Consider the following 144,179-nt stretch of genomic DNA (forward strand, 5'->3'; position numbering starts at 1 on the left):
GTTCGAATGGGCTGCATGAGGGTGGGCAACATTTTTCTGAAGAGGGACCATTCAACTTTTTTTTTTTCATTTTCCTTTGAGCGCTTTTTCTTTTTTTGACTTCTTCTTAGGCTTGATTTGTTTTAAGAATTGCATGGCATTCTGAATCAAACACTCTCACAACCAACGGGCCAGAGATTTCTCACCACACTCACTGAATATTTCGAGGATGGAAATGGTAATCCAAATAATTGTGATCATACGTAGGATATATATGATCACTCAAAACAATATTGCATGTATAAGTTTAAGTTACACTCAGAAATCGCATAAAACACACGTTTTGCTTCTGTTAAATTGGACATTTAACATAGTAATATAAATGAATATAAAACACACTTAAAATGAAATATTTAAAAATATAAGAATTTGTCAATATACTCAAGGAAACTGAAGGAAAATACTTTAACTTCAAATAAAGAAATAATAATATAGCCTATAAAAAAAGAAATATGTTTGAATATTAAAATAAAAATTCATTACCGGCATAAGACGGGTATCCACATTACTTGATACAGTAAGAGAGATTGCCAGGTCATATACCGTCATTTTATTGTAAATGAAAAGAAATGCACAGCATGACTAGAAAGTTAATTCTTGGGACATTTGGAAAAGTTTTATTTGATTTAATAAATGTTTTTTTTTTTTTTTATGCAAACATCCTAAAATGACGGCTCATTAATGGGATAGACATAGCACAGCATACTGTCTTGCTGCAGGACTCCTCAATGAATCTCGTTCCAATGCCGTTTTCTTGACATTTTTGTAACAATTTGAAATTCCTGTGCAGAAAAGGGAGTTGAATGTCTTGAACAGTTTCAAGACAGTTTTGACTGCATAAAGACCAGCAGAAAAGCATCCCTCACATTTCAAGACTAATTTCATTAGTTATGAGAAAAGGACCAAGGAGGAAAATGGCATTATGTTTATTAAACCCTTGTTGAAAATTTGCCAAACCCAATCTGATAAAAGCAAATGCCAAATAATCCATATTCCGTAAGAAACCTAGAAAGGCCAACAGTCTCTCATGATGAAAGACAGGAGAAAGGTTTGTTGTTGAGAGCCCACATTGCCCCAAAGAACGTAGAACATACAATACAACATGGAGAAACAAATTAGGAGCAGAAATGAACAAATATTGACAACAACATGGATCCTAATCAGAAGACTTAAGGCTCAATTGGGACCTGAGGATTCCATACATCGAGTGTACAACTCTCAGCGTGCCGTCATTATGCACTTGGTGAGGAGGGAATATGGAGGAGGGAAAGTAAGACATTGATTCACCAGCGCTCGCACCATCAGCAGGTTTGGCCTTGTCATGTCTATGAATCACAACTTTGGTTCCAGTCTGTTTTATGGCTGATGGGATGCAGCCTGAAAACAAAAAAGCATCAATAAGATCCAGGTAAAGTCACAGAGGTCCCAATTTGGAGTTTGTCAGAGAAAAATGGGCTTCCTTGTTTCATTTCATTTTGTTGTGTTCCAAAACACAGTCTAAATGAGCAAGAGGGATTTTTTCATTAATCACTCTCAACTAGAATGTCCCTTGTTTCAGTTTTTCGTCTAAAAGTTTGTCTCAACCCCATACACCAGAAAGAAAATCCAGGAAAATTCCACAAGTACACGACCTCCAATACATGACACTATCCATATATTAGAAGTGAGGAAAGAACAAAAAACATCCAGAGCGTCTGCAGGTCAATTTCTGTCACATCGGTGCCCTCTTAAAGGGCCAGCTCCTTTAAATGACTCCTTAACACAGGATGATGCGCGTTCTTCACAAGGCGATCTTTTGCAGCTAGAATAGGATAGAAGTCACATTCGGGTGGGAAGCAGGTAAAAAGTGAAGACGAGGCTCCCTGTTGAACCTGCTCATTGCCTTGCTGTTCCGCTGCGGCGCTGACTTCCTGCATACATCGGTCATAGCACGGTCCTGGCTGTGAGGATGAGAGCTGCAAGGTTGGCCACAGGAAGTGATGAGCACACGGAGGCCGCTCCCGTGGCGATGGAGTCTTAAAAAAACAAGAACAAACAAAAAACATGTATGATGGAACCTTTGCCAACTCAACAACTGGGACACCTGCAAATAAGATCTACCTTGTAAGATGTAGCGAAAATCTTCAAATTAGGGGTGTTAGGCGTTTAATTTTTTTTATCGTAATTAATGGCATGACTTAAACTCAGGATTAATCACAAATTTTATATCTGTTCTAAATGTACAATACAATGTTTTCCCCTAAGTTTTCATACTCTTATTTAAAAGTAGAAAAAATGTTAAACTAATAGAAATATGGTTGCATGTTTAGTCATTCATACGTAATTTCATAAGAATTCATAAAATGTTGTTAAAATTAAAAGGGTGTCCTGTACTGTATACTATAAACATGTTTTCTCCACTGCAATGAAGGTTTCAAATCGTATTTTTGTAGAATATTTTGGATTTACAAAATTGTACTTTTTTTTTTCCTCCCAATGCATTTCAATGGGTGTGTGTGTTATGACACAACAATTATTAGGTTATGTTTATGTTTGACAATGTTACCTTTCCAAAATTACCCAGCCACATTTCCAGTGTAACTTATACCAGAAGTCTACTCCTTTTTGAACCCTATCCGTACCGCGCCTCCCTGACAGGAACCGAGCATTATTAATTTTGTGAAGGACACCTTTTATTGCTTCTTATTTTATTGGAATAAAGCTCTTGTACTGGATCTCACTCCATCGTTCAAGCGTCAGAAAGCCTATACATGGAGATGTATTACTCGAGCCACTGGGTGGCAGTAGTGTGTCATGTACAATTTTAGAGCAACCTGACAAAGTTGCAGTTGAAAAATAAAACACAAAAAACAAAATACTTAACACAGAGTCCTTCGATATATGTTTGCAAATATTATTTGTACTTCTGACTGTGCAGATGTAAATAGATAAAATTGAGTCTTAAAATATTTGAGAGGATCCTTTAGAAAGAGTTTGGCAAAATAGTTCATGAAACGGGCGCAGATGGGATTGTGGAACTGGGGGCAGGGGCAGGGGCATTGCGGCACTCCCGGTTCAAGATGGCGACCATGATGCACGTCAATCAAAGTCCAGGCTTCATTTTGTGTTACCTAGGATGTTCAATTCCACTTTTTTCTAGACCACTGTTGAGTGATCACTGATACAGATACCAGTTCCAACACCACTTGTGCTTTTGATGCATAATTTCCACACCTCCCTAAAAAAAAGGACCTATATATCCCACTACAGAATTTTTCCTTAAAATTGCATGAAATTAATGGCAACTTCTTATTCTTATAATTTCTAATTCCTGATCGTAAAATGTCGACAAGAGGCCAGCCGATGTTGGTATCCGAGGTAGTGCAATCGTCATGAAAGTGGGGTTTGACATGCCCCCTCCCCGTGCCACCTGCCACCTGTACTCATGTCAAGAACCAAGTGGGCGTCTGAGAATCTGTGCACATTCTGCTTTTAAGGGCTATTGTCATGTTTTGTAAATTTTTTTAAATTTTTTATATAAATCGGTCCCTCATCCACTCTCACTGCAAAGTTGTGTTTCCCGTTAAATGATTCCATGTGAAGCAGCAACCGTGACGGGAAATGTTTTGTTTGCGTGTTTCATGTATCATGTATCAGGAGACTGTCCAACCTGCTATCTTGGGGATTCTAATCAGGCGACTGCTGATGCCCTCCCCGCCTTCGCTGAAAGGTTTAATCTGGATGACGTAGTCCTCATTGACGGGCAGCGATAACTCTAAGGATGTGGTGTTGGTCTCCACCACACTGGGACGGCTGTGTTTGTCCTGGCTGTACATCACCTGTGGGATGAACACAATCAGCTTGCTTTCAATACAATGAAACAAATATAGAGACAGATGACAAAGCTCGATGGTGAACGCTACTCGACACCTCATTAGGAACAACTCCACAATCAAATGCATTGTTCCCCAACCATTATTGAGTCAAAACTTAGATCAGAAAAATGTCAAGGCACACTGCCAAACAAAAATAGCAATAAATAAAAAAATAAATAAATCCATACTGGAGTAATGATAATCTAGTCTCGATTTACACACAAATTCACTATACACTGATAAAAATGCTTTTTTTGCATTTGTAAATTTTACCTTAGTTTCTTACTTGTAGTTAATTTTTTTTCAGTTATTCACGTTTACGTAAAAACATTAGTTATATTTCAATGTGCAATGCCTTTTTTTATGTAATATTTTGTTACAGCAAATGTTGAGGTAAATTTTAAATTGAATTAATAATTAAGATTTACTCAATTAATGTGCTTAATTTTATTTTTTATTTCAATTTGTTTTTTTAAAAAAAAGACTGAAACTTGGGAGTTGTCTTTTTTTTTTTTTTGCACTTCGGTTAATTTATTATAAATGAATCCTAAGATTGGGGTAAATTGTATTTTATTTTGTAATTTGACTCTTTTGCATTGTGACTGTTTTGCTTTTTTCAGAACTAAACAAACAGGCTTTCTTTAAAACTATCTGTCATTAGTTCATTAGAGGCGGCATGGTGGCTGACTGGTTGTCACGTCCAATTCCTAGTGCAGAGGACGTGAGATCGAGTCCTTCCTGGGTAGAGTTTGCATGTTCTCCCCGTGCCTCGTCGGTTTCCTCAAACATTCCGAAAAACATGCATGGTAGTTTAATTGAAGTGTCTAAATTATCCCTAGGTGAGATTGTGCGTGTGTATGGTTGTTCGTATTCATTTCAACAAATTTAGTAACAGTACGAAGATGTATTGGGTTAAGAGCTTAGTATAATTAGGGAAGGGGAATTAATAAGCTACGGCTTCATCCAGTCAAATAAAAAAAGTTAATGCAATTACTATTTGTTTCATATTGGTAATCATTTAATGTTTTTAAGATTTACTAAATAGGCAATGGCTACGACCTAATTATAATAACTAAATCTTACTACATTACCGTAAAAAACGTTATAATTACATTTAGTCAGAGTTACTTAATATTTTCCTACATGTAATCTTTAGTTGCATCATGTAAATGTTACTTAATTCTGATGAGTGCGATCGATATACATGATATTGAGCAGTAGAATTTACTTAATAGGAGTGAGTGCAAATACTAGCATTTTTTTTTTAAGTAAATCTTACAAGTTGTTTTTTACATTGTAGTATGAAATCTGAGGCTGGCTAGTTGAACACAATACTATTATGAAGAACTCACCTGCTCATGAACAGTAGATTGTAATCATTCTGAAATGAATATGAATTCAGAATATATTGATTCATTACATTATTATATATACGAATAGAAATATTTACCCCCTTGTTTGTGTTTTACTTCAGCCCCGCCCTTCTCTCTGTGTCAGTAATTGAGTGGTTTTCCTGTCTTTGCGTTCCACTAAACTCTATCTAGACTGTGCCAATTGTGTTTTTCATGCTTCTGCCTGCATTGAATTACCATTGATGTAGTGCTGAGTTAGTTTATTCTCTTGTTGTTAAAGTGCAAGGCTTTACACTCATTACCTTATAACCCGTAACTTCAGACTCATTGTCCAGAGCGTGTACTTGGTCCCAGTGCAGGATGACCTTGGAGTTGGAAGTGTTCCACATGATTTTGGCGGGGGCCTGACTGGGCGCTAGTGTGGGAGGGAGAAAGTTGGAGAGGGGAGGAGAAGAGGCGGTAGTGAGGGGATAAAAACAACAAGGAAGCCAATCAATAAACATTAAAGTCAAGAACCAACTCAGCTTGAAGGATATTTCTCATTAACGGTTGAACAGTGACTCGGGTGGTGTAGGAGTAGCAGGCTTTGTTTACTTGCAAAAGGGATGAGGTGACTTGTTTAGCAAATATCAAAACCATTGTGATTATTATTTGTTCTTGTTGACAATAATATTCATCGTTTATCGTCCAACTATCCAATGCACGAGGCTCAAGAGTGACGGCTCTGTTTTAATGCAGGCATTTTGTGACATGCAAACAACATGTGCAGTGTGGCCCAACACTGACTGCCAGATCTTCTTTAAGCATAATTTGCATTATGGAGGAGACGGTCCATTAAATTAGCTACATAATAAACTGACAAAATAGAAGGTTGGTGGCTGTTACATAATTTTCACTCCTGCTAGCTGCAAGACTAATACGGTCAAACAAGGTGTAATAGGGAGTCAAAAGGGGCGTAACAAATCAACGTGTAATTCAACTATGAACTAATATGAATTGTGGACTGAGATCAATGTTGTTTTGCTGATCATGTAGATATCTAAACGCTGGCAAACTTATTAGCGTGTCAATAACTCTAAATCTCTTCAGCCTCTAACCTTCAGAGCACATTTTTTTCAGCTATTTTACTGATCGTCACAGTCTATTTGTTATCTAATAAAATTTGGGAGGCTGCCTTTATTTAATAAGAGCATTTTAAAGGTTGAATCTCAGGTTCTCAACTGGCTCTTGTTGCTATAAAGTACTGTATTTTATTCTGGGAATGAAATATTTGTCTAGTGGTGTCTGTTATTTTAAAAATAACCTTATAATAAATAACCAATCAAATGTTTGAATTGTTCCTACTGTCCACACACACAAAGAAGAACCCAACAAAAATCACACAGACCAATGAACACAGTGTTTTGTCAGTTATGTTATAAAAGAAGTTCTTACGAGGTTTCTTGGTGGTGACATTGACAATGTTGCTCTGTGGACCCACTCCGGCGCTGTTATAAGCCCGCAGAGATATCAAATAGGTACTGCTGCCCTCCAGGTCCCTGATGTGCACTGAAGTCTTATTCCCCACCGTCCTAATCACACTGGCTGCCTCCTGCTTCTCCTTTAGCCCCCAGTACTGCAACTAAAAACACACACAGCACAACAAAAACTACACGTCATTGTCCTGCATCCACAGTATAACCCACAAATAGACAGTTTAAATATATGTTGTGCTGTCTGGATAAAATAACATATGGGTCTCTTCATCAATATACTCGCCACAAAGTGTTCTAATAAAATTCAACTAAAAAGCAAGAAAAAGCTCTCATTTTGTTTGTACAATTGCTATTGTGTGGGCATGCGCTGGTTTGACCTCATAGCCCAGGATGCGTCTGCGGTGGTTGCTCCAGGCCAGAGGCTTCCAGGTGACCTCCACCGTAGATGCTGAGATGCTCTTCGCCCTCAGCCTCCCTGGTGCTCTGCTGGGCTCTGAAACGTACACAAGACCGTCCACGTGGTAAAGAAGACATTTACTTGCTTGAAACAAAAACTAACACTTTATTATTCAAATTCTTCTTCTATTCTATGACATTTAAACATTCTCTAACTTTGCTAGTTTGCATAAAAGTGCAGCAGTTTAAGAAAAATAAAGAAAACAATGTTGTTGTTTTTAAACGCTCTGCTAACTTTAAACTTATGTCATAAAAAGATGACGTAAAAAGCCAAATGAATGGAGAGCAGGGTGTAGAATGAAAGGTTATTTCTCTTTTAGGCTCTTAATTAATGACGTAGATCAAAATACAAACAATCTCAGAATAACATACAAAATGGATCTTGCAATAATTGGTATTGTCAAAAGCTACTCATGACGCATGGCAAATTGATTCACAGTAAAGGACTTAGTTGACCTCAGTTAACAGTGAATACTGTAGAGAGTGGATGATAAAGAATCCCCACCTTAAACATTAGAAAATGCATAAAAGTAAGAAAAAAGGACTTTATTTTTTCATGTCAGTCCAAAGTATATGGAGATTTGTGCGTTGTGTGCAACTGTAGGCAGCACAATGTGCTGGCAACCTTCTTATTTTGGTTACCGTGCCATCCACAAACATGCCAACACTTTGCTGTAGCTTTGCTGTAGGCTACCTAGGATGCGTTCGGAAATTCAATGTGGTGCCCTAACACGTCTCTGAGAGTGGGAGAATTCTGAGAGACAAGAGTGTGGTTTCCTTCTCTGAATTAATGAACGCACCTGTGTTTTTTGTTGTTGATGTGACTAGTGATATTACAGTAAACATTTGATGCCCTGGCTTTTTTTTTTCTCTAAACATTAGGAGTGGTGCAGAGCACGCTTGGAGAATACTTCCAAACGCACCTCTACAGTTCATATCAATGATGCCAGCCCACCTGGGAAAAATAAAAAAAATTGTCATTGGGCTTATTTTGTCCACTTCGCAGTAGTGCTAGGTTAAGAGGGCGGGGTGAGGAGGAAACAGTATTGTGGTCGTGATTGGAATGGGAGTGGCTGGAAAAAAAAAAAGCACACCTCTCTCACTTCCATTTTGCAACTCGTTTCACACTAGAATTGGGTGCACATTTGATATTTTCAGTGTGTATGCGCACCTGTACACCACTTCTGCACCCCTGCCAATGGGTGAAAATGAACAATGTTCAAACCCATCCATCCATCCTCTTAACCGCTTTTCCTCACAAGGGTCACGGGGGCGCTGGAGCCTATCCCAGCTGGCAGAAGGCGGGGTACACCCTGAACTGGTTGCCAGCCAATCGCAGCAATATTCAAATCATTTTTTTTAAAATATAGTTTTGACCCTTCTATATGATTTAAACACATCTTAACAGTAAAACACACTTTTTAACAGATTGTAACTGAATTTAAATACACGCAAAAAAATCAAATTAAAACATAACATGTAACATAGAAACAGATAGAAAATACAATATTGTGGTGTCTAAGTGGGTTTAAGAGGCAGGTCATGGTGGTGTGGTGTGTGATATCATCAATATTATGTATTTAACTGTGTCCCCCGGCATCGAGTAAGCACATAACATAAGAAAAAATGATCGCTTAAAACTATCTATGTTTTATTGGGGGTTGGGATTGGTGAACACAGAATAACAAATTATCTGAATGATGTTAGCTACTTTTTGCGCAGGTGGCGTGTTCTGATTCCTACTAGATGAGTGTGGGAATTTGAGAGTGAACGGCTGTCTATATACTGGCGATCAGTCCAGGATCTGTTCTAATTTCACCCAAAGTCAGCTGGGATACACTTCAGCTCACTAAACAGGACATGCGATATAGAAAATGGGTGGATGAACAAAAAGAACGAGTACAGAAGCAAGAAAATATCAGAAACATAGGATATGAAGGAGGCCCCAGCTGCTTTATGTTCTCTGAAGCGAGTCTCACTGTCACACACTACGCACCAGTAATCTGATGCTATATGCTGCGTAGTTGCGTGTGTGCAACTGCGCACGTTTGTTTCACTACACTTGTTGTACACACCTTCCTCTGCTGAGTAGACGGTAGCCACTGGACTAAAAGGCCCTTCTCCATTGTTGTTGTAAACCCCGACTTTGATTTGGTAAGAGGAGTAAGGGGGGATGCTGTCATTCTTGAAGACGTATCTGGAGGCGTCAGGGGATGTGACAGCAGCCTGCATCCAGCCCTGTGTGCCCAGTGGGCGGAAAGCCACCACATAGCCAAAACCGGGGCCGCTCTGCAGCTCCTCTGGAACAGGCTAGAGAAGGATAAGATGACTCACAGGGATGACTCAAGAAAGTGATTTAAAAAAAAAGTTATTAATACTAAGCATTGGAATAGAGAGGAATACGGCTGAGGGTGATGCTGAAATTGCAAGTACTTATCACCCTGCCTGAGTAGCTTTATACTGCGGAGCGGGAAAAAAAAAGTGACTATTTGAACAGGCCTCGAGCATTAATCTTTATGTGGCAGTTCACATTTAAAAAAAAAATACAGAATGTGCTGAAATGCCTTTTAAGGAAACCACAAAATAGTCCACTCACTCGGAAAAAAAGACTTTACCTCCCAAGTGATGACCAGTTCTGAACGTCCCCCTCCACCACCATTCACTCTAGCTGGAGACACCCTGGGAACTAAAAGTGAATGAACTTGAACCGAGAGGATTAGATGCCGTGTGTAGTTAATAAAGAAAAAAAAAACATCCTTTTTAATCAATGTAATGTTTTCATCAGTACAGTTTCAGAAATGTTATCCATGTTCTGTACTGTATTTGAAATTCATACAACATCACCACCAACTGAAAATGCAAGGTATTCAGCTATTTAGGCTTTTCATTACACTTCCCTTTACAAAGGCAAGTGAAGCTGCTAAATGTGCTTGGCCATCTACAGGAGTGAACTTTTACATAATCTGCATGAGGAAGCGGCACAATAGAGTTCTTTCAGGATATCTAAAGTAGGGTTTGACTGATTTTTTGAGGCCGATGCCGATACCGATTGTGGGCAGAAAAAAAAAACAGATTATCGATTAATCTGCCGATTATTTAAAAATATATATAAAGCATAAAATCACCCCTCCCCCCGCTCCCATTCCTTTTCAATGGGTGTCACTTACGTACAAACATTCCCTATTAAGATTTACTCTGCTTTGAATGACAAGTTCATAGTATGACCTTAACAAATTTCATGAACTAATCAAGGTTATTGTATAGATTTACGAGTCAATAATAAAACCATTCTTCACAACTGCTGTAAAGCAACCTTTTCTTTTATATATTTTTATCTTGTGTTATTTTCTCAAACCTTGGGACTTACTGTGGAAATGTGTTTTAAGACTAAAGAAAAAAATTTTAAGAAAAAAAATCCTTGGATTTGCATCCTTGAATTTTTCAACTTTAAATATAACTTGAAAGGACAATGACAAAATAAAACAATACGAAAGGGAAATAGGAATAGAATAAACAGAAATAATTGCAACTGAAAAAAACAGTAAGAACAAATACTGACTGTTCCTGCGCGTTTTGGCTTCTTGGGGGCAGTGTGGTGCCGTACATCCATGGCATACACAGTTAAAGTTAGTACAGAAGAAAGTTGCGATTGAATTCTATTAAAATACTTGTTTTTCACACATTGGGAAGAATTTGTGCCTTTGCGTAGTGTTATTTCACCCGTGGGTATACATTCCCACAATATTTGTGTGTGGATATTCGTTATTTAGAGTCAAAACACTCCCGAAGTTGATGTTAACTTCCTGTTAGCATTTGAATGAGATCCTCCCGTCGCCTTTAGCATTAGCGCTAGGTTAACATGTTTTGTATTTAAATATACCGTGGATTCTTAACGTCGTGTGTTCAGTTTTACAGGTAATTTCAACTGCGCTGTCATTAAACATCTTAAAGGACTCTTAGGGACAACAGAATAACATATGCTACACACTTGCTAGTTGCTAATGCTACGCAAGCAAAATGGTGCATTCAGGGTACTTTCACAGCGTCAGAAACTTTTAAGGGTACGTTTTTATAATCGGACGATCATAATCGGCGGGCCCTAATCTAAAGCTGGGCTTAATATGTTTTACTTACTTCTAATCAACAAAGCTAGTAATTGATTTTGAATATGAATAAATTGTGGTACATACGTGTGTCTTTGGTGCGGGCCTTTCTAGAGGGTTTGCTGGGCTCTCCTGTCCCGATGCTGTTGGTTGCCAGGACTCTGAACTCGTACTCCACCCAGGGATTCACGTCAATGACAGTGGCTGACAGCTGCTTTCCACCGAGCAGCTCAGGAACTAAAAGACATTACACCAAATTACCTTTCATCAAAACCCTGAAGGATCTGCCCCTGAGGTGTCAGTGAGGTATTTACTCATTTCATGTGTGTTTTTCTTTAATCAGTTGGATGAAAGCAACATACCAGTTGTAATTGCCTGCCATCCGAGAGAGAAGGGCGACCTGGCCTGGATGCTATAGCTGAGAATGGGGCTGTGATTATCCATCCCAGGTCCCCAGGTCAAAAGTGCTGTGGTTTCCGTCATTTCAGTCACTTGGCAGTCCACGGGGGGACCCGGAGGACCTAGATGCAAGGGTGCAAAATTATTTTCCAAAGGGGCAATGTGCAAATGTGGAGCTGTTGCTGAGGGCCTAAATTGAATGTATTTATGTAAAGGATTAAATTGTATTTGTCACGCGAGGAAAATTAATTTAAAAAATACCAGTAATTCATTGTAAGCAGTCATTAACATTACATCACAATTAAATCAAAATTCATACACACACAAAAGAAGTGCATTATTTGTTTTTGTATAATTTTAAAGTGTGCTGTCATTATGAACACAAACTGCTAACTCATATTAGGGGTGTGAATTGCCTAGTACCTGGCGATTCGATTCGTATCACGATTCAAAGGTCACGATTCAATTCGATACCGATTAATCCCGACGCAAATCTATACATTGATTATTGCGATTTTTTTCTTTACTCAAATTTAGAAAATACTAATCAGTAAACTTGTACATGTACACTGTAAGATTTGTATGAAAATGTATTTATTTATGTCTGAATCCTAACCCTAAGTAAGACGTTTTGTTGAATATTCCCATAAAAAAATTATTTTTAAAAATCGATTAGGCCGCATATTGAATCAAATTCGAGAATTGCGCGCTGTAATATCCCGATATATTGCCGAATCAATTTTTTCTAACACCCCTAACTCATATAAACCATTTCTAGTTGGGACTCCCATATCATTAGCAGTTCACACCCTCCTCTTCCATTCACCGAGCTGTGCATAAGAATGATGTTAAATAGACTGACGTACTGTCAGCATTGCTGCTGGTTGGTGCTTGGAAAAATAATTGTTAGACGTGTCAGAAAAGTCACTAAATAAATATAGGGGCAATGTCGCTAAGTCAGGAATGCTGAAGACACAAGTCATCGCTCTTGTTCACTTGGACTGCCCACACACTTGCACATCTAAATAAAAGCATGACATATTTTACTTTTTCAAATGTAAACTTCATGAAGACCACAAAGGCTCAACGACGACAAATGAGCCGGCTGTGGCCCACTGGCTGTACCTGGATAAATCCTAGAGCGATAATTACAAAGAGTAGCTGTGTAATCATGCTTTATTCCATGTTAACGGCTTTCAGTATGAGTCGGATATGATGCAGAGATGTGTGATTTAGGCTCTGCACAGTAAGTTAAGCATTAACAATAATGTATCAAACCTACATTTTCTTGATTATAATGATTAACCTGAGGTAGCAGAAAATACTAAGGAGAGTGTTGTCCCGCTTTCGCTACAATTATCTGCATCTTTATTCTAAGAAGCAATTACGTATATTCATACAGTTAGTTATCTGATCAGTTGCACAGTAACCACATTGTTTAAACAAAGGCAACATAAAAAAAAAAAAAAACAGATTGGAAAAGAGAAGGAGAGCTGATTCCAATTCAAATACAAAAGATAGCTATTTTGTTAAATATGCGCATGCTAACATGTCAAAGCAGCCTAATAACACTCCAGCACAGTAATGCCTAAATTACAGTATTTCATACTCAAAAGTTTTCTTTCTCTTGCACAATACTGTATGTGCGTCTGAATTCTAAATGGTATGAATGTAGTGGCATGGAGCACGACATACATCTCGTCTTACCTCTGACCACTACATCAGTGGCGATCGACACACTGTCCACCTTGGTCTGAACCGCACATGTGTATTTCCCAGCATGCCTTAGCTGGATATTGCGGATCATTATGTCCCCGGCGGAGCGCTGTCAAAACATTGCAGGTTAATCACTCTAAATAAAATTGCTGTTTTCTTTCTTTTTTTCTTTTATATTCAGTTTGTGAGTGACATTCTGGTCGTGAAATCACTGGCTTAACCTCAGGGACACACGCTGTGATCGGTTTGCAGTCATTTCAATGTTTGTTTGGATTTAAAAGCTTTTTTCTATCTATTCATCTACTGTATTCTGATCAACTCCTTTTTACTGTACAAACATGGTTCAATGCCAAAATGCATTCTAACTTCAAAACCATCAGAGCTACAGTAATGCTTAATAAAGTTGTTTTCAAAGATTAAAAGGAACACATTTCTGAAATATCGGTCATGTCTTGAGGTGAGTTGAATTTGTTTTTGTCCGTGACTACACTTGTATACTTGTGTCTGAAAGCAACTTTTCCCATTGACATGAATAGAAATTCCATTAACTCATTCACTGCCATTGACGGTCGTAGACGTCAAAAATTCCTTTTAACTATTTTTTTATAGTTAATATAGTTTTAGTTATAGTTTTAACTATTTATTATAACTTTTTTCCCCCACTTTTGTTAACAAGAGTTTGAAAACCTATAATTTTTTTTTTACTATATTAGAACAGACATAAAAATTTAGAGAAAAGAAAAGATTATTAAAAATGAGGGGCTTCAGGCGATTAAAATGTGTAATCGTAATTAATCGCATGACTTCACTAGTTAACTAACGATTAATCACAAATTTGACATCTGTTCTAAATGTACCCCAAAAATGTTTTCTAGGTTTTCCTACTCTTGTTAACAAAAAAATATATATATATTTTTAAATATAAATAGTTTTAATGATTTTTTGACGTCTATAGCCATCAATGGCAGCGAATGAGTTAATAAGCCCAGCTTCAAAATTATTGGCTGCTGCATGCAATCCTGCCAATCGCATTGAATACACCAGGATGATCCCTGCCTAGAATTCAAATCCTCTCCCAACTGTCATTAGCCCAGACACTGACACTGTACTATGTAGTACATCACACACAGCATACTTTAATTTCCAAGCAGTAGCTGCACTAACTACAACTGGAAGCATTTTTGCAATACATTTCTAATTATGCATCATGAAAAATGGACACAATATTATCCGTGTGACATCAATTATGATTCCATTCTTGACTGAGCTTGCCTATATCCTCTACTCACTATGCTGTATTTCAACTGAATGCAGCGGGGTCAAGTGTTTAAATGAACTGCGGGGCAGCACACATTATTAGGCTACTATTGTCCATTATCATGTTGAATGCAAATAAACAAATAATAAAGAGGGGAAAAAGCACATCATAATTGCTTATCTTCTTCAGGAGACAGCATCGTTATTAGATGATCACGGGTGTTTTGCTTGGCTGCACATTGCATAATGAACTGGTTGCTGATCTTGTCGATGGAGGGGCTTGTTATTACCAGCCGAACAGGCTACCATAGAGCCCTAAACACTTATCTGTGTGTTTGTAGTAAGCAAACAATGAATAAGTTGCTCCCTGAAGTGCGCTATAAATTAATCTATAAGATGATAAGAGATGGAATTAGTAGAGCTTTTTTTCTTCTTCATATAATGAAGAGCAGCTCCCAAGAGTCACTTTAAATTGCAGTTAAGTAAAAAAAAAAAAGTATGTGGTCAAAGATATTGGGCTGTATTTGATAGCTCAACCCTTACCATTGCAATGTTGCTATCAGAGAAACAACGGACTTTCACTTACCCCCCCAACTCTTTCAAAATAAGCCCCAGCGCTGCCAAAGTGGATGAGCTGCTCATTGAAGAACCATGTGAACTTGAGATCCAGCGAGGGGTCGTGATACACCTGGCACGGCAGCACAATGCTCTCCCCCACCGTCACGTCCAGATGACCAGCCGGGCTTGTGATCGCAGTTGGCTCTGGAGACACGGAGCACTGGTTCAGAAAAATTCCAAACAAACTTTTTTTTCTCCCCTCAGTCATGATTAAAACACTTTTTTTTGGATGACTTTGTGAGTGTGGATGTAAATTGTCCTCTATCAGATGGTTGTGGTTCTTCTTTATCGCCAGACTGAAAGGGAAAAAAAAGTCATCTTTTTTTCTTTCTTTTTTTAAAATCCTGTCCCAGTTATTCAGCCAACTCGGAATAAATTATATTTGGTCTTTCAGTGAGCAAATATTATACATCTTGCGTGAGTTGCATAAATTAAGGCACATTCCTATATGTCACTATAGTGCTGCAGTGGCAAAGAAGAAAAATAAACTGGGCCTGCATTGCAATTTCAGTCTGTGTCAACACTTTGGTTGTCTTTTTGTGTTTTGCATTTCACTTTTGGTATTTTCTCCGTCAACATGATCTTTATTCTGTCTTCTCGTTTAACTGCACCGAGGAGATAAAAGAGCAAAGGGTGAGAGTCCGGTGAGCAGTGAATTATACATGCGTGTCATAAGTATCTAATAGACAGAGGAGCCAATGCAGCATGTCAGGGGGAGTAAAGGTTTATATTCAGCACTGTCAAAACAAGGCAAGTTGTTTATCTGGTAGCGGCTAAGGAGAAGTGGCTGGTCGTGGCAGTGCATTCTAGGTGAAACCGGGCAAAGTTTCAACACTAGATGCAAAACGAGAGAAACTTTCTGCCGCTGATAGCAGAGCTGTCACGCTCGTTTCTTGTTATGACTGCGGGGGAAAATCACAAATTGGCTTCCTCAATCACAACATACAGTATTCCTCGGCACACGATAATCCTCATTCGGTACAGTTCTGTTTTTATAGCTCTGAAGCGACTTCTCTTACTACCTAGATTTTAATATTTGCATCAGAATTAGCATAGAAATTGCTGCAAATTTTGTGGTTCTGCCTCAGTATGCTCATTCCGATCAAGTAGAGCTTCAATGCTATCTCTGCAGTTTAATTTCTCATTTGGGAGGAACACAAAGCATGACATGAGCTCCAGACGGAAGAATCATTTACCCTCTGGAAAGCAAGCTACAAAAACAATTAGCTATAAATATATAAATTTAACTTGTACAACAACTTAAGTTATTTGTTATAATGATCCGTTAACTAATTTAAACACAACTGTCCAAAACCAGCCACCACTATCTCTTTCTACAGCAGAGGCGTACAACCCATTTTATAAAGCAGGTAAAATAGCATTAAATTGTTATTTTAAAAAACAACAACAACAGAGTAAAGAGGTGATTCCAGTCAGTGTGCAGGTAGTTCTTTTTCAGGAATAGACACAAACATTTAAACACGTTTAAGTGATACTGATGGATGGTGTTCATTATGAAACTTAAGTGTAAGTAACTTGATAAAACCTCACCTAACTAGTTCCTAGCCTCAGTTTCAATGAAGGACAGACATTTGCAAAATTACAAGCTAATAATATTATTTAATAAGTAAACACATATAAAGATGATCTATTTGTTAACCCAATGTTTACATGTAAGGAGAGGAACTGGCCTGCGGGTGCAGGAATGAATAGTTGGGCTTCTGTGCAAAGGTATTTGCAATTCAAAATAGATGTGAAGAGGAATCACCAAAGGGCACTTCTAATAGAGCACTGTTGTCAACTCGGCTCTTTAAAATGACCCTGAGATCTTATTGCACAACAGAGGTTTGCTATTTAGAAGGTTGAAAAAAGGTCATTGTCCAGAGAAGTAAATCAAACTTTAAAGCAAATGAATGTAATCAGCCGTTGGCTTCTTGCAACATTTGCCTATCAACTAATTGGAGCGTGTATAATCATTTTAAGAGCCATAGCATACACTGGCACATTGGCTGAAGTGTGCAATTTTGGTGTGATTGAAAGCACAATACCGGCTGATTGTCAAGGAGGTCTTGCACACATGACCAGCTGCTTTGATTTGTGTAACCGTTTCACCGTTTAATCATCTTAACTACATCACTTGTCTATGTTGCAAATTCTCAAGAGAAAAAAAAAGAAATATACAATGAAAAAGAAGTGGTCATTCATAAGTCGATGCCAACTATAGCATTTTGTGGCCACGTACTGGTGCAATGAAATTTAAAAATAAGGATTTTTTTTATTTTATTATACTTTTTAATTGGATCAGTTGAGATCTGTGGCCCAAATGATTACATTTACTGTAATTATGATTTTATTCCTGCATTAGCATACCTTAGCAATGCTGACTAGTGTAGTCCTACCATTTGGTCACACCGTTTTAGTATTTTTAGATTTAAGTATTACCTACTTCCTTATTAATGTATAAAGTGAAGGAAGATTAAACCAATCCAATCCATGAATCCAATTTATATAGCAATTGTTGTCTGCATTAGGGTCAGGAGAGCTGGAGCTATTCCAGCTGTCTTTGGAAAAGAGGCAGTGGACACCCAAAATTGGTTGTCAGTCACTTGCAGGGCAAAGATTAATCAAACAAAAGAGAAGTTCTTACCTTTAACCAAAAGGCTGCCAGTGTTGCTCGCTACGCCAAACTGGTTTCTGGCTACACATGTGTACAGGCCAGCATCCATTTTAGAGACGTTGGATATACGAAGGCTTCCATTATCCAACACGGCGATTCTGTAGGAAATAATGCACACATAGGCACATACCCATATAGTTTATACAAAGTTTATAAGGCGTATCTCATTAAGCCCTTTGACAGCATCAGTGTTGGTTTAAGGAAATTAGCTCATTTGCTCCCCAAAACATATAAATACGTTCTATTTTAAATGTTTTAAGTGTCCCAAAGACATATTTATATGTTTGTTTGTTTTTTTAAATAATTTTTATGCTAGAGCATACAGAAGGCTTTGATGCAGCCTCTCAACTGTAAAGAGAAATGGTAGTTATTACACAAACGAACAGCAGTTGGCAGCAGAGCATAGGAAATGAACCAGGGGCCATGTTGAAAAAAACCTCAATTACTCAGAATTCTAAATAGATTTGTGAATAATGATGAACCTTAGCTATATTATAATGCTAATTGCTGCAAAACGGAAACAGATGGAAATATACTCTTTTTCCTGATGATTTCATCATTCCTTGTTTCATGTTCTTATAGCAATAGAACACAATATTCTGTGGGCCTTGCAAAATCAGTCAAAATCCAGTAAAACAGTCGAGAGTGAAGGGGATCGTTTTCGTAAAAATGGCTGGGAGTGAATGAGTTAAACTGAAATTTAGCCCCGCTTAAGCTAACGCGCATGGTCATGCTGCTGAAATGAACAAGCCCACTATCCTGAAGCGTTTTAAATTGAGCCTGGAGTTTATCTCAGCAATTTTTAATTGGCTCCCTGCGCTGCAGTGTGACATAAGCAGGACCTCAGCACTAAGTGTTACAGTTGGATTTTGCTGCTCTGACTTGATAAGAACTGTGCACTTTATGGAAAGATCTACTCACACCACGCAACTGTACTTAAATTGCTACTATGTAAATGTTTGCCCCTAAGTCATATACTGTTATACACAACTTGATGCCAAATGTGCGCACTCACCCTGTATGCAGTATGATCATCATAAATTAAACGTGTTCCAGTCTAACAGTTTCACTGTATACTTGTATTATAAATCTCACTCTAAAGTTAAGCATAAAAATAAATTGTCAAAACGTATTGTGTAATATCATGAATAAAAAATTCTCCCAGTAAAATTCACTCAATTACTGTTTATTGTGTTGACATTGCATTTATGAATATTAACGACTTAAAGCTGAGAAAAACACAGAAAGACAAAAGATAAAGATCGCCTTCACCAGTTACTGAAATTGATTCAATTATTCCTCATAAATGTCAGTGAAATCTCAGGAGGAACAAAGTCGACCTGCTTGGCTGCGTGACAATAAAAGAAGGTTGAGCCTCGACAACAGATTGTCCCAGCAAGCGGCAACAACAAAGATTCTCATTTCAACTGTCGGCGTCATCAGTCAAGCCTGGCAGATTTCATCTGACGCAGAGAGTGTGCTTGTGCCGCTTTACCTGTCAACGAGTTGCTCTAGTGAAATATAACCAGATATGACGGATGAAGAGTCAGCAAAGTAGCACTCGTGCAGTGTCGTGCAGATGTTTCCAATTCAGAGTTGAAGAACAGTTTGATGTCACAGAAACTCTTAAGTAGTTCTAAGGTGCTTCAGTTCTGGTTAATGACAGCAAATGTGTAAATCACAATAACAATTTTAATGCGCTGCTTTCTTGCTTATTTTGAATACTAGCATGTGAATGTACAGACTTGCATGGGTGGGAATGTACAACAATTCCTTGGCACATATATGACATTTTCCTCAAGGATTCAAAACTGGTTGACTGGATTGGTATTTAAGTGATACAATTAAAATTTTATACAAGGGAGAGTCAGTCCTGGCCAGCTAAACCACATGTACATTTATATATAGTGTTAGAATTACTTACAGTTGTACTCATAAGTTTACATACCCCTACAGGTATGACAGTGGATGAAAGATGGCATAGTTAATCGATTTACAACTATGATATTCCAGCAATCTGTTTATTTACATACCCTAGAGGTATGTAAACTTATGAGCACAAGTGTAAGATGAGAAAAAAAAGTTTAATGGCCATAAAATCCAAAATACTGTTTTGACATTTGAAGTGGGCATGAGTAGAGATATGCATGTGATTTTTATTTTTGATGATTCTTTGCATTTTTGTGTCACTGACATTTAGCTTTTGTACATGTAGTTATGCTCTTAAGTTTACATATACAGTATAGCAAAACTGTATTTTGTGTATGTTTATTTACATGTTCCAAAATCCCCAAATGTTACTTGTATGTTAATGCATATATCTTTCAGTTGCTCAGAAAATGTGAACACATAAGATATGGTTCATTTGAAAATGCAAGTACAAATACAGTATAAAATGACGAATAGGTACTGTTTTGATGTTCCAAATATATCCAACCAATGTTCTGCACATACACACGCAAAAATATCTCTGGCAGATGCAGTGGACAAATTACTGGAAATCCAGTGTATTGTTGTGGGTTACAATCCCTGCCTCCAATAACCAAGCTTGTAGTGGCAACAGTTTTTGGTGTCAACTTGGCCTTGAATTCAGTAACTGCAACTGAAAAATGTGTTTATTTTCTCTCTAAATTGGTTATAAAAGACTTGAGTAGAATTTGTTTGGTTAGCTCCAAACTACTCAAAGGAGGGTAAACAAAGGTAAATTGGTAGAAAATGAATGGTTTGAATAGTTTTATTGAGATCATGGCAAAATCATTTTGCTAAAATCTGTGAAAAACAAGCGATCCACTGCAGCAAAAGCAAAAACTAAGGGAATGATCATGTAACACTGTATCTGATAATAATAATCTGCAGAAAATTTAAAAAAAAAAAACAACTTTGGATGGTCCCTAATGTCTGATCTCCAAAGAGCAGTGAAAAATCCTCGACAGGCATTAATATCATAACCTTGTTAAAGATGAACTGCCTCAGGCAAATAATCACATCTCTGAATTATCTATTTAATTATTTATTTTTGGAGAGTGGTTTTATCTCTGTCATTACAAGGAAGCTGAAAACCATTAATTCCTCTGAGCACACAGATTTGAGCATAAATATAATCATTGGGTTCCTTAGTGACTAAGTTATCTGAGAGCTAAACAATACTTGAGTGCCACTGGCATGTTTGATGGCAGCAGACAAAGTTGGCTTTTAATCTACAAGTCATTTCTTCAGTAAAGAGAGGTCGTGCCAATTTAATCAAATTCTATCCCATCAATTTTTGATACTGCCTCTCAGCCCTGATTGTACAGCAATTTCCTGAACACATTTGGATCCTTTAAAATTAATTACCCGGCTCAAGCTGCCATTTTATGCTCAAAACTGCATATGACACATTAATGGGGTTAAGCCAATATTTCAAAGACAAGTCGCTTCAAAAAAGAAGACGCTGAACACACCTCTTTAATAGATACCTTGAAGGCGGCCTGAAGCCCTCCGAACTGAGCCAAAATGACCACTATTGCTTTACAGGCAAGGGAAATTAAAATACATTATCCACTTGAACAGAGCCCATTTCCTGTGGGACAGCGAGTTTAATCTCGCAGGTGAAGCGAGTGGTTCTTTTGTAATGGACAGTAACAAAGAGTTATGGATATGAGATGTCACACTTGTATGTCAGGTTTTCTCCTCAGCAGAGTTTGAAAGGGATTATCCAAGATAAAGATGTGAAGCGCATTATCTATCAAGCTTTCACTTTGTTCTTCCTCCTGCCAACTATTGCACTAGAGCAATTAACAGGAGTGGGGGAATTTGTGAGGCACATAAAAGATTGAGTAGTGTGATACAGTAAATAGGCACTTTTCGTCCTTATTGGTGAGTGTTAAAGTGAGCTACGGGGTGTAATCTAAAAGCTAAGTCTTTCTCTCCTTGGTGCAACAAAAAACTATCAGGCTGTAAATAAAAAACTTAATTTGAACCGCTTAAGAAAGATGGCATAATTAAACAATTTACTACTAAGACAGTTTGGCGATCTGTTTATTTCTTTCCCTGCAATACCATGATGGGCATGTTAGAACCTGATGCTGTGTTTTATCCAATGAATTACATGATATATAACCAAATCCATTGTAAATACAAAGTATAGTGATGCAAATTATAACATAAAATTCCTATTGGGAATATTGTTATAAAAAAAGCGGTCAGTGATCAGCGGTGTAACTAAACTAAGTAGCCACTTTACATTAATCCCACATCTTTCCGCATACAATATCTATAAATGCCAAGACTTCTTGTAATTGTAATATGCATGCCGTAAGAGTAGAGGAATCGCTGCTCCAAGATTTTATTTACACATCAGATTTTGCTTTGTTCTTAGCTAGTTTGTACCTCTCTGCTCCACATCCTTGAAAACATTATCCCTGGAAGATTAGAAGGAATTATGGGTATTTTAGTTCAGACAGTGGGATGGATTACTGCTGTGCTTCTGCTGTAATAGCATTGGTAGCAGCCTCATTTCTGTGCAGTGGAAACTAAATTCTAACGAGCGAGGAAGCAGGGAATAGTCTTGCAAGAGATGCTGCAATAATGTCAAAGTCCACATTTGGTATGCAACTCAGCCACTACAAACTCAAATGGGAAATCTCGCCATTTGGGTGCCGTTGCACATAGCCTTATGGCTGCATTTTCCTTTTAATGTTTAAGAGGATGATAAAGCTGCAAGATGGGTCGATCATTTCACAGCACAACAAATAGGCTCGGTGCTGATGCTGCCGCTCGGCCTCAAATAAAACATCTTACAGCTGTAACCGCATCTTTTGGGCTGGCATCGCTATTTACTATCAGATCAGCCTTTCGGTTTTCTCAACAAACTGCCTAGCTGGGGGACTTGAGATATGACTACAACTGCATGCACACTGGGGTGAGGATGGATATCTGAGTAAAGAAAAGCTGCTGAGCCAGCCGAGCAATTAATCCCGTAAGGAATGACAAAATGGGAATAAGTGTATGTTGCAGCAGGTGTTCTTTGCCTCCTGCTGGTACATTCCTGCACAGGCACCAATATTTCACAAACACGGAAATACATCACCGACTGATTTGCAAATTTTTTGAAAAATTTGGTTTCGGTTTTGACCTGCATTTGACACCATTCCTGGAAGAACAATAGGATAGGACAAGATCACTAAGCATTCTTACAGTAGGTCCCTTGAAGGCACAAAAACATAAAATTCAAGCCAAAAGAATATGGCCAAAAGAGGATGTTGTGTTATCAACAGTTTTAAACAAGTGAACACGTACCACTATCTCCGGGTGATTACAGATCTGCACAGGACACCATGTGTGACTTTGCAGTTCATTCCCATAGCCGATTGGCTGGTGCGAAGAAATTTCTTTTTAAACGTTGGTGAATATGTGAATGTGTCGATTTTAAGTGCGCGCACCGTGTCACGCTCCAAATAGCCTACAAATGCGTCATCCGCACTGCACTACACGCATCCGTGCTCGCTGGTGCGAAGTACTGTATATTGACTATAAAGTGCAATTTCACAGCCAGAAAATGCTCAGTTGCTCACCCCGCATTGGGTGTTTAGTGTACCATTCGCCAACATGTCTCTGATGTCTGTGGTGTGGACGCATTTCAATTTATATTGTGCTTTGTTAAAATGCCCGTGCTAAATAGGCCTAAATATTTCATAATAAAATTAGAATTTTAATTAATTACAATAAATGCAATGATAATAAAAAAATTGGCATTTTGGCATCAGCGTTTCGGTTTTCGGCCAAGCATTTCTGAAAAATGTCATTTCGGTGCATCCCTAATATATATATATATATATATATTCAAGATTATAATAAAAATAATGCATCCGATGAATTTAATTCTGCAATGATTCTGAGGGTTCGATTCATGCTGTTGTCATATCTATGAATGAAATACGATGACATCCACCACACAGAATCTGTCTGGCAGCTAGCACCAAAATCACATTAACCACCTGCGCCACAACTTAGACCTGCTTTTAGCTGATCTAAAAATGAATCTACTTTGAACCACCAAATTGTCTTGTGCGCCGGGGACGAGTAAAAAAAAAAAAACAGCCTCGACCCGCCCGAACACCCAGCATGGTGCAGCACAGTCTGCCAAATTCACAAACACGCGAAAGGAGGCTTGCACCCTTGCACCTACAGGAAAATCAAGATGCAGAAGTTTTTATGCACAATCTGATTTCTAATAAAACAAGGTGTCCAACTGGCTCCCTCAGTGCCACATCCACTACCCCAGAAGAAGGTATGTTATTCCGCTGCTTGTCATTGATTGGCCCTTTTGGGGATTGTTTCTGTTTCGTATATGTCTAACTGGTTGCCTTTGCCTGCGTCATCCTCTGCCTCGTGTTCGAATAACCCTGCAGAACTTACATGCCTAATGAGCTGTTGGATCTAAGAACGGTCAATGACATTTTGTAAACACTTTAGAGGCCAGACCCTAGTGCAGGCCTTAGAACAATCAAGTTAAAGAGAAAATGTGGAATGTAAAAGGGAAAGGGGTAACGTGCAGAATATGTTAAGATATTCAAATTGTATTGTAGTTAAGTGCTTTGCACTTTGGTAACATGAATATAAAGAAGACAAAAACAAAATTACCATATGCCAATGAAATTTGCTCTGACAAGGAGACCAGTCGATTGATGCTCAACACACATTCACAAGGAAACCCAGTACCTGTGGTTTTCTCTTAAGGCTTCTTTTCCTTTCCTCCATGAAATCACACCCCAAGGAGACATCCTGGGCTTGCATTCAATCAGGACATCACCACTCTGTCGGGCCAGAGTTTGGGCCTTCAACAAATTCTGGGAGAAGTCTGGGGCAATGGCTAGAAGAGAGTCAAAACAAAGGAGTGGTAGTAGAATGAAATATAAGAGTAAGAAAGAGCAGAAAGTTGTGCTGAACGATTTTAGAGAAAAATGGAATTGCAATTTTTCGGGCAGATATTGAGATTTCGATTCAATTCACAATTTCTTTTGAATGGGTTATTTAAATGTGACAGGCAAATATTTTCTTTTGAAATTGTCAAAACATTATTAATATCGTTGTATCTGCTTCTTTTAATTAATATTTTGCATTTTCATGCAAATATGTCACAATTCCGTTTATGTAATGAAATCAATCTAATAAATAAAGTCCATTAGCAAAGCTAAAGTGCAAAAAAAATGAAAAATGTTGATACCTATTATTGTGAAGATCTCAAAACTCAGTATGTTGTGCTACAAAACAAATGCAAATAGCATCACTGACTTATTAAATATTTTATATAATTTTGGCCTCATAAACTCTTCTTCATGGCTGAAGTCAGTCGTAAATAATTTTTTGAGTCTTATTTTATCTCTAGATATTAATCCATCCATTCATTATCTGAACTGCTTGTCCTAACGAGGGTCGTGACTCGTGGGTGTGCTGCAGCCTATCCCAGCTGTCTTCGGGCAGTTGGCGGAGTACACCCTGAAGCCTGAACTGCTTGCCAGCCAATGGCAGATACTTATTAATGGTGGTACTAATTTGCTGTTCATAGTTAGTTGCTCGCCACCCTAACACATCTCTAGCTAGATTTCTATGAAAAGTGTACTGCCCACTTAATCCGTTATTCTGTTCTTTCGTGACTGCATTTCACTCATTTCACATTTGTCTCATGTTACATGCTACTATTTCATTTTGTTAGTGAAAATGCTACTTATTAGAAATTTAGCTTATTTGCCACGGCGGCGATTAGGTCTTTAGTGCTTTAGCTTCTGTCCAAAGACATTGTGCAGAGCAAGTTAGCTTAGCACCTAGCATTAGCAAACAGCAGGTAAAGCAGGGACTGAGGGAGGAAGGGTAAATATCTGACGTGGATGTGATGCTTTTTTAACCAGCACTGGTTAGCGTGAACTATCCACGAATACTATGCCACTTTTAATCGGGGCGGCGTGTAATGAGTGTGTGTATGAATGTGTGAATGTGAGGCATAATTGTAAAGCACTTTGAGCACCATATGGTGTAGTTAAAGCGCTATATAAATGCAGTCCATTTACCATTTTACTATTTGATCGGTGCGCTTGAGAGAATGAGAGCGCTTAAAAAAATACAGCTTTAGCAATCACAAAATTGCATTGTGATCAAATTTTTGATTAGAAAACGATAAATCGTTCAGCCAAATAGGAAGGTTTCAATTAGTGTTGTAAAGAAGTAGGGAGTATAAAGAAGGTGAGAGAGCTACTACAGACATTAGAGTGAATAAGCATCTGAAAACTTACAGGTCACTTCATCTATTATGTATGCCAGCTCTCGCATCCCTTTCTCTAAATACTCAATATACGCTCGCTTGCAAAAAAGAAAGACACATTCACACATGCTCACACAGCCACAGACAATCATTTTAAGTGGATATTTAATTTGAAAGAAAGTGGGTTTTCCAATTCCTTGCATTTCCCTTAAAATGGACATTATGCATGAAGAATGAGTACTGTGAAGCAAAATGAAATAATGCAAAATGAGAGGGAGGTTTCCTTTCTGCTCCTTTAGGCCTCAATTACTGAGACGCCGGCGTCTCATACTGTTTTGTATGCTCACGCTCAGCTCTGTTTTGTATGCTCACGCACAGCAGAAAACTCTTCCAAGTCTACACACAGCCTGGTGCCGGAGACATACAAGGTGTGTCAGATAGGTTCCTGGATTGGTGACACTAAAGATATAAATCAAATTACGAGTTTTGCCATTCAATGTAGGCCAATCAATTAGCACATCAACAGAAATCCTGCAGCGTTTTCTTCGTTCATTGTGCGGCAAAGGTTACAGTTGAGACAGGATCACTCAGCTGCTTAAATCGCAATGCCCTAAGCATCCATCAGTTCCCGAAAAAGAACCTACTCACTTGACCTGCTTCCAGGTGACTTTTTTTTCTCACAATTGTCATCATTGGAACCCGTTTTGAAGACTGGATGTAATCAAGATGGCTGTAACAATGGAGCAGCAGAGGATGTCAGAATAATCCTTCCAGGACTGTATTAAGGCATGGCAGGGCAAAATGGGAAGTGTGTTAGATTCCAAGGTGATTATTTAAAAAAGAGACAATTTATAGACTGGATTCAGAATGTCATTTGTGACAACAGTCCTGGAATTTTCCTGACACACCTTCTTGCAGTTGAGCACCTGCCAATGCATGCCTGTGTATCTGCCATACACAATAACATACACCATGATACAAGTTTTGTTTCAAGCACTGTCTCACAATTGTTCGTTCCAGTACAGAACACCTGTCTTTGGTCTCTGAAATGACAGATTGTGCCAGTATCTGCCAAGCATGCAGAAAGTGTTCGCTGTGTGCGAATCCGTGGTGATTTGAATGGGGATTGGAGTGGGTGTGGAAAAGCAAGTATTGAATCCTAATTTTTGCACTCGGTTCAGAATGAATCTTGAGATACTGTTAGGTATGTTGTCTGACCCTTTAACTCATTTGCTCCCAAATATGGATAATTAAATTCTATTTTAAATGTTTAAAGTGTCCCAAAGATGTATTTATATGTTTTTTAATGTGTTTTTTATACTAGAGCATAGGCAAGGCTTTGATGCAGCCTCTCAACTGCAGAGAACGGCTGAAGCAATGGTAGTGATTACAAAAACGGTCAGCAGGTGACAGCAGAGTATAAGAGATCAACCAGGGCCATGTTGCAAACAAGCTGAGATTTGTGAATAATGATGAAACTTAGCTATATTCTAATGATAATTGCTGAAAAACAAACAGATGAAAGATGAACTGATGAAAGAAGAGACTAATTATTCTTTGGGTAGTTTCCATGTTTTTATTAGAATATAACATAATATTCTGTGGGCCTTGCAAAATCGGTAAAAATCCAGTAAAACAGCTTGCAATTAAGCTCGTGGCAAACGTAAACAAAATTTGAGGAACAAACTCACAATCTTTAACTTGGGAGACAGCTGATCTACTCTCTCAGCCACGCAGCTCCTAATGTGCATTTGTATATATATATATATATATATATATATATATATATATATATATATATATATATATATATATATATATATATATATATATATATATCGCTCATGTCAGCTGGAATCTTCCTGACTCCGAGACCAAAAACAATATTTTTGGTCTCTTGGAGGTAAACAAACAGTAGGATTGACAAAGCTTAGGTGGTAGTCTGGCCGTCTCCAAAGCTGAAGGTCGTGAGTTTGTTCCTCAACCAATGAGAGGCTTTTATTATTATTATTTTTTCCAATTCTGTATTTTATTCTCTTCCAAGTGTAAATAAATATTAGCCTACTCTAAAAATACTGTCTTGAACACCACAGACAAAAATAATGACACAGACTTGAAAGGTCAACTTTACTTGTGTAAATCACAGTTTAAAAGGACGACACAATCCCGCAGTTGAAAAAGATAGAGAACATCCACTGAAACGTTATTGAACTTATGAAATGCTGAGGCTCATGACATGATAGCAAGGAATGAAGCTTTGAAAACAGTGATTCTAAAAATTCCATGTGCGCAGGTTTGACCAGCAGATGGAGCTCTTGCAGTGTGTCAAATGCGTTGAAGCAGTGCATCGTTTTAGGGCAATTGTCACAAAAGTGGTTCATTGTTTCGGAAAGTCTTGGGTTCTCCATCCCTACTTACCAGTATCTTTTCTTTATCGCTGTTATGGTGCTTGTGCAGTCGTGATGTTAACGGTTCTTGGTGGAACATAATTGTCAACAAATCGCTCCTTATGGCGGCTGTTTTTCGGCAAATCTCTACTGTTATTTTGATGAATGTCACTCTTGTCAAAGTTATCAAACCCAAATTTTTGTTAGAGTTGAAGGAGAGGATTGTGGACCCTTTGCTAAAATGCTAAGGAATGAAGATACGTCCGTCACGTCGTGACACATTACCTGCGGCACCTTCAAAATAAAAGTCACGACACAGTTCAGCTGTCAAGCTGTTATTGTGACGAGGTACGACAACAACAGTGCCTCTAACTGTGCACATATGACATTTTCAGAGCCAGTCACTGTACAACGTCTTGTAAACTTACTTCGAGCCTTGAAACTAATAAATGAATTGTAATGCAACGCATTTCACATACAATAACGATAACAGAGTTTCAAATATGGTGAGAATAATTTGTTAGATTCGTCCATTTACGAAAAAAGAACACAGCACTAGTTATACGCTGTTATTCCCAACACTGGTTGTTCCGAATTACCAATTAGGTGGAATTGGACAATTTCCCACGGCACACCAGAGAGTATCTCGCGGAACACTAGTGGTTGAGAAACACTGGACTAATGCACTGCTATGAGATGAATGATGATCACAGACCGTGAAACAGGAAACAGAAATACAGAGCAGCTTTCCAAATTAAAAGCATGGATTTCAAAACAAGATATAATTAAACATCACACACTAAACAGCTTGAGGAATTCTTAACATGGTAGATATTACTAAATTACTTGAAGCACTATTGTATTGAATTTAATTATTTGCACTTCACCTTATTCCTTAAAAAGAAGTTGTACAACCACATATTTTGATTAGGACTTTTTTTTCTGCCCACTGGCTTATTTGTTTAATTTTATTTATTTTTTTTTTTTTTTTGTGCTCTATGCAAAACCATTTTTATGAGCAAATTGAAAAACTATCATTGCCATTAATGTCATTCAATTTTAAGGAAATGTGATAGTATTGGGATATATAGGTCATAAAAAAATAATATTTGTCTTTTTTTTAAGTGTCATAAGTACTAATGGTATCAGCACTTGGTATCGGTGAGTACTGAACATTTGAGTATCGTATCGGTTTTAAAAAAAGTGGTATCGAACATCCCTACAAAAAATGAAAAGAGTTTGCCCCAGAGAGAATGTTTTTTCAGCTAGTTATCTTAGCTTTCAGATGCCGTTGATACCCGCCGGGTGTGGAGGATTTATTTTGTATGACACCAATAGGCACAATAACTGACTTGGATTCTACCTTTGGCCACAATGCGGACCAGGATTCTGGTTGAAGTAAGCCATTTTAAACCGAAAAGTAAATTTTCACAACTAACAAATGATGATAAAGAAATATTGTATGAAATTCCTGCCACATTGCTACTATAACTGGTTCAGGAGTTAGTTATTTTGACATCATAAGAGCAAGTAATCTGAATATATTCTGAATGATCAACAAAGTCTTCTTACCTATGACACGAAGCTCAGCATTGGTGAAGACTCGACCATGCTTGTTCTCAGCAACACACTGGTACGTGCCGATGTCAGCCAGATTTAAGCTACTGATGGTCAACACTCCATTATTCACCTGAATCCGGTCCTGCTTAAGACATACAGTATACACAAAAGCCATTTGCAATCATTATGCAGGAAATCTCATGTACTAAGACATTATTTCAATGTTAAGGTCAATAGTCTTGGCCTAAACCATCATGGAACGTTACTACTGTCCAAGATAGATCTGCAAAATTCCGGTATAGACATGGCATAACTTTTTTGTTGTTGTAGTGAGACATCTTGAATGTACTGTAACTAAGGTAGACACACAGACACACAGGCAATTAGCTATGCAGATGATATACTGCTTTGCTGAACTGACCTTTGAATTGATGTAAGCCATCCAGAGAGGAAACTTATAAACAGCCCAATTAGTGCATCACATATTAAAGTAGTTGCTCATACGAGAGCACACATTACCGCAAGGTAGGCAATTAGTGCTATATTTGGACAGTTTAGGCTCTTTTTGATGAATAACCTTATTTAATTCAAGTACAGCCACATATTTTTCACACCTGGGGAGTGATAATTGAAAAGAGTGGTAATTTTCTTTAATCTTAATAGACCCATGGTGAATTGATGTAACCCCCCATTGCCTAACATAGCGCTGACATTATCAAACAGTGGTTGGCATCACACCTCAAAGGAATTTCACTTTACTGCTTGTGACTTCTGTACTTAATTTAAAAATAATTCCATGCAATTAAAAAAAAGAGTTATGGATGTTAAAATGTTACTTGTACTACATGTCAAGTTAATAAAGGTTATATGATAGCGACAGTTTAAACAAGTAAATTATTTCCTCATCTCCATTGTTCCCTACAGTAATAACAACTGTTTGAGCTGAACCAGCATTCTGCAACAGATTGTGTTTGACCTCAGAGTAGTTTCAACGGCTGTGTCGCGAATATGTGTGTCTGTCATCTTGAATCACGGCAGAGCTGACACATGAAAAGTCAGTTGCTTTGAGTCTGTTAGTGACACAGCTGAGGAGCTTCAAACCGGTGCCAGATCTAAAGCTCAGTTACATGATGGGCACACTGGTGACCCGGTGCCTGGGGGAGTCCTGTGTGAGGATGGATAAGCTGCAGTTTCCAAATAAAACACAACCATCTGCATGGTTTGGGGCCAGGGAAGGATGCATATATGTGTGTTCATGGCAGAGAGAGTGTCACTGTGGCTTTGAATAGATGAAAGATGGGCCTTTTGAGATTACGTATTGCAAGGGCCCAAGGGGGGGTGACAGAGTTTAAGTGCATGAGCTGGTGTTACACTGCCATTCAGCACCCACTGCCCTGATCAAAAATAAATAAATAATATTATAATAAAATAATAACTCAGCAACTCCGTGGTGGCCCTATCACAATCCCCTTACCCGTGGAGACAAACATGGCATCTGTTTTTTTCTCAGGCAACATTGATTATGCCCAACTCGCTTCTGAAAACAGCACTGCTGAAAGTTGAGCTCTAAATAAGCAAACGATGGGGGCACCGGTGCACCCTGATTTTGTACACCAAACCGAATGTGCGCTGAGACATTTTTCAGACTGAAGGTCTACACTCATACTGAAGTAAGTTGGTGCTTTAGCAAAATACTGTACAGACTCAGTGAGTGGGTACTTGTTTTGCCAAGGTGACATTTTGAAGTGACAGCTCTCCTTGGAGTCATTTTATTCTTCTGGAGAGGGTCAGAAAAGCATAGGAGGAGTGAATAAGTGGGGGAGCCGTGATAGAGACCCACAGAGAAAGTGAACCCTAGAGAAAGGTTGATGAAAGACACAAAAGAGACAGAGGGAGACTGATTCATTCTAATGAGACATAACAAATGCTCGCCCCTTGGCCCTAGTGAGCCCCCCCTCTCTCTATTTCTCTCTCTCTGTCTCTCTCTCTACTGACCTTTGGGTTTGGAAATTGATTTAATGCTGCTCCCGTTGACGGTGGCATTTCGAAAATGGTAACACCTCAACTCATTAATACAGTCACGTGTGGGCAGACTGCCAGAGGAAGTTTTACAATGGTATTTACTATTTACAGATCAATCATGAGCGATTCTTTTGACTAAGGGTGCCAAATGGAGAAGTGACCTTTGATAAGACTGACAAACAATTTATAATAATTAACACAGTAATAAATATTAAATACAGTCCCTGATGTGTATTTAATCGCATAATAAATTCGTGTTCCTGACCATATTTTCAAAAGTGGGGTTTTGAGCAAGTTTTTATTATTTGTTCTTACACATACAGTTCAAATCTAGAAGTGCGGGCAAGTAATAGCAGCCATAAAACATAATTTCTCGAGAGTAGCGCACGCTCGTATATTATTTGCACATCGCTCTTCAAAACAATTCCCTTGTACTCATGCACCGGTAATACATATACGCTCCCCCAATTTCTTGGTATTGGCACTCAAAAATTAGAGTGTTATTTGCATAGTTATTTGAGAAAATATTATTATTCTTTTTTGATGTTCAGACACATATTTTTTGTTGTAAAGAAAAGTTGTATTACCAAAATATACTTTGTGCCATGTGGGGAACCCATTTTTATACAAAACACGACACTGGGTGAAGCATGTCTGTTTTCATTTACACCCAATTCCTCGATCCTCACTGTCACTCATTTTTAGGACAAATCCACTTGTGAGGCTGTCATGATTTTTGGTGATTAGCGAACATATGTACTCTACTCTGCAAAAGCCCCGTTTCCACCAACAAATCTACCCGGCTCTACTCTACTTGCTTTTTCTGGTACCTGTTCCTTTGCGGCTCTAAAAAAAGTAGCCCAAAGTCCAAAACGTGACGTAATTTTTGGGGAAGCCAATGATTGGTTCGAGACATGTCGTCATCAATCTGCAGCTGCGCAAACCACCATACCAGGAAAACAGCTGCCATTAACGATGAAGAGAGGACAACAATGGCTTCCAAACAGATTAATGCTAGGTGCTAACCTTTTTAACATTATTGAATGCAGTCTTTTGGTTGCTGCAATATTCATTTGATGTCTTCAGGCTGAAATAAATAGGCATAAACCATTGTTTGCGCTCTCTATTGTTTTTGCCTGTGTGTGCAGTGCACGCTAGCTGCGGTTGCTTTAGCATGACATCACTGGCAAGGTGAGGAGGGGTTCCCGGGTGGTGATTGTGGCAGTGGAGACACACCTCTTTTTGGTGTAGAGCCAAGTAGAGCAGAGCAGAGTTGAGTAGAGTAGGGTAGATACCGTCGGCTTTAGTGTGTTCTGCAAATGTGTTTTTGGTGTGCCAGACTTTGAGGTGACTTTGTTATTTTCCCTCAGAGCATTGAGCAGTTTCAACGTTCTGTAGTGTCCTGTGATACACCTCTCTTTGGCACCATGTTGTTATGTATAAATATGTAAGACTATGCATTAATTATCTTATGGGAATGAAAGAAAACATTTTTCACAATCACTATAGGTACCGTGTACTCACCGTCAATTTTATATATATATATATATTTTTTTTTTTGCATGTTATTCTGTAAATAATACGGTAATGCCTTGATTCCAGGCTAGCATACACATTATATGGGATGTCATAGAAGTGGAAGGAATTACGTTTCTTTGTTAATAGCCTATTGGCGAAATGAATTGATGCAGAACATTCTTGTTCAATGTGTGATCATTGTCATTAGGCTCTAATTGAAGGGCCACTAGTTTCCAAATGTCATCTCAGTTCTCATTCCAAGTAACCAGGGAGCTACTTCATTGGTCATTTTAAAGACAGAAACACTGGCCAATCACGCAGTGGTTGCCAGTACTTACTTAACAAACTTAACAAAGTAAAAATGGGGCAAATTGGGAATGGAGATAAGATTAAGGTATTTTGTCATTGTCTAAAGGAAAGAAGACACTGAAGAGTCTTTAGTGGATGGAAAATATCTCATTGGATTCTTTGCAAACATGCACATTGGTCTCTCTTTGGAAGCCAAATTTAGTCTCCGGGAAATTCATTTCAAAGTGACGCATTATTCCGGTACAAAAAACAATTATTTCAAATCAAAACAAAACTGCATTCCTTTCTGAAGCAACAGCGATATTGATCCTCTGAAAACGGATCAATCACATTTAACTTGACCTTACACATCAGAGTAAACAGAGTTTAAAGTTCACCATGAGTATGCAAACGTAGTGCATGCAAAAGAATACACACATACACATACACATGCATGCATACACACGCATTCATGCACACACACACATGCGCACACAGTATTTGGCCTCTGGCTTTATTGTGGTAAACTGTTGACTGTGTTCTAATGAAATACCCAGAGCTGGAACTGTGAATGACAGCAGTTGGTACACAGCAAAACTTGGAATACGTCTTGTTTGGAATCCAGTGTCAATATTTTTTTGCCAAACATTGCGCATATTTGGACTCATTTTGCGGCTGCATCTGGTATCCTTGACTACTCATCCTTCTTTCATCTCATCTTTATGGTACTTTTGGGTGTGGAGAACTAAGCAATTAAAAGCATCCAAAACCCAACTTGGGAGAAGTCCCATACCTCAATCAGGTCCAGAGGCTCTCCATTCTTCAGCCAACGGTATGAGGGTTTAGGCTTGGCACTGGCTTTGCACTCCCACACTAGAGTTTCATCAATAGTCTTCTGAGTATCTGGGGGTTTCTCAGTCAAATGAGGAGCAGCTGTCACAAACCACATACAACAAATAAGCAACTGATCACATACTGTTTAAATGGCAAAGCAGGCAATTCATTCTTCAGCCTCCTCATCCAAGGACACCAAATATAAATCCACTTTTAACTAATCCAAAGTTGACCTTTACTTGACAAAAGGGGCCATAAAAAAAAATACTGAAAGTATCATCATTTTGCGATTAAAATGTTAAAAACAATAAATATTTTAAAAATTAAAATAAAATAAATAGAAATAAAAAAGAAGAATACCTTCCATAATAGAGCTATTTAGTTAATTGATGTTACCAAATTAAATATTGCTGTCAATTTGTATTAGCTTTATCAAGGAAAAGGCACAGTGGTGGTTTGACGTTTGAATGCCCCAAAGCCATACAATTTGAAATTGAACCACCATCATACATGATGACAAAACACGAGACGTGTATAAATTATGCGAGACTTCAGACATCCATTTACACTTGTGCTTAGTAGTCAGTAGCTATGGCGTTATGGCGCCATAAGTAGCTAAAAGATTAACTTTGTGTGAATGTTTTGCTTTTTCGCTCAACTTTTGTGCCACACTTAATGGCAATTTTAGTGTGAGAAAACAAGAATGAATGAAAGAAAGAGAGAAATATGGAACAGAAGTTACCATGAAATAAGCTGTCTCACATTTTAAGAAGGAAAAAAACCCTAGAACTTTTGTTTAGCATTCTATAGTCCTTCTAATGGAATTATATCACACTGCTTGGTTCTGCTTGTACTTGCATGAGAAGTAACAAGATTAAATGGTACTTAAATATTGTCTGAACAGTTACAGTTGTATGAAGTGACAGTTTAGACAAAATATTCCAAAGACAATTGATTTTAATTAGAAATGTTATGTTTAAAGAATCCACAAATTGACAAACTTAGTGTTACTGTTTATTCACTTTTCACCTTTTGAGGCACCTTAAGTTCCGAGAATGCTTCTATATTGATGTCAATGTCACATAAATAATTTGCACCTAATCTGTGGTGACAGAGTAGAAAGATTTATGGCGCTTGTGGAGAAGACACATTAATACAGGACACCCTGCCAGGGTCAAGGGGAGAGAGAAATCTAAGTCAGTCCATCTCCTTGACATGCTGTGTTGTGCATAGCATAGAGAGCTCACTGATGTGCTTGTCTATTACTTGTGGTCTAATCAACGACAACTTTGCTGAGAATTCCATGTATTTTCCCTCTCTTGTGAATAAGGTACATGTATTTCCTGTTCCATCATTAGCAGGATTCAGCACAGAAACCATTCTTTTATTGATTACACATTTCCCCCAACCACCAGGCAGCAGTCATAGGTAAAAAGTTGTTGAACTTAAGAGCACCACAATCACATCATTAAGTCTTGATTTATAACCTCACATTGAATGAGACTCGATCCCATGATATGCAACTTCTCTGCATATTTTTGTTGTCTGAACAGCTTTTTTAATGCTCACCTCAGATATTCTGAACACTCATGAGTGCCGCAAAGTCCCATATTATCATATCAAAAGCACCCTTCTAACAAGAACGAGATGTGAATATGATTATCTAATTCAAGCAAATCCCAATTGAGCTTTATATGCAGACCTCATCAAAGCATAAACTGCAAGATAATGGGAAGAAAAACTATGAAATCTTTCATCAAGGGTCATTAAAAGCTTACTCAGAATATGGCCATAAGTGCAGTGTTGGTGAGGGGCAAATCATCTCTCCCTGAAAGGTGATATAAATCTGTGCATGCTGTGCCCAGTGTTAGCTGCCGATACACTAAAGAGCTTGTCAGAAATGAGCTATTGGGAACAGGTTAATTTACTGCCACATACCAATATATGCTGCGGTTGTTTATAGGCTCTGATAAAAGCTGCATGTTTCATGACAACAATAAAACTTTTTTTTTGCTTGACTCACCCAAACTATGTTTCTTTGCTCAACCAATTTCAATCTTGCTCGGTATCAGTGAATCCTTGAGGTTTTTAACAATCTCTATAAATCAGGATTTGATTGAAAAAATACTATAACTGTACATATTTTTGGACAAGTGCAAGGAAGCGAAGAGGTCTAAAGATTTACACCAAAGCCAGCATTTCCCATAGAATGAACTCACCATAGAAGGACAGCTTTCCTTTTACAGAGTTTCTGCCTCTGCTGTTTTCAGCCAAACATTCATACATCCCTGCATCCTCCTGCTGAAAGTAAGGGATCTCTAACACTCCGTTGGCTTTATTGATGTCCACTTTTCTTCCTGAAGAGGCTCCATCGACTCTCCTCCAACTGATGGTTGGCACTGGGCTATGTTGGTGTAAGCAACAGGACATAATGAGTATTTGGCAACAGTTAGACAAACTATTGTTAACACAACACATTACATTGTTATTTCTCATAGTAGAATACAGTATTAATACACCAGCATCAGATATGGATAGTTGGTTACCGCCGTTAGCAATGTGCAGGTCCCAACTGAATGAGGAATTTAATTTAAAAACTTGACAATTTGTGTAGCTGAAAACTTTGAATACAAAAGTTTGATTTAAGGTCAATATTGAAGCACAGAGATTCATGATTTATTACCATGTCATATCATTTGTTCTTCCAATCACTTTCCCAAGGATTTTCACACATTACCATCCAGATTCTATTAGTGACGTAAACAACTTATTGCGAGTCATCACTAGACTAATAATATACAAGGGAACATACTTTCCAAGTGCAAAACATTCCAGCTTAACTGTTGAGCTCTTGGCGACTGGGACAACTTCAGGGAACTGCACTTCAATCTTTGGTTCATATTCACCCATCACACCTGGTGTTCCAAAGACAAATTGAGAGTTGATGTCATGTCATACAATTGTATCCATCTTAAAGCCTGAAAATGTCACATAAAACAACATTATCAAAACAAAGTGCCTGATGGTGATAATGTACTGTGCAGGACAACTCAATGGCAATATCTAATGACAATGTGACCCCAAAGCTCAAAATTTGCGCTGAGCTTATGAGTCAAAATGTGCATTTTGCACTTCATGAAAACACATTTAATAGCAAAACTGAGACTCACAGATTTCCCCCCCCCCTTTTAAACCACCAAGACGGTCCCATAAATCTTCGCTGGGCTGGACGCACGTGTGTTAACATTGCACATGGCGCTAACGTGGCCTACAGGAGGGTAGTTAGAGATCGAAGCAAGCTCAGTATTGCTTACGCCTCAAATGAAGTCATTGATTAGCAAGACTGCTCCGCAAAGAAAAAGTTATTTCAACCTTGGACCTAATTGAATAATTGATTAAGTAGGTCATTAATATTTGGAAACAAACTCTAAGCCTATTGAGAAATGTAAGAAAGACTAAAATAAAATGATGACAAAAATTCTTTCAGATTTTAAATCAAATTTCACAAAACTGTGATAAACTAGAATGCACTGCTATAAATTCCTGAACACAGTATTGCACAAATATGAATATGTATATACTGTAACATATAAACATATGAATATACCTATTCCATTTAATTGCCATTTTATCAAATGTTCATCTGACAAAGACTTTAACTGAAAACTGAACCAATCACATAAAACCTGCACCCAAATGTTGATACAGTATCAATATCCAAGTTCAGATTGTTAAATGTGACATCAAAAGATGGAAAAATAAAATATTCTGAATATATGCAAGCTCCTTTGCCTGTGGCATTGCTCTTACCATCTACTCGAAGCACAAGGGGTGTAGGTGGTCCTTGAACACTGCTTTTGGTGACTGTGTTGGTGACTACACAAGTGTAGTTTCCCACATCAGATGGTTCAACTTTGGCAATGTAGAGGTTGCCTGTCTTCTGGGACACGAATCTCCGCGTGTCCTGGATGACAAACGACGGGTACTGGTTGAAGATCCATGTGAAGGTAAGATCTATAAAGAGTTGTGGACATAGTAGATGTGAGATGCACAACTTCAACATATACTCTTTCGAAATACCGCAGAGAAAATGTGATTCATCAGCAGCCGTTTCAGGTTGAAGGCATGCCTTTAGTGATAAAGCAATTAGTGGATCGAACAGCGGCAGCCTTCCGTGATTAAAAAGTGAAATGAATAACCAAGAAGCAATTACTCTCCTAATCCTGAATGCATGATTGAATGCATTGGATTCACTATGTTATAGTGATAATTGTGATGGCATGAAGACGTTATAATGTTTACACCGCAATACTAATGACTGCATCTTATTATGGTTATTATTATTTATTATATTGCTTACTGTAATGATTAGACCATGCTGCATTTTATGATCAGGAAAACCAATTGCATATTGTGGCGAGCACACACCCAGAAAAGACAACAAATTCATTTCTAAACTACAGATGCTTATTAAACATTATATGATGCCCCCAAAAGCTTCCTGATTTATGAATAAACTGCATATTTATCATGTGTCAGATCAAGTCAATAATAATAATAATAATAATTACAATAATAATATAATTATTTTCTATTTTTTTATATTTCTAATATTCTATATTTCTGTCCCGAAGGCAGCCTTAATATTAACCGCGCAAAACAAGGAATCAACTGTCCAGTAAAGGGAATAATTGCAATATGATTTGGACACACCTAAACCAGATAAGTATTGCTCAAATTGTTCCTTTCGGGGAAAGAGGATATGTAAGCTTTGACTTGTTACGGAAACCTACACAACACATTGTGTTCACACTTGTCTCTCTGCTTAGTATCAAATACAGCAGGGTTTCCTGCTTTAAACTCTTGTGTGGCATGTGTTCATCTGCTTAGAAGTACACCCCAAGAGAATCAAGCAATTACACAATCTTAGTGATGTCAAGACAGGTTTGAAATTAAAAACTGACATGAATGGTAATGATTTATACTGGATTCTTTTTTTCAGAAACACAACTGTCAGTGAAATCAAGGCACAACGTGGCATGGACCAGATTCCAGTCACAGTCGTCAGTTGGTGATAGAGTGGTGACAGCATTTCTCCTCTCACAGGCCGTTTCTGATACAACTACAAATAAAGTTTGATATTTGGGCCATTTTGCTTTATTTTCGGTAAGTTACATGATTAAATATGGACAAAGGGTAGTTAGCAAAATCACAATTGGGAGACTATTTTGGTCGAGGAGCAGTGTCTTCCTGCACTGTTCATAGTCCCCATTAGCAGCCTTACCCTTTAGTGTCTGATCAACCAGTCTCGGCCAGCCTTTCTGCTCTCTTGTACCTGTTCACTTGCTGTCATTATCCTCTGCTGTTGTCTTTCTCTGTCTCAGACAATCATATCCTTACCTGCTCTTGTATTCTACTCAGATGCATCTCTTAATCAGAGTCTAGCTAATTCCCTAACCTTTATCCAGTCCTCATCAGGATGGTGTCTCGGGTAACAATGCAATAAAATCCATTGCCTACTGGGCGTGCCCCTGTGTTTGTGGTTATCCAGCCTAAAGTCCTGCTCACCATTATTGGAACCCATGAAGGTAAAGTACAGAATGTGGAATATCTTCTGAAAAAATTAATCAAGTAAATCATTTTATATTTTTATAGAGAACTTGTGTTTTATCTTAAAGACCAAATGATTAAAAAACAATTTAAAACAATAAACAATGGGCGGAAAAAAATAGAAAACTTTGCTGTCACTGGTATTAGCAACCTTTCCTCTAAATCAGTATGGAAACACATTGTGACTCACCATTGGTAAATCACAAATGAGAATTCCCTGTTCTAAATTGTCTGTGCGCAATTGACATGAATTAACCAATGAATGATGACTTTGATGTTTTAAAAAGCCACCTGTTATCCCATTTTCTTTGGTCAAAATCATGAAAACAAAAGAGCTGTCTGAAGACATCAGAAGTGCAATTATTCACAAACACAAGACCTCCAAAAGGTATAGAGCCATCTCCAAATATTTTGGTAGCCCTGTTTCAGCAGTCTGTAATGTAATTAAGAAGTTTGACAAACATGGAACTGTCAAGAACATCCATGGACGTGGGGGTGAAGAGAGAAATTGATGACAGAAGTCTTTGACGGTTGGTGCGAATGGGGGGGAAAACACCACGTTTAAATTCCAAAGACCTGAAAGCCAAACTGGAACAGTTTGGGATCATGGTTTCAAGAAGTACCACGCGCCACACACTGAACCAAAAACAGGGCTTCGTGGGAAAAGACCATTCCTGAGACAGACATAAAAAATAATTAATTAAACAAAAATAGAGCTTTTCCACAATGCACGCCAACAATTTGTTTACAGACAACACAATGAAGCTTCCGAGGAAAAGAACACCCTCCCTACAGTTAAGCATGATGGAGGATCCATAATTATGTGGGGCTGCTTGCTGCATCTGGTACTGGAGGCCTTGATCGTTTCACAGGAATCATTAAATTTGAGAATTATCAAGACATTCTAGGGGGACATGTCCTACCAAGTGTTAGACAACTTGGTTTGAGTTGAAGGTCATGGGTCTTTCAGCAAGACAAAGACCCAAAGCACACATCCAAAAGCACACAGGAATGGTTAAAAAGCACACAAAAAAATACTATTTTAAAATGGCCAGCAATGACCCCTGATCTCAATCCGATTGAAAATCTTTGATATGATCTGAAATGTGCCATTGGGAAAAAAACCTTGCAAACATTCAATGGCTTGAACAATTTGCAAAGGAAGAGAGTGTGTGTGTGTGTGTGTGTGTGTGTGTGTGTGTGTGTGTGTGTGTGTGTGTGTGTGTGTGTGTGTGTGTGTGTGTGTGTGTGTGTGTGTGTGTGTGATGGGGGGGGGGGCAGGAGAGAAGTGCAAGAAGCTAAGAGATGGCTACAAGAAACGTTTGAAAGCTGTCATCACTGCCAAACCAAATATAAAAGAGGTTGTGTCATTATTGCTGCACATGCTGTGTTTTCTATTTTTTTTTTGGGGGGGGGGGATTACATTATGTAAATTGAAAAACAATTTATTTTGTTGAATTACTTTGGACATCCAATTAAAAGGTTCTGATGATATAAAATTGGTACATTTCCATTGATTTCTGAAGATATTGTTGAGATTATGCAAAAATTGAAGGGGCCACAATAACAGTGAGCAGGACTGTACATATCAAAATGTGACCATAAGCCAATTGGATATTGGCTATCAGTTGTTTTAGATTGAGAGAATAAATGAGGTAGTATATGCACCTCATACCACAACTATGCAATGCCATTAAGCAATAATTATGATCGTAGCAAAATTGAATTGTAATGATGCCTACATCATCAAGGTCAAGGTATGAGACAGACCTAGCTAGACAACATTCATATCGCCGGACTGAAGCTATGTATACATTATATACGTCCTACCTTGCCGTTCATAATTGCCTCTGTGACATGTATCAATAATATTTTCCTCACTTGGTCCATTGGAGTCACAGTAGGAGCAGTTGTAGTATCCGGCCTGTGCCTGAATAATACATTCCAGCACTCATTCTAACAAGATCATGTATATTTAATGCCACTTTGGAAACATCCTCCAAAAGGTGCGGGGAACAACAAAACTAACAATAACAACAAAGAAGGAGTCCCTAATTGGTTGGTTAAAGATTTATCGAAAAACAGGAAATGGCAAGATGAAAACACTGGGGATCTGCTGATTTTTCATTCAGTGAAAGGGCTGTAATGGAACAATGCAAAAATGTATGACAGTGAATGGCATATTTTCCTTGCGATTCCATTTAGCTTGTGTATAATGAACAGGCAGCATCAATTTCCCTGTAATGGCGTGAGAGGAAGGAAGAAAAATAGAACATGACAGGCCAAGGACATCGTGAAACAAGACTGGCTTTACACAAGTGTGGATTGTACCTTAAGAACGCATACGAACAAAAGCCTATTATTGTGCAATACTCTAAGATGTAGCTAAAATGTTGGCTAATAAAAAACTGCTATAAAAATTGCTATTTTGATGCGATGCGAAGGCGACAACACGCCTGTGTTCTCACACTTCTTCATTCAATAAAAACGATGGAGCCATTTGTATGCCGTTTATTTATTTATTTATTTTTTATTTTTTTTTCCCAGGAGAGCTCAGTATTGTTCATTCGATTTGACATCATCATTGCTCTCCTTTTTTTTTAAAAAAAAAACAAACAAATCAATTAAAAAAAATTTAATAAATGTTTTTTTTTTAAATATATATACATATATATATATACATATACACACATATATATATATATATTTTTTTTTGTATGTGGGTGAGTATGTGTATGTGCGTGTGTGTGTATGCCGTTTATTTTTAAGAGTAATGTTGAAATGAATTTGAAATGATATAAATGTTTTGGGATCTTGGTATATATTTAAGATATTAGGTAATTGTGAATAATTTGGGGTGGGACTTCAATTACTCATGGATTTTTAGTTATGGCAGGTCTTGGTTTAACTGTACTCACAATTTTGTTCCCATAGCTATCTGTATTCGTAGAACACACATTTCCTCCATGAAATAGCTTAGGTCACACACATAAAAACGCTGCAAGCTATGTGTTGTTAGTCGCCAGCAAGCATCTTGTTTGAAGGTAGCTGCAATCCAAAAAGAGAACAAGTGATTTCAGCCTTGAGTAGATATAAAAGGACTCCTTCCATTAGTGAAAAGAGGTCAGATGCATTAGGTTCTGTCTGACCACGCACATTTCTAAAAAGCAAAGGATGGCACAAATAACATCTAACCCAATTGCTGCAGAAAAGCATGTTTGATGAAAAGTTTGCCATTTTATTCAATTTTGTGCATCTTTTAAATTCAGTTCTTCCAGCTCACAGATTTACAGCATTGTGACTGCATCCAACTCCTTTCTGGAGCTGTCAAAAAGGCTTTGAGGCATCGTGAAAGTGAAATAATGGCTTCCTGAATCTTGCATGGGATACTGAAATCATGTAAAGGGGAAATGAGGCAGATCCTCGTTTAAGACCCTGTTTTGTGATCATGAATTATGGCCTTTCAGCCTTTATGAGAGCTTGTTTCTCACTTTTACAGAACTTTGAGTGTGTAGTCAAATGTCTTTTCTGTGCTTCAAATACGCATATGGCTTTTGTCATGAATCGTGGAGCAATCATTTGTTATGAGCACGTCCACCCATCATATCCTTGAAATTGCTACAAAAGCAGCATACATTTGACAATTTTTTTTCAATTGTTGTGATTCTCATATTAGGTCTTACTCTAATAAACCTAGAGGATTTAATAATCAAATTGTATTTTTATGCTGCCTTATCACATTACGCATGTACAATTTAAAAAATGCTTTGAATGTGTGCCACTTGCTGTTGCTGGTGTGTGTGAGAGAGACTATGAGACTGTAATGTTTACAAGGAAAAACACTTTCAGATACATCATTATGATTGCTGATATTAGCAGGCTTTCAGAAATGACGCTGAAAATTGAGGACCTAAATCATGCCTGGTTCTAAACCTTTCCATCACTAGTCATAATTTTTGATGACAGCCGCTGAAAATATTGGTAGAAAATGGATCATTTCAATTTCTGTGCTGGGTCTCAAGAGAAAAGCTACAATCCATCAAAAGGCATGAAGGGACTTACAGGGTAAATAAAAGCAGTCTACTTGCTTGTCCAGAAGCAGGCTTGGGCTAAATTTATGCGATATGATGAAATCAGCAGTGGAAAGGAAGGGAACCTTTTTATTATGACATTTACATTTAATGAATATTTATTCAATATGCAAAATTATACTTGACAGCCTCAGTGACAATAATAATGACACTAAAATATGTGCAGCTAATATAAACAAAGAAATTGAATGCACAAAAATACAGTCTTTTAATTAAAGACTCGGGGCCTTATTTTCGTGCCCGGTGCTAGTCTAGTGCAAGCGCATGGGTGGTTTGCTTTGTTTTGGTATATTTCTAGACTTTGCATAGGTATAATTGCTCCATTGTGCGCTGTTGTGGGATGGAACATAGACGAAATGGCGATCCCCTCTTTCCTACTAAAATCAGGGCGGTGAAAGTGCACACATGCTTCGCATTACAGAAGCAAATTGACTGGATTTCGAGAGATAAGATTGGTGCACACAAAGTGCACTTATACAGGTAAACTTCAAGATCTCCCCTTGCAGATGACGTAGTCGGCCGCACATGTGACATGGGCAATTGGAGACCGCCTTGCAAACATAACCGTGCGTCTGTGCTCATGCACCTCAGTTGTGACGCGCTGTCAGTGGGGTGTTGTTAAAATATTTTTTGAGAAAATAATTTATCCAATAAATAGATTTCTACAGTCTAAGGCTTACAACCACGTTTTCCATTATCTTAAAATTCCTGTGCTTAAGTATGCTTTTCATTTTGGCAAGCTAAATTACATCTGATGAATGATTTTATGTTCAACACGGTGAATGATAATTTAAGCAACAGTTTAAGGCTTCATAACCTGATGCGACGTTCACAAACAAACCATCACTGTCAACTTTTCGAACACACATCACACACACAGTAAAAATACACTTTATAAAGAAAACACAAACACACACGCAAAAGCACACGCACACTAAGTACAAGGAGCTCTAAAGCACATATTATAAAAGATTACTTTCACATTAAAGCTTCTTGACTGTTGCAATAATAATCGAATAATCAACTAATCAATTATCAAATTAATCAATCATTAATTTTGATAATCGATTCATCGCTAATTTTTTTTAAATAAACATTAAATACTTACATTAAATAATATAATTTCTTCAGTTCTCGGTGAAAGCAGACAAATAATCTTTTTGTTGAATCAAAATAAGACATTTGCTTTTATTTTGGAAAATAATGATCAACATTTTAGCCTCTTTTCTAAGATTTTAGTGACCAAACCAATAACTGAATCATATATTTTTTTTAATTGTGTGTTTCCTACACTGTCAATTGTAAATAGTGTTCTGTTTTAGAATAAAGGCATGGAAATGTAAGCTTGTAATTTTTTTGGTATCTGTTTCATTCATCTTTTTTTGCTCTTCATATATTCCAATAATGTAGTGTGGATATTATGTTCTTCAAAATAGTGAGAGAATCAGAGAACGTCTTTACAAGCTGAACCTACAGGTATGCCATACATATACCATAAAACAAAAACAGGCCGAGCAAAGACTGTGAGCCTTAGATAAATACAAATAAATACATAAATAATAATAATAAATACAATCCCCGAGGTCCCAGGTTAGCCCAATAAGTCCCCAGACTTGTGAAAATAACATAAGATAAAATAAACATGACAATAAGGGTAATGTAATGCTTAAGTTTGAAAATGAAGAATGAACATACAAAAAGATTGAATTTCATATATTGATAAGGTTATGTTATACTTGACAAAAAGAATAGTGTTCAAGAATAAATATTTAACATGAAGGGATGAATGGGCGTAAGGTTTTGATCATAGTTTTGAGTAGTTGAGTTTTAGTAGTTGAAAAAATATTAAGTTTTAAAATAAATGAACAATCTCAATCAAAGTAATTGTGATTATTATTTTTCCTATAATCGTCTAGCCCTACGTGCAAGCCATGCACACACTCTGGTCACACACGCTCAATCTGCCGGCACCGCCGTGCTGATAGTTTCCTTGGGCGGATTATTGAACTCCGGTCAGCAACAAAGTTCAAAAACATCCCTTGAGACTAATAAACTCTATAGAGTGGAGTGGAAGTGGAGTGAAGTGAGGCGGCATTCAAATCTTGCTAAGAGCTTGAACAACACAGACTTCACCTTTAACTATCAGTAACGACCCATACTGCACGATCAACTTTGGCCATATGTTCGGTTCTGTTCGCATCTGAAACACAGCCCAAGGGCTAATGAGTAGAGCATCTAACAAACTATTGAGAGCATAAAATTGTAAATCCGTACTCCATAGCCTGAGGCTCTCAGATAAATGCCTATTCACAATCAAATGAACTTTTGCTAAATAATGTATTCTAGGCTAGTCATAAATTAGATTATGAATGGAAAACCTGGACATTCAGGTTAAAAACATTTTTTTCCAACCACTTTGTATAGGTGCGTTCACTGACAAATTTGGGAAAAAACAAAATGTTGTATTTCCGATCATATTAAACTGACATCAACAACAACAAAAATGTTTGTAATATAAATTCAGATTACAACTATGTATCAGCAAACACAAACAACAAATACACTCGAAGGCAGATCATTTCAAACAGTCAATCTCCAGATTGAGACTCAAGTCGTTCTCTTATAAATAGATTGTTATATTTCAGGAGAATACAGGGAGAGCAAATGAAACACAAGCCAATTTGTACATTGTATTCAAATAACTGCAAAGGGATTTGGCACATGCAATCAGTCAAAAGCAAAGCCCATTAATGTCAACTCAACTCTGGGCCCGTCACTTTTTGTAAATCCATTCTTGTTAAGGTTTTTTTTCCCCACACAAGATGAACTGATCATCCTGAATTTGGTTCAGTTTATTACATCACACATTTTGGATACATAAAATAAATGTTAACTTCTAATAAGAGTGCGGGGAATGGTGTAGAAAATGGATATTGACCAATCACGATAACACTTGTTGATGGCATAATTGTATCTGCCTGAGTGAAAAATGGCTTCAAGCACATCTGACCACACAGCTACCAGCGCCATTTATTAACCAACTCCGATGCGTCAAAGTTGAACAGTCACTCATTTTGCTTGCATTCCCGGCAACTCAATAGCTACTGGAATGCTTGCAGCTAAGCTAACTTGCTCTGCACCAGCTACGAGCTGCACCTGGCTTGCTAGCGTCCTCCCCAAAGCGAATATGCTACTTTACCTAACTAATCCTCACAACCATACCATATTTAAAAAAATTAGCTCCAGTCTTCTTGTCAAAGGTTTCCTTATCCCTAATGAAAATACATGTGCTGTCCAAGAGTATTCTTGAGTACACAGGTCACACCTGTGACCATGCCGAAGAGTCCAAGAGCAATATACCCCCACAGTTGCTCCTGATGCTGTGTCATCAGTAGGTGAATGGTGAGATAGTGTTCAAGCACATCCATGACCATTTTTAAACAGGTGAAGAAATACATTGAGGTTCAGAAATGCTAACAAGGGTAAAAAAAATGTGAAAAAGATGAGAAAAGCCCATAGCAGAGCAGCCAATCTATAGAAATCCACTGCCAGAACAAATTGAATTTCCATATTTTTGTCATTATGTCAAGAACATTACTGGATTACTGGAGTTGAATGCCTCAGTTGAAGATGAGGGTTTGTTCTTCCCATTCTTTCCATTGTCACATAAAAGTACAACTGAGGTTTCTAACTGAAAAGGCACATGATATAGTACGGATCATTTATCTTCATAACCCTCCCCACTTTTAATAATGAAATGTATATAAATGTAATCAACTGTTCTGCTTGTTGGGATTATGGTAGCATCATTCTGTTCAGTATGACACTCAAATTGAAATAGTAGTATTCAGAGATTCCATCCCATTAAAAGAAAAATGATTTATTTTTCACTTCCTTGATCATGGTAACATTTCAAAAGTCCATCACTTAATTAGGGTGCTGATTTGTTTTAGCAACAAAACAAAAAGCCTCTTACCTCCAGAGTGGAGTGGTGTGCCGCACAGTAAGACCACTCCTTGACCTTCACGAACCCTCACTGGATTTCTTCTTTGAGTCTTGAAATTCTCCAAGACTGTTCAGGAAAAGCAAAAGCAATAAAGAGGAATAATCATTTCATTTCTCACAAAAGCTGTAAAACACGTGAGGCCAACAAGAAATGCCAAGTTGTTTGTACAGTGGGTAAAAAAGCATCACCAGTCATATCTGTGTTTTTTCTATCTGTGGTTTCGTCATTTCATCCAATTTATATCTGGTTTCTCAGACTATCGTTTAAGGCTGTGATTCAATGCATAATGCTTTAATCCTTTCGCAAAACACAAATATTTGCAGAGAAGCAGACATAGCACTCTAAAGGGCTTAAATACTTCTGACCGGGGCAGAAAGCAATTCCTCTAGTATAAGTCACACATGAGTGAATTTAATTGCAATTGCGCATTGTTATCACTTTCTGTGTTTCATCCACTGACTGCAGTAATACCAGCAGCAATTAAATGACTAGAAGTAAAAGACCAATTACATGTTGACAACCTGCTGATACTAAGAACATTGAGGCAGCAATCTTTGAACAATTTGCCTGTATCTCAGATACCTGCAGGTAGTTTAACCAAAAACCATGATGGAGCAGCCATCTTCTTCTTCTTTTCCTTTCGGCTTTTCCCTTCAGGGGTCGCCACAGCAAATCAGTTGCCTCCATCTAACCCTGTTTTCTGCATCCTCTGCTTTCACACCAACTACCTTCATGTCCTCTTTAACTATATCCATAAACCTCCTCTTCCTCTAGAACTCCTGCCTGGCATTTGGAAACTCAGCATCCTTCTGCCAATATACTCACTATCTCTCCTCTGGACATGTCCAAACCATCTCAGTCTGGTCTAACTTTATCTCCAAAGCGTCTAACGTGCTGTCCCTCTGATGTATTTATTCCTGATTCTATCCATCCTGGTCACTCCCAAAGTGAACTTCAGCATCTTCATCTCTGCCACCTCCAGCCCTGCCTCCTGTCTTTTCCTCATTCCCCTCATTTCCAGGGCAAACCTCCGCGCCTCTAGCTTCTCTTCCATCTGTTCCCTGCTCTCACTACAGATCACTATGTCATCAGCAAACATCATAGTCCATGGAGATTCCTGTCTAACCTCGTCTGTCATCCAGCCCATTACCATAGCAAACAAGAAAGGGCTCAGAGCTGATCCCTGATGTAGTCCCACTTCCACTTTGAACTCCTCCGTTACACCTATAGCACACCTCACCACTGTCTTACAGTCCTCATACATGTCCTGCACCACTTGAACATACTTCTCTGCCACTCCAGACTTCCTCATACAAAACCACAGTTCCTCTCTGGGCACCCTGTCACAAGCTTTCTCCAGATGTACAAAGACAATGCAGCTCTTTCTGACCTTCTCTGTACTTTTCTTTCAACATCCTCAAAGCAAATACTGCATCTGTGGTACTCTTTTTTTGGCATGAAACCATACTGCTGCTCACAAATGTTCACCTCTGCCCTCAGTCTAGCTTCATCTACTCTTTCCCGTAGCTTAATTGTGTGGCTCATCAGCTTTATTCCTCTGTAGTTGCCACAACTCTCCCGCACGTCTCCCTTGTTCTTAAATGGGCACCAGCACACTTCTCCTCCATTCCTCAGGCATCTTCTTACTATCTAAAATCCTATTAGAACAACCGAGTCAGAAATTCTACTGCTACCTCTCCTAGACACTTCCATACCTCTACAGGTATATCACCAGGACCAAGTGCCTTTCCACACTTCATCCTCTTCCCTTCTCACTTCATCCATACAAGTCACCGTAAGTCTCTTGTTTGGCCTTTGCCACTTCTACTTTCACCTTACTCTCTGCATTTCTAATAAATTCATTATGTTGTTTTCCTATTTTGTACTTGCACATTATTTATATGCATTTATGGCAAACTGAACCTCTATGCAATTATTTGTTTTTCCTTCTTTTAAGGTTTGTGTTTACTTTGGCTAGTTTTGGCGTTCCGTAACCTCTATGGCTCATCCATGATGACATTCTTACTGAAATATTGTTTATAGGAACGCATACATCCACTCGAGCATCATTAACTGTAGTTCGCCCCATCTGGGCTAAAGCTCAAGAGAATACGTGCTATTTATTTTGTCAATTTCTAGCTGGAATGACACAATTGCTTTAGAAAGTGGCAACGGTGTGGAGACAGATGCAAGTCAATGCAAGCAATTAGCAGCACAAGGCAGACAAGAAATTGATAGCAAGTAAGAAACTGGCAGACAGGAAAGAAGCACTTACTGAGCTAAAAATAATTAGGAAGTGAGACATAAGAAAAGCAGGGAAGAAAACTGACAAACATAAACCTCACATAAAGAGCAAATGATTCAACATGAGTGATTGAACACCAACATGCACTCTGCACTAATAAGACAAGACACAGGTGGACGTGGAGTGTCAGGTAATGGGCGGGTTATTGAATAGAGGGAATAAACTGAATAGAGGGAATAAATTGGAAATATTTTGGGTTCCACAAGGACGATGTTGAGCAAAAGAACACGAAATAAAAAGTGTGCCTGGAAGCACCCAGAGCAAGTGCGAAGCAAGGTTCGAAAAGTGCCACCCCCAGACAGCAGCCCATAACAGAGGCATTTGCAGGGGCTACACCATACGAGAGAACGTCAAAGAGGTGGGTAGAAATAACCAACGTGATAGCCTACCATATAGCTAAGGATATAACTCCCATAGCTACAGTGGCGCGCACAGGGTTTAAACACCTCATGAAAGTAGCTGACAAAAGGTACACCATCGCGAAAATATTTTTCGCAAACCGTGCTACCCAATATGTACAACACTGAGAGGCTGCCGAGTTTAGACATGTCAAGCATTTTTATTTGCAATTGTTTATAGATGTTGCATTGACATTTTTTTATTTTATGTATTTTGTTTACAAGCCACACTACCTCCTTTGTACATGGCATTATTTATATTATTTCTTTACAAGAAACATTACCTCCACAAAGACATTACCGTCTTTACACAAATATAGGCCTTTGAACATAGCATAACAGTATCTTTGCGCAAGCCATTTGCACACAAAAAAGTTTACGAGAGGTAACCTTTTTCTCATGTTCTAATGTGCCATTGTTCAAGTCATGCTGGCTATTTTGAATATTTATACTTGAATGGTTATAAGGGGTTTTCATACTTTGATGTTTCATTGAAAGAAAAGCAATTAATTTGCATTTCCTGCAGTTATTTTCAGATGGCATAGATAGAGTGGTCCGCAGGGGGGGGGTTATCGTGCATTTATCGTTATCGAGGTAAAACTGCCCAATCGTGATATTGATTTGAGGTCATATCACCCATCCATCCATCCATTTTCTTAACTACTTTTCCTCACTAGGGTCGCGGGTCATATCGCCCAGCCCTACTTAAGGGCATACTTGAGGCATGTATACTTAAGTATATTATAAAGTATATAAATGAGTATACTTAAGCATACTTTCAAGTATACTTTATAGTATATTTAAATACACTATTAAATATACTTTGTGGTACACTTATGTCCACAGTTTAGTTTGCAGCAAAAAGCCCAGTGATGAAGTGACAGGGAGCAAACCAGCGAACACTGGTACTAAAGGTAGCGACCCTATCCCAAACAGTATGTCTCGCAGCACGGTGGCTGACTGGTTAGAACGTCCACCTCCCAATGCAGAGGACGTGAGATCGAGTCCCGGCTTCGGCCGTCCTGGTTGGAGTTTGCATGTTCTCCCCGTGCTTGCGTGGGTATTCTCTGGGTACTCCGGTTCCTCCCACATTCCAAAGACATGCATGGCCCGTTAATTGAACACTCCAAATTGTCCATAGGTGTGATTGTGAGTGTGGATCGTTGTTCATCTCTGTGTGCCCTGCGATTGGCTGGCAACCAGTGCAGGGTGTACCTTGCCTACTATCCGAATCCAGCTAGGATAGGCTTCAGCGCCCCCAGCGACCCTTGTGAGGACAAGTGGTTAAGAAAATAGATGGATGGACAGTATGTCTTTATTATCTATTAAATAAGGAAAATAAAAAGTTTGCATGCGGATTTATAAACTAAAACCTAAAATTTTGTCAATGCATCCTGATAATTGTGCAACACAGATTTAATCTTACCTATATACGTTTACTGAGTACTGCTGACAAGCAGTGATTAACGACCTCTCACATAGAACATACATAATATCAGATGTATCTTTTTGTAGTTTTGTTTGTTTTCAAAGAAAAGGCAGAGACATAGGAGACATATTAGACTTCCTAAACTTGAGAGTGCAACTCCACTAATCAATATTCATGTCACCTATGCTGGAGTGCAAATGAGCTAGACACACTAAAAGCCAACAATGCCTGACAGGCCAAGCTGTTCTGCACCCTGGATCATCTTATCAAGCCTATCACAACTCTGCACCTCCATGTGCTTCTCCATGGCACTGCATGGGCTATTTTCAGTGCCTTCAGATCCATGAAATTGAATCTGAATTAGCTGTTTTGGACTAGCTACTCCAATGTGACCCACTGTAATGAATGAGATAACACAAAAGAAAAATCGAAGCAATTCTGTTGGAGGGTAAACTCATTTAGGATTTATTTTTTTTAACAACTGTGATATAACAGATAAGACAAACCTAAAGTTCAGGTGTGTATTTTTTGTTTGTTTGTTTAAACGTTATAACATTTAAATGTAATTGAAACAAACGTACCACATCCAGAAGTTTGAGAACCTAAAGAAGGCAATGTCATTGTTGTTGTTTTTTAATCATTGAGAGCCTTACCTGCAAACCGTCACCTAAAATTTAGTCCCACATTAATTTCAGAACAAATCAAACGTGCAGATTCCCATCCACTCTGTTGTGTGTGGGAAATATTAGTACTTTTGTTCATCTGTCTATGCCAGTGATATATAGTGACAGGCAAAACAAATAAATACTCTTCTACTAGATGGCAGAATGTAAAATTAACCTCTGTGTAAAATATAATAAAAAGCTTCAATTAAACAGGCCTATATTTTACACTAAATAAGTAAACTAGTGAGTAAACTGAGAGGTGATCATCCTTATTCAGTGTATAGTGTGCGCCAGGAATATGCAAAGCCTGAAATGGCAACATTTTAAGATATTTGATTTACTGAAAGAAGCTTATCATCTTAACATAAAGTATGTCTGATGGTTTGTATTTACTTTTCTAAGATACTAACCAGATGGTGAGGCAATGAAGCAACATTTTATTTAGATACACGTATAAAATCATTTCCAAATGTAATAATTTCTCTAAATGTGTAATGATGAAATTTCTTAATCTGCACAGACTCAAGCAATATAAAGTGAGCATATGTGTTTCAGATTGGTAGTAGGAAATTAAAAAGAATACATTACATTACATGCAAAAGTAATAAGCTAAATGTGTTCTGTAGTATATTGAACATAGTATTTTTGAGCGAGGGTTATTTGTTCTGACCGTTCTGCAGCCTGCAATTGTCTGGACGCAATATAGTTTACACTATGGCAAATAAAACATGTTTCACCTCAACAGGGTGAAAAATATCCACACAAGCACCGTCTTTACTTATGTATGTTTGAAATGTTTAACAGCTACCTGGTAAACTGCAGTCAACCAATCAAGCTATCCTTCTCTTTACATAATGTATTGAACTGTTCCCTGACTACTTTTGTTTTCGTCTCAAACTAACAACACTGCAGGGTTTGCTACATTTACAGTACTGTTTTCTTCTTTGAATCTTGGGCAAAAAATGCAAGCCTTTCACTTTTATTCGATTTCAAGAAACACTGGCTCCCTACTACAGTATTCAAAAGAGGCCTGATTTTAAGGCAGAATCATTGACTAATGAGTACACAGCTGATGTCGTTGAGGTCAGAAAGAAGAAGCAACACATATCTTAAACAGGTAGATAGTTGGTAAAACGGGAAGAATGCAAAGCAAGAGTAATTACCGGACTCAATTTGATAGAAGGAATCACGGACAGCTAGATACAAGGGAGTCACATCCTGCTTTGCTTTCATATATACAGTCATTTAACCCTTCATTAAACACGGCGTTACACCCTTGTGGATTTACACGCAGCTCACTAACTGGGCTGTGCATTTCTCCTTACCAGGACAGTGACCCAATGCAGCATGTCTGTATTGCAGACACTGCAAATTGTTGATGTCATTTCGCAAAACCACTTCCATTTAGCACCAAAATAACCTAGGCAGATTAGGAAATGCAATCTGCTAGATAATCACCAAGATTATTCAATCCAGCGCTCGTAACAGTGAAATAGAGCCTCTATTTAAAAAATTAAGTCATTGTCATCCGGATCAAGAATCTTTATATTTGCCAGGGTTCAAGGCTGTACCAGATGGTAAGAGGAACTGTTATAACATCCATCTGGCAGAGGATTACAAATGTTCTTAATTCATACATATAAACTGCACATCCATGGGATTGCATCTGCAGTGATATCACTGGCTGAGGCAAATCTAAGACATTGATAGTGTCAGCAGGGAGTCACATAACACAAAAGAGTTGTTAAAGAGGATGTAGTGTTGTTTTTAGAAATCATTTCCCTCTTGCGTTCTCAAGAAACAGCCTTGATTATATTATCAGATACAAACGAAGATCCAAGCCCTGGCTTCATTGTGGGGGAGCTTTGTCTTTGTCTAACACAACACGTACTGTAGCCGAGGGAGATGTCAGCCTCGAGGTGTTTGAAAAAGCATATTGCCCTACTCGGACTCACAGTCTGTTACAAATGACCCAGGACTGACTCTCATAACAGGCTGCTGCACTATGAGTTATTTCCTTGGCCAGAGACATGCTCAATCACACAACACACTTAATTAAGTTAAACCAGGACCAATAAATATGATGTATGACATATCAGCACTGAAACTTGTCCCCATCTGTCGACAAAAGCAGTGAGTCCCAGGTCTGGCCCAGGAGATGGATGACAGCTATCGCAATGAAATGCAGTTTAGGTCATGTCTGAAGATTGACAGGAAGTATGAATATGATAGACAACCTGATAGGACACCAGCCCACCAATCTGTACTATAGACTGGAGACGAAGACACACCAAACCTAGCCAAGATTGGTACATGCGGTGCCCCCTATGCACCCTGAGATCATCTGTGCATCTTACTCTATATAACAAACAGACAGACAGACGGTCATCAGCAATCTGTGTAGCTGTGCCATCTATTAATCGATAGGAGGGCTGTCATTGGATATGGACACCAATCAAGAGTGCAGGACCTAAGATCACCTTGCCATCAGTGATCCCTCAGACTCAGACTCTTGCAAAATGTGATGGATGAGGCCTATAAAGCCACATCTATATGGTGTCTGTCAAGGTCCCATCACACAATCTCACAGACATCATCAATTGTATCTCAAGTTAGAAACAGCCGACAGAGTGAAACACTCAAGCGAAGCATAAGAGCGCTAACGTGAATTATATAAACAAGAAAAGCTGATTTGTGTTTTCTCGTTATTAACTCAATTGAGAATGTTGTTATTGTGGGAAGATCACATCTGACATTTCCTAGAGAATCCCGTTGGGTCATTATATTTTCAGCAAAATGCTACATCTGTTCCAATGAAACTTTTACTCAGGCAAACAACAGACTGAACTAAAAATACCTCAAGTTCAATTCAGTAGACCCAAACTTTAAATACATGAAATTAGGATAAAAAACAACATAAATACACTTGTAAAAAATAACTCTTAGTTTTTTTGTTTTTTTTGTCATCTTGGCTTATCAATGTTTGTTTAAAGAAGGACAAGAAAATATCTGTACTAATAATACTATAATTGAGGGTTACTTGCAACCTCTTTTCTCAATTCAAGAATTTGATCAAATATATATTTGTCATCTTAACCCCCTTTTATCCTCAACTTGTGGCAAAAATACCAGCAGAAAATGTTATTTCCAGTGTCTCTTCTAGCCGAGTTCTTCTCAAGGACATAGCTCAAAAGGCTTGAAGCTGGGACATTTTCTAGTCTGAATCTATGTATCCCATTATGAATTTTTTGGATTATTTTCTTTTAAATTCTCAAGTGGTTATTTTGCTTTTCTCTTAATAACAGCCAGATTCAATTGGTCCCTAAATAATAAAAAGATCAGTTTCCCCATATAAACTTACAGGCAATGTGAAGACTGGCCTCTCTGCTGACGATGGTGCCAAATGAGTTTGATGCCAGACACTGAAATATGCCAGCATCGTCTGTCTTACTCAGATGGGTAATGTGCAAGTTTCCTCCCGTGAGGGAATATCGTGAACCCGGTGTCGGCACGATGAAAGAGTCATTTAGCCTCCACCTGTGAAAATAAGACAAAGAGCGAAAAGGGCAAGTGAGTCGAAGTTAAAGAATGAAGAAGCGCTGCAACTGGAATTCTCCCAATATCTGAATTGCTTCCCAATATACACTCTGAAAGATATTTTAGCTTCTACAACTTCTGAATGTATATCAAACTTCGATCGAACTGGGTAACAATTGATGGAGATATCATTTTGTGATAATTTCTTTGCCTATGCTCTCATCAAAATTCCATGTCCGAGAACATCCTTGGAATGTGACGTATAATTACAAAAATGCATCTTTTTGAATTACACATTTTTGAAGCAAAAAAAAATTACAAATATAAAAGCAAATATACAAATATGAAAGCAGAAATACAACACGTGAAGTTGAGATAGAAACCCATTTCATTTGTTCAGGAATCAAAAACTGTAAATGGGAAGTTGCACAAACCATACCAACCAAAAAACTGTGGCATTGAAAACGTCTCCATGGCAGAAATAATAGCACATTTTCGAGTCTGATGCAGGCTTCAAACCAAAATGCATTAGCCTGAAATGACCAACAAAACAGCTTACTAAAGATTGTTCTCCCTTATTCAGGCTTTTAGCGAAAGACCTTCCTTCAAAATGAAAAGCTCTAACCTCGTCTGACATTTCATGTTCTTTTATGTGCACATGTCCTTCTACCATCCCACAAACCTGACAGCATAAATGTGAGCATGTGTGTATGTGTGTGTGTGTGTGTGTGTGTGTGTGTGTGTGTGTGTGTGTGCGTGTTTGTGATGGGCTTCTTTAAGTGGGAACGTTAATGTGAACTGATTGTTTTTAATGGTCAAAAAAAAACTTACTGTTGTGTTTAACTCAATGCAACATGTGATTAAAAAGGATTCCACCACAAGGTTGGGGTTCTTCTCATTGTGAAACATCATGTAATTCAATCGTTTGTATGTTTTGCAAAACATTTATTCATGACTTTTTTATTTATTTATTACATTTTCAAAGAGTAAAATCACGGTGGAATATAATCTTTTATTCTGAATTACAAAAATGAGAAGATAAGAACGAGGGAATAAAATTAAGCCAATAAGCCTCAACACAACGCCACAATTACTGCTGTCTTGATTAACTCTCAAAAACACGGGCTACTATTTTTGACTCTCCCTCTATTTTCCAATTGCAATGGTTTTTGAAAAGAGCTGTGGGCAGCACTGAAAAAGGGCAAGAATAAAGTGGCACATGCAGCAGACCAGTGCTCAACGTCAGATTAGATGATTAGATTTAGTGATTTGGTATTGCAGCTGGAGCACATCCACCTAAGGCAAATCATCGGGTGGTTGTGACGACTTGAGGCTCTATACAGTGGCTAATATAAAAAGTCTACGGACACATGTTCAAATGCCAGGTTTTTGTGATATACAAAAAAGTGACCAAAATAAATCACTATTCCACTATTAAAGTGACCAGTAACCTGTACAACTCAATTAAAAATGATATTTTTACGTGAGTAAAGTCAAAAGAAGTACAAATAAACAACTGACATAATCTGGTTGCACAAGTCTGTATACCCTCTTTTAACTGGGGCTGTGGCTCTATTCAGAGAATCAATCGAGCACATTCAAATGTATGTTAAATGGAAGTTAGCGCACACCTGCCACCATTGAAAATACATCCGATTAACACCAAATCAACTTCAGCTGTTCTAGAAAGCCTTTCCTGATTTTTTGTGTTAACACTAACTGGAATTTGGGCTAATCCTAAATTTATTTTCTTTGACAAAGGACAAACAGGATTCTGCCACCACCATGCTTCACTGTACGATCCTTTTGGAATAATTCCCCAAAAGCTCAACCTTGCTTTCATCGGAACATAAAACATTTTCCCACGTTTGTTTGGGAGATTTCAAGTTTGTGTGTTTTTTTTTCTTTGTCTGATAAGACTTCTGTCTTGCCACCCTACCTCACAGTAGACACATAAAGAAGATGGGAGATTGTTGTCACACTCTTTCATCAATTTTGGAGGGATGTGCAGTTCTTGGTAATGTTACTGTTGTGCCCTATTTCTTCTACTTTATTAGGATTCACTTTGCTGTGTTCCATGGTATATGTCATGCCTTGGAAATTATTCATACCCTTTTGCTGACTGATACCTTTGAATAAAGAGATCAGTCTGATTCTGTCGCAGCTCTCTGCTCACCGGGGCTTGTGCTGTAAGATGTGAAGACAAAAATGCAAGGAACCTTTAAAAAAAAAACTGTCTTTTTTAAAGTGTGGTTTAGACTTTTTATATCCACTTTAGCTGTATTCGTTGGGTACGTTTAGACAAATTAATTTGTCCTTAGTGCCCCTAAAAATAGACCTACGTTTGCCTTCCTTCTGGCAATCCACAGTGGAACCAAAACTCCAACCCTCACGACAGTGACTTTTAATAAGCAAAAAGCTGCCACAGTCATGATAGCAATTAGTTTTGTTCATTTAACCCTTAACGACAACCTGAATATCCATAAAAGTCATATCCATGAAAGGGAAGCATTACCGCATAGCAGCTTGTGAGCAATCTAAATAGAGTATATCAACTGCCACCTGGCACATGCTGTAATTAAAGCTCAATTTAATGTGACGGTAGAGCTGGACATGCTCTTTTGGATGAAGAAATAGTTCTCGTTTTATCGAAGATAAGCTTGAGTTAGACTGTCCACACAGAAATAGTAAATAAATTGTTCAATGTGTACTCAATTTGATAAATATAATGCAATTCTATACAATTGTTGCAATTAAATATAAAAACCAGGATGTGGAAGCTGTAACACTAGTCAAATAAGCTGTTGTTAAGAGGTATAATTTCAACCTATTACACATTAAAAGCTTGGCTATTTGCATGAATTACAATGTGCAGAGCACCAAATGCTATATGGTCCCAAAAGATGTATTGTGGGCTTGACACAAATCAAAACATATTTTGGTTTGTTTTCATTTCTAGAGAGAGAGAGAGGTACTGGGCGTTGATCGATGCTGAGACACAAGACTCAAAAATGCTGAGACACAAGACCACAAGGCGAAAATGAATAACAGTCAAAACTCAGATGTTTGGTTCGCCACAGCATTCTTGACATGTAATTTTTTTCTATGTGAAAAAATTACACTAACATTTCTCTTCCCAACAGTCAAGGTTTGATTTAAGATTTACTTGGTCTTTTCAGGGAGACGACGGTATGTTCAGGATAATACATCAGATCAATGTCCAGTTGTCAATGAAAGTGTTACAATTGATTTTGGGTGCTAGTACAAGCTCTAATTTTAAACCTAACTCGTAATTTTGAAGTATGAAGTTGTTTGTTGTCATTTTTTTTATCAAGTGTAAATGTATGTATGAGTGTACTCAACTGTATGTTCTGAACTCTGGCCTGTGCCACAAGCAAACTCTGGTGCTGTTCAGATTAATTCCATGGATATATTCAATTCATGTTGGATGAGCCAAACACAAAAAGGTCTGAACCTTGTAACACATCTGTATAAGTGTAATTAATTAATTAATACAACATTACGGCATTACAATTAATTTAGTTGTTGTAATTAGTGGGAGCTTGGTCTGTGCTTCTCTCTTTTCAACGAGCCTTGAAAAAAATGGCTTGTTTTTTATGGCCGACATCATTCTTGAAGTGGAATCACTACTCACAGTTGTCAATGATAGTTTTCTGTAAATTTCTATTACAATTAGACTTTACGCCGATCTGGTCAGCTTTATCGTGATCGGCTTATTTTTGGCATTTTATGCAAGATCGGAACGGTGATCGCCTGTAATGTCATAATTTGCCCAATCGATCAATGACGTCTTTGAACAGATCCGCGAAATAGGACATTACTGTAAAGCAAAAACAACCTCGTTCACTCTGAAGTTGTTCTGAGATAGCGTATATGGGCACCCGAAAACTAATCTACTTTTAGTGTCCTTGCGTGCCGTGGGAGCGGATGCGCAGAGGCTTTGTGCTGAGAAACGGAAGTTCCACCTTTGCGCCCTCGTCCATCCTATCACAAAGTAATAGCCTTTGTGTGTTTTTTTTATTATTATTATTTTTTGTTTTGTTTTATTCATTTTCTCCTTTCGGACACATACATCCGAAAGAAGGGCTGACGGCTAGAAGCCATAGCTTATTAGTAACCCGTCCCCATCGATTCTTACTAAACTTTATTTAATTTTGACATCTCTTTAATATCTTTCAGCCTAAGTAACGTTCGCTTCCGTGCCGGCCCCGTACATTCAGCCAATCACAGATGCAACGAGCAGGAAGACGTGTTGTATGAACGAACACGTGAATACAGAGGCGAAGATATCAGATAACGATCATATTGAACGTTGAGTTGAGCTATTCTTACGATTATTGGGAAATGAAATTAAATGCAGGTGATTTCTGCCGGAGCCAAAAGGCTTTTTCACACAGCATCCTGTGCAGAGTGTGAACAAAAACAGCCAGCTTCGGCCGCAGCAACAGAATCTGAAGCTACATACTGTAGCTGGTAAGTTAAGCGCATGGACGGGTTGAAACAAGATAGCAATAGTATGCAGCATTAGTTTTAGCAAAACCGGAATGACTGCCGATGTTTATGCATTTTTCCCCATTAATGTCTGAGAAAGAGATGTAAACTTGTAAACATTAGATGTTATATTTATTGATTATCAGGGTTTTTATAATAATTTTTCAAGTTTACTTTTTCCCCCCAATGCACTTCAATGGGTGTCAATTAGACGTTGAATTGCTCTATGGTAGGGGTTAGACTGCAGATTAAATACACAAGTTAAATATAGTGTGTTTATACCAATATACTATACTGTATATACTAAATATATTGGAGATTATGAGGGCTGATTGACCGCAAAAATGAACGCATAAAGCCTTTTTTTTTTTTTCAAATAACCACTAAATAAGTTATTTAAATAGACATATTGTGCCATCTTATGATTGGAAATCTTTTTTTTTTTTACTTGCTGATTGGCGATCATGATTAAAAAATGATTGTGTAAAGCCTAATTACAATATTATATTACCAGTAGTATGTGACACTTATGTGAACGGTAACTGCATCTGAATTTCAAGTGCATTATGATGTTTCACCTCCCCGGGTGCAGACTTACTACAGCCTCTGAAGTGCAAAAGAGAACAAGTGCTAAACTCGTTGGGAGAATATGCACAAGGACAGATTTCACAGGGTGCGTCTACATTTCATTGTTTGCTCCACCCAAAGTGCGTATCTGGCAGGAAGGTAGGAGTAAATAACTGACTTAAGCCAAAAGGGGAATATGTACAGCAAGAATAGCGTGCAATGTGTGCCTCATATGGCCCTGAGTGCCTTTTAAAAGGTTACTAGATACTAGTGGTCTCTCGTAACCAACCCTAATTTCATATTTTTGTTCCGCAGCAGGTCTTATACATATAACCCTTTAGTCTACAGCACAAGTCCTTTCAGAGAGGTTGCTACCACCCATAACACTAAACGATGCCTGTAGGCTTTACCTGTAGGAGTGCGGGGGATGGCCTTGGGCCTCACAGCTAAACACCACCGCTCTCTGATTCTCTCCAGGCTGAAGGGGAAACACCACGCTGCCAGGTTGTTTGGTGAATACAGGCCTAAGCAAAAGTCTGTTACCTATGTGGAGACACAACAAAAATATATCAGTAGTAGTACTGATGCATCGAGTAAGCCTGAAAAAAATAGTTGTGCAAGCAAGCAGGTAGAGCAGAAGGAAACAAATGGAAACTAATGCTGTAGAAAAAAGGCAAAGTCATGCAGAATTCTATTTTTTTCCGTAACATAAGTTGACAGTATTTTTATGAAGATGCATCTTTTAGAATTGAATTAACTATTTAAAACTACCATCAGGATAGGTTGGGCGATTTTTTCCCCCATTGTTTAATAGTCTTCTTAGAACAGTAGAAGCTTTACTGCTGCAAACATATTTTGACATTCTCACTTCCCATACTTTTTCAGGTCACAGCAGTGTGCACTGTCTAAGTCACAACATCAAGTACAATATTTTTGAAGAAATGTTGATAAAATCCAGGAACAAAAGAAAAAACAAACAAAAGCAGTGTCATTTTGTTTGTGAAATTCCCTTCCTACTTAATTAGACAGGTGCAACAGTGAATACAATAGTCAGCAAGGCTCATGGTAATTGCATTGCAACAATAGATGCTTGGGATAATTGTAAAGGGAATTCATTAGACTTTTTGCATTTGCATTTACAGAAATTTTACAGAAAAGTGAACGCTGTGTAGGTAAGACAACTTATTTGTAAGAAAAGCAGGTTTCCCTGAAGTCTCTGGAGCACTGAGAGTACAAGATTTATCCACAAAAATAACTCTGAGAAGGTGGAGATGTTTGACAAGGGGCCTTGTGTGCTGATTGTTCACCTCCACAAGGAAAAGCCTCTCAGAAAGTTGCACTGGCTAAAACACTGCTCACTGTGGTCTGTTTTAGATTATGCAAATCTGCAGAGTACCACAAGAGAGGACATTTTAACAAGAAGATTTGAAATAATAGTGTAAAATACTGTAGAGATCAGTATGTTTTTAATTAATCTTCAGTCCATAATATTACACAAACAAGATTGTTTACTTGTGTGGGTTATCTCTGGGTGCTCTTGCTTCCTCCCACACTCCAAAAATCTTCATATTAGATGAACTGAACTCTCTAAATTACCCATATGTATGAATATTTGTTTATTTGAGCCCTGCGATTGGCTGGCGACTTACGTATCCCGCTTCTTGCTCAAAGTCAGAGAAGATAAGCTCCAGCTCACCCATGACCAAAATGCGGAAATGATGGATACAAGTTTAAATTGTTTCCTCCTTAAAGCAATCAATAAAATGAATGTGAAAGCAAAGTGCACTGCATTTAACTCTTTGACTGCCAGACGTTTTCAAAAACGGGTTGTCCCCAGTGCCAGCCGATTTTAAGCATTTTGACTGATCTTTCAAGGTCCATAGAAAATTATGTGTTTGGACTATGGAAACACACATATTACCAAATGAAAGATTGGACTCTCATCTTTCGTCAGAAAAAAAGTTTGTTTCTACCTTATTCCATTTTTGAGTAATCAACAATAGAAAATGGTTAGTTTCACCTCTGTTTTGAAACAAACGTCTTTTAACGTCTTTGGCACTCCTCCGTAGGATTTTACTAAACGTTATTTAACGTTTTTGGCAGTCAAAGAGTTAATATAGTCACTTTAGTTGATACATAATGCACTTTAGTTATTTTGTCACACCACTACGCACCTATGAAGACAGTTCTGAAATGATGTATTGTATCTGTTGGAAGATCATTCCAATTTTTGGCATAAGGTTAAATAAGAGTTAGAATAATAAGAAGGAATCGAATACTGGGGCTGCAGTTGAAGGCTCTGTTCACACTGATGCAAACAACCTGAAACTCTCCGTTTCCCTCTCGGGATGCGATAAGGAGATTCTGAAAAGCTGCAGGCTTGCCTACCTGTATTCAAACTTTAAATATCTAGCTGCTGCAGTGCTACGGTGGATCAGTCTGGAATCAACAGGCCAAAGACTTTTTTTTTGCCCTAGAGAATTTAATTTTGGCAGCCAGGTACATTGTGGGAATACATCTGACAAGTAACCAGAGTTGACAGATTGTCACCTATTTGAAGATCTAAGTCGGGTGCGGCCAGAATCTCATGGCTAGACCAACTATGAGCACCTTTGGGCAGAGAAAGCAAAATGATGAAAAATCACTCTATCTGGCTTGTGCACTGATCCAAAATCCTGACAGAAAGTTCCCCGTACACTACAGCAGGAGCCAGATGGAGGTCATTATGAAAGAGTCTTTAAAGAAAATAGGTCGCCTCCACTCTTATATGTCACCTGCTGCCAGATTGTGATAATATGGAGTCATTCTATAAGGTTTCTCAAACAACGAAAAACTCGGCTTGCTATAGAAGGCGGAAGGAAGGAAGGGAGGCAAGCTGTTTGGGGGTCTGAAATAAAAAGTAATCTCAAATTCAATACTAGCTGACAGCAAATGAATACCTCCAGCTTACCTCAGCATGAATAAACAGGCACATGGGGAGTCAGCTGTGGGGGAGTTATCGGCCGTTTGAGAGGTCCCAAATCCATTCGTTTCAGCGCAAGGTTTTATGCATCAAATAACAAAATAAAAAAAACTATCTTACTTTTAAGCATCTCTCCCCTCTGTCCAGACCGATAACGGACACCTTTGGGATCACTCATTGAGGGACAAATATTATTTCAAGGATTAGGTTGTTTCAGGCGATAGACTGTAGGTTCAAGTATATCTAATCAAAATATTTGAAATATTTGAGGCACCTTTTTTTCTCAAATGTGTCATGCTGATAACATTAGTACTATACTATACTGTATATATATATCACCAAACGATTCCCGAGCGCGCTCACCGCTCCCTCGGGGGATGGGTCAAATGCGGAGAATGAATTTCGCCCCACTTGGTGGGTGTGACAATCAGTGAATCCTAATCTTAATCTTAATATAAAGCAAGGGGGAAAATAACACACATAATAAGACAATGCCAAAGAGTGAAAATGTTGTCTTATGACTTTCGCCACCATTGTCTGTAAAAATGGAAATCGGACCAATATTCTCAGGCAATATCCAAGCATGACATATTATGTTTGTCATGATCAGTAATTGCTGGTTTCGTATTTGGTTTTGCTTCATGTTATGTCTCTTCTTGTGGCTCATGTCTTTCTCGTTATGGTTTTATGTCCACCTGTTCCCTTGTGTCATCCAATCATCTCCCCTAGCCACTTGTGTCTTGTCCAGGTGTCTCTCATTGTCCTGGCAGTTTGCTTGCATTGAGGCCCCGTCCAGACGGTAGCAAATAAACAAACAAATTTCGTACACACAGAAGCATTTCAAGACTTGTGTGTGTCCAAAAGAAGACGCTGAGGACGTTTAACAGCTGTAATGTATATGCCAAGTCTGGAGTGGCGCTGTAGCGCAGCCACAGGGAGTTAACAGAAAGAGTAAAAGAAGAATTAGCGAAGAAGACGAACACTTTTTTTCTAACTTTATTGCAATCTACAGAACAAACATGGCTTTGCATGTATCGAAACAACGTGAAAAAGGTAAACACAGGAGAAGTGACAACACCTTGTTGAACGTGGGAATAAAGAAGCAAAATATTTTGTTGCAAAAGCATAAGCAAGCTAAGGAGGCTGCGCAAAACGACTACGACACGGCTATCCGCCATCGTTGTTGACAGACTGACGGTTGGCGCATAAGTCATCAATCTGCGACAATGCGTCGTCATCGAGCTGCAGCCATTATGTCATCACTGGAGGAATATCCTGCATATGGTGTCCAGACGGACGCGTACGGGGCGCGTTTTGAAATCTTTCCACTCTGGAGACCGGTTTCAAAATTGATCGGTTTCAAGCTCCGAAACCGCGCCATCGTGTGGGCGAATGGCCTGAACTGTAGGAAACTTGGGAGGATACATTGAAACTGGCTTTAGTTTTAGTTTAATTCCAGGTTTCTGTTCAGTTCTTGTTGGATAATTTTTCTTTGCTTTCGCTCATTGTACTGGTTGTCTTCTAGTCCTGTCTATGTAAGTGAGTGTTTTTTTATTATTATTTTCACTTTGAGTGGTTCTGATAGTTTCAACAGCCTATTTTTCTTCTTATGTTTTGTTCATTAAACGTTTTTGTGAGCACACGTGTCTTACCGGACTGCTTTCTGCATTTGGGTCCACAACCCCCCGCATACCCCGTGACAATGTTGGCGTAAATCAAAAGTACTACATACAAAATGCAATAATATCAAATTATGAAGGGTGTCCAAATAGCAGAGTCATTGGGGGAAAATATCATTGATTAGGTTTAACTCCGTATGCGGGACTAGAAAATTAAAGCTATTTCTTGGTTGTTATTTCCATTGACCGTGTTTTTAAGACAGAGAAACATGCTGCTTCAGCAAGGACCATTTGTCATCGAATTAAAGCAATATACCTTGCTTGTATTCCCTTAACAATGGTGAGAAAGTTATTAGCTGACAGATACAGGCTACTAGGTGTTACTTTAATAGAAACATCAATCAAAGAGTTACAACTTTTTTTTAATCCACAGTCATTAATTTTGGAACTTTGGTTAGATTTGGACGATTTTCTGCGCTACAAATTTGTCACATTGATTTAGCACAAATAAACTGAAATCTACAGCCAATGCCCCTGTTTGTGAGACAAATTAGGAATTTCCTGTATATGTAAATCACATTGGACAGTTGCATCACAAGACAAGTTTAGTAAAAAATAACATACGCAAGCATCATTTTCGTCCGTGTAACCCACAGCATTCTAGTAAATCCACATGCACTTTCAAAAGAACAATGGCGGTGGTAAATTTGAAAAGTCACTCCCAATGTATTCAGGATGACCTGCTATGCTTACAGCTTTCCAGTAGCTTAACCACAGACAACACCAATGATAACTTAAAGGTCCCATAGTATGAAAATGCACTTTAGTGGGCTTTTCTATCAATAATATGAATCCAACCAGGTATGAAAAAAGTCAGTCCGCGACGTCTTTAGCTTTCTCCAACTTTCTCAAATGTGTGCTTCAAACAGGCAGATTAAACTTCCGTGATTTAGTGACGTCAAAAAGACACGGAAGTGCACTCGACCCTGCCCCCTCGAGTTAGTGGCACCACCTCTGGTAAAAGTTTGTCACGCCCACTGAAATTCGAGAAGCTGGCTGCTCCTTTCTTTTTCTCCCCTTGCTCGCAAATGCTCCGTGGAGAGGGGCAACAATGATCAGGAAAAAATGGTTGCTTCCTTCGTCTTTGAGAAGACAGCGGATTAATTTTATTTTTGAAGGATGTGTACCGATATCATTTCTCAAAGGACTGTTTTGTTAGTGAAAGCCTGTTCAGAGCTGGATTTGCAACATGTTTAAACATAATGTATCGGTCCCAACAGTGTGACACGACTGCAAACGGGAAAGATGTAAGTTTAACATTTTTGATTTAGCCTTCCTTCCTATCCTTTCTAATAAGAGATGTGCACCTTCTACCATATTACTGGTGTATTTTTAGTGCCTAAAGTGGGAGCTACATTTGTCGTGTGGAGATTGTTTGGTTACGAGAGGTCAGATATGTTAAAGCAGACGGTGGTTGGATAATATGAAGCGTTTGCGTATTGTGTTGTCAAGATACAATCGGCGGTGGTTAATTTGCCGTGACTGGCAACTTGCCACCTAGTTGACATGACTTTATGATGCTAACCGGCTGCTAAGTGTCGACGAGACGAGACGGCTTGAATGTTGCGACCGCGCAGTGCCCCAAATGTGCACATTAGTGTTATTCATAACCGCTTGTAAATGTCTACAAGCATTCACGGCAAATCGGAGACATTCACAGCAAAATCACGTTCGTGGGAGATTTGCCGGTTACGGCAAAATAACCCTTGCTATAACGTTGGCTCAATAGAACACTGGCATGAACACAGAAGTTTAGAACATTCCGACATGCCCTCCCACTAAATAAAAAATGGATGCATCATATAAAAGAAAAAAAATGGTTGTTAATGTTCCCTCTTGTGATCAAGGACATTTTTTCAAATGTCCATCCCTAGTTGGTAAAGTAGGCTCCACCTCTTTTTTTTCCTGTGTATTTACAGCAACTGAGAGATGAGATATCATTGTGATTTCACAAAGTAAGAAATACAATACAATGAAACTGACATTGCCGTTTTCCTCAAAATTGTGATATATCTGCAGCAATTTTCATTTGATGACTGGAAGGGCTAAGCTGAGCACATGTTAGCCCTCACTGTACGGGTCAAAATGTATCTTCTAACTTACTTCAACATCACCTCTGACATACACAAACACACATCTAGCAAGCACCCTTGGGGGGAAAGAATGGGCAGGGATCTGGTTAACTCCAGATGAACTTTCTATGGGAAACGACTTCCTCCTGGCTCAACTGCACGCCCACATAGCTGGCTGCCTGGTGGATAACCTCCCTCAAAGTAGATACCTCACATTATGACACTGTGCTTTCTCTACCCAGTATTGTGCTCATGCATCCTAAAGTACTATCCACATCTTTCTTAGAACACCAAGGCTTTGAGGGTCTTAATATATTCTGCTATCAGTAGGCTTCCGCCATGGCCAACTTTCCAACTCTCTTCTCTCATATACTGTTAGCAACACAACCACATCAATCATAATCACAGGACTTTTGTCATTAGTAAGAAGAGAATAATTTTTTCCCCTTTGAAAATTTCCTCAAAGAAGAATCCACATATTTTCATACCTGACCACCATAAGCAGCTGTACTTTTAAATAACTTTTTGAAAATTTAATGTTGATGTAAGCAAATTAAATATGTGAATTTGTTTATTGCAGTGACCTAAATATTTTTGCGTAATTCAATCTTAATCTGTCATTACAAAAAAGGGCAGAGCTATTGATCGTATATTTAGTTAATATTTGCAAACAACAGCCCATTTTGGAAATAAAAATGCTTTCAAAAGAGGTTATTTGCCTTTAGCATAGTCCTCCTCAAATAGCGGAGCAGGCCCCACTGGGGGGCGGCTTCGTGTGATGCCAGGGATGGGCAGGTGTGACACCAAGGAACATGTTTTGTTTTATTTCCTACTAGAATAAAGTGTAATTGCACATCCATTACAGTAGGTGGCAGTGGCACTCTCATTGTCAGTGTACAAGGATTATTAGCGTCTCTGCAAGTTTTTTTAATAGAGAAATTATAGTATTTATAGTCACGTCGGAGAGTTGGGGGATGGGGTTGGGTTGCGGACTTTTTTTTCTTATTGGAGGTTCGCAACAAAATTTAAATTAGTTAAGGATAAACTACAATAAATCCAGAGGAATAATATAATTCCAAATATCTGGTAGTAAAACACATTTTCAAGCAATGTACAATGTTTTTTGTGTACATTGTAATGCTGCATAAAGTGCAATGTTATTTACTGTACTTACATGCTCCTGGCTCAAGCAGTGCCGTACTGTAAATGCTAATTTGTGGAAGACGCCATACCCCTCCGTTGACACAGTTACATTAACATTAATTCGTTGATCACGATATAAGTGTATTGAAAAATACTCACACATTACAGTTGAACAACCGTCTTAGGTCAACTTTTACTTGTTTGCAGGTTTATTAATGCCATAAGACATGTTATTGTTTTACCTAAATGTGACTTTGTGACGATGGTGATTGTTGGAGCGTGGGATAAAACCAAACAATCATCTGAGCTAGCATGACAAAGACAGGAACCTCCTTGAATTCCACTCCATGTATCCATCCGGAGTTGTTAGTTTGCACAATATAAGCTTATTGCAAGCGTTGCACTGAGGCGATTTATGATTTATTTGTTGTACGTCGCACGCATACCTCTTGGTCGGTTCAAATGAATTCTTCTTCAGGTGGGCACTTGGCAGACAAGCACTCGGTAAATCAGCTCGGCTCCCAAAAAACTTTTGATTTTTTTTAACCGAACATTTTATCAAATGCATTCTATTGATATTGATTCTTTCTCTGTATATACATACATACATAGCCTACATACTGATATTGAATTATCGACCCGCCCTAATTTGCACTTAATTTGTAAGACTGCTTTTCATGTATACGAAGCAGCACTGCCATGAATAGGCCCATTCAAACTGTTCATTCCGTTTCAAATCTCTTAAATCTTGACTGTGTCCATATTTTTGGATTTAACTAAATGCCCAAGGATCTATAATATAGAGATGCAAATTTATGGTGCTGATCCTAATCCTTTACTGACTCACTGTTCCTTTAAAGTCATTTAGCGATCATCTGATGTGTATTGGATTTACAGATAAACTGTGCTAATTGCCAAGATGGCGAAAGTAGGTGTGCATATGCAGCACAAAGAGACAAAGTGATGGAGTAAGACACACAGATGCTAATTATTTTACAGCCCAGCTGCTATGGGAGAACGAGTAATCTGGAACAAGACAACATGAAAGATTAGTCATTCTTTAATATACCATGCTCATGCTGCAAAGCCCTAATTTATCTTGCTCTCATCCTCAAACTCCGACATTAGGAGAACTCACATTTGACCCTGAACATTTTGTAAGAGACGCAAATTAGGCCTCTCATTAAAAGCAAGATCAGTGAAAGGATTTCTGTACTACTAGCCATGCAATCTCAATTAGGGCAATGATTGAAGTGCCCTTTAAAATGAATAGCCACATGTTCAACTGCAAGAAAGGGAAGATGTTTTTTGAAAGAGGGAAATCTGATTAGTTTGCCATCAATGCTTGAAGATACTAGTGAAAAGACATTCACGTCATCCTCAAAATAGAGAGATTACTAAAAAGGTGCCAGGTGCTATAAAACCTAGTTTCCTCTTATGCATATGCTTAGCTGTCACCAATCTATAAATAACCATTTATAGTCAATATTCTAACAATACAAAATATAAATTGATCATTCAGGAGGCTTACCTGCCAGACAGCCCAGCAATGACAGCAGCAGAGCCAGTTTCCACAGCAACTCCATTTTAATGGTCTCAGGTCAATGCAAGCTTAAATCCAATCCTAAATGTATGAAATTCTTTCTTGGTCCTTTCGAGCACTTACACGTGTCCCCTGTTTAAGAGAAGAAAAGGAGAAGGAGACATTGGAAGTTATTCAAAATATGGAAGGGCCTTCGACTACATTTCCTTAATTGCCTCTGACGAAGATTAATGAGCAATTAAGCATTAATGTGAATTAAGTTACTACACACTAGTTTTTAGTTTTAATTGCCTCGCGTGAGTATACTCTAAATAAATAGTATTTCTACAAAGTATTTGGGATGGGTATAATCATTCACTAAGTGACCATAAAGAACCAAACGATTGCATGAATTTTATTGTCGATGTAATTAAGGCACAATGTGAATTACTTTTTGTGTTGCATACATTGTTGCTGTATTTCAGTCTCATCAAGGGGCGTGTTAAACCAACATCAGGAAGTTCGTAAGAAGTCCCATACGGCTGGTCCATTCCAGGCCGAAATGGTCGAACATCGACCAAGAGCAAGGTCCACACACTCTGGCCACGCACAAGGCAGGGGCTGCAAGCGGAAGAGCACACGGTTGTCCGGCTACGCTTGACCAGGACAACTATGCCAATGAAAATTATTAGGGGCACGGCGGCCTCAAATTCCCAGGACAAATTTGCCCAGATCCCGGATACAAGCGGGCGAAATGAGTTTCCCCTGCTGGGTGTCCGGGCTCTCCCTTAGAGATAGGGTGAGAAGCTCGTACATCCGGGAGGGACTCGGAGTAGAGCTGCTGCTCCTCCGCGTTGAGAGGGGCCAATTGAGGTGGCTCGGGCATATGGTTCGGATGCCTCCTGGACGACTACATGGAGATGTGTTCCGGGCATGTCCCACTGGCCCCGGGGACGACCCAGGACACGCTGGAGAGACTATGTCTCTCGGCTGGCCTGGGAACGCCTTGGGATCCCGCTGTAGGAGATGGTTGAAGTGGCTGGAGAGAGGGAAGTCTGGGCTTCCCTGCTGAAGCTGCTGCCCCCGCTACCTGACCCGGATAAGCGGCAGAAGATGGATGGATGGATGGATGGATGGATACCTCTCTGGTCTCAACTGGTTTGTGGTCTGAAGACATTTGTGATGTGAACTTACATCCCAGCAGACATCCTCTATGGCACATCTCTGATTAGTATATATCTAATATCAATAGCACATCCTATGGATATTACACAAAGATAAACTAATTAATCATTAATTTTTCAAATTCTAAATAAAATAGGTTAATAACAACTGATTGGTACTGTGTTCCAGTAATTGAGTTGTGCCTACTTAGACTAATGCTTAAATCTTTAAAGACCAAATAAGATGCTCAAAAAAGGACTTTATTGTGTAAAACTATCTGACATTTCAAGCCCAAAAATCTGACAAATAGTAGTTTAACACACAATTAAAGGGGGGGGGGGGGGGATTAAAAACCAAAGCAAAACAAGAAGACTACAAAGCCAGAATCAAGGCTCAAGCGTGCTTAACGTTGCATAGAGGGATCATGTCTTCAAAATAAAAATCCAACTGATTTTAAGCCTGTACTGAAACTTGCTGAGACAAAAGGGAGACTGGTTGTCAAGACATGTAATGAAGCACTGGAACGTCTCCTCAAATTTGTCCAAGCTGCAGATTACATCGCTGCTACAATCGCTGACAGCACAAAACTATTCCCAGTTCCTTGGTCACATTTTCTTGGGGACTAATCTTTGATGCAACCCACATTAGCGTAAAAAAAATAATAAAATAAAAAGTTGCCATGATAATCAGACATTTCCTGCTGTCGCGGATAAGTTTTTTTTTTTTTTTTTTTTTTTGGCGCTCGCACCCCAAACACATTGACAGCTCCAATATGATCATTTCTGATAAAACAGCAGATTAAATATTTGTGTGTGGCAGGGTGATAAAATGAGAAAAGATTAAATGAAATTAGAAAATTAGCTAAACGGACTCTCCCTGCTACATTGAAGTGAGTGATGGCACAGACTTCTTTGACTGCACACAATCAGTGTAATAACGAGAGAGGTAAAAACAAATAAAAAATATTCGGTAAAGTCTATCAAGGAGCAAGCAGTGAAAAAATGAGGCATCTGAAATATTACACTTTCAGAGTTATCTTTGAAAAGCAGAATCCAGCATACTGATTTAAGTGTGAATACGTCCGCTGCATTCCTGACACATTCACATATAATACATTCCCTCCATTCCGAGTCTACAAAACTATTAAAAGGCAACACGTTTACCCCATAAATCTCATTATGGAGATTAGCTTTAGAGTGTCATCTTTGCTCCAACATCTCCTGCAGTTATTGCAATGCCAATGTAATGAGTAAATGTTAGCTTTAAATAATAAAACAAAGAGACTTCAAATCACCTTTTTATGCTCTTGGATATTTTCGCAGTGCTTCTCCTTCGAGGGGGAATAATTGCAAGAGCTTCACTGAATACATATTCCATATATTGTAATAAAGAGAGAAGGACTTGAAATTCAACAAAAATTGGCACTGCAACCTCCTCCATTCTCTATTCAACTTGTCCTCTTTAGGGCTGTAGAAGAGCTGGATCTAACCCGAGCGGCTAGAGGCAGGGTAAACTTTATGCATACTGAAGAAACAAGATTAGAGAGATACAAAGTGCAAAATAACATAATCTAACCTAAATGAATCAAAAATTACTATTAGTAATTTGTCCAAGACCGTTAACAGAACAGCAAAGGGTGGATATTATCAAATTGATACTCTAGTTTTTAATAATTCAGCCACAGGGCCATCTTAGTACCGGGGCTTGGTACACAACTGTATTTAAAACGTTGACAAATATTTGAAAAATAATCTGCCAAATGTGTGTGGCGCACTGCGAGTATACCCCAGGGCTCCACTGTTTTACATAAAAAAAAATTGTGTTGGTTGATCATTCAGCTTTGAAGGCACTATGAGCAAATTCTTGGAAACTAGTGAGTGAGTGTCCCATTGAAAAATCATCACCTCATCACCTCATCTTTAACTGCAACCTTTTGATCTCCATTACTTAGCAGGCTGGCAGACATGAGGCATTCGTTAGTTAGTGGATAAAAGACACCTTTTGATCCAAAGATGTTTACTACGCGGCAGATAGCAGGTCAGGTACTGCAGTGTCCACAGCAGTTGCTTAACATCATCTTCAGTGATTTACCCTTATGACTTGGTAGTGACAAGAGTAATGACTTCATTTAAACTGAAATTGATTATGTGAGTGTGTGCGCGGGTGCGTGTGTGCGTGTTGCATGAGATGCAAGTTAATGAAAAAAATCGACATTTAAACTTTACTTCTCAAGTTTCACTGGCTTTCTTGTCTCTGAGAAACACCAATGATTTTACAATGAAATATGATTCCTGCTGTGTGATAGCTCAGTAAATGTCAGCGACAAACATTTTCTGACCCAATTGGGGCCTCCTCTACTCATTAATCCACTCACCATTCTACGAAATGATGTGAATGACAAATTAAAAGTGTTCATTAAATAAAAAGTATTAATTTGGTCATGGTTTGCAAAGGTTGTAGAATAATTAATCTTTTTTATTTATGTCATTCATTAACCTCATAGAAATACATTTATTATTATTATTTTGCTGTTCATACTTTATGAATAGAAGGCCATAGAACCATACATGGAGCCAAAACCAAGAAGTTTTGCAGTATACTATAGTATATAAAGTGGTCCTGACTGCTCAGTACAATATAGCTAAAGTGACATTTCATCAATCAGAAAATAAGAAGTCAGCTAATCTGTATTTATGTCTATGTTTTGGTCAGCCAAGTATTTTCTGAAGAAATTCACTTCCCAGGACCATGTAGTAATCTCCCTCGTTCATCACCACATTCACATCACCAGAGTTATTGTATATATATATATATATATATATATATATATGTGAAGTATTAAATTAAAATGCTGTGGGGTTTTTGTTAACACTAGTATGACATTAAGAAGGTTTAAAGTGTGATGTACAAGTCTGCATGATGAAAGCCTCTGTCTCCAATTACACTTCTGTTACATCACTGATAGGTGAGTGATTGCATATTTTTTTTGCTGATAGTCGTATTATACAACAGTTCTTTTTACACTTGAATGCCAGTTATGAATGTTGACATGCTGTTTGATAGTGAGAAAACCTGAGAAAAATATCAACTCTCAAGTCGGAAGTCACCCAGATTATAAATTTAAGGTTCAACTGTGTGGAAGGTTTGCTTTATTTTCCACAACCACAACTGTTGGGGTGTGCTTGGTGAAATAGCATCCATCTATTCATCCATCCAGCCAGCCAGCCAGCCAGCCAGCCAGCAAACCATTCTCTGTATCACTTATCCACAGTAGGACATGGAAATAGCAATTGAAGTTTTAATTTGTGGTATTTCTTTTCATTTACTTGATTCTGTGGATAACACACAATGTTCTTCTTTGTCTGGTATTTCTTCTTCATCCTTTTTTTGTCTACTCCTTTCACATAGTGTCACCTAGTGTTCAGAATGAGCCACCGCATAACCAAAATATCTTGAGTTACAGACTTCATTATAGTGAAATATTTGGCACGACCATTAGAAAAACAGCAGTTGGATTTTAAAATGTCAAATCTAAAACCAGTGTTTATTGGGCTAAAGCATATATTTTAAATTGAAAAATCTCACAAAACAATGTAACGAAAGAAAGAAAGAATGAAGCAAAGAAAGAAGCAAAGAAAGAAAATTTAAAAGTGGATACATGGGTTAATTGTGTAATATCTGCCATCTGAAAAAGATTGGTATTCTACTCTACTAAAAAGTAGACGGATTTAAGTATGTGGACTTTTTCTGTACCCTGGCCCAATAAAATAGGGTACTGGTGTATCCTTAATACCTAATAATGTGATATATTGCAAAATTGATATTTTGTCCCACCCCTGAGGGGAGGCGACGATGTAAAAGTATTTTATTTGACTTTGGAATAAATTCTTTCCTGTTGATGAAAACCCTCCAATATCCAGAGGAATAGAAGCACTCGGGAGTTTGAGAATTGTCACAGGTACCCCTCTTTTCATTCTCTCATCTAACGGCAACAGCTGGAGCTGACAAACTGCAAATTGTCGTTTAGTCAGACAGCGATGCCGGTTGAATTGACCCTCTCGACTACAACTGATCACTCGGCTGCTTTTGGTTTTTCAGGGCTCAAAAGTGTGTTAATAGAAAGGTGCTTCTCGTCCAGATGAAGATAAAATCCCCACTGAAATGCCGGGCCGTTGCACAGACGCACACTCTCGAGTCTCTCGGTCTAGCGCACACCCTCAAGCACTGAATCATGAATGAGACCAGACACCCACTCGCTGCAGAAACGAGACAAGACTAGTAAAAATGGCATAAGATGCTGCATCTTTTATCACCTGAGCTGTGACTTCACTTGATCTGCAGACACCCGCTTGATCAGTGTTTTCCTCCATCCCACAGTTCTGAGTGCCTGCGGGTTATTTAAAATTCATTTTCTGCCCCTGCTCCCATTGAGAAAGCTAGTAATCGTGAAATTCCCCTTCCTGACCCCACACACATGAATCAAAGCGCGACAGCATCAGCTCTGTGACGGACTGATCCAGATAGCGCCATCCTATCAGACTGTGTCTCAGTTGTGAGGTGCTGTTAAACTAAAGTCCAAAAATGACAGCACTTGAGCTTCATTTGTCTTTTAGTATTTGAGATCACCTCACAAGACAGCCAGGCAATGATATGCATATACTTTCACTTAGATATACTGCACCTTCACGATTTGTCAAATCTTATAGCAGATCTGTATCATAATCTGAAACTATAGTCTCTGAAAAGGAAATTTATGTTTCCACAGCAGGACATAACAGACATGGAACTCAATGAAAACATCAACATTGTGCAGAGTAGACAGTTGAAGAAGAATTACAGATTATCACAAACACCCATTGCATCAGACCAAAATATATGTTTGGCCACCCACCTGCTTTCAGTCAACCTTGTTTATTTTTCTTTCTAAGAAAATGATGGATCAATTAATAACATACTAGTAAAGAGACGTGACTTCTCGTCATTTAGGCTGCCGCGACTGCCCTTCAATGCTTTAGCAGATTCTCAAAAGAACATCATACACACAGCTGAGTGAGGCATAGTGCTTTGGGGTTTGATTTTCTTCAGTGTGCCAAATCATAACTTCTATGATATTACCGGAGTGATTGTGTTGTGATAAAAATTCCAAGCATCGCAAAATTGACACTGTAGGGACGTGATGACATATTACACATCATCTTGTCCCTTCGGACGTACATGTGTTGTTCTCTACTGCATAACAACAATGAAGGAGAGCGAGAGCTACACTGACTGCATAGTCGACTTCATCCTCAAATGAGAATTTAGTGCCTGAAAGGGGTGCTATCTCTCTGATATACAGGCAGATATACAGCAAAATACAAACATTTGCCAATCGCGCAGTAAAACTGTTACCGCTAAAGGTGGAGACACAAGGAAAGATGACCGATAATGACCGATTTGGATGCTGCATTGCGGGCGATCCGGGGAGGACCATCACCTTGAAGTTGCAGCCATGGAAATAGCTGCTCCGACCAACCGGGCTGGATTTGGATGAGGACCTACTTCCCTGACGTCTTGCTGTGCTTCAATTTCTTCAATGGACTTTTGCACAATTTTATTTAATAATGTTTAGTATCACAAACTATGTACATTTTTGCCCATTCGGCATCCATTGCAGCCTAATCATCCTGGAAAGGGGATTACCACATTTGCGGTCCCTTCTCAAGGTTTCTCATTTTTTGCCTGTTGGGGTTTTTGAAATTTTCCTTGCCCTCTTGTGGTTTGATTGGATTTCGTTGATATTTGTCAACTACGGGCATGTGAATTTTTCAACATCATACTGTTTTGCGATACAAAAATTGGCTGCTACCTTAACACCGATGGAGCTTGCATGCAACATGCGACATGCGACATGCAACCATATTTCTATTAGCTTAACATTTTTTCCACATTTATGTTAACAAGAGTATGAAAATATATGTCATTATACATTTGATTGTACATTTGGAACAGATATCAAATTTGCGATTAATCGTGAGTTAACGATTGAAGTCAAGTGATTAATTACGATTAAAAATGTTAATTGCCTGGCACCCTAAACACCAGATTTAAGTGTAGTTTGGCTAAATTAAATGTCTAACACTGACACTAGTGTAGAGTACTTTCAACACTACCGAGTGTTAGATTTTTAACACTATAAAGTGTTGGAGTATGACTTTTTAAATGTCAAAAAAGTAACACTTTGAAAAGTGTCAGATTTACACTCATTTGTGTGGACACATATAAACCCTTTTCTCGTGTGAGATTTAACACCCTCAGTGTTAATCTGACACTGGTGATTTTGCTGTGTACTACGATGACATTGAAAACCTGGTTGAAGTTAATCAAAAAGTCCATTTGTGTTTATGAAATTATTGAGTTGATTTAAAAAAACACTTTCCTGACAATATTTGTTAGGAAGGGCATTAATATTTAGTCAAATGCCCCTAGTGAGAGCACTCACAACACAACACACACACGCAACATTTGACATTGTTTATATTACACCCTGAAACGATCTGTGTTTCCTGTGACGTTTCTTTGAATTTGAATTGTTCTAGTTATAGGTTTTTGTTTGTTTGTTTGTTTGTTTAAGGTTTTTAAATTACTTGTGTGTGTTGGATGGTTGGGTGCACAACTAAATCTGTCAGGGTTAAATTTCCAGTGTTTGATGAAATCTAGTGTAAACAGTGTTATTCTGACACTGTTAGGATAAAAAGTTACTCTGTCAGAGTAAATTTCCTCAATTGTTGGAGCGGAAGCTAAGTGTCGGCATTTCAATAGCGATACATTCAGTTGTTGTTACTGGGGCAGTGTGACTCAGTGGTAGAATGGTTGTCTCCAGACCCTGAGAGCGTGGGTTCAATCCCATGCCAGTGTAACTATGTCAAAGTGTCCTTGAGCAACATACTGAACCCCAAAGTTGTTCCTGATGCCGTGTCATCAGCAGTCAAACGCGCTCTGAGGGCCTTCTGCAGGACAAAAAAAAAAAGTTATATAAATGAAGTACCTTTTACCAGAGTGAAGTGTTAGTTTGAGTTAAATTGTTAACACTGACACTAGTGTAGAGTACTTTCAACACTACTGAGTGTTTACCATTGTAGAATTTTAACACTATACAGTGTTGAAGTAACACATTTTAAATGTAAAAAAAAAGTAACACTTTGAAAAGTGTAGGATTTACGCTCATTGTTTTGGACACATATAAAGACTTTTGTAGTGTTAGATTTAACACTACTCAGTGTTAATCTAACACTAGTACTTTTGCTGTGTGGGGAGGTTCACTTTCTATTGTATCTGTATAAACAAAAGAAAACAAATGTGCTCTGTTTTGATTGCCACTGTCAGAGTGGCATTAATATTTTTGTAAAGACTGAAATTTAAATCCAGCTCAGCACCTCATAGGATTGTGTTGGTATACCTAATATTGTGGCCAGTGAGATTATGCTCAAAACTTGTTTGAAGTGATATTTTTACACGCCAACTAATTTCTGCTCTTCACAAACAGCTCACGGTGGGAGCCAATTGAGGAAAATCCAACATATCCGCTCGCCAAGACTGAGCCTCAAAGAGCGGTGCAAAACAAAGAGACTAATAGTGTTTTAATGTAAGCCCACAAGCCGCTGGTGTGACACATCACATGCCAGCTTCCTCATTTCTCCAGACAGGGGCGCTCTGCGAGAGCACTTGTCCCAATCTCCCCTATGACAAGCACAATGGCATATGTTGAAAGGTTCTCCCTGCTTGCATCTGCATGTCCAGATTTAAACATAATGAACCGTGGCTTAATATGAAATGTAAAAATTGATGTACCATTATAAAGCCAGGTAATTCCATTTGTCTGCACCCTTTATTTGACCTTGAAAACGATTACAGGTAGGCTTCTAAAAAGAATGTCTTTGTTAATATGCAACTAATCGATATCACAAGTGACTTGATAGTTATTTTATTGGGACAACCTTCATGGGTTTGTTGCATCTTTTTCAATTTAATAATTAATATGCCTGCGGGATTTCATAATTGCCTTATAAATAGTCAAAAAAAATGGCACTGTTTAACAGTTTTATCTCTTCCAAATCATGACATTTTAGCAATTTGTTTGGAGCCAGGCTCCTTAAAATAATAATTTTGATTGAAGATTGCCACTTAAATATGGTAGCAGGACACATGTAGTAATGATTGAGAGAATATTTTATTTTTGATAGGCAACATGCATTCAACTGCTACTGCTAACAAATCCATTTTCTCAGACTGCTGTTTCAAAGTGCTGCGCTGCTAAAGCAACAATATTTTGTTGTACAATAGTCAAAATATGGAAAATGCAATGTGCTTGTTAGTGAGCCGAGTGCTGCCTGCCATCATCCCTCTATAATCCATTTCAGGAATTTTTTTTTTTTTGACAGTTCAAAGTTCAGTTTGAAATGTTGCAGAGGAGAAATGTAGCAAGAGGGAGCAGGCACAGTGAGCTTTTAGATGAAAAGCTGCAGGAGACAGGCTGCAACTTCAACGTCTCAGCAAGGGAAGCAGCGCCTTTCACTGAGTCCTGCTGACACACTCACAGGAGCCATGTGCAGCATCAGATCAGACCTCACTTTCTCACCAAATACTGGAAAAGGGGCCAATTACTGTCTGTTCCTATTCAAATGAAAATATGTTTCTTTGATGTGACTCTAGAATTGTGGAAGTGTTTTCCATTTCCATTTCCATTCGAAGAAAATTGTATTGTAAATTTCAAGGCAGGAAATATGCTGATATTTTCCCAACATGCATTCAAATGTTTTTGCATGTGCCTTGTTAGAAGAGAGGCAAAATGAGCAAGACCTTTCCATCCATGTACTTTCAGTACCTTGGAAGGAACTTAAAGGTTCCTGTGGCTCATTGCTTCTACCTTTACAAGGCAAATAGAAACATTTCAATGCAGGGATAATAAGCAAGAGTTGCAATTGCTATTCTCCTCCAATCCAGTACTCTACACTAAAAAGACAACCGCAACATTACTGTCAGTCAGACTACAGTTTGCCACTTTGCTAGTAAGAATGGAGGCATGCTTTATTAGATTGTGAACAAATTCATGGAGTCAACGCTTGAAAGGAGACCATTTTTCTTCTTGCACTGAAGCACATCCAAGAAAGACATTTAAAGCTGGACTTGAAAGCGAAATAAAGATTTTAATCCCATTGCAGGGATCCACAAGGAACTCTCTGAGAAGGACATGTTCCACAGGGCTCAGAAAGACAGCTGGTTAGGGGAAAAAGTGCCAATCTCATGTCAATCACATAAATGATGTTATCATGAGCAACATAAATTATTCTGAACTTAAGTCTGTGCTGGTCACAGATTTGGGCCGTGTATTGATTTTGCCATGTTTTGCCTTTAGTATGGTTTTATATTACAGTATAGCAATTGATCCAGAACTTCAGAATGACATACGACAAAAATTACTGTAGAATGTTTATTTACTCCCGTTATTGCTGTATTGGAGTGCCTTCAGTCAATTGGCAACAGAGTGTCCAAATACTTTGCAATAATAATAAGAATGATATTGTTTGTTATCTGTATAAATGGCACTTCATTTATATAGCGCTTTTCCACCTTACAAGGCCCTCAAAGCGCTTTACGTTCGGCTACTCATTCACCTACTGATGACACAGCATCAGGAGCAACTGGGTTTTCAGTATCTTGCTCAAGGATACTTTGATGTGGTCACAATGGCATTGCATCGAACCCGCAACCTCTGACCACTCTACCACTGAGTATACAGGTAAATGTTGCTTTTGAAATGATTATTTCCTGCTTTTTGTCTGCTTCAAAACATGTTCTATTTTGCTGAAATTTCAACTTTTTATTCAAAAGTGCAGCAAAATTTTGTGTTTCGATTTTTGTGCCGACAGGAGACTCGATGTACTTTGTTTGGGAATTTCCCATGACATGCACCCAGCACACCTGTCAGTTTCTTGGGCCAGTAAGCGGACACATTAGAAATCAATTAACTGAACACATTATTATTATTATATATTTTTAAAGAGAAGTGAAGCCAAACATTTGTTTTTACAATAATATGTCATATGCAACCCCACTAGTCTAAACACGGCATTCTGATATTGTGTTTGTAGAACATTAATTAACTCAATAAAGCATTAAAATCCACCCATTTTTTAATCCATCTCAGGGGGCGGCCATTTTATCACTTGCTGTCGACTGAAAATGACATCACAGTGCCTTAGGGCTCAGCTTGCGAATGTCACATGACCAAACCCAGAAAAGAGATTAGTTGTGATTGGTTGTTACTTGACCACTTAAGCCTGGTTCAAACGGCAAGATTTTAAAATTGTCGGCAGACTTCCAAACTCTGAGAGACCCCGAATATGATGAGAAAAAAAATCACGGGTTATAACAGTTTTACATACAGTGGGTGGTGTGCAGCGAAAAGGCACAATCAATACATCACACGCGAACACGATTTCATTCATAAATACTTCCAGGTGAGACAGGAAATCTCGCAAAACATCTCGAGTTTAAACGACTTCAGAGGAAACAAACATGACGGAGCAGTGGCAATAGTTTGTGGCTTTTTATTAGCCAGAAAAAAAAAAGGTGTTGTTCAAAAGAGTGGAGACAGCGCAAGCACGTACTTTCTGTTGCACCATGACTGTGTTCATTTTGGATTTCCCACCATCCTTCCTCGCCGCATCGCTTTCTGATTGGCTGCATGTCAACAGGCTGCGTGCTCGCTTGTCCTCGGGGAAAACCACACACGGTGCGCAGCCGGGCCCAAAAAATCTAACATGTTGAATATTCCCGATTTGAGATCGGAGCGGCCCAAACGTCACTCCGAGCCGTCGAGATCAGTCTGAACACACCACACACGGCAGGAATATCTGTTAAGATCATCTTTTGGATATCGGAGCATTTGCAAGCGATTGTCAGGAGCGGAGATTCGCAGTTAAAATCGGGCTACTTATCCTGTCGGTTTAAGGCATAATGTGATGCCATTTTCAGTCAACAGCAAGTGACAAAAAAAAAATGGCCACCCTTTGGATGGATAAAAACGGGTGCATTTTTCTGCTTAATACATATTTCACAAATGCAATATTAATCAGAATGCCGTGTTTAGACAAGTGGGGGCACATAGAACTAATTATTATAAAGAAAGTTTTTGACTTGGCTTCCTCTTTATAATTAATTCCACTGGCCATGCCACAGTTGTGGGGGAGGGGGTGGTTCAGTTCCTTATAAACATATTTTGCGTGCTTTCACCTGCCACAGGACACAAGCAAATCAGTTGATTCTTCCACCATGTCATGGACTCACGTGTCGTTTTTAAAGAAAATGAGAGGAGCCGCTTTGATTGCTCCAGTTAGTTGTTTTTTTTAACATTTGATCCACATAGTTTTGATTTTAACACTGTTCTACTTTGAGAAAACACCAGGCTATAATTATGTATCGCCATTCAGACAAAAACTACTGAGATATGGCCTTAGGGCCATATTGCCCAGCCTAGATACTTTATCGATCTGGAAGGAAATTCTGCAGTACTAAGCTGGCTTCAGCATGTGCTATATCTCCCACTCCCATCACAAAACAGATCTTTAAATAAACATTTTCATCTTGGACAGCAGCTTCAGGTTCTTTTTTGGATGTCTTCCATGCGCATCAATCAATCATAGCGCTCCTTGTCTCATATCTCATAGCGTGTAGTGTGCGTGTGTGCAAACAGCTGTGCAAATGGCAACGTGAAATCAAACTTAATGAGTAGTAATCACATAAGATATATCCAGAGCCCAAAATAACCAAAAGTACTACCCCAGAGCAAAAAAGTCTCTGTGGGGTAGTAAATGACCTTAACTAAATATAGATGATAATCCCTGCCATCCAAACATGCAGTGGTACTTCAAATGTTCCTATGCACTTCAAAACAGGGTGCTGAGCAACAATTTAATCTGACTTTTTAGTACTTTATAAATAATGCAAGAGGTTTTTTTCCCCCCACTTATCCTGCTCTTCACTGTATACAATGTTGTTGTTTCATCTATTCTATTTCAGACCGTGTCAATAAAGGAGAAGCCCAAGGAGATGTAGAAAGCTCTAATTTGCTGCAGAACGTGGGATGAATAACGAATGCATGTTTAAAAAAGTAAATGGATTTTAACCTCACAGCATTTACAGTATAGAGTACAAAAAGCCAGACCAAAAACAAACAAACAAACAAAAACACCGCCACAGGGACGTTATTTGTCTCCGTGATCAATTCTGAGCTACATTGAATACACTTAAATGCACCATTTAGATGTGCAGCCATTCACGAGGATTTCATGAGAATAACTTGCAATGAAGCTGCTGACATACGGGTTTTGGACTTCTTAACTGCAATCAAGCTCGGAGCTCAGTTCAATTAAAGACTGGGAGGGATGATGAGTCCAGACTCAGTTCAATCCCACTCTGATTACTGACAGCAAATGAGTTCTGCCAGCAGTACTTAAGAGCAATAGGTGGATTTGTGACCCCTCACAAAAAGCATGATATAGATCAACAAAGAACAGAATATACAGGATGCAGTGTCAACATACCCTCAAACACTACGAGTGTACCTATTTTTCTCAGATGATGCCTGGTTTGCAAAGCTATGTAATTATAAATGCATGTTTTTATACAGTATGTGTGCTCATTCTGTCAGTACTTCCTCTGGGAAATAAAAACGCTCACTATTGCTACCCATTTCCCCCTTTTTTTCTCTCTCTCTCTTTTCCCTGTACATTAGCCATGTTTGTATTGTTTGTTTGCAGATGTGAAACTTTGTGTATGTGTTGATTAAGCATGGTGGGATGATAAGCATTTGGCTCAAATTTGACTTAAAATTGTCCTTATATGTGCTAATGAATGTTTGTCTGTTTGTCTATGTGTGCCCTGCGATTAGTTGGCGACCAATCCAGGGCGTACTACCTACTACTTGGCTCAAAGTCAGCTGGCTCCAGCACACGCGCGACCCTAATGAGCCAGTACAGTATAAAGGTAGCTCGATGGATAGCAGTCAATCAACACAAACAAATGGTGACTTGATTGAATCAAGTACAGTATTAAAATCATTTACCCGCGTAAATCCGAGTAGGTGTTTTTTGTCGAGTTTTATCCCTCCTCGGATATCCATGTTACGCCGCACATCTCCTTTTGCAGCACCGAGCGTGGAAACAAACTCTTCTCACGCTTCTTTTCTTTATCCTCGAGAGCCCACCGAAAGCTCCCTCTTCTTATTCTTCTTTCCGCTCCGCTCACACGCTCCGGCACTGACAAGCACGGTACTCGTCTGGCGTGACCGAGCCCAGCAGCTGTTGTGGAAGGTTAGTCCTCCCACGGAGCGCGTCTCGCGTGTGGCTGTTCGGGGTTTGAGACCAGTTGGGGTGTGCTTGCTTGCCGTCTGACGTAGGGCACGAGCGTCCAAACGCGTGTAGCGCGGGACCACTGTCACTTCCTGTGTGCACGCGGGACACAGAAGAGGAAGCCGTGCTTTCTTCTTTTTTTCTTTTTTTACAGTATTTTTATGTACAGTATTCATTTTATTCCCTCCCCAGGCTGAGTTTTAATCCTTTTACCACAGATTATAAATATGTGAAGTTTTCGGAGAGGGTTGTCTACCAAATATCATATTATTTAAATAGCATTGTAATGCCTTTTTTAAACGCCTGCAATGCTATTTGAATATTATTCAAATTATTCTTCAGAATAACGTGGCATTAGAAAGACAAGTTATAGTTTCCTAGGAGGCTGGTCAGTGGTCATAACAGTGAACCCACATAAAGGATGTGAGCTCAAACAAGGCATCATGAAGAGTAATACTACTACTAATAATAATAATAAGAAGAAGAAGAAGAGATTACAATGAAATTATTAAATCATGGTCTGTGGCTTGATCTATTGATCTTTTTTTTTGTCCAACAATTAAGTCACAGAAAATTGCACATTTCATGTTCAAATATATGGACCACAGTAGTGTGGCAGCAATCAGCCAGCCTCACTACATTGCACAATCCTCACGAAAAAGCAGAAATGGCACACAGCAACTGCTCCATCTATTTTTTAATTTACTATATGACAACAGAGGATGTTGTTGGCAAATGCCTGTACTGATCTCCAGTGTAATGTTTTCAGACACTTTAATTATGCACTGTAATTTTCCAGTCATTCTAATGTGTTTAATATTTTTAGTTTTGCTGATTGCATAAATGGCAGATAAAGTGTACCATGAAGCAGACAGTAGGCTACTTTCTCGTCCATTACTTGGCAGTGAGACTGGGTGTGATGCATTATTCTGTCAAATCCAAAAGATAGCCAGCGTTGCAATGTTAGTACATTTTAGCATTAACTAACAACATTGTCAGTTTTAGCTCCTAAAAAAAAAAGCCCATAATCTCATGTTTGACAACGTTTTCAATGTGAGTTTTTGGATTTTATATGTTCTCTCTCTCTCTCTCTCTCTCTCTCTCTCTCTCTCTCTCTCTCTCTCTCTCTCTCTCTCTCTCCTCTCCTCTCTCTCTCTCTCTCTCTTCTCATCTCTCTCATCTCTCTCTCTCTCTCTCTCTCTCTCTCTCTCTCTCTCTCTCTCTCTCTCTCTCTCTCTCTCTCTCTCTCTCTCTCTCTCTCTCTCTCTCTCTCTCTCTCTCTCTCTCTAAAACTGCGAAGGGTAATTTGGCATCTTGGTGATGAAATACTCCCTTTGCGAGTGAAAAAAGAAAAGTATACTTTGGTTTTGGCCTGTTTGGTCGCAATAGCCTACTGTAGCTCTGTCCGCGATTGTCATGAAAGCCGCATTTGGCACTAGCAGTGTTTTTCAGGGGATGTGGGTGGGGAAGGGCATCAGTCTGGCTCGGCTGCATGACCTCCAAACAAGCTAATTTAAGCGGGAATAGAAAACGAGCGAGTGTGTTGTAGTTTTATATCCAATACATTACTTTCTATATTAATATCAGTACCTATAATTTTGCTCTTGGTTAAAAGCACACGCATATGGCATATGCATTTGGCATATTGTGGGTGTAGAGACGGTGGTTTAGTAACCAGAAGGTCATCTGTTTGATCCCTGCCCTCCCCAAGTCATGTGTCGTGCCCTTGGGCAAGGCACTTCACACACATTGCCTCCAGTGCTAATCACATTGGTATATGGAAGGTGCGAATGTTTGGCGGTGGTCGGAGGGGCCGTAAGCGCACACTGGCAGCCACGCTTCCGTCAGCCTGCCCCAGTGCAGCTGTGGCTACTTAATTAAGTACCTTACCACCACCACCACCACAGTGTGAATGTGTGAGTGCATGAATAATGTATCCATTCCATTGTAAAGCATCTTTGAGTGTCTAGAAAAGCGCTATATAAATCTGATGCATTATTATTATATAAACACTAGAACTGGAACAGTAAATATATACTTTTGATTATTTTACTTGTTTCACTGTGGCTAGGGATTTGTTTAATTTGATAGTTTGTCTGTGTTTTGACCGACCTGATCATTTTGTGCATCAACACTAAACAGCAGGTCTTTTTCTTTCTTTGTATTCCTTTTTGTTGTCACACGCGTGATGACTATTACAGTCAGCCTAAAACAACCCATCACTGATCAGTTGAACTACTTCATACGTTTGAGTAAAAAATTATTTATGTAGCACTTTTCACTGACAAATATCACAAAGATTTGCAATTACAGTGAGTATAATATTCAATTATACAAACTTTCCAAAATTGATTCGATTCGATTTAGAAGGGCCCGATTCGATTAGATTCACGATTCACATTGATTTTTTTTTTTTTTGCCGTATTAAAAGTATTGATTCATGGTTTTATGAATCGATATCGGACTATGGAAAGGGATATCGATTCAATATCAATATATCGATATTTTAAACCCAGCCCTAATGTTGTTGCCCTTAGCTTGCTTAGGTTTGCCACTCTAAAGCCCTGACAGGATTACATAGTCAATGAGTCGTGATGCGTCATATTTCTTGAAGGACTCGTATACAGTTATCAATTATTCATATTTAATGGACAGTCAATGATTATTCAATATTAAAACTTAATGATGAGGCTCAAAGGGAGTGGATACAGACAAAAAGAGTAGAGGCCCCAGGATTTAACTCCTGAGGGACACCACACAGCAGAGGACAGGGATGGTCACATGAAGGCTTTTATCATTTTCTATCGCCGAGATGATTAACAAGCTAGTCCAATCAGTTGCCTAAATTGATGCAACTTTTTCTTTCTTTCTTCGCTCCTTTTCAACATGCAACCATACTGGTTGTTGTTGTTTTTTTGCTGTGTTTGTGTTTTTTGTTTTTTTAAGTTACCAAATTGTATTTTTTAAGTACTGTACAGTAATTGTGCATTTATTTTTTTTATATACATATTCGAAATAAACTGTTTTAAAAAAGTTTCAAGAAGCACAGAGCAACCACTCCAGGTACATCATTACGACTTTAGGTACATCATTATAACTGTTATGTTTAAGTAGACAGAACCCTTTTTATGTGCCATGCCTCTGGTCCATAATGCGTCCATGTTGAGTGGGATTTAAGTGAATCAACTTTTGCTCCAGCCAACGGGACATGATAATTACAGAAGAAATTAATTAATGCCCTGCTGAGCCTTAGAAAGAAGAAAGGGAGGGAAAAAATACCATTTGGATTAACCTACCAAACAAATACAGCATTCCTTTAAGCAGCCATGCATGCAGCTAATTATGACACACGGAGGAACATTTGATAGTATAGGCAGCCTTAAACAAAACATCTAAAACGTTACAACTTGGAGGGAGCTTTTGTTATGTGATGATTTCTGGAAAAGAAAAACTAGAATTTGCTCTCAAGGAGATGGGGGGTGGGTATGTGCATCTACCTCTATAAATTTCTCATTATTGTTTGGAAGATGTCATTTTCTTACTTGGATTAGATTTTTCCTTAGACAATAATTGAGATGTTAAAGCGTTAAAGTAACTTGTCACTGCCAGAGACAAACAGACATGTTCTGTATTTCCAAGGCCACATTTCGGAGAGCATTTAAAAACATCTTATTTTTTTTGCACAGTTCAATCTGCCACTCTTCTTGCACAATTACAATGAAAACATCTTTCTCTCAGGTCACATCATCCCGCATTTGTAAAACATGTGTGATTTGTGAGGGGGGGGAAAACACGAGCAAATGCGGATTGTAAATTGGGCCAGCTCTATTTGTGCGAGTACAATACTTGGCGCATGGCCCAACTGGGCATTGGCAGAGTGAGGTCAGCCCGCTGTACACCTGTCTCTGTGTGATATCATTCAATTTTAATGAAGTGAAGGGCAGTCGACAGCTAAATTACCTCTCTGACACATTGACACTGGTGCATATCCTTAAGTCAGGAGGATGTGAACCTCAAAGGCTGTCTAATACAAGGCTACTATCTATTAAATGATATATATAATCAGCCCAAATTTGTGCTTCTTAATCATCTGAGTAACTGCTGAGGCCACATACTTCTGCAAATGTACACAGGAAAACATAACTGAATACTACAGTACTTGTATAAAATATGTCTATTGCCCCCGACTGTTCTTAGATTCAGATACAAACCAGATAGATTCCAGTGCACCTCAGTCGGTGTGCTGACAATCAGCACTTGGACCTATAAAGAAGCTATATGTTCAGCGATCAGCCGAAGTTCTGCACACAAAAGGTGAATGGTTAGGTCAGACTCGAGAATATGTGGAGGATGCTACGCTGATTGCAAGATTAACACCTTTTGTCGGCGGCAGGGTGATTGTGTGAGGAGGCATCTTCAACACTGGAAAAAAAAGGAAGAAGCTCGTTAGCTCATGCAAAGAGATTCTTAATTATTATCATGGTAATGAGATTCTTATTTTCCACCTTTGTATGAAGAATCAAAGCTGTACCAGAGGCAGGGAGTCACCTGCAAGAAGTTTAACACCTGACACACCGCTATACTGTAATATCACCTACTTTGATAAAAGCAATTGTCATACATTACATTAACACATTATACCAAATGTAGACACGGTCACAACTTTTTTAAATGAGTATCTGACGCAGATTCTCTGTGGCTGGGTTCTGCATAAACGGCACAGACAGATTAATTGTGGATCTTCTCTTAAGGCTCTGATGTGCGAATATTGCCGGATACTGTGTGAAAGAGGCTGCTCATTCAGACACTGTTCAAACAGACAAGTCAAGAAAACTCATCTCTCCACTACACCTTTGCGTTCTGCCTTTGATTGACAAGAAGCTGCTATAGATCTGTCAGGGTATCTTACATCAAACCAATCTTCGTGAGTCCAATGTCCTTTCGTAGGAGCGTATCCACGAAGATGTTGTCGAGCACTGACATGAAATGCACACTGATTTTGACAGTTGTAGAAGTGTACAACTGCTTGTACTTCTCATAATGTGTACATGCATGAATGCTTGAAACAAAGTGTTTTAGAGAGCAGATTTGTAAAAAAAAAACAAAAAAAAATCACAATGGAAGGCTTCATTGTGACTTTGGTGCGTGCCAGCAGCCTGAAGTCATTATGGCCGATAAGAATGTCCTTGTGCAAAGTAACAGCAACTTTCTGCTGAGAGCAGGACTTTGAATAGGGCCAGATGCTTTTTTAAATTACGCCAAAAAATCTGCAGTTATAGCAGAAATGAAAATATTTGCAACCACCATGTATCAAGCCTGGCTTCTACAAAATATGCTAATTAATTTATTTGTGACATTTTGTATTTCGAAAAATATATGTATGGCTGTTTTGTGGAAAACACTACTTCACCTTTATATTTTTATGCAGGATCGTGAGTGGTCGGCGGCAACAATGAATACACAGAGACTTGATATGCTTTGCTAGAATAACCGTGTCTTTTATTCCCCGCAAACAGCAATCAACATTTATACTGTGCTAGGATAATCGTACGTTTTATCCCCCGCAAACAGTAATCAACACCTGGGCTATGCTAGAACGATTATCCCTTTCATTCCCCGCAAACAGCATCAGTCACAACTCGATTTGCTAGAATTTACCTTTTATTCCGCGCAAACAGAAATACTCACAACTTGCTTTGCTAGAATTATTGTACCTTTTATTCCCCGCAAACAGCAATAATCACAACTTGCTTTGCTAGAATTATTGTACATTTTATTCCCGCAAACAGCAATCAATACACTACAACGTTAAGCAGCATAATATGATGATCATCAGCGCTTACCTTGACACTAGACCGGAGAGCCTACGGTCCGGGTAGAACGAGCTGCAAAACGGCTGGGCAATCGTACGTGTTCCGCAGCTGACTCTGTCGGGACCGTGTGTCGCTCCGTCTTTTATTCATTAGCGTGGGAAACCGGGCTTGCAAAGCCCTTTCTCAGACACTTTCGAAAACATGTTTTGCAAAGCAGGGAAGGCTGTAGTATAAACAAGGAAGAGTTCCCAGGCTGATCCCGCCCTTTATTTACAAATTGTTGGGCACCTGGATTTGTACAACAGTTCAGGACAACAACATATCCTTATATAAGAGGTTTCATGAGGACATATCAAACCATGTTTTTTCCCCTTCATTGGCTTATTTCCAAATCATAGAAGAAGTATGAGGTCTATCATCAAATAACAGAAACTTGTCACAGTTAACCCAGGGGTGTGTCATTCATTTAAAAAATAAAAACATGCCCCAAAACGATACCCCTTAAAAATCTATAGTTTTTTTTTATATAGCCATATTTCCTCCAATGGGTACAGTTCACTAAACTACAAGATTTGGTTAATATTCAATGAGGCATCGGAATTGTGGATGAGCTCTCTAAATAGCGTAACACCATTGCTGCAGGGCAACATGTGACACATCAGTGAATTCAACAATGAGGCAAACAAGAAATACAAATATCTTTAAATGAGTTCCCCCTCTAATTGCACTGTAGTATTGATAGGAACCAGCAATAAAATGACAAGCAGTTAATGTGAGGCACTTACACACTCCATCGCCATTGTAGCAAGTAGCAATCAATAAACATTGGTGTGTCTACCTTTAGCCTAACACAAGCATTTGAAATGTGGTCTTTAAAAGAAATTCCTTTGTCACCTTCTAAGCTTAATATACTAATGAAACTCAACTAAAAACTACAATCGTAGCCTGATGCCAGGAATGTTGAACACTTATTCTTGAGCACTAGTCCAAAATGACAATGTAAATACCATGTGATATTCAAGTCACATTTTTATTGCTTCATTGCATCTTTACACATATTCAAACCATGAATAACCAGTCTTCATCATATTTATTGTATCCTATTTTTACCCCCTGTTTTTATTTTCACAAGTGTTGGAACTTACTCGCCTAACCTGGAAACTCGGGTATTGCCATCCCATCCATCCATCATCTACCGCTTATCCGGGGTCGGGTCGCGGGGCAACAGTTTTAGCAGGGAAGCACAGACTACTCTCAAGATGCGCCCCCAGTAGGTATATAGTGCTGGTATGTTTAATGTGCAAAACAACATTGGTTTGGTTAAGGACCCCTGAAAATGCAACAACGCCGGGCGAAGCATCTCCACAGTCACAATTTGACTGAGGGCAATAACGCTAGCACAAGAAATGAAGATAGAACCAGTGGCGTAAATATCGCCGGGGCAGCCGGTGCGTTGCACTGGGGCCCAGAGACAGCGCATGGGGCCCATGACAAGGGGGAAAAAGGAGAGAGAGAGAGAGAGAGAGAGACAGAGCGAGAGAACAAAAACAGAAATAACGGCCAGTGTTATTTTGTACATACGCTGAAATGATGATTTAATCACCTGACTTCGGCATTTGTCAGTCAAGATGAGTTTCGACGTGATGCGCGTAGAAAAAAAAGTGGTAGCTAGTGTGCGTGCCACCGTCGCCGTCATGCTTTGCAAACAAAACAAAAAAAAAAGCGCTGCGCAAGAAAGAAAAGACAAAAACAAAAAACATGACGTTAAAGCTATTGGAAGAGATGTGATAGATGTGGTTTGAGTCCAGGCCATTAGCAAAATCTCGTGTCCGCTCCCAACGAGCTGTAGCTTGTCGGCAGTTAGCTCCATCGCAGAAGCGACCCTCCAGCTGCGTGCCGCTTCTCCCGGCGGTCAATAGGCGGCTTCCCCGTGTCCCAGCCGCCTACGCAGCCTCAGGGGATGAATTTGACACAAAATGCAAAAGCTAATATCGCATTTGGCGCTCTGGACCATTCTCCAGATACAATAAACAAGGAAACAGGTGTTTTTCCTGACAAATGTTACTTTAAACCTATAGGAGCGTCGTAAATGACTTCGCTGAGCGCGACGCGCAGATGAGCTTCTAATGAGTGATTATAGCTACAAATCTTTTTGTTATGAAGTGCAGTTAGTGGGATTCAAATATGTGGAAAATTACTTTATTGTTTTAAAAAAAGTTTTAAAACAGAATATCATGTATTGGAAGATTTTTGTGGTATTTTTAATGTTCAATATAGATTGTACAATATTAAAATTGGAGGCCCTGCAAAAGTCCTTGGTGACAAGTCGCACTTTTCTCCAAAGACTGTGTGCACGCACGTGTGTGCTTGCATGGGTGTGTGCGCGGGAGCGCTCATGTGTGGGCGGAGGATGGGGGAAAAATTGGGGGGAAAGGGGGCCCAACATTTTTTTTTTTGCACCGGAGCCTCTCAGCATGGTGTTACGCCACTGGATAGAACACTTTCAAGGAGGTCCGTCTTGGTGCATTAAAAGGCATCATCTTTCGGCTGACCCAATTTACCCCAATTTATCAATTTTTTTTAGCATGCTATCCTATAATACAGTGTTGACACACACACACACACGTTCATTCTTAGTTTTGATTCTTTCAGTGAGGATCTACAATGTAAATAGTAATGAGCAGAAAGCAATTAACACCTTGAATCAGGTGTGTCTAAACTGTTGGCCTAAACTGCACCTTTCATGTACTTTGCTGGCAAAGATATATGTGCAAAATTAGTCATTTAAGAAATAATCATTTTTGGACCAATTAAATGAATTGTATAATTTCCTGCAGCACCATTGATGATCTCTTCCCTGTGCTAAATTAACAGCTGAAATATGGTCAGTTTGAGCATTTTCTGTTTTTCTTATTGTTTCGCTTTGTTATAAAGGGTATCGGATTTTTTTTCCCCCTATTAAACATATTCGCTGATCGTCTTTGAGAGCATAACTCCTTTATCTTATAAGTGTTGCCTTACCCAAAAGAAATCAACATCAATAAAAAGATCATGAAATTAATGATATTCTGGATTAATGCTGTAGGGCATGATGGTCTCATTGATGCATTAAATTGGAAACCATTTATATAAAGGTTTATCTCTCATGCTTGTATCTTCTCTATAGAGTGTGAGATGAATATCAGGTGCAAAGCTCATAATTGACACACAAGGAAAGTTGATTATTTTCTCGCTTGAAATGGTAAGAACTTTGATATTGACTTGGTACCACTTGCTCCACAGGCCAATTTGTGTGAGTGTGCGATATCGCAAAGAAAATCAAGACGTAGAGTTTTTTTTCTCTTTTCCTCTTACCACCAGCCTTCACTTGCTGCACACTAATGACTGCCCTGCCAAAGCATTTAACCTTGAGCCAATCTGTCTTCTTATAGCAAAAAAGCTGAGCTCCTGAACCATGAAATAGAAGTTGATGTTCCACTAACAGAAGGCTACCCAGACTACTTCAAGATTAATCAGTTCACGCTATTTCAAATGGCATGAACTCATTGCCTGGAATCTATGAACGCGTAGTCTACAATAAGAGCAAAGTATAGCTCGGTCAGACCATGGTTGCTATTGTTGACATATGACTCATTTTAAATCATTAGATTGTTATTAAAACTAAAAGGCTTTCAGGCCAGTAGAGTTCATAATCAAACATACAGTAGCACAAGCAAGTGCAAGCATCTATTATTGTCACACGTATCCTAGTGCTGCTGTCTCATTTGACACATTGTAAAGAAATTGCGATGGTATGTGCATTTCAGTGTAAGCAGCTGTCTCAATGCGCCCCAGGGCAGATGGGGAAGAACTGTCACAAAGTGTGAATGTGGCACAGTTAAAGAAAAACTTGCATGCAAAAGTTTTGCCGCACACCGTGTAACAGGACGGAACACGATTAAAGTGGACAATCGCAAAGAGAATAACAGTTTGACGCACATCAAGTAGTTGAGGACCTCACGTTTGTTTGAACTCTCCATCAATATTACAATTTGAAGTTTAACCAAAGCATCCAAAAATATGCCATGAAGATCAAACTAATTATTTGTAGAGAAAACCATCATCATATATCATGTACGCTTCAAATGCACTTCGGTAGACCTGAGTTGTGTACAGTATTCTACCGTTGCATCTTGTTATCTATGCTTTTTTTTGTGTGACATGCTTACCCTATTAGGAAGATAATGGCAAAAGAAGAAGGATTGTAAGTCATTGTGAAGCAAGCCGATTTGAAGCGCAAAAGTGTTTCAGTGCCTTCCCAGTTGGAGAAGATTGTGGATTTCATAACAAAAGTGTAGGCCTAAGTTATGTTTAATGACTTAAGCAAACGTATGGTTTTATTTTGGTAGGCGTGCTGCTTCATAGTTTCGTTATGTTATCTTTTGGCTGCATCAATCAGCTTTTTGTGCATACGTGACGTTGGTGGACGAGTGGTGCATGTTTGGCTCGCAGTTCGAATCTTGGCTCTGGTCTTCCTGTGTGTGTCGTGTTTGTTCGGTGAGATTGAGGAATGCAAGACAGCGAGATAGGGCTAATGTGTAACACGTGAATCTTTAATTAAACAGAGACGAGGTTGTGAGCTAGCAACCGTGACTTGACTACAAGATGCAGCAGGACAAGACACAACATACAACAATGCACCAACACAGACTGAATTAACACAGACTAAATACACCCACATTGATTGACTCAACGAGACACACATGGACAAGACACACAGCCGAGGGCACTGATTGGTCAACACACGGGGAAAGGAAGACAAACACAGGTGGACGTGATTACACATGATGAGACAAAGGGAGACACAAGGAAAACATAACAAAACACTGATCACAATCGACAAAAGGCAATAAAAATCTAACAAAAACCCAACCCAACGGAACCGAAACATGACGGTGCCGTTTTCATGTTCTCACGTGCTTTCATGGGTTTTCTTGTAGTGCCATGGCGCGAGTGTGAATGGTTTTGTTTTATCTATCTGAGTCAGCTGGAATAGGCTCCAGAAGTGACCAGGGGTCCATTTCACAAAGCATTTTCAACAAACACAGAGACTCAGGCCCCGTCCAGACGGAAGCAAAGTTCCTCAAACAAATCTCGTATACACAGAAGCATGAACGTGGGAATAAAGAAGCTAAATATTTTGCTGCATAAGCAAGCTAAGGAGGCTGCGCAGTTGCAGGAACCGCCATTGTTGTTCACAGAGTGACCATTACGTCATCACTGGAGGAATATCCTGCATATGGTGTCCAGATGGATGCGTACAGGGTGCGTTTTGAAGTCTTTCCACTCTGGAGCCCGGTTTCAAAAGTGATCGGTTTCAAGCTCCGAAACCGTGCCATGGTGTGGACAAACAGCTTAAACGGTAAGAAATTTGTGAGCATACATTGGAACTGGTTTTCGTGTGGACGGGGCCTGACCCTGAACAGTGAGTTGACATGCCCTGAGATAGGAAATGCTGCGTTTTTGGTTCCAGGACAGCTGATTTAAGGTAGTTATATCAACGCAGAGTAGTTTCACCTGACGTCGCCACTACACTAAAAAGCCCACATCAATGAAGCCACGATTCGTTGAGTCACCATGGCAACGGGGAAGCGCAGTGCGCGCCGCCGCCCTCTGCTTCCGTGTTTTTTTCTTTTTTTTTATCCCTCTCAACTGAAAATCTTAATGCAATAATATGGCGAATTTTAACATGTCTTTAGAAAAAAAACCGCGAGGTTCATTGTGAAAAAACTGCAACCGACCAGGTTTTTTTCATGGAACATGTTACTACGGTAACTGACCGAGAGCTTAAGTTACCTCTTTTTATGAAACAGGCTAGAGTTACTTATTTTTCTCTGGTTTCAGTTACCTCCCTTTGTGAGTTTCCCACATTTCAGGGTTTCTTGACCCAGAGTTGTCACTAAACCTGCTTTCTGAAATAGACCTCAGAACTAGAACTATGAATAATGCTGGAGACTTCTACCCTAGCTTGGGTATCTGCCTTATGCTTGTTACTTTTATCTAAAGGTGTTTGACAGTAATGTAAAGAAATTGGGTGAGTGGAGTGAGATGTATCAGCAACCTTTACTAAGCCTTTCCATTCATCATTATAGTTTATAAGATTTTTTTCTAATGTAGCCTAATGACAATGTAACGGTTAACTTCTGCTTGTGTTAAATTATGACTATTAATAACAATGTTAAAATGTCACTTTAAACATCGCCATTACCGTTAGAGGTTTTATGACAGGTTGGCCTTTGGAATGAAAAACTGTATTCCATGTATAATTGATCTCAACGGGATATGTTTCCGATTGTGGCTGTACTGGGGGTACTGTACAGTAATAATGGCAACTTCAATCTTTGTAGAGCATTGTCTCTGACAATGTTGTACTGCTTTTCAAACACACCCTGTTTTCATTCATCAGTAGGTGACGGAAATGAGTGCCATGCGTTTGTGTTGTGCTTATGTGAGTACACACTATTCATTCAATGGCCACAAACATGCACAACACATTACAGGTAATGATCAACATTTTCAAAATATTGTGAATTTACTACAGCATATTGTAATATTATTTGTAGTACAACACTGCTTTGGATAAGTTTTAATTCCCCCCCCCCAAAAAAATTATGTCGGTTGTAAGAATTTTGATTAAGTGTTCCCCCTAAAGAGCATGTGGTCTCCCATGTAAGCAATAGTCTACTGGTAATTTTCTCTGTTTGCTCTCTTGATAAGTCAGTACACTTTAGTTATTAACACTGGTATGTTTACTTAAGTACATTGCTCCGTCTTGTTAATTTACAGGATATTCAGGGTGAGCTTCGTCTCAATTTGTTCAATAGGCTTTACAACACCAGGAGCCCCCAAGTAATTCTTTTTTTAAGTTTACTGACTTCTTTGGCTTTTATGTTATTTGCCTCCAGGTTACCAGTGCCGTGGCTGGCGGCGGGAATTGTGACTTTCTCTATTTTCTCAAATGAATAATACACACAAAGTGCATTGATTTGTAACAACTCACCAGCATCTGCTCAAAGGAGACCTGAAGTTACAGTATGTGTGCATGGGTGGGAGGATAAATGAACACCAACAAGGAAGCATCAAATGAGAAGTGCACTTTAGAGTTGCACTACAAGCATCATCCAATCTCTGTTTTCAAACAACCTAATACGTCTTGGCCAGAAAATAATGTCTTTGGTACTGAGATGAAAGACATCAACCATAATTCATAATAAGACATAATTCAATCTCTCCATGCTACATTGCATGAAATAACGTTAAAGAAAGGTCCAAAAGACTTTTGGGGTCTTGAGGATGCGGTTGCAGACTGGTTCATATAGAGGTGTATACATTTTAACGACAAAAGGCAATTATTACATTGTTGAAGTTAAAGCGAGACTTATTTAGTCTCATCAGTAACAACCGAATATATTGTCTATAATTAATTTGATGTTTTCATTATTTTTCATGTACAATGAATACCATTAAAAACACATTTTGCCACTAGACTGAAAATGACATCTACTCATGGCTCAGGTAACAACCAATCACGGCTCATCTTGAGCATGACCAAACCCAGAAAACAGGTGAGCCGTAAAGTAAAATGACATCTACTCAGGGCTAAGGTAACAACCAATCATGGCTAACCTGTTTTCTGGGTTTGGTTATGTGCAAGCTGAGCCGTGATTGGTTGTTACGCCGTGATTCGTTGTTGACCTGAGCCCTGAATAGATGTGATGTCATTTTCAGTCAACAATAAGTAGTAAAATGTGTTTTTAAATGTGTTAATTGTAATTATTGAAAATATCAAATTAATTCAATTATAGAAAAAAATATTAACTTTATATTGCTGAAAATGGCTTAAAAAAATAAGAATAATAACAAATAAATAATTAATGTCACCCTCAAAAAAATAATGGCCCAATCCATTTGATCTGTTTTTTCTGGAAAAAAAACAAAACAAAAACGAAACCAAATACTGAATATACTGTATCATATAATTTTATATCAGGTGTTGGAACTGAATGACAACTGGGGGCTTGTCACACACAGTCAGTGGCACAGTCAGGGGTGGAAGGCGGCCTTCATTACTCATTTCTTCTCATTACATTCCAGGCATTATATTTTCTTCTACAACCTGTGTGTGCAAATGTACAGCAAATCTAAACAAATCGGTAAATGGGTATTAATGATGTTTTTATATTAACCAACCTAATCATATTAAATTTAAGGTGGTGGAACAGTAACTGCTAGCAACTCTTCTGTGTCTGCCCTTATGATATATTTTCGTGCTCCAGCTCACTCTATCTAGCACTAGTGATATTCAGTCCACATCTTTAAATCTCTACAGCGAGATTGGTCAGTTGTGAGAACTGGACTGAAGTCTATTGATCATGCACTTTGACATACTGCTGCACTGATGCACTCCTCCGCCCTTGATTTAGTATTGCTGAGGTTGTTCATAGCGAAACCTCTCACTTTCCCCTTCATCGTTTATTTGTTGACATCTTCCAACATGACATGTAATGCACAAGTCAATTACTGTTCATGGTTGGCAAGTTTTGGTCTTTAACAAAACAATTTCTTTATGCTTCAAAAATAATATGAATAATAATATGAAGCAAATGCTGAGCACTTCTGAGTTTACTGTATTGTGTTACACAACTTCTGCATTACTTAGGAAAGTTTGACATTTGAATGAATGAATGAACGAATGAATGAATGAATTTTTCAAACACATATACAAAAAAAATATCAGGATAGAGAAAAAAAATCTACTCAAATTTATTAAAAATCATATAAAAAAAACATAACCTATAAACATGTCCAATAAAAAAAGAGTAGAAAAACACTTTTTAACCTCTACCCCTATATAACTTAATGAAACATTCTCAAACAATAAGACTCAAACATAATTCAAAACACAGTCCTGTACATTCACATAAAGTCACATAAAAATACAACAAAACAAAGCAAATAATCCCTGCACGGACACCAAAGCGCCTTAATATTTTACATTTTGTCTGTGGCACTATAGGCATTAATGATTTCATATTTTAGTTTTTCTTAAACCCTGATAAGGAAGTATGTAGCTTCAGCTCATCATCAAGACTATTCCACAATTTTACACCCAAAACTGAGACACATCTGTATTTTACATTAGTCCTTACTTTACGTATTTCAAACATAATTAAATACCATAAATTGGAAATAAATTTTCTTAGGTTTTTTTTTTTATACATAAAGGTAAGCTATTATTTACTTCACAAAAAAGTGTTTCCATTGTTTTTAAGTACACAATATCCATAAATTTTAAGATACCTGATCCTATAAATAACTGATTAGTTGTTTCCCTGTAACCAACCTTATTTATTATTTTAATTGCTTTTTTTCTGTAATTTACCATTTGGGTCTATATTTGTTTTATACGCATTGCCCCAAATTTCAGCACAATATAACATGTGAGGTAAAATAAGTAAAAAATACAATATGTGGAGGCTTTTCTCATTTAGAAAATCCTTGACTTGATAAAGAACAGCCACTTATTTTGCCAATTTCCGTTTCGCATATTCTATCTGTGATTTCCAACACAGTTCATTATCAATAATCACCCCCAAAAACTTTGCTTCAGTGACTTGCTCAATTTCTATACCATTTAAATTTAGTTTTATTTTACTACTCAGTTGCAAACCACTAAACACCATGAATTTTGTCTTTTTCCATTTAAAGATAACTTATTATAATCAAAACATTTTGTTTAACACTATCAAGTCCCTTTCTAGAGTTCTTATTAATCATTCCATGTTTTCCCCTCTGCAAAATATATGTGTATGTATCATCAGCAAACATTACATATTTTAATATATTTGAAACTGTGCAAATATCATTCAATTAAATTATAAATCACTTAGGTCCCAATACTGAACCTTGTGGTATACCACAGGTCACTCTTCTCAATTGTGATTCTTCATTATTTATTTTTACATATTGAAACCTGTTATTTAAATAACTATTTAACCATTTCAACGCAACACCTCTCATGCCATATTGTTCAAATTTCTGCAAAAGTAATGGGTGATCAAAGGTATTAAATGCTTTACATAAATCAATAAATATACCTACAGCATGTTGTTTTTTATCCATTACTGTAGCTATATTTTCTACAAATTCCATCACTGCCAATGCTGTTGATCGTTTTCTAAATCCATACCGGTGGTCATTTAATAAACCATATTTTTCAAAAATTCTTTTTACAAAAAGTTTTTCAAGTATTTTAGAAAACTGCTGTAACAAGGAAACAGGTCTATAATTTGACACAATATGTTTTTTGCCCTTTTTATACATTGGTATCACTTTTGCTATTTTAATTTTATCAGGAAAAATACCGTCAAAAAGGATTTATTGCAGACATAAGTAAATGGTTCGATAACACAATTATTTCTTTTAAAAGTGACATTTCAAGATTGTTAGAGTCAGTTGATGTTTTGTTCTTAAACTTTCTCACAACTTCTGGCACATCACTCGAACAGACCAAGAAACATGGAATTGCAAAGTACAACCAAACTTTTTTTCTTCATCTCTTCGTGCGACAATCCCGTCTTGCCAAATTCGGGCCCACATTGACAAAAAATCTCCTCTGTATCATCAATTACAGAATTGTCATGTTTCACAATATATGTTGTACATTTAACTTTAATACATGAATGGCCTTTAACAAGATAAGAAACCTAAAACAAATGACAAACAATAGCAGTCTTAATAGCATTACTTTCCATTGAATATCAGTCAAATACTTGTTTTTTGCTTTTATTTCTACTGTTTATGCAAAAGCAACAACAAAAAAGACTTCCATAGCAGTTTTGCTTTGTCATGCTTCAATGTGATGTATTTTGGTGAAATAATTGTAAAGTTAACTCATAGGTGATTATCATGTCATGCCCTTACACAGGTAACCGACAGTGAGTCATAATGAGACTTAAACTTTGGCAAACTGAACTCACAGAGTAGGAGATTCTGTGTAATTACTAGTGAAGAATAAGGGAGTTATTAATGAACCGGGGTTAAGGATGCTGATGAAGCTGCCGTCCTACAGTTGAAACTAATTCTCATTTTTCACAATCAGTAAAATCCTTCACCCAAGAGAAATGATTAAACGCAACATCTATTGTAATCATGGCGGCATAATGTCGAGGATGAAAGCCGCTACAGTTTATTAATTTCTGAAATATAAAGGCTAGGAAAAAACGAGTACAGTATTCACATATCCAATATTGACTATTGTATTCTGCCTGGAAATATTATTTTATGTTATGGTTGCTTAGAAACGTGTATGCTAAATGATGGATTTTAAAGTCTGAAAGCAATGTAGAGATATCTTTTTATATACGGTACAGTTTGCTCCCATTTTTAGTGAGTTTGACTCAAATATTTAAAACTTTTTCTACATACACAAAAGGCCATTTCCTTCAAATATTGATCACAAATCTGTCTAAATCAGCGGTGGTGAGCATTTCTCCTTTGTCAAGATAATCCCTTCACCTCACAGGTGTGGTATTCAAGATGCTGATTAGACAGCATGATTATTGCACAAATTCAGTTTATGAGTCGACAAGAAACACTCTTCTATTACTTTTGACAAAGTTTTCAGATATGATTAAGCATTTTCATTTAAATAAACCATTCCAATATGATATGAAGATCGTCTATTTGAATGAACGTGATAATGTAACTGGAATGCGATATTTCTCTGAGATATTTTCCCTTCAACCTTGATGGCTTTTAGTGCAGCGGAAAACTAAATGTAGTGAAAGGTCATCGGAGAAAAGCTTGCTGATTACTCAGCTTGAATATTGAGAGGCTGCAAGAAAAATGAACGCGGTAATCTCGTCTCTTGAATCAAAGTGTTGGAATCAGAAAAATGATGAGTGGCCTCCAGTAACGCCCCAAACAATCTAACTCAAGGGAACATTTTTCACCGTGTTCAAAAATGTATAGAGATCAATATTTAATCAGCGGCAAATATTGGACAATGCACAAAGAAATACCAAGATATTCAATGCTAGACACAGCGTGTTGCTGTCAGTGGATGACTAAGCTTTTAGGAATGCTTTGCGATTTCATGCGTGGAAAATCATCACAATTGTGAACCTCAATGGTCGGCGAGCTCTCTCTCAACCCTCTAATCCTCTTGCAGGAGGCACAGACAGACATTTGCATTTTCAAGGAGCAAGAAGTACTTCTTTTTTGTGGCGAGAACAAAGACTCATGCCCTAGTTGCAGACAGCATAAATGCCCCGACAGCATGCACTTGCTGTCTTGTTGAAGGTGACTCGCACATAGGCAGAACAATGCGCTTGCATGACACCTCGACTGCTGTGGGTGTGATCAACATGCTAATTCATGCTGCAATTGTTCTTCTGTGCTTGAGATTGGAAATGTAGGTGTGTGTGTGTGTGTGTGTGTGTGTGTGTGTGCGTGCGTGCGTCGTGCGTGCGTGCGTGCGTGTGGACACTTCACTGTTTGAGCGACATGTCTTGTTCTAATAGGCTTTGCTTTAGTGAGTGGAGGGCTTACAGGAAGTAGGGCCTCATGCATACACACAAGCACACACATCTACGGCCACTTCTGAGCATTTTTTCCGCCAAATGTTGATTGATTAAAATGCATATATTCATTTTATTTGCTTTTTATTCATTTATCTAATTCAATAATCTGTTAAATGATTTGTTTTCTTTTTCTACCAAATAATTATAATATAATTACAAATATGTATTTTCAGAAATGAGCATGAAGTTATTTTATAAAAATATATTTTTTACATTAAATACAAAATATTTGTATTAACCATTTCTCATTTATGTTTGTATTAAATCATCAGTTAATTATTAATAAATACCAACAATAAAATAAAAAATGATCATGGATTTTCATTTTATTATTAAAATAAAAATGTTTCAATAACATAAAAAAATTATTAGTATTACAAACTGGGGCAGACATTTTTCAGTGGGGTGGCCAGGGTGACAAAACATCTCACTGAGGGGTGACCAATGGCTATAAACACTCACGTATACTTTCATATGCTGTCCTGACCTCCCCTGTAACTGAGAAGTCATTGTTTACAGTACAGAAAATTTTCTAGAGTACATTTTACTCTAAAAATGATCTTTTTGGTCCCACTCTAGACAGTGTAAAATTTACACTTGGAAGAAAGTAAAATAAATTTGACTTAAAGTATTTTTACTGTGTACGAGAGGATTGGCCTATCCCATGACAATAAACTAGTAAAGTTTTTTTTTGGACTCAGAAATTCTAAGTAAATTTTAGGAGTTTTTTTTTTTTAGTACATTTTATTAGTTCATTTTAAAAAAAAAAAAGTAACACAAGGTTTGCGGAACGAACTCCCGACCTTCAACTTGGCAAATGGCCACTCTACCACGTGAGCTATGACACCCCTACTCTTTGCTGATATCTAAAAGGAGATCAAATACATTATTCGTAGATAAAATATGTTGCTCTCTTTTTTAGAGTGGGACCAAATTGACTTTTTTGGGGGGGGGGAGTATAATGTACTCTACAAAATTTACTGCAGTGGCACAGAAATGCGACCAAGAAACGTGATGTTTCGGGCTATGTTACGTCTAATGGGTGGAAACAAAGAAATGTGTGGTGGCTCTAAACTAAAAGGACAAAAGAAAGTTATAGTCCTGAATATAATTTTAATCTACTGTGAAACACAAATTTAAGCAAGATGTGAAAATATGCTATTTTTGTTTGCTATTTTAAGATGTGCAAAGTCATTTGACTAATCCCTAGAAAATATGTGACAGCTCCTGTGTACATCCTGTCCCACCTGGGACACTCAGCAATACACCTGTCAACATTGTGCCACGGACTTCAGATGCTCACAAGTGGAGTGAACACTTGATCCCTGAGGACAAACCAAGAGATGCCCGGAAGGGGCTTCATAATTTTGGACCAGCAGAACTACATTCGGCAGCACAAAGTAAGTGTAGTCAGGATTAGACGGTGTCCTCAATATACATGGCGCCCAATACACACATGTCCTCTAAACTGAGGGCATTTTGTGAATGCAATGTAAGATTGAAGGCATGACTTGTCAGTGATTTTTGAACATACAGAATTGTCAGTGACAGAATAACATAATGACTCATTCCATCCTAAAAAGGAAGGGATCAGTGAGAGACAAGACAGCTTGCCTCCCAGTTGGTTACAACGTAATGTTGCCAAGGTTAGGAAAGGTCAAAGTCACCACATGCTTTCCAAACAGCGTCATATCACTGATGCGCACCCAAAAGTCCAAATCAGATGAACTGCCAACAATGTTTTGTTTGTTGTCGAGACTCAGACCCAATAGGAATTGTAGTTCTTCAATCTCATTGACATTAATGGCACTGTAGATTGGGTTTAATGGCCACAAACAAAGATTCATGGTTAGTTGTTCTAAGGAATCAATATTACAATAGCTTTATGTTAGAAAAAGCACGATTGTTTTTATGACCGCATTATTATGACATTCCACGGAGGATTCTAAATGTTAATATGGCTTGAATGAATCTGCAGGAGGCGTTCTCCAAGCAGTGCTCTGTCATAATAAACAGCTCTCAACTGACTCAAGCACAGTCCTTTATGGATTAATACTTAATGCTTATTGCAAGCTTAAAATGTAAATCACCTCTAATTCACATAGACACACTTGGGAGGATACTGAGAATATATAGACTGCAGTGGACTGCGGCTTGTTCATGAGTCTTGTGGAATGCATAATAGCACACTTGGCCAAATTGTCCTTTTTATGCATTGAACATAATTTATAGCCATGCATGTGTTGATTAATTCATTTATAATAACACCAGGAGTGAAACTTAGCTCGCTGCAGCTGCACTAATCACAAGTCTATATAAACTACTCTTTCCAGTTCTCGCTGAATTATTTCTCACAAATTTTCTAAGATGTCAGTGTTTATATGGAACATCTTCTCAAAGTTCACAGCTCACTGTTTCACATAGCATACTTTTTCTGGTTGTCGCTGAATTTAATAAAGTAGATGTAAGACGGAGGCTGCTCACTAATGAAACGGCTCCAGTACATCATGTCAGTATATTTCCCCCCTGAAGACTTTCAGCTCATGCGTAACAGTCTAAAAGCAAAGAGGACAAAACGTGACTTGGGCATCTGATTCATTGGAGTGGACAGTCAAACTGAGAGCATGCAAACGTGGGTCAGAACACTCAGGAGAAGAGCCCCCCCGCAGGCTACAACATGCAGCTAAAGGTGGAGCGCTCATTGAGGAACATTATAATGAGGTTTGTCACTGCCGAACCATTCTGCTTGAGTAGAGAACAAGAGGGGTGCAAGTAGATTTCTACTCAATGGAGCAGAATAATGGAGGAGAGGGACAGTCGTGTCGGGAGGGGCTGGCCCGGCCAATACTGGTTAAGGAAGCAGTGTGTACTGGGGGAAAAAAATTACATCGCATGCGAATCTTATAAAAGGAATGTCAGACAATTATTTATTTGAATGCAGTCCAACATGCATTACATATCCATGAATTTACCACAATGCTCTTCATAGTAAACTGGGATGTGCATGTCCAATAATGAAAGCTTTTCCTAGACAAATCATAAAACTGAATGATTTGATACTGACACAATAAAAGTCAATGTAATTTTATTCACTACAGTACAATGCAATGCAAATAATAGCATACTATTTGGTGGCAGACAAAAAGCTTGCTTTTAATTTCATGTTATTTTATTTTCTGTAATTGCCAGTATAATTTTGACAAAATAAGATAAATGATTGTAAAAAAAATAATAGTCACAGTTACCCTTTTGGCAACTGAGGGCTAGCTTGTTTTTTTGATTTGCTGTTGATGTCTCAATAACCTCACTATTTGTGACCCCATTCAATCCATTCAACTGTTTGCTACCTCTGACTTGGGGATGAGAAGCCCCCAAGGGACTGTTGTTGATGTCATTAGATGGACCCTGCAGCATTAAGGCAAAAACTGTGTTCTACATTTTGGGCATACACATAATGTAGTCTAACTGTGCAACATAGTGGAGTTTTCTTCCTTTAGTTATTTTTGTAGATGGGCACAGGTAGAAAGGCGCAGTTGCGCCATTGTAGGATTGAACTCAAATGCTGTCACCCTGGGACTTGCAGTTTCGTATAAGTTATTATTATTATTCTCACGATCCACTTTTGCAGAAGAACCACGAAACATGAAAATGTGTAACAGTATTGTATTTCTGAATACAAATACAAAAGTGCCTTTCTGACAACCTTATTAACTGATGTACGGTCAGCACCCTCTTTGAGGAGTGAGATTTGACTGACATACATTCATTTGTACGCCGCAAGCCAACATCCCACCTTTTTTTTTTCATTTATTAAAACTCACATAGAAATTAATAAAATGTGACAAACCTAATAAGCATTTTCGTCCGCTAAAAACGTAAGATTACTGCCAAAAACAACACTGAAAAATGGTATACAAGATAAATACAGTAGATGAAAGGCTCTTCATAAGGAATAATAATGTAAAATGTGTTTATTATTGTTGTAGTATTTTGTAAGGGTGGCATTTAAATTTTTAATTTCTTCTTTAGCTACATGAAAGGTACAAAATACTGGAGCACTTTTTCAACATGACAACTGCAATAAAATGAATACCACTACAAACGTCACCATTGTTACTGTAGTCAATTAGTGTAAGCAAAATTTAATAAACGAATTACATTTATTTTCATTACTTTTGTCAGGACAGGATACAAGATAAACGATAAGCACATTCATATACATGTATAGTGTACCTTTAATCTTCAGCATGGATCTACTGGTTTGAATCATTAATGGGTTTTCTTTCCTCCAACATAATGACTACACACTAACATAATGTATTGTTCCTCTATCTGCAGTCTCTAGAGAGTACGGAGTGTCATACCACTAAAATGTATTGAATTAAGGCAAACACTGTCACAGTGATTAATTTCCATTTAACCATCTTGAATACTTAAACATGGTTATGTCTCTGTATTCAATACTGGGCAATACTGGCCAATGGTAGCATAGTGGCTAATATAGCTGACTTTTCATCTAATGGCCCATTCAGTTGACCATTTATTTAACCTTTACTTGTCCAGGTAAGGCAGCAAAACAGAATTGATTTGCAATGCAGACCTGACTGCAGACAGCAAAGTACAACAAAACAAAAGCAAATACATTGATTGGTGTTCAGTCCGAGCTGTAGCCAGCCTTATACCTTAAACAGCATAGTGATACGAAAAAGAATAGTGAATGTACTGGTACTCATCAGGCCTCTTATAGCGCATTTCCACTGGAGCCCAGCACCGCACAGTGGGAAGCCAGCACGGTTTTGGCGAGCGTTTCCATCGGTGACGTGCGGTCAGGGCAGGCAAGGTAGGCACTGCCTGCCCCAGGCTCAAATGAAAGTTGAAACTCTTTGACTGCCAGACGTTTTCAGAAAAGGGATGCTGTGGGTGCCAGTCGATTTAAGCATTTTGACTGATCTTTCAAGGTCCACAGAAAATTTTGTGTTTGGACTATGGAAACACACATACTACCAAATGAAAGATTGGACTCTCATCTTTCATCAGAAAAAAAAGTTTGTTTCTACCTTATTCCGTTTTTTAGTAATCAACAATAGAAAATGATTAGTTTCACCCAAATGCTCTGTTTTGAAACAAAAAACGGAGAAATCAAGCATTTTGTGAAACGATATTATTTCATGCACTCTAGTGAATTTGAGACCTTTTTTTTTTCCATGAATGATGCCACAAACACCTAAACAGTGCTTTACTTCTGTAAAACACTACCACCAACAATGAAAAAGTGTTTTTTGATACCACAATACGTTTATTTACATTCAACAGTGTAACAATTTGACAAAACAATTTGGCAAACTATTTACAAATGTGTGCAACCGTGGTACTATTTACAATTGTGTGGATGTTTTTCCTTTTGTAACACTCCCCCGCGTGCAAGGCGACGCAGCAGGATTTGCACAACAGATTAGTTTCACTTGCGATGGCTCCTTTCGCGTGCAGACGTTACATTTTCTTGCTGGCTTTTTTTTCCGGAGAATAGCAAGTATATACTGCAGTGTGTGTTTGGCCATGTTGCCATCAAGTCTACTCTAAGGATCGTGATACGGTGACGTTACGGTGGTGTTACGTCTGGCTTCCTCATGTCCTTCAGTTCCTATACCGGGTGGTTGATCCATCTTATCCGCTCCATTCATGGTGGCATCGTAGTCCATAACCAGTGTCTTCTCCGTGATCAGACTGTACCCACTCCTCCGATGAATATGCATTGGACTCGGGGCACTCTTCGTCGTCCGATTGAACGTCCGCCTGAGCGTGCTCGGTTGTGCTGCGCGTTTTCCGGCGTTAGCATCGCTAGCCGGTGAGGCTTTATGACGTGATCATAGCCGCCGCGTCAACGCTTCCAACTTCGGCGTCAACCTCGGAGTCACCGTCATCATCATCGTCGTCATCAATGTGCTCTTTAGCATTGGTCGATGCTTTTCGTCTTTGAAAAAAATGCTCAAGCGTGAGCTGCTTGCAACCGGTCGCCATTAAAGCTTCCTCAGCCATTGTCCCCTCAACACTCTAGCTCCGCCTCACGTCTTCTACTGACGCCTACCCAATCTTGTCCAAAGAGAGTCATCGCTGCCATCTAGAGGCCAAAAATAGGTATTATACCAACTAGATCTGCTTGATACTTTCAGCACAACTGGCCAAGGCTTTCCTCCACCCGTTTCCCAAAAAAAACCAAAAAAAAAACTTGGTGAACGTCTTTGGTGCTCCTCCGTACGTTTTTACTAAACGTCATTTAACGTTTTTGGCAGTAAAAGAGTTAATTATTTCTTTCATTTCAGAAAGCATATACTACCTATAGGTTTAAAAGTGACAACTTTTGGTGATTTCATACCTCAATTTAAAATTACTCATTACTTCATCTGGCCTGCAGGCAAAAATGCAGCCAAAATTATCCTCCTGAAAGCACACCGCTACTGCACAGTGCATTCGTGAATTCAAAACACACTTAGTGTACAGCAGGCAGCAAGACGACGCCATTCTGGAGAATATAAAACTATTTTCACGCATTTCTTTTGAGGGAAAAACTTCAGCTTTTGAAGGATGGGAGACCAACGCCTTAGCTATCGGATCTTCAGCAAAGTAAGGGACAGAGAATTATTCATACTTTTTTTTTTTTTTTTTTTACAAAGAATGGTACAAGGACTTTGTGGATGTGCTTCGATTAACTGGCTGTTACACTTTACATGATGTTTGGCATTGCTACTGCTAGCTTTTTGTGAGGAATTAGGCTGTTTTACAGGGAGATATTCACTTTTTTACATTCTTTCCGGGCATCTGGACGGGTTTGAAATGGTCCGTGTTTCGATGTGATTATAGTTACAAACCCCGCTCGAAGTAAAACAAAAGAAAAGAAAAAGATTGCGATAATGTTAATGCTAAGAGTCCTCTTTTTTGGGAAATGAAAATATGGTCACCCTAGGATACAGCTACATACATACATAGCTCTGAAGAAGCGCCACATCTGAAGCACCACAAAAAAACAGAACGAGCAACCGATACCGGGCAGTGTCGTCCTCAATGGCTTCTGTGTTTTGGTTATGTGTTGTTTCCCGCGCTCGACTATTGTGTCGCAGCCGGTTATGCGTTACTTTCGCCCAGCGTCCCAGATGCACATTGGAGGTGGAAACGCAGCGCGTGCGTGGGTTGGGCTGAGGTGGCCCGCCAGCAAGCCGAGCAGTGCGGTGCTGGGCTCCAGTGGAAATACGCTATTAAGGTCTCAACATACTAAGCTGACGGTCAGCAGTCGGTTTAAGTCGGTGTGACTCTCACTGTTAGCATGAATAAACCTTTGTCGGCGGGCAGTTTTCACCCAATTCAACATCCGTTGGTGACAGTCGATCATTGATGAATCATGATACAAGAACTGGAAGTGACCAAACAAAAAAGCACGTTTCGCACTGATAGAGCTCCTGGACCAGATGTTCAGGTTACCTTCTTTTGGAATAGGGAACACTGACTACACCTCTGCCTCTACACCACCACTGATAGTTTTAAAAGTGCAGGAGGTACACAGCCGTCGTCATCGAGGTTGAGCTGTTGGAGTGTGTCTGCCATTACTTTAGGATTGCGGCAGTCTGCCAGAAATCCGCCACATTGTCTGTTGAGACCTTTACACCACAGCTTAACTGGAAAAATACATTTCTATCAGAACAGACTATCCCTGGGCATACTCAGTCTCAGCACACTTTTTATTTTTTTTGCCATCCCTTCAGTGCTATTGGCATCTTCAGGTTAATCAATTTCATTGTGCACCTTCTTTCTGCTGTCACTCAAAAAATGTGAAAATGGAGACACGTCTTTGCAATATCATCACCTCATCTGCATTTTCATTCCACTCCTGAGTTTCCTCATCAACACATTGCCGCCTTCAGTTCCACTGCGAATTGTCTTACGCTCCAGGGCGGAGTTGCTTCTCTAATCAGAAGCACGTCATTCATAAGACCTGTTTCCTGTGGTCAACCACTTTCCTGCTGCCCTCCAAGGACCAAAGTCCATCCCTCCCACTCTCATTGAAATATTAATTGAATGCATTCCATTTTCTTATCTCTCCCTCTCATGGTCGAAAGGGGGTTTGAAGAGAGAAGAAAAGCTCCAGGAAAGGCTGTTCATTATTCAAACAGATAAATTAAAAACATGTTCCTAGAAGGAAAAGTCAGAAAAGACTGATTTATGTTTTAAGTGTTGCAGAATAGTTGGTGCAACTTAGTGGATTGGAGAGGAACTACACAGAAATATAAAGTGGGATGAAACAACTATCTGATCACTAAATGGGCAATGTTTTGTGATTTGTGGATCATGCTTAGGTTTGTTGTTTTGGCTTTGTGTCCTGTCTTGCTCGTTAGGTTTTGTTTGCACCTGTGCTCATCAACCTGTTCCCTTGTGTCATCCAATCATCTCCCCCAGCCACTTGTGTCTTGTCCAGGTGTCTCTCGTCTCGTCAGTTGGCTTGTATTTAGGCCCCGTCCACACGAAAGCCAGTTTCAATGTGTCCTCACAAGTTTCTTACCGTTTAGGCCGTTTGTCCACACGATGGCGTGGTTCTGTAGCTTGAAACCGGGCTCCAGAGTGAAAAGATTTCAAAACACACCCTGTACGCGTCCATCTGGACACCATATGCAGGATACTCCTCCAGTGATGACGTAAAGGTCGCAGCTCGATGACGACGCATTGTCGCAGATTGATGATGTATGCGTTGCAATTTATTTAATTAGTTGCAAGGCTCGAAGTAAGCTTACAAAGACATTGTGCGGTGACTGGCTCCTCAAATGTCATTTGCGCACAGTTAGAGGCACTGTAGTTGTCGGACCTCGTCACAATAAAAGTGCCTTGACAGCTGAAATGTGTAGTGACTTTTATTTTGGAGGTGCCGCAGGAATGGTGACGGACGTGTCGTCCTTCTTCCTTCTGGACCTTAATGCTTATTTTAGCAAAGAGTCCACGTCCTTGAAACATACATACGAAAGAGGCCCAGGTCTGATGTGAAAAAAATCGGAATTGTACCGTTCACACTGCATGAAAAAATTCTGATACTTGTGAAAAAATCTGAATTGAGCTGCAGTGTAAGTTAAGCTGTTTGATTAAAATCACCTGGCCTTTCCAAGTTAAAGTCAATATTCAAAAAGGTGGTCACCCTGGAATAATCGCCAGTCATGGTTGGGCGTAGACTTTAATTGACTAGATTTGACTGAGGTATTGATTACAACTAACGACCAGGCTACTTAAATATGTATCACAAGAAACCGACACTATTTGATCTCTCAGGCCTTTGCTTCAAGATTATAATTTTTTTATCTGGGCCTTTAAATTTTCTGTCTTTAACTCACTTCCATGCTGAGTCTCTTTCCCTCTCACCTGCTCCATCTCTCATCTTTCTGTCTGATCTGCGGGCTGTTAGTGATTTTTTATTTAATACCCCTGGTATAGACGGAAGGAACACAACTATACACTCAACCTTATTAGAGCTGAATACTTGATAATGACTTGTAGCGTAAAACATTTATGTAGTCTTGATGATTTGAGAATGGACAGGGGTCATTTACATTTAAAAAGGTTGTAAATCAAATTCAAGTAAACTTTTTAGCATTCCACAGACAGCCTTAATCAAAGTTAACAAAACCTGCTTTATGGGGAAATTAATGCCTCGTGTTACCTAACCCGGAAACTTAGATTAGTGGACTTCCTGTGTATTTTGCTGTAGCCAGAAACTAGCATAACAACGGATTGAACAAGAACTTGCTATAATGTTGTTTTCTTTATGGCTGGTGTCTTTAGACAAAAGTTAAATACATGCATGTCATTTATACTGAATGTTAACACAAAGGCACGATTTAGCAAATTGTCATCAATTAAATTTTCTAAATTACGATTAATTGAATTAATTTGATGTATTGCCTAGCAGAATCTTGAATGAATAAATGTGATTACAGTGAAAGGATAAAAATAATGAAATCAAAGCCTCCTGTTGATATTATGAGAAAAATGCTCATAACCCATGACCCATGGACCGTAATTACTTACAACACTCTCAGGATGTCATACTTCCTCCTGCATTTACTTTGACAGTACTTGAATAATTCCAAGTGATGTAGTCACATGATTTTTACCACCAAATTTGAAAGCATGGCATGTCACAGCAGGGTATATCAAAAAATCATTCAGCTAAGTTGAATACATTGAATATTATAATATGTATAAATATAACAATATATAATTATTTAAAAAAAATACTTATATATTGTTACCTATGATATACAGTATTTTTTTTTTAAACATCATGAAATGATGCAATGATGAGTTGCAATTGTTCTAATTACAATGGCAACATTTTGAGGTTTACAAAACTGTACACTCTGGCTAATATGACAGAATTATCAGGACCCCCCCCCACCCCCCCAAAAAAATAAAACAAACAAAACATGTATGTTGAGTAGGTTACACCTAACTCAACACATTCAGTGTTCAATTTTATTACACTAGTGTTGTTGTTTTTTTGTTCTAGATCTTCATTAGATTCCAAATGTTTGTGTTGGGTATGGCCAATGGATCTGACTGATTTTCCATTATTAATTTTCCCCTCATCAACATTTCTGTGGTTTTCATGTTGATTACACCTCTAATTCATCACCAAGAGTATTTTAAACTTTCAGCATTATTTCTTGTTTGAATAATTAACTCATTCACTGCCATTGACGGCAATTGGCGTAAAAAACTAATTTGAACTATTTCTATTAGTTTAACATATTTTCCACTTTTGTTAACAAGAGCATGAAAACCTAGGAAAATGTTTATTGTACATTTGGAACAGATATTATATTTGTGATTAATCGTGAGTTAACTATTAAAGTCATGCGATTAATTACAATTAAAAAATGTAATCGCCTGACGCAATTTTAAAAAGAAAAGAAAAGATTATTAAAAATTAGGGGCGTCAGGCGATTAAAATTTTTAATCGTAATCAATCGCATGACTTCACTAGTTAACTCACGATTAATCACAAATTTCTATCTATTCTAAATGTATGACATTTTTTTCTAGGTTTTCATACTCTTGTTAACAAAAGTGGGAAAAATGTTAAACTAATAGAAATAGTTAAAATGAATAATTGTTGACGTCTATAGCCATCAATGGCAGTGAATCAGTTAATATAATAGGATCACCTCTGCCACAAAACAGGTCACACGTTCTAATAATAATAAGAAAGTTGACATGTTTTGGTTTCATATTCATCTTTTGTTGTCAAACCTAAATTGAAATCACAAAAGCACCAAACACATGTTGGTAAATGAGTCCTGGTGCAACGAAAGCTCAGGTGTACTTTTTATCATAATTTCAAACACAACACGTCACCAAAAGAACACCGTAAGACATACTGTTAAGAATGTTGGTGGTAGTAACATGGCAGGCTTTAGGGCTGTTTTTCTTCTGGGGCCTTAGTCGAGATGAATGATGAACTGTTCTAAATACCAGTCAATGTAAGCACAATACTTTTCAGGCTTCTGCTCAAAAGAAAAACAAAGCGTCCGGGAAATCCTACAAGAACGTCCGCAATTTATTTAGGTTTAATCAGATGCAATTTAAATGGTGACAGGTGTTTGGTGACTCTCACACTTGTGCAACCATACTGTTTCATATTGTTTATTTTTACTTCTCTTGAACCCCCCCAACACACACACACCCCACCCCCCCTCCCCAATTATTTCTCATTCTTGGTGAAAACTAATTTGACATGATTTTTCTTGGTGTCCTTTTTATTACAAAAACCTGACTAGGGCGTGTAGACTTTGTATATCCACTGTACTTCTTCATTGTGTCCATACTCACATGTTAAAGATGGCTTTTACTTCTGTGGCAAGGCTGTGCTAGTGTTTCAGACATGACACTTTGATAGCAGTGGACCCTCATGGATGAAGCGCTTTCGACAAGCCAGAACAAGGAAAGCTTCATGATGTCAGAAATGACATAATGAGGACAGTGAGAGTACTTTTACGAGAACTGAGCTACTGAATGTTGTCTGTGTCAGCAAGATGACTGGAGTACAAAAATTCTATTTACTCATTTTCATTTGTAGTTAAGGTGACTCAAGAAAGTGTCTCTATTTATATTGCTGTGATCTAAATAAAATACAAGATGTATAACACACTATTGTTTATTTAAGTACAGTATTTGACTGGATCAGAGCGGCTAGCAGCTTGTGTGCAAACTAAAATAATCCCACACTGAAAATTATATGAGAAGTCGGCAACACCAAGGTGCTACTATCTGTTGTTTTAAAATTTAATACATTTGGGATTGTCAGTAGCTCCCAATTTTGAGTGAACAAAAGAACAAAAGCTTATACACATTGCTAAACCAATCATCATTAAATGGGAAGTGAACTCAAAATTGGTATTTACAACGTACATGTTTTACGTAGGCCCACTAGTCTTAACACATCATTCTGATTTATATGGCATTTGTGGAGTTAAACAGCAACAACAACAAAAATCTCCCCCTAAGATGAATTTTGCTAGTTAAGACATATTCCATAAACGCAAGATGAATCAGAATGCATGTTTAGACTATAGTGGGGTTGCATAGCACATATTGTTGTAAAGAAATTTTCTGGGTTGACTTCCCCTTTGAAGCGCTTGAATGCAACATATTTAAATTTTATTGACATCTCAACCTTTCACCTTTTCATCCCTTAAAGTTGAAAAAGCTAAGGAAATCACTATATATATATATTAAAAAAAAAAATCTGATCAGAAATGCAAATAAAGATTTGATATAATGATCAATAACAAAACAGTGAATTAAAAAGTATTATTTTTGATTAAATGTATTTTAAATAATGTACTCACAATTACAGAAGTTTAATAAAAAAATAAATAAAAAAATTAAAATGATTATGGTAGCTGTTAATGCCGTTAATTTGGCACGGCAGAGACATACACATAACACTGGGTGGAGGTCAGTATTGGAAACATTTTTAAAGCATTCACATGTTAAAGTTAAAATACCAATAATTGTCACACCCATCTAAGTGGGGCAAAATTATTTCTCCGTATTTGACGCATTCCCTGACGGAGCGGTGAGCAGCAGCAGGGGCCGCTTTTAGGAATCATTTGGTGATCTAACTCCCCAATTCCAACCCTAAATGCTGAGTGTCAAGCAGGGAGGCAAATAGGTTCCATTTTAATAGTCTTTGGTATGAACCAGCTTGACCCCACAACCTCCCAGTTGCAGGGCGGACACTCTACCACTGGGCCACTGAGCTGGTAGGATACGTTATGCAAGGATCTGTAGGACACACATTGTCCAGCTTGACAATATAAAAAATGTGTCTCTATGTGTAATTAATTTTAAAATTACAACCCATTTCAAACTTATTACAGTATATACCACCAATACAGCCATTAAAATGGGCACTGGAAAGAATTGATTGAATTGAGTTTTGGTTTCCAGGGGAATGTCAGAGTGATGTCAGAAATTGTGGAAATGGGTGGTGAAGGTCTGCAGTGAAGGGCTCTCTTGATGCATGCTAAAGTGCTAGTGAATGGAAGGTCATCTATTATTTAGCTCTCAGAGTCACCAATAAGTCTGGAATGAGCTTGTTTAATTCACTAGGCAAACAGGCTTACAGCAGTCATGTATCAATAAATGTTAATTATGTTAGCTCCTGGTTGCGCTTCAAACTCAAGTCCGGCTCTGATTGCTGCAGCATGGAATCCAATATGGTGGATGTCAATACGACTTCACATAAGAAGGGGGCGAATGTTGCTTGGACAATTAAGGCTGCACTCTCAACCTCAACATAATGGAGTGAGCCACCTATCATTATCAGCAATTCGGCCTCATCTGGATTCTCTGTCAACAAAGCTATCGATCGAAGCAATGGATCAGTGTCACTCACCGTCTGCTCATGTTGAATTATGTATCAGGTGCTCTGCCTGGCATCCTGTGCATTCAGGTACAATCAGTACCTGGCAGTGGCATTCATTCTGTTGAAATTTGTAGGGTCTGCTATCAAGCCAGTGATGCTTTTAAACAGCATCAAAACCAAGGAGATGTTGGTGGCTGTTCACAAGAAATTACAGAGCACCCAGAGCAAAAAGATCAAGGTCTACACACTGCGTTAGTGCTTTGGTGCATTTTGCAATATTCTATTGCACAACAATCAATGTTGTATGTCAATAATGCCTAACCAGATTCAAATAAGAGAGATTGATCTTTTAATTGACTATATTTGTAGGGGCCAATCCATATTAAAAATAGAGAGAAAAACAAGATACACCAAAATATCAACAACAACAACAAAAGCATCAAAATAAGATGAATCCTCTTTTAATTCCAGGGTAAGGACATTTGCAACGTTGCATCAAGGGCAATATCCAATATAAGGCATGCAGCATGTGCTTTGGTAACATCTGACACAATTAAAATGTAGCAGTAAACAGCTGCAATTACTGCACACCAATATAATGGTTGATGACAGCAGAGTAATAAACGGTTCTCAGGAGTGTGCTCAGTGTTATGCATTAGGGACATTACCCAACAAATAACTATGTATGAATAAACTCATATATAATAGTGACAATTTAGCATATCACAATCAAGTCCTAGTTGGCTTTTTTTTTTGTCACATGCCTAAGATATGATTGAGAGATTGGAGACCTATGAACTCTGCCTAGCGACACATAGCTGCATATTTGTGTGATGCAACCAGGAAAAACAGCAAGGCTATTAAGAAGATGCATTATTCCACTGGACAGTAGCTAATCATCACAACACCAGAGGGACAGTCAGAGAGAATTTACAGTATCTAAATAGTTGACGTCCAACAAACTTTTAATGCATGCTCATTTTCTACAGTATTTAGTTTCATCTGGTTTGTGTCAGTCTGTCAGGAGTCTCATTTCCCGTGCGGCTCTTAGAGTTTATGCAAGTCTCTAGTGCTCACTGTTGTTTTGTTTGTTTTTTCATGTGACTTTGCCTCTGGCATTTTCTTTGATGTTTAAAATAAAATATTTTCTTGGTAGTTTAATCTGCATTTGGATAAATCTGTCACTGCCATTCTCTCTTCCTCATGTGGCCAAAATGTGAAAGTGTGTGTACTACAAAAGATGGTTGTTTCTACATACTTTCCAACTGCTATGGGGATCGATAGTTTGTGCACCCCAGGTAAACATTTGTATTAGTGGGCATAAACAAGCCAGAAAGTCTCAAAAATCATCAGATTACAGATGAGACATTGTTACAACATGTGAAATAAATAAATAAAATGATTTAATCACTGGCGGCACGGTGGCTGACTGGTTAGCACGTCCGCCTTCCAGTGCAGAGGACGTGAGATTGAGTCTGGTCTTCGGCCTTCGCGGGTGGAGTTTGCATGTTCTCCCCGTGCTTGCGTGGGTTTTCTCTGGGCGCTCCGGTTTCCTCCCACATTCCAAAGACATGCATGGCAGGTTCATGGAACACTCCAAATTGTCCATAGGTGTGAATGGTTGTTCGTCTTTGTGTGCCCTGTGTTTGGCTGGCGACTAGTTCAGGGTGTACCCCGCCTACTGCCCGAAGACGGCGGTGATAGGCTCCACCGCCCCCCGCGACCCTTGTGAGAACAAGCGGTTAAGAAAATGGATGGATGGAGGGATTTTATTACCATCATTTACACTTTCAAAGTAAGAGAAACCAAAATAATAGCGTCTGCAAAAGTTTGGGCACCCTGCAGAGTTTTTAGCATGCACTGCCCCCTTTGGAAAGACCTGAGAATGTCAAATTTGTACATGAACAACTCAACACTGAAACTGAAAATAATTGACTCTCACAAGGCTATAAGAAGATAGCAAAGCGTTTTCAGATGCCAATACACTCGGTTCAGAATGCAATTAAGAAATGGCATCAGGAACAATGGAAGTTAAAGCACAAACTAGAGAACCAAGGAAAATATCACACAGAACAACTTGTAGAATTGTAAGAAAAGCAAGTAAAAAAAAACAAAAAAAAAACACAGTTGACTGCACGATCCCTCCATAAACATCTGGCAGACACAGGAGTTGTGCTACACTATTCCACTATAGAAGGGTACTTGTACAAATATGGTCTTCAAAGACGAGTCACTAGAAGAAAACCTCATCTACGTCCTCACCACAAAAATCAGTCTTTGAATTTGCAAATGAACACACAGACAAGCCTGATGTATTTTGGAAACAAGCTCTGTGGACCGATGAGGTTAAAATTAAACTTTATTCCTTGACACAATTATACCCTTTTTTCCCTGGGGTGGCCAAACTTTCGATCCCCAGTTCCTCCATCAAAACCTATGACTTGATTGTTTATACATCTTTGCTCATAAAACCTTTGGATTCCACAGCATTCATCTGAATGAGCTTCTTAGTGGCATCTATGCCTTTGCATCCGATCCCACAATGAGGTGAAGAACAATGAATATGCTTCAATGAGAGACGGGATCTTCATCTGCATCTATAATATGCTGTGTTTGCGGGACAATTAAAGAGCGGAAACAATTGAAGAGAAACACTTGACATTTTCCCTCTAAGAGTCAAGTTTAAGCTTTAAACCAACAGTCTCATCCAGTATAAGGTTTCACGGGACTCTCAGAAAGCCTTTAGGGTGAGGTGAAAAGAAAACCAACATTGACTTATAAAACAAAACATGACTGACTTTACTTGTGTCCATCTTACTTCTGTCAAGTTGAATCAATGAGAAGCGCAAACACAAAAAATTGGGGATTAAGAAAACACTTCTGAGAGAATATTGTCAGTGCTTTTCCACAGTGTCGGTAGACCAACAAGTAAATACACACACACACACGCACAGGCACGCACACACACACACACACAAGCAGCGTTTTAAGTCATACCATACCATAGTTAAGTTGCATTCTTTCGAGCTCATGTGCAAATCCCCTTGCGTCACACCCGAGGGGATGGAGGGTGCGGTGTCCACAGAGAGAAACATGTCACCATTAATACCCAACATGTAGATGACAACTTCCAAATAAGGTTCAGCAAAGTAAACAAAATGGAGATAGCATAACTACTACTGTGGTATTGGCAAGGGGAAAAAAATATAGATCACACTTTATATATATATATATATATATATATATATATATAATATACACAAATATTGGACTATAATCTTTAGTTGGTTATAACTTGTTCATGCACTGTACTGTTACAAAGAACTTGTGTGGCTTAGAAAATATTAATTTGTGTTTTTGTTTTCCTTTTTCAGCCTGCCACAACTGTTGTCTGTTATTATTTTTCTACTATACTATTTTTGTCTATCAGATTGTAGGGCCTCTTTGTTTATTGGAATACAGCTGTCATTTGAGATTAGCATTCAGTGTTAGGGATACAAGAATGCGAGAGAACATCCTGAACTTTACAAAGCACGAGTCGGATATCTCAGTTTTTTTTCTGTTATTAATGCCCATATATATATATATATATATATATATATATATATATATGTATATATATATATTACAATTTATTTAATCTGATTTACTCTATTTTGTTGAGTAAATATCCTTTTAAAGGAATTATTCTTTTATCAGCATTTTTTTCAACCCCAAAATTGTGAGTGAAACATATCGTCACCCTCTTAAAATAATTGGCTACATTTTTTTTTGCATTTTTTTCCCTCTAAATCATCTCTTCGTGATGCAAATGGTTAATTTTTTTGTGTTTCCTGAAAAATCGGAAAAAATGACTTTGCCAATTATTTTAAGAAGGCTTCGAAGTGCATTTTCTATCTAACAGTCAAAGTCTCAAGACATTAGCCTCATTTTTATGCCTAGCACAAGTCTATCACAAGGAATGGGCTAAATGTGTGTGGAGGTGGGTAAGACCCAGTGTTGGTATTTCCGCAGATGTGTGCAAGCGGGCGCAGCATGGCCGATTCATAAACGGGAGCTTTTGCGTGAAAGTAGCTGACTTGATTTGCCACCAATAAAAAATCCTATGTATTTTAGTAGTAAAATACAATTTCATTTAACAAGCTCACACATTCCAGTGTATTAATGGTGGTCTTATAAATGTGTTAAGCACGATATGTTGTATAATCCTTCCAACTCGTAAAATGTTCAATGCAACAGGGCTCACGGGTCATTTCAGTGAGGTTGCACGCCACACTGGCTTGGCTATGCTGTTGCATCATTCGTGTGTGTTGTGGTTGGTGTTGTGGGGGTGATAAATGTGTGTTATATGACAAAGAGAAAGAGACAAGGGGGGACAAAATGTGCCCCTCTAGCCTTTGTAATTATCTGCCAATTTTCTCTCCGTCAGTTGCCTTTATCATCCCGTTCAGATCTCACCTAGGGGTCGGAGACGCTGACTCGATGGCACCTCTATCTCTCAGCGTGTGCCGTGTGAAATGTAGAAGTCCTCCCGTTGACCTCTGTCTGCCAACGCGCCGCTGGCCTTATTTGTTTCCCCGTAACAGGAGACATTTGGAGATAAGGATAATTATCAATCAGCGACCTCGGCTGCTATTTATGCCTCCACTGAGGGGCGAAGCGCTAGGTGGGTGTTGTCTCCTGATATGCTTTCAGGATGGCCTGATAAATTGTCCCTGTTTTTGTCTAGAGATATTATCTTCTTTGAAAGGAGATCTTGCAGGAGATTTTGTCATTAGGCTGAAGGAAATGCATCTGTTTTTTTACGCTTTCAAAGCTTTGGCACATTTTAGCGCACATTTAAAGAAACATTCTTAAGATAACAAAGAATTTTATGACATTTAACAGTGTTATGCTTGGGTTAAACAGATGCCAGTTCTCTGTAAACACATGCATGAAGCATCAGCCTACTATTTTGACAAAATGTAATCTTCCACCTGATGTTTCATTTGGAATGCACCAAAATAAACAACTACTGTGGGAATAATAATAATTAAGAAAACAGACATGGCATTAGTTAAGTGTACAATTTCCTAGTTAAGCACAGTTTACCATCCCATCATGCAAGTTAAGATCATTCAAAATGAAAACGAAGCCTGAACTTGTCCTGCCTTCCCTCATTTTGAAATGTCACGGCTCCATTGCTCACAAATGGTTTACGTCTGCCAAAGGGGACAGCACATAATTAAAGAATATGTTCAAGCTCAGGGAAACATGACTGAGCTAAGATGCCTCTCGAGGTTTCCAGTGCAAATTTGTTGTCCAAGACAAAGCCAAGTCACACAGAGCTTCTCTTAAACACCGTCAACTCATCTGCTGTATTTAAAAAGCTTTCTAATGGGCATAATTGTGATAACAATCTTTGAGAATTTGTCTTGGCACAAAGCGAGACAAATACCACATTGACTATTTACATTGACGTGCCATTTAGGTCCACTTTGCTGCACGGTCAACCAAACAAATTCGAACTGTCCCATTAAACCATTGATGGGTGTTTTGGCAGAGAGAAAAAAATCTATTTGTGTGAAGCAGTTAGTTGTTATTGTTTTTTTTGTCTTTGCCCTAAGTCAGGGATGCAGACATTGCGGTTGATTCTTTATATGCAATGAGAAATGCAACATCACTTTTTTTTGTCTTGTTTTTATCTATAAAAAAAAAAGAAAAAAGAACAGCAACAAAAGAGGTATACATGCTTTACATAGGACAGTGACACAGTACAGCAGAGGGCACAATAGGAGGATCCCAAGTGACGTCATTATTTATGTTTTGCGCGTTGCATCACGGGAAGAATCGGGAGCTGAGTGGCAAGAAACGTGTTTTACATGAAGTTTGATGGTTTTGCACATTTGGAGGAGGATTAAGAGAGGCAGATGGTTCATTCTTGTTGTGCCATCAATTGTACAGCTCGACGGGAGCCTGATAAAAAGTTTTTATCGCATTTTTGAAGAATTGTTTTGTAGCTGGCAAACTGCTGTAAAATGCAAAGTGAGTTGTCACTGTCTAAATCTCTTACATTTCTTGCTCGCAAGTCAAAGCAACAAAACACACAGAATCATATTTTGAATCTCAAGAAACAAGACAAGACATTGCATATTTTGGAACCCTGTCTACTGGCACCCTATCATCCGAAATAATATAATCTACGATGTTGTTAAAATGACACGAAAGGACTTGAAACTCATAGTGTAGGACTTGTGAATTGCTTGAGACTTGTCAGTCTTGACTCGGGACTTGTCAGTCTTGCCTTGGGACTTGACTCAGGACTTAGGGCAAAGACTTGAGACTTGCAAAACAATGACTTACTCCCACCTCTGCTATCTACTAGGGCCATATAAATGATTTCAGCACTGGATAACACCAAAACCACATTTGTGGCTTCAGCCACAAATGGCAGCGGGACAGTTTCTCGGCTCAGGTACATATTGATGACCTGTTATTAGTGATGGGAAAATGAAGCATCATGAAGCAATGAGGCCTTCCATCCAACTGCTTCGCTCCTGGGCCAAAGCATCATGAGGCTTCATTTGCTCTATTGCGCCATCATGTGGACAATAAATGTCATGACAGACAGAGTGATTAAAATGATACCATAGATTTGATGGGGTCAAAAGGGCAGGGAGTTGTGATGTGAATGAATGTGCGTGTGGTACTTGAAAGAATGATTGCTCTATTTGTTAGTTTTTTTTAGACATTGACATATAAACAAGGAACACATTTCATTCATTTTTATTTAGGAAAACTAGCATTTCCAAAGTTTTGGGCTTCCAACGGTTTCTTCTTTTACATAGGATTTCTCCTGCTTTATAAAAATATTATTTCGCAAGGGACGGATGAGGCCGGGGTACAGAGGAAGGTAATTGCTAGTTTGTAGAGGTTTGGGTAGAGATGTTTGTGCAGCTCCCAGTAGTCCAGAGGGTTTGACACCCTGCTTATGTTCGGTTCCCCCAGGTAAGTGTGGACCTCCACAGTCGCATCTGCATCACTCTGGGTCCTTGCCTGGGTCCTCCTCTGCATGACTGTGTGGTCCAATCGCCGCCACAGTTTGTCACCTAAGACACAACAAACAGACTAACAGCCAACAGGCAGTTCTGGCTGCCCATCGTAGAGATGGGAGCAAAAGAATGCCTTATCCCACAATAATGCACTGCTCATTTCCCATTGCTCAATTAACACCATTAGAATGTGTCGAATATTACCTTGCGCCACAGACTGGGAAGCTTCTGATGTGCCCGGTTGTGTTAATGAAGAGGAGGAGGGGGAAGATGCCCTTTGATCACTGTCGCACATTCAGCTGTAAGCCTCCTCTCAGCCTCTTGTGCTTTATTGGGGCTAAAGATGCCTATCTTCTTGTACCTGCAAATGACAATGAGACTCATTGCAGTTGTGAACTGTTCAACAAGAGGCAGTTGCTCATTTGTTGGTACTAGTAGACAGATGAGAAAAACAGACAACTGATACAAACCTGGGATCCAGCAGTGTTGCCAGTGACATGATGCTCATGGCTTGGAGGTTGTAGAGCTTGTCCCTCAGTTGCTTTTTAAGACACTCAGCCATTGCTTTGCTCTGCTCCATTTGTATGGCTCCCATGTCATCCTCCAAGGTGTGGTGCAGCATGGCCAAAAGTGGTATGACCTTGGACCCAGACACTCTCCTCTCCTCTGAGAGCTCTACGGTGGCATCATTGAATGGGGACAGCACCTGCAGACTCTCAGAAATGAGCCTCAACTGGTGGGATGTGAGTGGGGTAATGTCAGTGTCAAGGCCTGCCAGGGCTGCTCCTACGGCTTCCCTGAGGTTGTACATGCGCTGCAGCATGTGGAAGGTGCTGTTCCAGCGTGTCTCCACCTGAAAATAAAAGGTCATTATTGTTTGAAAGGAGAGTGGAAGCAGTTATGGATGTCAAGTTACAGTACCTCTTGAATGAGCTTCAGCACAGGCTCTGTAGGCTTCATTTGCTCCTGCACCTGTGTCAGCCTTGTCTATAAAAAAATAAAATGGGAAACAAAACATTATTAAAGTCATTCAGCATTAATTTGAATACTGCTGTGTAATAAAGGAATTCACCTTTGCAGTCGTACTGCTTTTGAAGTAGCCAACTATACTCCTACACTGAAGACGGATGTCAGACAGCTCAGTGTTCTCTGCCAGAGCCTTCTTCACTATGAGATTTAATGTGTGTGCCATGAAGGTGTCGGGCACATGCAGCCATGTTGGCTGCACCATCTGTCACAAGGCACGTAACTTTGGTGGCAATGTCCCATTGTGCCATGAGTGCCGATTTAACGGCAGCCATGTTCTCAGCTGTATGGCGGTCAGGGAAATGGAGCACACCTAACACAGCTGAGTGCAGAGAGGTTTGCTCATCAATGAAATGACAAGTGACTGCCAGGTATGCATCTGTGTTGATGCTGGTCCACATGTCTGCTGTAATGCTCACTGCAGAGGACCTTGCCACAAGCTCTTTGGCCTTCTCCTTTGCCTGCTGGTACCTCTCCTCCACCATGGCTTTCAAAGTCTAAAGGAAAGGAGTAATAACACTATTGGAAGAGTAGTTATGGGGAAATGGGGAATAATGATTCATGTGCTCTCATACACACCTGCTTGGTGGGGAGAACATATAGGGTCGAAAGCTTGGATAAGCTTCCTGAACCCTGTGTCCTCCACAAAACTGAAGGGCTGGCAATCTTCGATGACCATGTTGATCAATGCCTCCTCCACTGCATTCTTATCTACTGCAATTTAACAGAAACAGAGTAGGCCTATTAATGATAGATGTCATTAATTTAATCTGTCACATTTCAAATAGACATGGTGGCTATGCTGTTTTTTCATTGCATGTTGAAAAATGGCTTACCTGGGCGTGGTACTATTGGAGTTGTCTCCTTATTTTCATGCAGGGCCCTATAATGCCTCAACATGGATGAAGTGTTGTCTTGGTACCCAAGTTCTTTGGAACAAAGTTTACACTTCACCTTTTGAAATACCAGCAAGTAGAAGAAAGACATTGAAACGAGGGATACACTGTGTCACAACAATTCACAATATATATTCACACTGGTTATTATAATTTGTACCTTGTTGTCACAACAATTCACAATATATATTCACACTGGTTATTATAATTTGTACCTTTTTTGGAGAGATCTGCTCGAAATGATCCCAGACAGGCGATGTTCTCTTCTTTGTCGTTGCGGGTGCGTCCATTGCAAAGCGAATCCGATTAAGGTTTGAAGATGCGAGTTGGGTGTCTCAGTGTCACCTGGAGCTCATTGTCGTCTCGGTGCGCCATTTTATGTCGAATTACCCGCGAAACTATGTGTTGGCGATGACGTAGGAAGCCCGTCTCGCGACGCTTCGGACGTAGCAACGCGCGTTCCGAGGCTTCGGCGTGGCCACAAGCGTTCCGAGGCTTCGGGCGTGGCCACAAGCGTTCCGAGGCTTCTGAACCAACGCGTAACCAACACATGCCTCGATGCGCGCTTTGCAGATTTTTTTCCAGGTTTACTCGGCACACGCATCGGCGCCTCGGCACAGTTGGGCACATCACTACCTGTTATCCTGTCTGCAGTAGCAACAATGTAATCTAGGCTGGTAATTTTCTCATCAGAAACATCAAGGTCAGTGCTTGAAGAGCAGAACAAACATTATCACCAGTAGCCTACTGAAAATGAGATCGACTTTTTTTACTTGTCATGTTCTGCTATGCCAGTTCAGAGGCTATGTAAATTTTAAAACCAAAGTTACTTTCAAAGTGTGCTTGAAAATAAGCTCCACCAAAAGGCCCCTGAGCCGCATTCTAAATTGCAGAGAAAAGGTGTGAACTCATTCATCCCAGTACTTGTTTGTCTCATGACAGGACTTTAGAGTTTGGTGACAACACTCAGTAGCCCTTTGATACTTTGGGTGTAATGCGCCGACCAACATTGAGATTTGTTTAGTAGTCTTATAACTTGTGCAAAAATTTGCAACATGAAGTTTGACCACTGACTGGTTTAGGTAACTTTAGGGAGATGAATAGAGGGCGAAAAAGATCAACCGCACTTTTACAAAAGTCACAGTAGTGAGCTTGAGCAATGGCGTAGCTTGCGGAAACAAAGTCGCAGAGCACATAATGGTAAAAAGGAACTTATTCTTTGCTTTGATTCTGTTTCCCAGCGATTTGACAAATGTGGCATGTTTTGCCTTACCCTGGCGTATCTCTCTTCAAACAGGGCCAGAAAAAAACACCCCAGGACTAAGCATAGACCAATATTACATGCTGACGGTATGAAAACTATGAGCAAAAATAGCTAAATATTATGGTATCAAAATTACAACTCTAAAATGATTTCAAAAATATATATATATGCAAAATAAAAACATCACTGTTTTTTCCATTGAACACAAGCTATTTAATTTTTAAACAAAATATAGAACATGCTGTACATTAAGAAACATGCAACATGTTAAATTTAAGTAAATTAATAAATGTTACGTTCTTCTCAAGTTTTAATTCTTCTTGGCAAGTCACAGTGTTCCATCATTGGTGAGGTGTTTTTTTTTTTTAGAACAGACCCGTGGGCTACTCATGTTGTCCGTGTGCCAACTAGCAAACAATGGCATCACTTTTTTTTTTTAAGGACAATGCACATCAAACAGAAGGCATCTGTACTGTAACTTGTCTGTTTCGTCTATCATCTCTCTGTCACCCACTGATCTCTGAGAAAGAGAAATAAATAATTGGAGGCAATTAACTTCAAAGAAACGGATTGTTTACTCAACTCTGCAAGCAGCCAATCATGTGTTTCCATTACCAGCTTGCTTTTACGCAACTTGCCTTTTGCGCAAGACTAAGGTTAATGGGAACGCACCTACTGAAAAGATTCGTTCTTTTGGAACGAAACGATCAAGAATGTCACAACACTAGTCCTCTCAGCTCAAGACTGGTGACAGCCAAAATATTAGTTATTGAAACCTTGATTTTTTTTAAACCACGGTAAACTGTCAAACCAGTAATCGGCCCATGTCTACTCAGGACTTGTGAGCATGCCCTCTTTCATGAAGGGTAACAGCAGGTGTTTTTGAAAAGGAATGAAAGAGACAGGTCACGTTTATGCTCGATTGTATGCTGCTCACGAGATGTAAAAACACACTATTACATTGTAATGACACAAACTGACTCGTTAGCAAAAGAAGCAATGTGGACAGGAAACAATGATGGAGGACCTACATCAGAGATGCGCTCTGGGCCCTCCGCTCAACAGGCGACACACCACCCCCCGACCTGCTGGAGGAGATTCGGCGAGCAGACCCGGGGAAACGCCGCCGGAGGAGAGGACAACGAGGTGGAGCACGCCAAAGGCTCCGGAGGAGAGGATGCAGACCAGCGCTGCCGTCCTTGCTGCTCGGCAACGTGAGGTCCTTAAAGAGCAAGCTGGATGAGCTGAGGAGCCTCACCACAGCCTGCCGCGAGCACCGGGACGCCTGCGCCATGGTGTTCACGGAGACATGGCTCCACAGCGACATCCCAGACTCTTTGTGTGAGATCGAGGGATTCTCACTCATTCGCGCCGACAGGACTGAGGCGTCAGGAAAAAGCAGAGGTGGGGGCGTCTGTATTTACATTAACGACAACTGGTGTTGGAATTACGCGGTGCGGCAGATCACCTGCACCCCCGACGTGGAGCTTCTCTGCTTGAGTCTGAGGCCGGGTTAACTGCCGAGGGAGTTTGGAAACATTTTCCTCTGCGCTGTGTACGTTCTGCCCAGCGGGAACGTCGCCAGTGCCGCCGCCATCATCTCCGACTGCGTTCAAAATAACTGCGACGGTGCTCGGAGGCCCCGGTTTTCATCTTAGGGGACCTCAACCACTGCAAATTGGAGCTGTCTCTCCCGGGTTTTCATCAGTATGTAAAATGTGGAACAAGGGGAGACAGAGCCCTGGACAAATGCTTTGGGAACGTCCGCCCCCCCCCCCCCCTCTCCAACTCAGACCACAAAACAATTCACCTCATCCCAACCTACAAAACAGCTCTCAAACGCAGCAAACCACAAAGAAAGACTGTTAAAATCTGGTCTCAAGACAGCATTGAGACCCTTAAAGGATGTTTCTTATGCACGGAGGGGAATACCTTTCATGGGCTGGATGTGGATACTGCTGCTGTGACTGTAACTGACTATATTCAATTCTGTTTGGACAATATCATACCAACAAAGGAAATAACTGTTTACCCCAACAACAAACCGTACATTACTAAGGAGGTTAAAGACTGTATTAACCACAAAAAAGGGCATTTAAGAACCAGGACAGAGCCCAGCTCAAACTGGTTCAAAAATAACTCAAACACATGCTTAAAGAAGCAAAAAGGAAGCACAAAGAGACTATAGAACAACATTTTGCTGCTAACAACTCCAAGGAAATGTGGGACACCATGAGGAGGATCACCAACTTGACTCCTGCTCAAAAAGGTCTCAGCACCCTAAATGACCTCCAGAAGGCAAGGGAGCTGAATGACTTTTATTTAAGATTCGAAACCCAGGACTTCTCCTCTGAACGTGGGGAGGTCCTGAGGTCCATTTCAGTGAATGAGCAGGACTCAAGGCTGGTGATTCATCCCCATGATGTCCAATCTGCTTTTAGTTCTGTCTGCATAAAAAAGGCCTCAGGACCGGATGGGATATATGCCCTTCTGCTAAAATCCTGTGCAGAGGAGCTCACAGCGGCATGGCAGCCCATCTTCCAGAGATCTGTGGACTCACACTCCATTCCCAGTCTCTGGAAAAAAACAGTAATCAGCCCGGTTCCTAAAAAACAATGTCCTGTGGTCAATAATGACTTCAGGCCTGTGGCTCTAACTTCCATTGTCATGAAGTGTTTCGAGAGACTGATGGTGACTCGGCTCAGGGGGGAGGTGGATGCACACTTAGACTCCCTTCAGTTTGCCTACAAACAGGGTCGCGCGGCATTGACGATGCTATCAACAGCATCACACATCTGATCAGCAAACACCTGGACGGCCCTAAAGCTTATGCACGTGTGCTGTTCGTTGACTTTAGCTCAGCGTTCAACACAATGCAGCCGCACCTGCTTTTGGGTAAACTGAAGGAGATGAATGTGAACCCGTACATCTCGAGGTGGTGTCACTCCTTCCTGACACAGCGCACACAACAAGTCAGGGTCAACAGCTCCGTCTCGGAACCCAGATTGATAAGCACAGGCGCCCCACAGGGCTGCGTCAGCTCCCCGGTCCTCTTCACGTTATACACAAATGATTGTGTGACATCACACCCAGAGAACTTTATCATTAAGTTCTCTGATGATACAGCTATCGTCAGCTTGCTGCAGGCCGGAAGTAGACCACTGGACTATTTCTCAGAAATAGAGACATTTGTCCAGTGGTGTGACCTGAATCATCTTGTGCTCAATGTGGGGAAGACAGAGGAGGTGATATTTGATCCAAAAACTGTTGGTGACCACAGGCCAGTCGTCATTAAAAGCAACTTCATCAGCCAGGTATCTGGGGGTCCACATTGACAACACACTCAGCTGGAGGGTACATGTTGGAAGTCTCTGCTCCAAACTCCAACAGCGTCTCTATTTCCTACGCAGACTTAGGGTCTATGGAGTGGAGCAGAGGATCATGCTGTTGTTCTACCGGGCTGCATTGGAAAGTATCATCAGATACGGCATTGCGGCCTGGTGCGGCAACCTGACTGTGCAGTCAAGGTCACAGATTGCCGGTCTGGTGCGGACTGCCATGAAGATCATGGGGGTCAGGAATCATCCTTCCCTACAGATGCTTTATGAGCGGTCCGTCACCAGACTGGCACAGAAAATTGTTACTGACCCGACTCACATTCTACATGAGTCCCAGCTACTGCCTTCCGGCAGGAGATTCAGGGCCCCCAGAACCAGGCTGAACCGGTACAAGAACTCATTCCTGTCGACATCCATCAAACTGCTTAACAACCGACATTAACTCAGTGCAATAAGATATATGGTGCAATGTTGTGTGTGGAATATTGGAATATATGCAGCTGTGCTGTACATTATAGGAGTGTGTGTGTATATGGGTGTGTGTAGTCCTCATGTATGTACTTCTCTACACATGTATACTTCTGTGAAGACTTCTGGGAAGTCTTCTACTTATTGCTGCACTTCTTATTTAACTTATTATTATTATTTAATTTAAATTTTATCTCTTTCTATTCTGTTCTTTTTCTCTTTATTGTAAACTGCAGCTGGAAAAAGTTCCCCACGGGTAAAATAAAAGTATATCGTATCGTAAAAGAGTCAACTAATGCATACACAGCAGCACTGTGTGTTGCTTGCGTAGCAAACACAGTGCGTAGGTAATTCTGTCGTCCAGGCGTCCTTTGAGCTATTTATTGACACCACCGTTGGAGGTTACTATAGAACTAAACGCACAGTAAAAAAGAATTACATATGTACATTTAAAGTTGATTAAAAATCATTAGCGGTGAGGCGAAATACTATGGGGGATCACGATTGAATGCTAACAGGGAGTTAGCATTGACTTTGGGATGTGTCAACGCTGTGGACGTACACACATGGGTAAGATAACACTACTCAAAGGCACATTTTTCTTTAAATCTGTGAAAAACGAGCTATATTCAAATGCTCAGATGCAACTTTCTTCTATCTCATTGTGTTTACTCTATGCATGCATGGCACCACATTGCCCCTAGGAGGCCAAGGAGCAGGCAGAGGCGTAGCTTGCCATTAGGCAAACCAGGCAATTGCTTGGGGTCCCCTAGTCAGAGGAGGGCCAACAGATTTCACACAAACCGCATATCTTATTCTTTTACATTAATAGTGCCTAGGTGCAATGACAATTGACCGTCTCAAATTCCCTAAAGCCAAAATCGCCCCTCCCCCACTTATTGCTCCTCAGAGCCACAGCTTGCGTGCGCTAGTGTAAACAAATAATATGGTGACAGGAGATTCTTGACAAAACTGATAGGATGAAGAAAAAAGAGGGAGAAGAGAAAAGAAAACAAGACAGTGATGAGTCACATGTACAATTCCTGAGGTCCCAGTTTAGCCTACTAAGTCCCAAGACTTGAAAAAATATGATAAAATAAACACAATAAAGAGCTAAAGGTTAAGTAAGTTTTGAAATAATTGAATAAGGATTTTTAAAATTGTGATTATAATCTCAATTAAAATGTATTTAATTAAATTTCTTTTTTCGAGGAGAAAGGTGTATGGCGAAGACGCGTGATCTCCAACCTCCGATCCCCTGCGGGGCCCGGGGGTTGTGCCTTGGCGCTGCCGCGGCCTGGGGGGTTGTGCTTGCTCTGTCCTGGCCGGGGTCGACGGCTCCCCTTTTTGGTGGAGGTTTTCATGCATGCCAGATCCACCACACCAGCATCTACCGAAATTCAGACACAATCTGCTTCTTCCTCTGGTGGTTGAATCGGTGGAGGCTGATGTCTGTGGAACTCACTCTGCTTCATCTATCCTTCCTTCCGTTTCTCAATCTTTCCTTTGGTCTCTTGAGGTCTCCCTAATTTGTTGGAATTTAGATGTTTCAGGGGTTGGTGAAAGATTCTGGTTGGTAGCCCCATGGGTAGTAGGTGATGTCTGGTCGGTGCTGGATTTCACTTTTCTTTGATCCTTCCTCAGGTCTCCTGACAATTTCACGACTCTAGCTGGATTCTGTATTAAAGTATTTGGTTTAGGTGAATGGTATGGGATTCTTAATAGGTTTTAGGTTAATTAATGAGCACACACTCACACGCATGCACATATGCACACACGCACATGCACATACTCACGCACATACAAAAAAAGAGAAAGAGAAAAAAAAGAGAGGGCCTTAGTGCTCCAGCTGACAAAATATTACAGCAAACTGGCCACCCAAAATTACACACAGCTGTGCAAAAACAAAAAGAGAAAAATTATATAAAACAAACAAAAATGGATTGAAACAAGGGGGAAAGGAAATTGAGTGGTTTTCATCCATCAACGCAACATTAATATGTTGCAAGTACGACCGCCGTTTTGCCTGACAGATGCACACTGCAAGAAATGGTCAAAGGTCAGGTATGTTGAAATCGATGACTAAATTTTTTGCCCTGTTAATGTGGTCTCTATTTGCGCTAAAATCCAACAACACCTACGTACAATCGGAAGTGCGTACCATCTGCTTTCATCTGTCAAATAGCATCTGTCTGTGGTGTTAGTTATTAGCGAGTTTGACATTGCTTATCGCATTCAAACCACAAACTTAGAACGTTCAAGTTAATTAGTGTCTTCAAGTCAATTAGAGACTGTTCAAAGTATCATGCGCTGGCCACAGAAGACTTCAAATCTCCAAATGAAATAAAAAAAGAGAAAGAATAAAAAACAAAGCAGTATCCTGCTCACTATGTGTTTAGGGTTGCCAAATGTCCCTTGAAATATGGAATCGTCCTGTATTTAAAACTATAAGTACGCGTTCCGTATTTAGTTGTCAAAGGACGCACTTTGTCCCGTAATACCATCTTCTTCTTTTCCTTTTGGCTTTTCCCTTCAGGGGTCGCCACGGTGAATCAGTTGCCTCCATCTAACCATGTCCTCTGCTCCTAAACTTCTATCTTTGCTCACTTTCTAACTGGTCTTCTGAACACACAATATGTCCACCTTCCTCCTCTGCATCATGTCAACCATCTCTCTACCTTTTCCTGTCATAATTCCAACATTCAAAGTCCCTACTCTCAGTCCTAGACTCCTGGTGTTCATCTTCTCTTTCTTCCTACGAACACACCATCCTTATCTCCTTCTTCGACCAACAGTAATCCATTTTCTACCAGCACCCTGTAGGTCAACAGATGGCGATCGTTGTGAGAGTCAAAAATAGTCTGTAAAATGTCATTGGAATTAATGAACAACAGTGCCATTTATGTGACAGTTTACGGTAACGTTCCAAGGACCGTTGCTGTTCTGTGACCAATGAGCTGACAGCACATTCATTCATAAGTATGACGGTACAGAATCTGCTCATCTTATTGGTCAATATAATGTCGGAAGTACATAGCGCAAGTGTGGCAATGCGACCGGCAGTAGCAGAAATGAGGACCACAAGAGGACTGAGAAGCAGAAAACACATGGTTGAAAAAGTGTGAAAAAACATCTATCAAACGCACTCTATTGTCTAGGGCAGAGGTGGGCATCAAGGGCCGGAGTCCTGCAGGTTTTGCATGTTGCCCTTCTCCAACACAGCTGATATATGATCAGCTCATCAGCAAGCTCTAAATAAACCTGATAACGATCCTGTTGATTGGAATCAGCTTGTGTTGGAAGTGAGAAACCTCAAAAACCTGCAGGACTCCGGTCCTCGAGGACCGAGATTGCCCACCTCTGGTCTAGGGCGTACTTTTACCATAGCCGATGGTGGACTGACTGATCTCAAGCAACATGCTTCCAGTGGTGGACACATGCGGAATACTGTACAAGATACAACAAAAGGGAGCCTTGGAAAAAATATGTTGTCCACCAGGCAACACCAGAGATAGATGGTATGTAAAGAATGATTCTTTAACCCTCTGATCAAGATTAATGTGGAAATGTGCAATGCATGTCAGCGTTATATGGAAAACATATAATATTTGAGAGGTGTTATAAACAAGTAAAATTGATTGACAAGTACGTCAAAATAGATAGTACATAAAAGTAATCATTGATAAATAATAGATAAATACACAGCCTTACACTGATTACAAGTTCTAACATGTATGTAAACTTTTTACTGTACATGCAGTTGATATACATCTCTTTATAAATATATATGTACATTATTAAACTTTTTTTTTTTCAAATTTAGACAGTTGATGTACAACACTTTAAATATGTACAGTTTTTTCTAATTTAGAGGTGATTGCTGGGGTAGCCCATGTCTATCACACTGTAGCTGACTGTGATTTAAGGCTGACTGATCAGAACACTGAATGACGATGGTGACATCGAGCTGAACATGAGCTGCATGATGAATGTTCTGCTTATTACTTAGTTTTTATATTAATGTATACAGTTTTAAGTTAAGCAGGAAATGTTTCTGTTTGAGAGATATTTACTTTGATAAGTTAATTTTGTTAGTTTGAATAAAAAGTAAATTTCTACATAATAACTTTCCCATGCGTTACTATTATTCAAAAATATGCATCCTATTCAACTCAGGTTTATATAGCCCAAAAATGGTTTCACCTAGCAAAAAATGAATAAATACAGTAGATAAAAATCACGCCAGCAAGATTGAAGTCAATCAGGTCGGCCGTCCTTGTCAATGAGGTGTCCCTTATTTATTTTTCAGGGAGTTGGCAACCATATGTTTGTTCAAAACAGACCTTGCCTGCCTGTTCTGCAAATTAGTCTTGATTCCACAAGATCCTTGACGAGTCTTCTGCGTCAAACCTGCTGTCAATCACAGCTGGGTATTTGGGTGAAGCAGAAGCGGAAGGAAGACGCCATTATTATTGCATTGCTTTTCCACCGTTGTCGCTGCATGTACTGAGCTTGTTCCTCGTCCATAGTTAATCTTAGCTCAGCCGCTTGTACTTACAGGTTGTTCTTTTGTTTTATATATACTTCCGTGATTTTTTGATATTTAGTCTTTTGATCTTCTGCAGGTTTAGATTCCTTGTTGAGATTTTAGGTTGCTCTACCTTTTGTCCAGCCTGCTTTGGGGTCCACAGTTTACCTTATTCGTCTCCCTAACATCAAATATTGAATACATTATATATATTAGAGAAGGTGGTGGTGATGGGGTGGTTCTTTGATGTCGCATCACTGCATTATTATGTTTGTCTACAATGTGAATTGAAAAACTGTGTCATGGGTGCAACTTGAAGAAAAAAGAGAGAGCTTCAAACGCCATTACGACCAGTGAAAAAATAGTTTATTTTATGTGTAAACGATATTAAAGAACTTCCCTCAAGAATGTGTTTATGATGATTTCATCTTTCCATTGGTAGCTGCCAAATCTCACAAATGGTTTTGCAAGTCTCTGCCAAATCTTGCAATAAGGTAACCAGGACACACCATGGTGGAAATAGGGCTACATGAAGACTTGCTATAATATCATATCATATTGTGTTGTATCAAATTTGGATCTCTTAAATAAAATTGTTGTTGCCCTTTCCCTTAGAGAAACAAGAAATGCTGATTTAAATAACTTGAAATTGATGAGACTACAATTTGAAAAATGCATATTGACAAGCCACAAAGCTTCTGGGAGAATTTACTTTGCACAGATAAAACAAAACTGGATCTTTTTGACAAGTCACATCAACTCTATGTTTACAGACTCATGAATAAAGCATGAAAAGAGAGAACATTGCACTATTAAACATGGAGAAGGATTGGTTGTTTTGTACTACTTTTCTGTATCTGGCACAGGGCCTCTAATCTGTGCGGGTACAATGAATTCTCAAGACTATTAAGCCATTTTGGAGTGAAATATGCTGCCTAGTATCAGAAAGCTCAGTCGTATAGGTCATCGTTTTGCCACAGGAAAAAGACCAAAAACACTCCGCTAAAAACAACCTAAATAAATGGACTATTCTGACCGGCTCCGATCTAAATTATGTTGAAAATCTGTGGAAAGAGTTGAAACACGAAATGTGAAGAAGTACATTTTGAGAGTGCAGTATTATTGAGAGTAACAAATTGTTTTTTTTTTTGAACAACAAAACTACTTACTTTTATCCAAGCTACTTGCATAAAAATAAATGATACTATCCATTTGTCATTATCAAGTTTTTTATGTTAGCATTGTGGATTATTATTATTTATTTATTCATTTTAATTAAGAATTCCAACCGTTTTGTATGTATCTATCTACATTAAGTATTGTATCAGCTTTAGCGATGAAGATGCAGATCCCTAATATAAGGAACTGTACACAGGATTCAGGATTGAAGAATGATCCCCCCATGCCGCTGCACACCAAAAAGAGATTGAGAACGAATGCATGATTATTCACTGCAGTGGTAAAAATGGTCATGCTGATGCATATAAGATATACACCTGCCTATCTTATTTATATACACATTCATGGATTTGGAGGAAACTCCTGCTGTGAACCGTATCTCATCTTGCCTCATCTCCCGTGGTGAACCTACCTTCACCCTGGAGACACCATATTCTAAATGTTCAACTGTGTCCTCGGGCTTTGGTAAAAAGCTTGGTGCACGGCAATTAGCCTGGTTTCTGCGATCTTATTAAAATGCACAACTGAGGGAGCTTTTTCTGCATGCGGATAGTGATTTGAAACACAGTCGTCTCCAGTGAGGGATGCAATTGTTTATAAAAATAACTGTGTCAAGGACATGTTTTCTTTGTGGTTGATTTTGTGTGTTTTTTTTTATTTGCAGCATATTTTTCACATCTCCATATTTAGCATGCGATAATAAACCCCAGATTGGTCATTTTAGAACGACTCTGTGCACTGTGACTTCAATGACTTTGTAGTATAAAGGGGCCTTTTCATCTGTTTCTTGTTTTGTCATTTAATTTAGCATTGTGTGAGAATCATGTGCCACTGGTACCTTGTATTTTGAAAGTCCAGAAAGTTTAGTAGAAGCACAACTGGGAGTTAAATTAGCCAGGTATCAGCTATTTTTCATACCAAATGACAAAATATTATGAGGTCATCAATGGACCACAGTTTTTCAACTTTTGTGAGCTTATGTCTGCTGAGCCTATTGTTATCTTCAATAAAGAAAGCAAAAATCACCTCAATAGACCTAATTTCAGCCATCATTAAATGATGAGCTCTGCGTGTGTTGCCTTTACATTTTTTTCTGTGACACTTTTTCTGAAAAGAAAACAGAGAAGAATGTGATGAGAAGAATATCCATTGAAAGGTATTATGAAGTACAGTACGTGAGCTCACATTCACAGCAGAAAGTACTTTTGCCCAATGTCGAGTGTTTAATTAACATGGTAGTCAGAGAAAATCCTCAGTTGCATGTGTAGTGCTTGGTGTGGTTTCTTGCTTTATTTTGGGAGGTTGTTACTTTCTGATTTTGTTCAAATCTCATTAGCTTGATTGAACCAACGGAAAATCCTCTGACTGGTATTGTGATAGTTGTCCAGCACTGACTGAAGCTATAGACAGTATGTTGGACTCTGGAAAAAAATCATTCAAAAGATACAGTATAAATAATGTTTTTTTTTCATAGGGCCATAGAACTCAGTGTGGTCAAACCAGGTACCAAATTCTAAGCTGCTCAAATAACCGTTAGTAGACAGACAATAGACACCTGCAATAGCTTCTTGCGTTATAGCCGCTAGCTGGCCTTCAATTAGTTAGCTGTTTGTTTTACATTACTTTAGAGGTTGATTAGATTTTGTTCTCATATGTGAAAGTTATAGTATGCCGGACTCTGAAACAAGTAGTGGTCTGGTGAGAAGAAAAGCACAAATAAAAACAAGCTCAAATAATGAATTCCAAAATCACAGAATTCTTCTAGAAGGTGCTCTGACTGGTCATGGCTGCAATGGATGTTTCTCGTTGTTAGAGTCATGAAGAACACGCCAGCTGCCAAGGAGAAATGGAGGTGGTCAACCTGCAGCATAAAAATATATCCACTGATGTGCTTTCTTGTTTCAGAGCAGCATCTGGAATTCTTTCATGGAGCTGTCTGAGGCCGCATAACTAGAAAACACACCTGCACTCTTGGAAGGTTTTTTTTCTCTTTCTGTTGACTATCTCTTTAGCCTTGGCAAATTTTGGTTTGAAAATGCATTACGCATGCAGGGGTAACTCTGGAGCAAACATTCAATTATTCCAAGGTAGCTGGACTTGTGCAAATACAGCTTTCTAACGGCATAAATCCATTTTCCCTGTTTGAAATGTTGTCATTCAACAAATGACAGTCATTGAGGAAATGTTTTTTGTTGTGCTGTGAAATTTAAAACTTATAGCAGCCACCTTAACAGCAATTTCATCAGAGCCAAACAGTATCCGCTATTCATTTGAGGAAAGATTAACTGTTTTTCCTCTTTTCATATTCTTCCAGAATATGCTATATTTTCCAATAACAGTACTAAATAAATAAATAAAAAGGTTCCATTTACGACCTCAGCTACATGCCCCTGCACGGTCCTCAGTACATTTTTGTACATTGTGAAGAGCCAGCTCACACCCTATGCTGCCTTTGCATTGTCATACAAGATTCATATCCGTCCTCACACTATGTGTGTGCCATCTTTTGTGTGAACAGCAAATCTATCCTTGGCTATAGATCAAAACAGGGCACAATGCAAAATGGCAGTCACGAAAGAAATGGCATGGAGAAAATAGGATGGATTTAGTCACAAATTTGAATAAGTATGGAGGGAAATGGCATGGGTTAATAATGGGGATAAATCATATCTTTCTTGCGGCTGGAGGCTATGGCTTGTCGATCTGTCGGCATCATTAGTCATCCGCTCTCAAAGACCTGACAAAAATACAAACCAACACAGAGGAGACAAATCTCTGACCTTGCATCACAGAATATCAAACCAACAAAGTGACTGATTGGAGATTCAAAGGCAGCCAGAGCGAAAGCATTTTGTTCATCTCCTAATGCCTCTTTTGTCGTTTTTTTCCAGCCCAGTTTTTCTCATTTATTTCAAAGTACAGCCGTACAGGGAAAAAAAAGAGTATTCATAATAGATGGAAGGCATTGTGTTTGTTATTTATCAGTACCACCTAACTTTTAAGCGCGTGCTTTGGAAATTCAAATACTGAAATGAAACTGTCAGAAGCGAAAACACAACAGATGGGTTTAAAGTTAGCTGTAGTCATTCTTTGTTTATCTGAATTCAATGTTGCACGCTGTGCGATGCGTCTCAGCTGGATGTTACCCACTTGATTCTGCAATTAATTTTTCATGAGGGAAGGTTTCACAGGCAGCACATTTCATGGCTCAGCCTGTCAAAGATTGGGTTTCAAGTTGCCGCTTGGCTGAAACGCAACCCCTCCGAAGACATGTGAGCTTCTCTCGGGTAAACTGAGGTTGATCATGCTAATATGCGCTGACTTTCGAGGGGTCTTTGGGTCAGTCTTGTTTTGGGAAAGCGGCGCGGATCCACTTAACAGTCGCACAAAGCAGATGAGTATTGACAGATACGTGCAGGTCCGTGGCTATTATCCCTACTATGAGCTTTAAATGCTGACACACAAAGAAACTAGATTTTCTTGGCAGGTAACCACACTGAGAGAGCACATAAAGCAATATGTGGGAACAAAATTACAGTCAATCATCAGAAGGTTTGGGTAAAAATATTCTGTCTTTCTGAAATAGTGGGGTGAGCCAGGGGGGCACCCCAGAGAATGTGCTTCTATTTTTTTCTACTGTTGTGGAGTAGATCTTTTCCTCCGCGTGTTCGTTTTCTTTCGGGTAGTGAGAATGTTGGTTATCTGAATACAGGCTGGAGATCGATGAACAGTTCCTTCAAAGCTTTTATTTCTACAGAATATTCCGGGCACAAGTGAGTTACAGACAATGGCCTGTAGCCTCTCACAAGTGCGAAGATTACAGAGGACTTACAATATTCTTATACTATCTTGAAGGGCGGTACCACACAGTTTCCAGTAAACAGTTCACAAAGTTGACCGGACATGAGATAAAACTCAAGGACATCATTCAAACACAGGACAAAACCCATTTGAGGAATAGAGGAAGTTATTCAGTCATGGCTGCACCTGGCAGAAATTGCGATAACACTCACAAGGATACATCCGCAGAACAAAGCTCTACTGAGGAAATTAAAACAGTTATGACTAAATCTGGGCAGAAGATACATTTCACTACCATACTAGTTAAGTGTTTCTTTTCTTTTTTTTCTGCCAAACTACGTAAAGTGTTATTGCACTACTACCATTACACAGTAGATGGCAGCGGCGTTCTCATTGTCAGCGTGTGTGCAGGGAGTATAAAGCTCCAGATTACCGATTCCTGCGTGCTCATGTTTACGCAGCCATGCTGACAGGATAGCACTGGTGGCAGGTGACTCATTTTACAATGGCGCGTAGTGACAAAACTTGAGTTTATCAATTAACATTACATCCAAGTGAATTTACATCTCTTTTTAATAAAGAGGACATAATGAAATACATGTGCAAGTTGGACAGGTTGTATATTACAAATCCCTATCAAGCGCCAGGAGTGCATTTTACTACTATTACTGTTACCATATATATATATATATATATATATATATATATATATATATATATATATATATATATATATATATATATATATATATATATATGGTAACAGTAATAGTAAAAATAATACCAATCAGGTGTTGGACAAAGATAAAAACAAACAAACAAACAAACAAAAACCTTAGGAGTTGGACAGTATAGGGCCAATTCCGGTTGGCTGTTCTTGCTTAGCGGAAAAATGAGAGACGCTTGTCATGAGAGCCTTTATGTGATAATGGCATGATTAAACTATGCAGAACTGATATATTTTGTTACTTAGCAGAATAAAGACATAAGGAGCACACTCTCTGAGTTGTTGATGCCAAAGTATTGTTGAAGGTTAGAATGTTTTCATTTTATTTTCATTTTTCATTTCACCCACATTCCTAGAGCACTAAAACTTGGCTTCTCCCTTCTTCCGCTAAGAAGGAAAGCAGTGAGAAGCTGCTCACCCCTTTGCATATTACTTTGTTAGACTATACCATTTGGAAAAGAAAAAAAAACAAGAAGACACACTGTGTTTTTGGCAATGTCCATTTGAAAACAAACATATACAGTGGTACCTTGGCTCACGAACTTAATTGGTTCCCACAGAGAGTATGTGAGCCGAAAAGTTCGTCTTCCAAACAAGTATTTCCCATAGGAAACCATTGACATGAGAATAATCCGTTCCCAGGTCCCCATAAAACACAATTTTCTACTAAAAAAGCCTTAAAACTACACAAAATATACCTTATTTTATGTATAATAAATGTGCTATTGTATTGTAATTAAAGAAATACACTGTACTGTATAATAAAGTGTTTTTATTTGCAAAACTTGCAACTTGCCTTTGTGATGGTACAGTAGTAAAGGCTTGATGGAATGGAGTGGGAGGAGGAGGGAGGGAGGGAGTTACTGTTTGGAAGGAGAGTCCTCCGGTGTGGCTTCTCTTCTTTGCTTCTTAGGAAACTCTTTATCCTTGTTGCTGACTAAAAACCTCTTAATTGACACCTGTTGCTTTCTGAGTTGTAAGGTCTTACGAAACTGAGGCATCACATTATCATTCATCATGTTGATGATTCTCATAGCCACAGTCTTTTCTGAATGGTACTGTTCGACAAAATCCTGCACATCACTCCACTTTGCTAACATGGTCTTGATGCTCTCACTTGATGCTGACAAACGCGCACCTCGTTCGTGTTTGTCGATGATCTCCTTCTTCTGCTCGACCGTAATTTTCTTCAATGTCTTCTTAGGCTTAACACTAGCCTTTTGTGGGGTCTTTTTCGGTCCCATGGTAGCAAAAGTACACTCCAAAAGTACTCCAAAATGATCCAAAATGTCTACCGAACACAAATCACGTCCGCACTCAAACAAAGGAGGCGACGAACTGGGACGCCATGAGCGTGCGTCAGCTTCTCGTGATTTCTCGTGTCGCGAGATTTGGTTCGTCCGCCGAAAACTAGTTCGTCAGCCGAGACAAAATGCTCGCGAATTTAATGTTCGTGAGGCGAAAAGTTCGTGAGCTGAAGCGTTCGTGAGCCGAGGTACCACTGTACTCAGTCATAAGCAGATCAGATCAAATGCTAAAATGAAAAGTAGTTGTATGATACCACTGGTTGGTTTGGCATCTGGGGTTAGTTTCACAAAGCAGGTTCAAAAAACTCTGAGACTAACTCTGAACTGTGAGTTGACCTACCCTGAGATAGGAAACTCTGCATCTTCGGCTCCAGGACAGCTGACAGCTGTTTGATCAATGCGGAGTAGTTTAATCTGGAGTTAAGCGTGTA

The 144,179-nt window shown here is 38.9% G+C and overlaps 1 protein-coding gene across 2 annotated transcripts; it reads right to left on the bottom strand.

The window, feature by feature from the left end:
- Nucleotides 1–949: 949 nt before the first annotated feature.
- On the bottom strand, nt 950–85,914 carry cntn3a.1 (contactin 3a, tandem duplicate 1). 2 transcript variants are annotated; one of them, XM_077542326.1, is made up of 23 exons: nt 85,559–85,914; nt 71,299–71,442; nt 62,322–62,454; nt 56,657–56,832; nt 48,469–48,564; nt 38,602–38,805; nt 37,604–37,706; nt 37,011–37,195; nt 34,751–34,890; nt 30,142–30,274; nt 24,646–24,796; nt 17,917–18,044; nt 15,238–15,413; nt 13,386–13,503; nt 11,642–11,800; nt 11,367–11,516; nt 9,792–9,862; nt 9,252–9,486; nt 7,098–7,213; nt 6,680–6,866; nt 5,548–5,660; nt 3,689–3,857; nt 950–2,054 (listed from the first exon to the last, which is right to left on the bottom strand). In XM_077542326.1, the coding sequence occupies exons 2-23, from the start codon at nt 71,351–71,353 to the stop codon at nt 1,963–1,965; spliced, it is 3,090 nt and encodes a 1,029-aa protein (XP_077398452.1). In that variant the 5' UTR covers nt 71,354–71,442; nt 85,559–85,914; the 3' UTR covers nt 950–1,962. The 2 variants fall into 2 exon arrangements, with proteins under 2 accessions (XP_077398452.1, XP_077398462.1); XM_077542336.1 differs by having other exon boundaries at nt 30,142–30,271; nt 85,559–85,913.
- Between the last annotated feature and the right edge of the window lie 58,265 nt (nt 85,915–144,179).

The sequence above is a fragment of the Vanacampus margaritifer genome, chromosome 1 (assembly GCF_051991255.1).
Source record: "Vanacampus margaritifer isolate UIUO_Vmar chromosome 1, RoL_Vmar_1.0, whole genome shotgun sequence".
In the NCBI taxonomy this organism is placed as follows: domain Eukaryota; kingdom Metazoa; phylum Chordata; class Actinopteri; order Syngnathiformes; family Syngnathidae; genus Vanacampus; species Vanacampus margaritifer.

What these genes read in the sequence shown, in the direction of transcription:
- cntn3a.1 (XM_077542326.1), bottom strand. Translation starts at nt 71,353, where the DNA reads ATGGAGTTGCTGTGGAAACTGGCTCTGCTGCTGTCATTGCTGGGCTGT. An exon ending in ATTGCTGGGCTGTCTGGCAG is followed by an intron (nt 62,455 to 71,298) that starts GTAAGCCTCCTG and finishes GTCTCCACATAG; the next exon opens with GTAACAGACTTTTGCTTAGG. An exon ending in GCCTTAAGAGAAAACCACAG is followed by an intron (nt 18,045 to 24,645) that starts GTACTGGGTTTC and finishes TATTTCCTACAG; the next exon opens with AATCGCCGTGTTGGATAATG.